Source organism: Rhamphochromis longiceps, linkage group LG20, assembly GCF_057381845.1.
Source record: "Rhamphochromis longiceps isolate RC_006_pf linkage group LG20, R_longiceps_female_GT1.1, whole genome shotgun sequence".
NCBI classification, from domain to species: domain Eukaryota; kingdom Metazoa; phylum Chordata; class Actinopteri; order Cichliformes; family Cichlidae; genus Rhamphochromis; species Rhamphochromis longiceps.
The window spans coordinates 10751695-10894219 of record NC_140576.1 but is presented as its reverse complement, the minus strand read 5'-3'; the positions used below and the strand labels follow the sequence as shown (position 1 = coordinate 10894219).

General features: G+C 41.7%; 7 protein-coding genes, 3 long non-coding RNA genes and 8 pseudogenes across 16 annotated transcripts in view; 4 read left to right on the top strand and 14 right to left on the bottom strand.

The window, feature by feature from the left end:
• The window catches only part of chrna4b (cholinergic receptor, nicotinic, alpha 4b), a 15112-nt gene extending 1759 nt beyond the window's left edge, over positions 1-13353 (top strand). The window contains exons 2-6 of one of the 2 annotated variants that reach the window (XM_085393120.1): positions 1109-1260; positions 2538-2582; positions 2670-2779; positions 4707-6138; positions 8090-9809. In XM_085393120.1, coding sequence (XP_085249246.1) covers positions 1109-1260; positions 2538-2582; positions 2670-2779; positions 4707-6138; positions 8090-8215 — 1865 coding nt within the window. In that variant the 3' untranslated portion in view covers positions 8216-9809. Of the gene's footprint in view, positions 1-1108; positions 1261-2537; positions 2780-4706; positions 6139-8089 lie in introns of both variants that reach the window. The other variant, XM_085393118.1, reaches the window with a different exon arrangement.
• Positions 13354-13552: 199 nt separating this feature from the next.
• Positions 13553-19795, bottom strand: zgpat (zinc finger, CCCH-type with G patch domain). Its single transcript, XM_085393121.1, has 7 exons — positions 19631-19795; positions 18594-19255; positions 18298-18431; positions 18040-18207; positions 17517-17639; positions 15829-16240; positions 13553-15446 (listed from the first exon to the last, which is right to left on the bottom strand). Exons 2-7 carry the CDS (start codon positions 19208-19210, stop codon positions 15308-15310), a joined length of 1593 nt encoding a protein of 530 aa, XP_085249247.1. The 5' UTR covers positions 19211-19255; positions 19631-19795; the 3' UTR covers positions 13553-15307.
• Positions 19796-20078: 283 nt separating this feature from the next.
• Positions 20079-33603, top strand: LOC146644997 (TELO2-interacting protein 1 homolog). The gene is made up of 14 exons (XM_085394209.1): positions 20079-20222; positions 20749-21506; positions 21845-22182; positions 22279-22543; positions 24494-24671; positions 24863-25155; positions 27144-27542; positions 27674-27833; positions 28236-28403; positions 28568-28716; positions 29036-29176; positions 29697-29901; positions 32031-32118; positions 33091-33603. Exons 2-14 carry the CDS (start codon positions 20781-20783, stop codon positions 33308-33310), a joined length of 3330 nt encoding a protein of 1109 aa, XP_085250335.1. The 5' UTR covers positions 20079-20222; positions 20749-20780; the 3' UTR covers positions 33311-33603.
• Positions 33604-39897: 6294 nt separating this feature from the next.
• On the top strand, positions 39898-40609 carry LOC146644996 (uncharacterized). Its single transcript, XM_085394009.1, has one exon. The coding sequence runs from the start codon at positions 39914-39916 to the stop codon at positions 40607-40609; it is 696 nt and encodes a 231-aa protein (XP_085250135.1). The 5' UTR covers positions 39898-39913.
• A 5545-nt stretch (positions 40610-46154) lies between these two features.
• On the bottom strand, positions 46155-47025 carry LOC146644995 (uncharacterized). Its single transcript, XR_014909093.1, has 3 exons — positions 46889-47025; positions 46576-46724; positions 46155-46256 (listed from the first exon to the last, which is right to left on the bottom strand). It is a non-coding gene; the product is annotated as an uncharacterized LOC146644995 (long non-coding RNA).
• Positions 47026-50382: 3357 nt separating this feature from the next.
• Positions 50383-53889, bottom strand: LOC146644994 (tonsoku-like protein; annotated as a pseudogene).
• Positions 53890-56936: 3047 nt separating this feature from the next.
• LOC146644993 (tonsoku-like protein) lies at positions 56937-60368 on the bottom strand (annotated as a pseudogene).
• Positions 60369-63527: 3159 nt separating this feature from the next.
• LOC146644992 (tonsoku-like protein) lies at positions 63528-67595 on the bottom strand (annotated as a pseudogene).
• Positions 67596-70680: 3085 nt separating this feature from the next.
• LOC146644991 (tonsoku-like protein) lies at positions 70681-74748 on the bottom strand (annotated as a pseudogene).
• Positions 74749-77879: 3131 nt separating this feature from the next.
• On the bottom strand, positions 77880-80882 carry LOC146644990 (tonsoku-like protein; annotated as a pseudogene).
• Positions 80883-85087: 4205 nt separating this feature from the next.
• Positions 85088-87253, bottom strand: LOC146644989 (tonsoku-like protein; annotated as a pseudogene).
• Positions 87254-87723: 470 nt separating this feature from the next.
• On the bottom strand, positions 87724-89087 carry LOC146644988 (uncharacterized). The gene is made up of 4 exons (XR_014909168.1): positions 88967-89087; positions 88661-88781; positions 88010-88116; positions 87724-87876 (listed from the first exon to the last, which is right to left on the bottom strand). It is a non-coding gene; the product is annotated as an uncharacterized LOC146644988 (long non-coding RNA).
• A 3189-nt stretch (positions 89088-92276) lies between these two features.
• LOC146644987 (tonsoku-like protein) lies at positions 92277-96261 on the bottom strand. The gene is made up of 10 exons (XM_085394252.1): positions 96133-96261; positions 95827-95947; positions 95176-95282; positions 94886-95042; positions 93923-94234; positions 93591-93736; positions 93317-93530; positions 93159-93232; positions 92904-93037; positions 92277-92449 (listed from the first exon to the last, which is right to left on the bottom strand). Exons 3-10 carry the CDS (start codon positions 95253-95255, stop codon positions 92277-92279), a joined length of 1290 nt encoding a protein of 429 aa, XP_085250378.1. The 5' UTR covers positions 95256-95282; positions 95827-95947; positions 96133-96261.
• A 3182-nt stretch (positions 96262-99443) lies between these two features.
• On the bottom strand, positions 99444-102442 carry LOC146644986 (tonsoku-like protein; annotated as a pseudogene).
• A 4215-nt stretch (positions 102443-106657) lies between these two features.
• On the bottom strand, positions 106658-109675 carry LOC146644985 (tonsoku-like protein; annotated as a pseudogene).
• A 4203-nt stretch (positions 109676-113878) lies between these two features.
• Positions 113879-118966, bottom strand: LOC146644984 (tonsoku-like protein). The gene is made up of 11 exons (XM_085394250.1): positions 118893-118966; positions 117766-117900; positions 117460-117580; positions 116809-116915; positions 116522-116678; positions 115559-115870; positions 115201-115372; positions 114927-115102; positions 114769-114842; positions 114506-114639; positions 113879-114075 (listed from the first exon to the last, which is right to left on the bottom strand). The coding sequence occupies exons 4-11, from the start codon at positions 116886-116888 to the stop codon at positions 113879-113881; spliced, it is 1302 nt and encodes a 433-aa protein (XP_085250376.1). The 5' UTR covers positions 116889-116915; positions 117460-117580; positions 117766-117900; positions 118893-118966.
• Positions 118967-124131: 5165 nt separating this feature from the next.
• LOC146644983 (uncharacterized) lies at positions 124132-124764 on the bottom strand. The gene is made up of 3 exons (XR_014908988.1): positions 124606-124764; positions 124403-124520; positions 124132-124271 (listed from the first exon to the last, which is right to left on the bottom strand). It is a non-coding gene; the product is annotated as an uncharacterized LOC146644983 (long non-coding RNA).
• A 6755-nt stretch (positions 124765-131519) lies between these two features.
• Positions 131520-142525, top strand: part of cdk11b (cyclin dependent kinase 11B) — a 15506-nt gene continuing 4500 nt past the window's right edge. The window contains exons 1-16 of one of the 6 annotated variants that reach the window (XM_085392952.1): positions 131520-131561; positions 132283-132413; positions 132730-132869; positions 133447-133574; positions 133664-133805; positions 134169-134305; positions 134535-134654; positions 134775-134873; positions 136925-137056; positions 137131-137205; positions 139847-140076; positions 140190-140280; positions 140374-140495; positions 140592-140697; positions 140867-140988; positions 142284-142391. In XM_085392952.1, coding sequence (XP_085249078.1) covers positions 132303-132413; positions 132730-132869; positions 133447-133574; positions 133664-133805; positions 134169-134305; positions 134535-134654; positions 134775-134873; positions 136925-137056; positions 137131-137205; positions 139847-140076; positions 140190-140280; positions 140374-140495; positions 140592-140697; positions 140867-140988; positions 142284-142391 — 1863 coding nt within the window. In that variant the 5' untranslated portion in view covers positions 131520-131561; positions 132283-132302. Of the gene's footprint in view, positions 131562-132282; positions 132414-132729; positions 132870-133446; positions 133575-133660; positions 133806-134129; positions 134306-134534; positions 134655-134774; positions 134874-136924; positions 137057-137130; positions 137206-139846; positions 140077-140189; positions 140281-140373; positions 140496-140591; positions 140698-140866; positions 140989-142283; positions 142392-142525 lie in introns of those variants that run through there. The other 5 variants (XM_085392950.1, XM_085392951.1, XM_085392949.1 and 2 more) reach the window with 5 other exon arrangements.

The following is a 142525-nucleotide window of genomic DNA, read 5'->3' as shown; positions in this document are numbered from 1 at the left end:
AATAATATAGCCTTAGAAAAGTGGAAGTTACTAATGGAAGCCTATAGAAAGGTCCTCTCACGTCCTTTCTATAGGGGCCTGAGCCAAGCAAGTGTGTTTGGCGAATATATTAATGTTGTCCAGAAACCACAAGAATCTAGTTTGGAAGGGTCCTCTTTAGGATTATTTTTTTCATGTGATATTTGACAAAACAAATTAAATCCAAAGAGAAAGAAAGACATTGAACTGTGTGGTACTGCTAGAGATGATAAAATATCAGTGAGGCCAGTTAAATCAATCACTGCCTCTGAAAGATTGCAAACACAATGAATTACCTGCACAGATGCAACAAGGTTTATAATGGAAAAGTGCCCAAGTGAATGTGAAAGGAAAGAACCAAAATGCAAAGGACGTCGTCCTGTCGAAGGCACAGGATCATCCCTTTCTCTTTAATTGTCCCCAGACCTTGCCGGGTCCTTCTCAGTGCCGAGGGATCTGATTGAGTTGCTTCATCAGGACGGCTGTTGAAAGGAAGAAAGGGAGAGGGAGAGAGTGGAGGGTGGGTGGAGGAGGGTGGTGAGGGAAACGTCTGGACAGATCGCTCCATCAGCACGTTTGTTCCTTCCTCTTATTCCTTTTATGCAACCCCCCCACCCCAAACCCTCCATCCTGATTTGTCCCGTCTCTCAGATCCCGTCTCATGTAACCATAGGCCAGCTGTATAATAGAGGTCACCCTACTTTTAGATTACACTCTGTATTCTTTGGTATCGTAGCATCAGCTCAATCCATTACAGATTAATGTATTGTGAATGGAAGCAAATATTTTCAACATTAATAGTATTCGTATAAAGTTCTGCCCTGTATTTCATGAATATGTGAACAAAAATAGAAACAATTCAAAATGGTTATGAGAATATGCACGAGAGCCCTGCACAAAATCAACTGGTACAAATCACCATGGAGTTAAAAAAAAAAAAAAAAAAAACGTAGGAAAGAATATCCTATGCATTGCAGTTGCAGTTCTAAGTAAAGATCAATTGGTCTCGTTTAAATTACATAAACAGGACGGCACACGATTAATCTCAGCTTCTTGTTTTGTTGAATTTTTTTCTCATTTCTGGCCTCAGTGTGTTTCCAACTTGGACCCCATGCCCACGCTGAAGAGAGGCTGCTCCAGAATCTGTTTGCAAATTACAATAAGCTCTCCCGACCTGTGAGGAACACTACAGATACAGTACTAGTCCACTTTGGACTATCTATCGCTCAGCTAATTGATGTGGTAAGTAATAGCTGACATCTTTGTTAAGTTTCCATCAACATCTACGACTGGACATTAAAGTCTAGCTACCACTGTGCCCTTCAAAAATAACACGATCTGTGTGTTTCTTCTTTGAGGAGAAAAGAAACGACTGCGAGACATTTCGATGTTATGGCTCCATAATGGGACTCTGATCATTAAATAGCTTTTTTTAACTACCTGTAATTAAGTTACCATTTATGTAAATATCTAAATACATATATCACTAAAGTTGTAACGATTTAACAAAAAAGCTATCCTTGTAATTACAAACATCCTGGCTTGTTGAATGGGCATGAGACATGTGTTTCATTATTATGAGTGTTATGTTGGGAGGAGATTCTGTCTTATGTGCTGTATATTGGTAATTACTAGCTGAAAGATACACCACGCAAGAGAGATAAATCAGCGGAAATGAAATCACACCAACAGAAGACAATGCATTATTTTCCCAAATTAAATTCACTTGTCAAGTATGCTAACACAGACAGTAAATATTCAAATCTGTCTCCTGAGCAGCAATCCAGACACAGCTGCTCTAGACAAAAATAACTTCGTTAACCCCTCTCGTCATGTTGGTATCTTTGCATTCCAGACCTCCTGTGGTTTTAAGTGCAAGCTTTTAGTATGCATTTTACACAAATGTCACTGAGATTCTGTTGACTAAGGTAAAAATGATTATATAAACACCCGACTGCCATGCAGAGCCATTTAAAAGTTACCCAGTGCAAGACTGTGCTGCAGGGGATGACTTTTCAGGTTTATGACAAACAATTAGTTGACAGTACTTTCTCCACCTGCCTGCCGGTGAGAGTCAACTTTAGGTGAAGTTGTCTTCTCCTGCACAGTGCATTCACTGCCTGCTGTGTCTTAGAAGTTCCCAGGGAAGAGCTGGAGAAAGCAGCTTGCCTGCAAAGAAGTGAAAGTGTTTTTTGTTCTGGTTGATTTGTTCTAGAAATGATTCATGAATGTGTGTGTGTGTGTGTGTGTGTGTGTGTGTGTGTGTGTGTGTGTGTGTGTGTGTGTGTGTGTGTGTACTTGTTTAGACGTCTTTGTGAGGACAGACCACTGCCATACTACTGTACTTGTGGGGACTAACACTCACTTATGGGGACAAAATCCCATCCCCATGAGTTTGGGGGAGGACCATAAAAAAGAGAGAAAGAAAAAACTCAATTCTATCTCAGTGGTAATAAAGTGCTGATGGACGTTGAATTCATTGTAATCAGAGTAATCCTCTTTTCTGTTTTCCATAAAAGGATGAGAAGAACCAGATGATGACTACAAATGTCTGGGTTAAGCAAGTAAGAAAAGATGATAGAGAAAAGGCATGTGAAATACAGTCCAGTATAACGCTGCGATGCATAAATATGATTAATGTTTTGCAACAGGAATGGAACGATTACAAACTCTGCTGGAACCCAGAGGATTATGAAAATGTCACCTCCATACGTATCCCCTCAGAGATTATCTGGAGACCCGACATTGTCCTCTACAACAAGTGAGGAAGGAAACACCTTTTTGTGCTATATGAAATTTAGATTCTTTTCAGGCCCACAGTGTGCTTCCTGTGCGTTTTAAATGTCAACATTTCAATGTAAAAATGATCATATGGCAAGTAATGCTCAGATTCTGGTGGTTTAATTCCAACAGATGGCATGACTTGAGGGAAAACACGAAGAATCTGCTGTTGTGCCAAACATCTTGTCCTGTGCCAATGTCATAAAGTAATTTAGTTGAAATATATGTGAACAAGGTCACTCCTAATGGATGTGGTTACAAACAAAGCTCAGTATGACAGAAAGTAATATATTTGGCTGGGAATAAGAAGGTGAAATGTAACTGGATGTATTTCAACGATAAAATGCATCTAGTATGAGCACCTCAAGTAAACCTGGATTAATATTTTTTCCAAAAGTCGGCTAATAGGAAAGAAAATTTCATGAAAGAATTTGCTAAATATCCAACTTTTAAGTTATTGAACAAAGATTGTTGTTTTCATGGTGAAATGACTGAACCTTTGTCACTTCTCTCTTTTAATTAGTGAGGCAAAACATGGCGATCTCACTTGTGAAGTGCATTTGTGACACAATATCTCAAAGACTTTTGTAAACAGCATTGATTTAAACAGCAAAATGTTACATTGTGAATAGCCTGCATGTCCATTCAGAGAAAATAAACATCAAAAGGGTTTTCTGATTACATAGGTTCAAGCTATTTCCTCTGTAGACTTGAGCTGAATGGTTTGGAATGAGCTCTGCACCTTGAGATGTAGAACTGAGATTGCTGGTTCACACGATGAGGGTGGATGTAATAACTGGTATCAGGTGTGTAAAAGCAGGACTGTTGTGTACACAAAGGAGATTTCAGATCTGAGACAAAACTGTATCTTCAAGTTCTGTTTTCCTCTGGCTCATGAAGACCTTATTCACGTCTCGAAAATTATATCATGTTAGCACTGAATTGTTCCATAAACGTCTCTAAACAGAAAATCATAAGCTGTGTGGAAAGTGGTAGCTGCATGCGGACCCAAATGCAATGTGCAGCATAAAGCAAGCATTAAGTGGAGGATTGATGAAAGGGAAACAGTCCAAAATAAGAACGGGAAAATGGAATAATGAGGAATAATTACTCCAGGATAGGAAACACTAACAAATACTACAAGACTCAGAGAAACATTAGAGAACACACAGAAATATGGAGCCACTCAACAAATGACAAGGGAAGACTGAGACAATAAATACAAAAGCTAATGAGGCTGGTGGAAAAAGATGGGGAACACAGCTGGAACAAATCAGGGATAATGAGACACAGGAACTGCAAAAAAAGAAAAGAAAATGACAAGGAACACCAAAATAAAACAGGAAGTAACTCAATGGAGACAGACTCAAACACAAGTAGAGCATGAAGAGATAACAAAAAGGCAACAACAGACTGTGAATGAACTGAATAATGAACAAACTGGACACCAACAGAATGTTAAAGACATGACATCTTGCCCATTTAGAGATGTACACACATAAACATAAGTGTCATTGACATAGATGAAGACATTTTCACTTTTTATTTGATGACTCAGAATACTTAATCTTTTAAATACATTTTAAATTAGTCTCGACCCCTGAATTTCACAGGGTTAGAAACTGTAAAAACGGATAACACCACTTCTTTAACTTTCTCCTGTATCTATTGAGCAAAAAATCTTATTTGTTACTTGAGTTTTCCAATGAAAAAGACTTAGTTACCTCCATGGCAACTGAACATCTACTCTACCTGTGAGCTGCGACTGACCTTGAACATTTTAAAGTAGTGCTTGAAGAAATCACCCAGAATTAAACTTATAAAATTCCTTTATTAAAGAGGGGCTAAAATGTGATGTGAGTCTGATATATGTGTTTCCACCTTTCTCCCCTGGTCTTCATCTGCAGTGCCGACGGTGACTTTGCAGTTACTCACTTCACAAAGGCGCATCTGTTCTACGATGGCCAGATAAAGTGGATGCCACCAGCCATTTATAAGTCTTCATGCAGCATAGATGTCACGTTTTTCCCTTTTGACCAGCAAAGCTGCAAGATGAAGTTCGGCTCTTGGACCTATGACCGTGCCAAGATCGATCTGATCAGCATGGCCGGTGATGTGGACCAGATGGACTACTGGGAGAGCGGGGAGTGGGTGATTGTCAATGCAGTGGGCAAGTACAATACAAAAAAGTATGAGTGCTGCACAGAGATCTATGCAGACATCACTTACTACTTCATCATTCGGAGGCTTCCATTGTTCTACACTATAAACCTTATTATCCCCTGTCTGCTTATCTCCTGCTTGACTGTGCTGGTGTTCTATTTGCCTTCCCAGTGTGGCGAGAAGATTACCTTGTGCATTTCAGTGCTACTGTCCTTAACAGTGTTCCTCCTGCTGATAACAGAGATAATACCATCTACATCTCTGGTCATACCACTGATTGGTGAATACCTGCTGTTCACTATGGTCTTTGTCACGCTCTCCATCATAATTACCGTCTTTGTGTTGAATGTACACCACCGATCCCCACAAACACATGGCATGCCTCACTGGGTCCGCAGAGTATTCCTGGACTTGGTACCTCAGGTCCTCTTCATGAAGCGTCCGCCAGGCACCGCAAAGCAGCACTGCAAGAAGCTTATTGAGATGATGCACCGTCCAACAACGATATCTGCCACAGGCAACTCTCAGGCCTTCTGGACAGGCCTAGAGACTGGGCTAATACAAATGGCCCAGGCTGAAAATATAATCCCAAGGACACAGTCTGACAGCCCAAGCATCCTCGTCTGCTCACCATCTCCACCCTCTTCCCCTCTTGGGAAGCACAATGAAGAAGATCACCCACTGAAGGCCGACATTTTCAGCCGATCCACATCTGGTCAGTATTCAGTTCTCTCAGAGAAGCAACCCCTACGCAGACACAACTCAGCGGCCTCGTCTTCTTCCCAATTGTCATTGCCCCCAACTTTGCCACTGGGTCCACTTCGCAACCTGTCGAGGGAAGAACCAAGTAGACTGGCCCCAAATGGTCGCTCCCACAGCGTAGAGCAAATGTGTGACCAACAGAAGTCGCTTCCTCAGAAAGCCAGACATCTGTGTCGCTCCAGCAGTGTCCAGTACTGCTGTCTGCATGATGATGGGGTCTCTGGAATAATGGGGCAGTTGAAAAAAACTCCTCCTACAGATCAGCTAGCAGAAACCCTAACAGCAGAGTCCACAAAAGATGCAAGTACCCAACAGGATGCTGTGATTCCAACTATTTCTCCAGCTATGAAACGGGCTATAGAGGGAGTGCAGTACATCGCTGATCATCTCAGGGCAGAAGATGCAGACTTTTCAGTGAGTAGACAGAAACGATCAAGCCTTGGTAATAATGTTTCTAAATGTTCTGTTTTAAACACAAGTGAAATCCTTTCAGAAATTAAATAAGGGCTTTTAGCACAATTTTTGATTTATCTATTGCCAAATCCCAACAGCAGTCACCTCAAGGTGCTTTATATTTTAGTGTTAAGACCCTACAATAATTTGAAAAAGAAACCCCAAAACAATCAAATGACCCCCTATGAGCAAGCGCTTGGCAACAGTGGGAAGGAGAAACTCCCTTTTAACAGGAAGAAGCCTCCGGCAGAACCGGGCTCAGGGAGCTATCTGCCACGGCTAGTTGGGAATGAGAGGAGACAGACAGGACAAAAACCACACTGTGTAATTTTGAGCTACCATTTAGAGACTGAAGTAAATGGGAGAATAAAATCCAATACCTGATCTGTCACGATTTGTTCAATTTCAAAATTAGTCAGATCCCAGCAGGAGAAACATGGTACCTCAGCGGGCACATTTCTAAAAGGTCAGTTTGTTTGTAAAAAAAACCCCATAACTACCTCGCATCTTTTGCCTGCAGGCATTTAAGGTGTCAGAGGAACATTAAATAAAAACAGTAGATTCTGACTGGATCCTACAGGGGTGAAATGTACTTCCATGCAAAAAGCCTACATGTATGTTCCCTGTGCTCACTCCCACCAAGCAGTGCTCCTCCCCTTCTTTCTTTTCTCGTGCAAAAGAGGATGAAAGTAATCCTGAACAAACAAGGAACCCTGTTATTTTGCATGTCAGAGATCCAGCTAAGCTGAACTCAGGCACTGAGTGACAACAACTTTTCCAGAATAACTGGAAAAATAGTGTGTTTTAAGCAGTGTGGGCTGTCCTTTGTGTGTTGCATAAAAATAAAAAATGGTTATGTTGTTATCTGCTTTTTATCATCTATGTATGCAGAGCTCCACTGCATGCAGCATTGTTCACATACTGTACTTTTTCCTGTCTATGCTGTGTACTAGGAGGAGGCTTTAAAAATGTTATTGACTAGAAAAAGAACAGGGCCAAATCACCCCTGCCAACACGAATATATTTTTAAACTACTGATTCTGCTCACTGTAAATCATACAAAGTATAATAAGACTTTCAATATCATATTTGTTTCTTTTCAAAACATTTGTTGTTGGCATTTACATACATGTTTATATACTGCTCCCATGGCTTTTGCATATGTTGAGGATGCGCATACCCAAAAACTCAGAAGGGATGCAAGAAAGGAAGAGCACATAAACACATAATGACAATCAAGTATCAGACCCATAAATGACAAGTCAATTTACCATTGCTAATTATTAAAAAGCAAGATAAAAGTGACATGACTGAGTCAGTAATAACAGTAATCGGGATTTTCTGATGATAAAAGAACGCTGTCTTATTTAGAAGCTCTTATGGGCAACTCAGTGTGAACAGTCGCACATACAAATGCTTATGCAACCTAATTAAAATTGACCATTAGACAAGTGAATTTTCTTTATTGCTTTCAAACATAACCCTGAAACTGTGCTTGGAACAAGTATTACATGTCAAATAATTAAAAAAAATTCAGCACATAGTGATAAAATGCTAATTATAAAGTTTCTGAGAGGGGAAAAATACGTTTCTGGAGGATATATGTGAGCAAATGTAATAAAAACCTATTGTATTCACTGACATCAGTCACCGTCGACGCCACAATACGCTTTCGAGCTCTAACCAGAATAGGCCTGTCTTTAAAACAATGGGACCTCCGCAATTTGACCTTGAATTTTTCATAAGAGACACAAGCAAGGATTGACTGACATTTAAGAGATAGCAGACTCATAATGAAAAAATCAGCCATTCGTGAGAAATCAATCAAGGGTGAAAACTGACAGGTAGAAAAGGAAGGTGGTGTGGAGTGAAATTTGAAATGTCCCCCTGTGCTGTTTCCCCTCTCTGCTAGGTCAAGGAGGACTGGAAGTATGTGGCCATGGTCATTGACAGGATATTCCTCTGGATGTTTGTGCTGGTGTGTATACTGGGATCTGTGGGACTCTTTCTTCCTCCTTGGCTGGCTGGAATGATCTAGAATCTCTGCATCAAGGGAAAGAGAACACGGACAGACAGAAGGACGTGTTCCCCCATTCTCTTAACAAAAAAAAGGTCTTTTTATTTTCTGTTTTTCAAAAGGACTACTTGTCACATTTCTCGCTCTTAGGCCGGGTCATCGGAAGGTTACTCGCTAAAAGACAAGATGAAATATCAATCATCGATTTCAGTGGGCATATAAATTCTTTATGAGGGCAAAAGGCCAACAGCAAAAATATCCTTCCATGTCACTCCGTTCTGACATTGAGCTGTATGGCTCAATCAGATACTCTTGTAAAAAACGGTGAAAAATTGACTCTAACCCATGAAGAACTATGGATGATGCCACAGACAGACAAAGACTGTAGGCACCGGGAGCTGTTCATAAGACTGTGTAAAGTTGAATATATAGCTAACTTTTAACATTCCTTCAGTAATGTCAGTGTTGCAGTATGTGGACTGTGGAACAGATCAATGTACAGTGCTTTTGCCAAATACAAAAAAATACATATGTTCATAAAACGATTGTTTCTTTGAAACCTAATTGCCAGAATTCTTGGCTGGGTGCATTCAGGTGTCCTGCTTTGTGCAAGAGTCACTCCACAGGTAAGCAAACATGCAGCTTTGCAACTTTCTAACTCTAGCACATCTATTCAGCCATTCTCTTTGCTTTTACTGCAGATCGTTGTCATTCTTTCCATCTCTTTTGCTTCTTTTGGTTTATCAAGTAGAGCAGAAACTGATATGGATGATGACAATAAATGTGGCGATGCTGGTAATATTATTATTCTACCTTGGCGTTGAAGATTTTGAGATGAATTTGTTACTCATTAGTTCCAACATTTAATTCCAGCGTCCTCTCCGCTTTCATTATGACCTGACTTCTGTCGCTTCCCATAATGGATCTTTTCAGTATCTACAACAGCTATATAAAAAAAGATAATTAAAATTTATTAATGAGTACACCACTATTCTGTGAAAAACTATTTCATGCACAGAGCAAAGGTTAATTGTACTGCAGTGTTTTAAAATAAGTTGGCAGAGGAGGGTTTCACACTTAACTACATTTAGTTTTATTCATTCGCTGCTTCCACAGGAGGACCTGCTTTTTGGATGTTTTTTTTAAAATACGTTACAGAAATTAATCTCACGTGTCCCTCTGTCCTCAAAGAATAGCTAAAGCAGATACTGTATTTAGGAGCACTTATAAAATTTGCAAGAAGTAAAGCAATCATTAAATAATTATGGGCCTTAACAGAACTGTACAGCTGACCGGACAGATTTTTTTTGCATTAAATAATTATTTCATTGTTTATTTTAGTTCAAAAGCACATCACTGTACATTTTGCACACACATTTCTAGTTTAGATGCTTCACTTCAGTTTCAGTTCAAGTCCATGTAGTTCTTTAACACCCTCACACTCTTTGTTGGGTGTATTTTTTGATTTCTTTGCCTTTGTGCCAAATTCACCCTCACCTTTGTCGTGCGTGTGGGTTGTGAGATGTTTTTGAAAGCCTTGTTTGATTTCTTTATGTCACATAAAGAGCTATAGGCACATGTCTACTTATATTAATTTCATGTAAAATAAAACAAAGCTAAATGGAAAGCATCTAGATTAGGTATGTGAATCTATGAAAAGGCTTTTTTAATATTTCTATTTTAGAAATTTGAACTGTTGGCCTAAATAACTTAAAGAAGTGGAAATGAAACAAAAACAAAACAAAACTGATGAAACATGAGGAACAGAACAAACGTGTATCACTGAATTGTGTGTGAAACGAAAAAGTATTCAATTACTCCACTTTAATCCTGTGTTCGTACATCAGCACTCTGCAGCTCCACGTGAATAAAACTCCACATCTGATTAGCTTTAAAAGCATGTAATGTTACACCTGAATACCCAAAGTAATGACCTCAATTTTGACCTCAACAAACAAACTATTGCATTTCCACTTGCTCAGCAGACGACTAACCACTGATCATTATGTAAATTCACAGACAAGAGAAAACAGCAATTTAGCACAATATGGAAACACTGCACTTTGAACAAGGTGAAATAGCTGCCGTGCTCCCTGTTTATTCGTACGTTTCAGCACAAACTCTGGAGAAAAAAAGGTGGCGATAGCCTGAAATACAAATGAGTGCTCTGGCTTTGTTGCAACATCAAAAATGTAGCATATGACAAACATGAGTTTAAATCTTTTGTCTGCATTCAAAGATTTATATATGAACGGATATTAATTTCCATTTATCCCACCAGTTTTCCAAGGATACACAATACCACAGCATATTGTTATTATAATTCTAAAATGAAATGAGCATGGTCTTTATGAAACCACAAACTAATTTTCATTAAATGATAAGCCATGCCTTTTCAGCACAGATCTCATGCATAATTTCAGCATTAAATACTTGTAGAAAAGCAAATGGCAAAACTCCATAAAGGTCCTTTGTGTTGGCTTCCTCAAGGAAGCAATGCCAAATGCCATGTAAGTACACAGTGTTATTAATTACAGCTAAATGTCATGCTATTGAATTTACCTTTATGAAAAATTGACCTTCAGTGCTAATTTCAATTCAGTGATTGTCTTCTGAGATACATATGCCCCTGCTCGGATAATTAATGTAGACATTTTGATTTCAAAATGTTGGTTATTTCCTGCAAAGAAGATGAACTTAATGATAGCTGCTTCCTTACTAATACTAACCTATATATAATGGGTATGGCATGGTGTGGGGACTGTCCTTAAAAAGTCTGTGAAAATTGGATAAGCAAAGGAAAAGAGAAGAACTGTGAGGCCTAAAAGCTATCGATGAAAGTCCTAGGTAAAATCCAGCAAAGACTAGACACAGGAACCGAGAGATGCATCTGGACGGTTGACTGTACGCTGAAGCCTCAGCAGAAATGGTCTCAGCGGAAGAGTGGCTGTCAAGAAGCCATTCTTAAGCAAGGGAAACAGGGAGAAAAGGCTGAGCTATGCCACATTGCACAAGAACTGAACTGAAAATCAATGACAGCGCAAGGGAATCTAGTGGGGTAAATCCAAAATAGAATTTTTCTGCTTCAAATTGCTGTCAATATGCAGGATGTTAGGAGAGACGCACAACAGTGAGTATCTACAGACATTTGCATTGTATGGTGGACGCTCTGTCATGGTCAGGGGCTGCATTTCAGCCAGTGGAGTTGGATTTTGTCAAAATTGAATTGGAATTTAGAATGAAGAAAACATGCAAAAATCATGGAAATCATCTGATTGGTTTCATTTTTCAGCATTACAATCATCCCAAACACACTAGTAGTGTATTAAAAGCATGCCTGGACTGAAAAAAATACAGTGGAATAATATCAGCAATAGATTTGGCCTCCCCAGAGATCACACCTTGACATTACTAAAGTAGTGTGGGATCATCTACACAGAGACATCCAAAGAAAAGCCTTGAATGTCCTTCAAGATACCTGGAGGGCATTCAAGGCTCTTTTCCAGAAGACCGCGAAAAGACATTACAAAAAGTTTACCTAAGAATTCAGACTGTGTCGGACAGTAAAGGTGGTCATACCAAATATTGTCCTTCAAGCTTATTAAAATTGTACAAACTCTGTTTTTGCCTTGTATATTGTATTTCCATTTGTGTTTGCATGTTTTAGTATTTTGCTGTGTCCCATTTTTTCTAGCAAATATATGTAAAAATTAATAATGTCAGTCAGCTTTGCTTTTACCAGGAAATATATTTTCTGATCTGAAACCAAAATTGAACTCTCTGAGCAGAACTCCAGAAGTTTTATGTCTGGTAAACAGCAGGCTCCTTCAATCACCTCATTCAGCCCCACAGTGAAATACTATCCCTGTAGTGAACACAAAGGTGCTTCTCAGTGACAGGGACAAAGAGACGGGTCAGGACTGAAGGTGGTGTGAATGCATTAAAATCCAGAACAGTCCTAGAAGAACAGAGTCTCCAGAGTCCAGCAACCTGAAACTGGGATGAAAGTTCACCTTTCAACATGACACTGAAATGAAGTCCAAGTGTGGTTTCAGCACAATGCTGCCACTTGAGTGGCCCAACCAAAGACCAGACTTAACGTCAGTATGCCACCTGCAGATGGCAGCTCAAGGATGGTTCCCATCCAGACTGACAGAGTTTAAATGGATGTTTCAGGAGAATGGGACAGAGTCCCCACATCCCATCCAAAGCTAAAATTGATTTAGCAAGAAGACTCAGTTCTGAGACAATATTCAAAATACCTTCGAGTGAGTCATTGATGTGTTATTAAGTTTAAACTGATGGAAAAACATGTCAATTTCATGCATCATGCAAAATTGTAAAAAGAAAACTTGTTAACTGTTAATTGGTAATAAGTGTGCATACAAGGTAGATAGCAAGGCCTTCAATGTATAGAACAGAGTGCTGCATATGTGAAGAGTCATGTTTTCATGATTACAGTGTATTTGTGTCAGATGAGAATATTTTGTATTTAAACAGTATGCATTAAGTGCTTTGGGAGTCACTCGTGCTTCTCTGGGAGCATTAAAAGCATCCTAGAGAGATTTTCACAAAGTCACTTTCATCTCAAGTAAAACTCACGATTCAAAAACTAGTATATTGAGCCAAAATCTTCACAAGGGAATAGCATCTGCATCCAAGATTCAATGCCAACTGGCCAAAGAACAGCCTGCGCCTGTTAGGGAAGCAGTCAGAACATCACTGGCAAACTCAGCCATTAAAGCATTTCTATAATGACTGTAAACCCGAGCAGGAAGAGCTCTACCTTTAAAGTAACCTGAATGAATACAATGCAGGTTTCATGGTCATGTTTAGACGTAAAACTTACAAAGATAAAGTCAGACAGATTACCATAAACACTGCGGTCAGACTTTGGCTTTTATATCAAAGCAGTTTTGACTGTTTACTTAATACTGGAAGTCCTATTTCATTTCCTCCGTGTTAATGAAATAAATCAGCCTCAAGCTGGAGGTTCAGCTGGAGGTGAGATTACAGGTTGGAGGCCAGCTCTGGGGCTTTAAGATCAGCCAGAGCAGGTGCAGGGGTCTCTAGCCCTTGGCAGGATTTTACTTGCACCTTTTCAAAGCCTATTAGCTCAGGAACACCACTAAGTGTAAAAACTGGAATACTGAGACAGTTAGCATGACTTTAATAATCTATTCTGTGAGTTCAGACACGAAATAGTTTGCTAGATAACTGAATCAGTTCACAGTTTTCAGCAATATTCATCACAAAGAAAGTGAGACATTTGTATTCATGCGTGAGGTTCACTGTAAGAGACTGAACCAGATATCTGATAATAACCTTATGCTTTTATAACGTTAGGCTGTTTTTTTTTTATCTGTAAGATGTGTGCCAATAAACCTGTCTGTGCTAGAATGACATCCACCTGCACCATATGTCTTTATTTCCTACCCTGTATATGACTGTACATAAGAAAATATTTACAATATTTGTGACAGTGATTGTGAAACCTAATGAATAGGGCATAAAAACACACACTTTTCTCAGGAGTATTAAACAAAAACATTAGAAAGCTCAGCTGATCTACATGTTCAGAGTAACACTCTTTTAAAAAGTTAAAAGCAAGTAAAAATTAACAGAGTAATGTGTTACCTATATAATATGAACACAAGTAACATACAGTAATAGAAGTAATTTCACCTCACATAATTGTGAGGCACCGAGAAGCGCAGTTAAAAACTGCCCCAGCAAATTCTTATGGCACGAGTGTCTGTGGGAGTGTGTGGTGCACTCATACACCCAACCATGCAGACAGCACGACCACAGTAGGACACGCAGTGAATCTGCCTCTAGCTGGGCACTGACTGGACCCTCATAAATGGGGTAAAGCGTGAAGCACAGACCCTCAAGGGATCCTATTAAATCAACACACATAGTGCATTTAGCCCATGATCAGTGAATTCAGCGTCACCCCTGCAGTATTCAGCAGTCAAAGTGCTGTCACTCAGCAGACCGAGGTGCAAGCGGGGGCTTCCCTCAGGGTACGGAGAGAAGAAGGTTTAGGAGTTCTGCCTCTGTGGCTTTCCCGCCTTCTCCAGTAGACCCCCGTGCACAGGCTTACACTGTATCTCACTGCAGCTGTTACTGCTTTAGCATGATTGTACAATCTGTCTTCCTTCAGGGACGATATGATTGCTCACCAGTTCCTCTAGTTGTCTGTCATGGTCTCCGACTCACACTAAACCTCACTGCTCTCATTTGAGATGTTAAATGCAGGTGTTTATAAATTGAAGTAATAGCGTTATTATGCCTCGCCACATCAGTTTTGAAGTCGCTTATAAAAGGACGAAGGCCTGATCTACGGTTGCCCAGCACCACGACTGCAACCTTTTACTTCACGTAGCCACCACCCAACCCCACAGACAATGTGTGTCAGACTTTATGAGCAGGCAGGCTGCTCTCCAAATTCATTATTTAACAGAAAGGTTACGGTTGCAACTTCAAAGATGGTGTGTACGAGCCGTAAGAGGCGTGGGCGTAACTTCAAAACTCTGCAAAGGTCTTCCAACTCCTGAGGATGTAATTTTAAAAGTATGAAAGTTCAAGTATACGGCACCAACCACTGGAGCGGTGCTCGGCCAGAGCGATCAAAACCTCTGCCAAAGAAGCCTAACAATGGGAGCACATTACAAATTCTGTTACACAGTCCATTCAGTTTAAAGTGGAGCTCAGGTGTGCGCGGTTAAGAACAAAGGAAGGCACACAATAGGTTCTCCAAACAAGCTATATATTTTTCTTTTTTCAGTTCGGGTGAAGAAAAATACAGCTAGGAAAACAAAAGTTCATTAAAAATGAAAAATATTTTTGAACATTATTGAGACCTGTGCAGCTGGAAATCAAAAAAACATCAATGCTGAGCGGATAATGCGCCAGCGCTTAAAAATAAATGAAGAGCAGCGGATTCACTCTGCATCAAGAGACGGCAGTGAGAAACGACTGGAAAAAAACAAGTCTTCAAATACAGTGTAGCAAAAAAAAAAAAAACCTGACATAAGGGCGGGAGCAAAAGTTCATTTCAGGCTCGCGGTGCTTTCCTTTATCCTCCATGTCTTTGAGAGACAGCTGAGCTCAGAACTCAGTCATCTTCTTGTGTGTGTCGGCCTTCTTGTGCTCTCTCTGGATGGACAGCTCCTGGGCTTTCTGCTGGACCAACAGCCGGCGGGCCGCTGACAGTTTCTCCTCCAACTGCTTCACTATGGATGGGTCCCTTTGCACACATAAAAATAAATAAATAAAAACCCAGACAGATTAGGAATTGAGACGAGATGATGAGTCAAACTGAATTTAGCTGCGTTGGCCACAGAACCATGTGTCTAACCTCGCAACTTCACACCTTATTTACATTTTCGCGCAACTCCCACAGTCCTTCTTTGTAAACTCACATTAATTACCACTTTAACTGTCAGGAACATTATAGCAACTCAAGTTCCACATGCTTCATATCTCACAATAGACTGTTGTATTGTGTAAGCAGAGCGATATATGCAATGGTTTCTAATGTGACAGCAGCTGCTGAGGCTCTGTGGGGAAACAATTGGCTAAGGTTGCAGTACAGCTAATGAAGACTGTGCACTGACCCCAGTACTGACCTGCCTTCCTGTCTGCTGAGTGACTCGCTCAGCTTCTGGATCTCCCTCTCGGTCTGGGACACCCTCTCGGCAGCCTGGAACAGCCTCACGTTCAGACTCCTCTTGGTGCTTTTTCCTCCCCGGTAAGCCTCCACCCCGGTTGCCGCTGATGGCGCAACAGCACCCCCCTCGGGAGGATGAGCGGTCTTGCCTCCAAGCTTGTGGTTGAGAAAGTCAAAAACGGTCTGGCCCCCTCTGGTAGCGACCCGAGGCTTTCTGCGCCGCTTTGGGCGGCCGGTTTGTGCGCCGTCCTTTGCAGCCTTGCTCTGGGTGCGTCTCTGGGTGAACTCAGAACACTGATCCAGAGACTTTCCTTTGGGTAGTACCACCGCCATTACTGGCTCCACTCTGCCCTCCTGGAGCTTTCCCAAGCCTGAAAACATAAAAGACAGTGAGTGAAGAAGAACACAGTGTAATGTGCTTCTTACATCTGCATACATAGACTTTTATTAGGATTCACTGTGCAGTGAAAATGCATTTGTATTCATTCTAAATATGTTAACTAAGACACCAGTTCGCCAGTATCTAACTTAATGTTAGTTTAGTAGTTTGACTGTAATTCTCAATCTCAGACCTACACACAAAAAATGATAGAGTGTGACAGTGAAAACCAGAAGATAGATAGATAGATAGATAGATAGATAGATAGATAGATAGATAGATAGATAGATAGATAGATAGATAGATAGATAGATAGATAGATAGATAGATAGATAGATAGATAGATAGATGTGCTACACACACACACACTACCATTATAAATATTATAATTAAATTATTTATAATTTTATATAGGTTATTTCTCCTCCTTTCAACAACTGAATATTAGACTGGAAGAACCAAAAGATACTGGGAACATTTTTTGTTTTTTGTCTTTCATTCCTTTAATAATAATTAATCAATGTTATTTAATTAGTTATCTCTATTTTTTGTACTTGCTCTCCCTCTTTTGTATGACAAAAGTAGGAAGAAAATCATGGAAGAGGCTGTTTGTAATATCTAAGCTTTTTCCTAATAAACAACCCACCCCTCCCACACAAACCAAAAAACAAAGTAGGTCTGATTGGAAATCTTCAACTCAAACTTGAAGACCGATCTATGTCTTTTAAATGTGCTATACAAAAACATCTGACTTGACTTGATTTTATTTTGGATAGACATTTGTTTGGGTTGAATATACCACAAACCACTTTAAGTTAATATGAAAACTTGTTTCGTTTACGTGGCAAACATACAATCATGTACAGAGCAAAGTGAAAATAAAACTGGACAAAGCACAAATTTAAGCATAGACATTTGTGTGTCTATTGTTAGATGACACACTTTTGAGCTGTGATGCATTGTATATGATTTTAAAGTGCACCTTACTGCCCTCTCGCGTCTTGTTAAAGAAAATAACTGCTTCACCCAAACACCACTGTCTTACACTAACCACACACCATCACAACCTCTCCTAATCTTGGTGCTACTTTTTCTTGTTTCTAAAAGTGTCTTAAATGTATGTTTTGTCCTATTTTTAAAACTCAAGAATTAAAAATAAAACAAAATGAATGCAAAGAGTTAGGTTAGCTGATTTTTAAACAGCATGCCAGGGGTGGACATTGTGACTTCTGAGCCTCAGCGCTTTGTTGTGCACTGTTTGCACTCACCTTTTCCATATTCGTAGCCCATTTTGAGCATGAGCTTGGATCCAATGCCTCTGGTATGCGCCTCCCAGCCACCAAAATTAGCACTGCTTGATGTTTCAGTGGGTTCCACAGCAAAGTCTATAACTGTTGCACAACAAGTAAAAGACACAGTCAGTTCTTTTTTCAAGTCAAGAAAACCCTTCTTCATATTAATAACTGGCCCAATGTGTAGCTATGACAGATACATTTTTACTAACATCGTTCTCTATGATGTCCTGACATGAAACTTTTTTTAACATAAGCTACTTTCAGCTGTTTGTTTGTCAGGAGTTTTACTGACAAAACCCCAAAGGTGAATCGAGCAGGTGATCGTTCACTTGCCAAGAGAAATCACGACACCATGCAGCCTCTTCATTTTCTTTTTTTTCTTTTTTTAAGTGAGTGCCTCTGAACCCCATTGCCTTTTTTATTGGCAGGCAGACTTAAAGATTATATTTTCTGATGTTGTGGCTGATTTGTTTTTTCTTACAAAATGTAAACACACCTTTTGCATATCCCATAGCATCATCTCCATCACCGATGTCATCCGAGTCGGACTCTGATGACAGCGGGTCATCTTCCCTTAAAGGTGGGATAACGCCGTCGGCCTCGACCACGGCATCTTTCAGCAGCAGCGAGTCGAACTTCACAGTGTAGAAACCGCTGTCAATTTCTAAAGTGAGAGGAAGGCTTTGAGTTATTTCTTTATACCTCTTCATACTTTTTTTGTGTTTACATTACGACCACTCTGTGAACAGAATACCTTTTATTTTGCCTGGGTGCCAGATACCGTCCTCATGACGAGCCAAGCAAGATGAACCTTCTTCCAGATTACTTAGATCAGAGTCTAGGAACTCTCTGAGCTCCGACACATAGACCACCTCACCGTGAGAAAACCTTTGATAGTGAAAAAACACCAAATATAACTCTCTGTGTGTACAGATCTGAGATCCAAGTAGATGATACAATAATCTTGTAAGGGACTGAACTGACAGAAGCCCCGAATTTAAATCACGCTGTCAGTAATTTATGGTCACCTCAGTGAAAGTGATAATTTACCTGCAGTTATCCTGAAAGCGACATTTATCCTCCAAGTAGAACGGGCAGGGTTTCATAGACTTCTGGGTGGGGTAGATGTAGAGCACTCGCACTTGTGCCTCATCTCCATCTGGCGGTTCTGCCCCCACTACCATGGCATTGTGATACTCCAATGTTCCCCATGTTGTCCGATAGGGCGCTCTTACTTTGGTACCACTTAGTGCATCTTCTTCTTCCTTGTCCTCTTCTTCTTCTTCTTCTTCTTCCTCTTCATAATCCACCTCCCCCCCTCCCCCGTCCTTAGTTCTCTCTTTGGAATCTGAGCTATTACCCGAAGACTCCCCAAGTTCAGAGTAGAAAGCAGCAAACTCAGCATCAAGTCCACCGTTTGCATCAGTAGCTGCTTCTGATGCATTCACTTGCAGTCCGCTACTTTCCTCGAGGCTTGCAAGCAGCTGACTTTTTCTGACAGACACCAGGCTGGCCTCAGTGAGCTCTATCAGCTGACGGAGATCTTCTTTCAGTTTGAGCAGGTCTGAGTGCTGGGTGGGGTCCAGGCCGGCAGACAGGGCTGTCTCCACCTGCTGCAACTGGGCACTATAGGCAGCGATGGCTGCCTCAAGGGATTCTTCATCCATGCTGACCCTAGGTACGAGCCAGGGCAGGAACCGGCAGCTTATCCCCTTGCGGAAAAAAAACAAGATGCAAAAGATAAAAGGGGAATCTAGATATAAGAAGAAAGATCATTTCGAAAGTCACACTTTATGGGCCACTTATTTATAGCAAGAGAAGAAATTTCCAGATATTTGAGTGACAACAGGACAAAGAGGAAGCATAGCTTCGTGAATGTTGGTAAATCTGAGGTAGACAACAGAACCACATCTAAAAGATGTGATTTCATTGTAATAAGAGCATCGACTGTGTGTTTTGGTGTGTTACGAGGTACCATAACATTTGTCAAGGATTTAACGTAGCAAAATAATCATGTCTGTAACATCATCACAGACTGTTTTAGCTGTTAGCCGTCTTTAAGCTAACTTTTACAACACTTGTATTACCTTTGTAATTAGGGTAGCTGTCTCATATCCACCACGGCGACGGAAAATGACAGCCCCAACAAAATCTTCTTTATTCAAAATATGTTTAGTTCAAATAACTAAATACAGATACTAGGATTGTGCAGCACCGGCAAACATGCCTATATGTATGAGTCTGACGTCCGATCAGTAGTCAAGCTCGCTTAAATGAATGGACTTCCTTTGGGAATACTCTACTTTCAAAATAAAGCTAACATCGTTAAGCGTCAAACCGTTTCGAGAGCTAAAAATTGTCAGAACAAGCTTAAAAATGGGGATTTCTCTGTAGCAAACGTCTTTCTCATAAAAAATTCTATAAATTCCCCGATGTTTTTATTACACATTTTATAGGGTTTCTATCATAGGAAGAAAATTCTGTTTTATTTTGAAGGCAAAGACCCAAAGTCGGAAGCCTTAGTTTACGTTAAACATGTGCGTCGTTGGCGCAGACTCGTGATGCTGGTTATCGGCACAGCTTCATCTGTTTGTAAAAATCTAATTTTTCATTGTAAAGGCAAGCATTTCCAGTCGCTTTCACGGAAGGGGGGCTCCACTTAAACCTAACAATGTGAAGGTAGGCCGTGTTGATACTGACGCTGGTACCGCAGTGGTGCTTTAGAAGCTGGATGCTGTCAGCATGCTGTAGTTCAGCTACATGGTAGACTCGTCTTCTTAGACATGCTCTTGTTAAGTTTGTATTCCGTATCCTAAGATCTACATGAAGCAAACAAGTCTTCCAAAAGTGTTATAGTTGTACTAACGGATACAAGGGACCAACGCTAGTGTTTGGCAACACAAAACATCATAACTATCAGTGAAGCTGGTGCATGCAATTTCGGATGGATTCTTTTATTGACAGTAAGATGTAAAGCATTGTAATGCCATTTATATACAAAGGCTGTACCTGTGATCATACTGTAGAAGTAGGTTTTTATGTAATTAACCTGTAAATATAGGCCTTCAAAGTTACCAGCTGACCAAATCATATTCAATCACAAAGACAAAGTAGCAAAATAAATCAATAAACTTATATCTTCTTGAGCAGCACAGACAGCTTCCCGGCTGCTTACAGCACTTACTCTCGTGTTCTGCATTTCTAGCCATTCTCCGTCACCTAAGCGCCCCTGCAGTGATGCCTCCAGCCATGTCTCAAATAAGCGATCCAAAGATTGCTTTTGCCTACTTGCGCCCAGCCTGTGTCCTGCTCACCCGAGAGCCCACAGTGGTTAATGTGGAAACACTCAAAGGCCAGTTAAAAGAAGTCAACGATGCCACGTTGCAGCAGCTTCAGGAGTACGTCCTCTTCCCTCTTCGATTTGTCCTTAAAGTCCCCGGGGCTAAGAAGGAGCAGCTGGTGCAGTCTGTGACCGAGGCAGTAAGCTATGTTTTGGAGAACACTTGCATCCACAGCTGGGAAACCCTCCACAACCTCTTTTCCGAGCTTTGCCTGTGCCTGTCCTCTTCAGCTGATCCCGGGAAGCCTGCAGATACGTCAGAGGAGCTAAAATCAGCTGTTCTGAGGTGCCTGGATGCCCTGCTTCATGCTGCTTATGGTGATATAGTGTTCAAACTCTTTGAACCGATTATGCTGCCTGGGCTGGGTGCTGCCGTTTCACTGCTGCTGGCTTTGGGAGAGAAGGAGAAATCTCGAGATATACAGACAGCAGCCTTGACGTGCCTCCAGGCTTTGACTCTGCAGTGTGACTGCACCCAGGAACACGTAGTCCCATCATCAGAGGAGCGATGCTTTGTAGGCAGCGCCATGGCATCATTTTTACCTGGAATCACCATGGCTACGGCCAGGATCATTACAGGAGATTTGAGGCAAGGCCATGCAGTCACAGTCCGGGCCATCAAGGTACCACATGTTTGTTAATCAGATTTACAACAACAGCACAATAATGGCTTAACACTTTATTAGACGATAGTCATCATATGTAATCGATGATCTCATGCAATTTCATAGTTCGCAAGTGAACATTTACCTTGCTAACTGACTTGAACATTTAATAAACCGTATATTAAAAAATTTATTATGTGATTGTTTGATTTGTTGAATAATTCAGTTGACCTAAACCTTTCATTTACAGAGCATAAAGAGGGCTTGTATAGTTTTTCCAGAACTAAAGGAAAATTTGACAATATCATAATACAAATGCACTGCAGTGATCTGATTATGTGATCACCTGTTGTCAGGTTTGGTCCAGGACTGTGGAGCTTGTCATGGAGGATGTCCAGCTCCAGTCCACTGAGTCCTATAAGACTCCCTCTGCAGACCTGGGGAGGATCGGACAGCTCATAGTCCTTCGGACACCGGAGTGGGTGAAGAACACGGCAGGGAAGCTGTCTGTCCTGCTCAAGAAGATAATCTCATGCACTTCAGCGCACCAGCACTGGAGGGTTAGAGTGGCAATGGTGGAGTTGGCCGATCACCTGCTGGCCAAATGCAGTCACTCACTGACTGATTGTGTAGGATCACTACTAGAAGCACTGGTGGGGGCAATCAATGATGTGGAACCTAGAGTCAGAGAGAGGTTTGATTTGATTGATATTTTTATAAAGAAAAGGAAGAAATGAATCGTAATTAATGGATACAAGATGTTTACTGATACTGCTATTTTCTCCTCTAGGTGTGAAGTTGCTCTCAGAGAGGTATCCCAGAGAAATCAGAGGTGCAGCGGCAGCAGTGGCACTCAGACCTTCACTGACATCTTATCTGAGAATCTCCATTCTTTGGCCACCTCCCTACCCAGACTGATGAGGACCTCTGATGACCAGAAGAAGCTCTTTGTTCTCAACGTGTTTTTGGGCTACTTAAAAATCTTAGGCCCGCTTGTCTCTGTGGTGCTGAACTCGGCTGCACATCTGGAGAGGATTTCCAAAGCCTTAATGCAGGTAATGTAACAATAAGGTTACACTGCTTTTGATGTTATTATGCAACAACAGCCATGGATTTAAATAAAAAGTACACTTTTATCATATATATATATATATAGATTTAGAGATCTGTACAGCAATTTGTGTGTCTTGTTGAGCATGCACCAACACACACACAAAAACAATGAACACACATAAGCTTTTTTGCAAATGTTTCTATAAAAACCAGAGTAGTGTTCATTTGTGGATATATATGCTCACTTTTGATGATGATGTGATAAGGTGTTATCTCATCTATACATAAAAGTACTTCAAACCCCACATGCACATGTAATGTGATCTGTGTGTGTCGGACAGCTCAGACATGTGTGTCTGACGATCTGTAAATGAGCATAGTAGACATAAAAAAGTAAAGTGAGAGAAATCGAGTTGCCACAAATATCTCTATATCTAAATAATCCACGCAATTTATATAGTCGAAAAAGAGTAGAAAGAAGTTTACACTTATTTGATCCCATCTCCCTTAATACTCTTTAATATTTAAACATTTCATTCGTCAAATTCTAACAAATGTGCTGTTGTAGCTACTCACAGTGAGTTTTTCTTTTACATTTTTTCCCATCTACCAAAGAGCAATGATATCAGGGAGGTGTCTGCACAGCCCAGAGGACACTAAAAGGCAATTCCCATCTCAGCCAGTCTGTTCACCATGCTGCCATCTGGCAAGCAATACAGAAATATAAAACATTAACAGTTTCCTTCTTTCCTCATTTTCTCTACTTCTTCAGGCTGTCAGTTTACTGAATGATCCTCAACACTTTACCACGAAGAACAGCTATTTTTTTTCCTATTTTTAAGTGATAAAAAGTTTTGTTATACAACCATTTATTTAATAACAATAATAATAAGGATTATTCTTGACTCTTTAATACAATTTCAATTCAATATAAGAATGAAGACATGTGCAAATATAGTGTAATTTAGATGTGTTCAGTAACTATGTGAATGAGTGTGCAAATAAGGTCTACTTTGTAGTGGATTTGTGGAAGTTTTTGTTGTTTTTGAGTCTTTTGGTGAGTATTGTAAGGTGTTTGTGTATGTCAGTTCTTTGGTTGTATTGAGTTGAGGACTCTGACTGCTTGGGGAAAAAGCTCTTGCAGTGTCTGGTGGTTACGGTTTTGATGCAGCGAAACTGTCTGCCAGATGGAATCAGGGAGAATAGAGTATATGAGGGGTGGAACGTGTCCTTCACCATGCTGTTTGCACGTCGGATGATGTGTGTGTTGTAGAGTTGGTAGATGGGTGGGAGAGGGCCTCCAATGATCGTCTCTGCTGTCCTCACTATCCGCTGCAGAGACGTCTTTTCAGCAAAAGTTCAGTTCCCATACCAGATAGCGATGTAGCAGCAGACGACACTTTCAGTGGTTCCCTGGTAGAATGATGTGAGGATGGGAGGAGGGAGACTGGCCTTCTTCAGTTTGGTGTTCAGGTTCCAAGAGAGGTCATCATATGTGCACTCCCAGGAACCTGAACACTGTTGACCATCTCAACAGCAGATCCGTTGATTTTCAGTGGGGTGTGGGTCGTTGAGCTCTTCCTGAAGTTAACAACCATCTCTTTAGTCTTCTTAACATTCAGAGACAGGTTGTTACTCTGACACCAGTCCACCAGGTGTTGTACCTCCTTTCTGTATTCAGACTCATCGTTGTTGGTGACCTGGTTATTAATGCAAAAAATAATATTTTTAAATGTAGTCTCTTCAGGACTGCAGCCCAAAATATAGTATTTGACTTGTCAATGTTCATGTACAAAACCAAAATGATATATGTCTTATTTTGTGTAGAAATACAGGGCACCTTGGCATTAGTATTTTGTAGTCTGTAGTGCGGCTGCTTTAAGGTCCAATCTTGAATGTTTTTAGATTTCCTAACCCCGTTAAATTTCCTAAAGCTTCTGCGTGCTTTACAGGTGCTGGAACTCGATGTGATGGATGTTCGCATTGTGGAGGAGAGGAGTTACGCTGCTGCCGTGGAGACGAGCACCGGCTCCCATGATTCCTACACCACTCACACACAGAGGAAGCATTTTCTCTACTTCACAGATGAGAAAATCTTCTCTGTGCTCATGGAGATCTGTCGCACATTAGGTATAATTGCTCTTTGACTTGGACTCAGTTAGCCACTCCTGTTTTTTATCATCATTGTGCCTTTTCCATTGTAATTTCAAATGAATTTAAAGCAGTTATCTTCTAAAAACAACGACAGCTGGTATAAATACTCGTGGGTTGTAGCTGGCTCATTTCTTTAGCTCTCACAGATAACGTTTTTTTGTCTTTAGGTTATTATGGCAACATCTACCTGCTGACCGATCATCTGCTGGACTTGTACTGCCAGTCTTCAGTGTACAGAAAGCAGGCTGCCATGGTGTTAAATGAGACAGTTAGAGGTGCAGCAGGTATCGCTGTGGCAGACCAGAGTCAGGGTTTGGAGACCAAAGTTCGTGAAAGCCCTGCCACCCAGGAAGATATTAAAGCAGCAGCTGTTTCTATCATTGAGGAATACACCAGCCTGAACAACTGGCATTTGATTACAGTCAGCAAGGAGATGGATAGAGACCAACAGGATCAGCAGGTGAGGATATTTCAGTCCTGGGGCATCATTCATCAAGCATTTCCACACATAATATATCATTTGTTAACTTCATCTTGCCTCTAAGTGGAGTTCCTGACAAGTAGTATACTGACTCATCTCCTGTAGAGATGATTACAAAGAAATGTGCAAAATGCACATCCAGTCTAAACAGCAGAGCTGTTTGTACATAGATGCTACAAAATAAATCTAAGCAGTAAAACCTGGTTTAGACTAATTTAACTGAAGACTGAAAACATAAACAACACTCCTCATATCTTTTTAGAAATAATGCAAACATAGGCAAGGAATAGAGGGCACATTTTTGGGTGTTGCAAGGGCTTTATTGTACAGAGTGAGGAGCGATCAGCGGATATTCGGATCAGCGGATATATACTTGGCCAGTTCTGGTTGCAGCAGCCTGTTACCATGTTTTGCTGTTCTACATGCACAAAAACACTTTACAACTCCAAAGACACAAAGAAGTGAAATGATGTCGTTGTGATGGTCTGGCTTCACACGTCTGGGAGTGTCAAGGACTCTTCATTTACTTCTGCACAAACTTTTTTAAAATCACGTGGGCTCTGGGCTTTACCAGCTCACGTATCCACGCCTCTTTTCACACTGATTTCTCAGCAGACTGAGCAGAAGTCAAAGCTGCTGCGAGATTTGAAGTAGCTACTCTGAAGTATCAAGGCTGGATTTTTGGAGCACGAGAAAATATCTGCAAAACTCCACCGAACAGAGGCCATAAACCTCTGGCAGCTTTCTGTTAGTTAGTAGATAAACTTGCAGTTTCACTCTGTCAGCTAAAAAGTACAAACATCCTGCCGGCATTGCCAAATAAAAGAATCAAAGAACACAGATACACGTTTGTCAGGAGGAATTTTTGACTCCTATAGAGGCGCTTTCTGTTTCTGCACTCAAGTCAAACTGGGTTATAAATGGAGTGCAGTATGAACCTAGTTTTCTTACTAAAACACATGGTAAGATGTTGATGGAGTGCAGTATGAACCTAGTTTTCTTACTAAAACACATGGTAAGATGTTGAATGCTTTTTCATCCTTATAAAAAAATTTTTACACAAAGAAACAGAATGACTCTGTTTGAGACGAACAAGCTGCCTGCATAGACGGGCTCAGTAAAAGATGTCGATAGTTCGATTGGAGAGATCATACATGCCACTTCCTCTATAGCTGAAAATTCACAGGACATTTATAAACAACAGTGATTCCCAAAGTGTGGGCTGGGGCCCCCTTGTGGGCTACAGAGGTACTGCAGCTGGGCTGTAATACTTCTATTAGAGCTCAAAGCTATATACTTACAGTATTAGCTTATATTTATTTATTATCTATTAATTGATGTATTTATATAAAATTTGAATTAAAACTGGTACTAGGAAATTATTAGCTTATGATTTTACTCATTACTCTGACCTAAATAGAAAAAGAGAACACATTAGACTGGTTTTGTTCTCTTTACTCTGGCTTCCATTACGTTTTAGAATTGATTTCATTTCACTGACTTTTAACGCTGTGAGTCGTGACGCTCCTGCCTACATGTCTGATATTTTTGAACCCCACGCTCCCTCTTGCAGCCTGAGATCATCTAATCAAAGGCTGTTGGTGGTCCCACAAACACGTTTTAAGCCTGGAGGAGAGTGCTGCATTCAGTCATTGTAATGATAATAATTATCATTATTATTATTAAGTTTACTGCTCTTTTATTCAAGATTGTCTCTTAGTGTCAGGTGGGCCACACATTGATTTTAACACTTTACATATGAGTGCGTAGGATGAGCAGTTTATAACAGCCTGTGTGGTTTTTGTTTTTGCAGGAAGGCTAAAAGCTGTTTAATGTCTGATCTAACTGTGTCAGACATTTGCGTTCTCACGTGCATGGATAATATCTAGAAAACCTCAGGTCTGCAGTACATGTGTAAAAGTGGTTAGAAAGCAGTGCATTAACATGTGTTTTGTCTCCTTGCGTAGCTGCTCAGTCCATCCAGACTCCTCTCCATATCCAACAGTGATGCCGGCAACTCAAATACAAGCTCTCTCCAAGCGATTCCTTCATCATCAACATCTGCATCCACGATCCACCAGCTCAACAGCAACATCTGGCAGCTGTGCATCCAACTCGAGGGCATCGCCTGCTGTGCTCAGGCGCTGGGCCACGATTTCCGTCCCTTGTTGATGACCTCGCTGTATCCTGTGCTGGAGAAAGCTGGTGAGGAGACGCTGCTGGTCAGCCAGGCGGGACTGAGCTCCATGTGGGACATCAGTAAGGCCTGTGGATACGCTTCCCTCAAAGAACTGATCAATGAGAACTCTGACTACCTGCTTAATGACATTTCACTCAACCTTCAGAGAATCAGCCAGCATCCACAGGTAGTTATGTTTTTAACCCAAAATGGACACAGAAATGACTGCTGGAGGGTTTACCTGATTTCCTCCTTTGTCTGCTTTGTGCTGCCCTGAGCTTGTACTGTATTTCATTATAATCCTGTCTTGTTGCCCAGGCTCCACGGGTGTTGACAGTTATGTTGACTCACTCTGACTGCAGCCTGCTGCCGCTGGTCGGGGACATCGTTCAGGATGTGCTGACGGCTCTGGATCTCAGCTACGAGCGCACAGCTGCTCTTTTCTGCTCCGTGCTGCACGCGCTCATGAAGGCACTGGGTAAGATTTCAACAGTGATGTCAGCTTGAGTCTCACATATGCTGGGAGTCAAAGAGGACAAGGAAGAAAATGCAGTGTCTTTAAAACTTTCTGTCAAGGAGTACACTTCAGGATAAATAACTTTGCTCGTTATCAAATTATCAGTATCTTTGGAAACATTTAATACATCGTGATGGTTTAAATGCTCAGTCGTTTTCTGCTACATATTCATAATGATATTTATACAGCGGCACTATAGGTGTTTGCAGTTTTACAAGCCCTCACAATAAAAATGTGTAAATTAAATGTCACTAATGGCTCTTTCCAAAAAACATCAGTGTCTCTGTCACACTGATTTAATCAGCTGACTTATTTTATTGTAACCAAACCTATGCTCATATTGTTGTCTTGTTTTTCCTTTAGCGAGGTGGTTTCCTTCCACTTGTAGCAGGACCAGTAAGTCTACCAGCTACAGGCAACGCTCCAGTGACCAGGAAGACCTCAGCATTCGCCAATTCCTGCTGAATTACCGCAAACAGAAAGAACTGGCAGAGGGCATTGGAATAGAGGATGATGACACTGAAGACCAAGGTAATAGGTCTGTCTAAGGGCCAGTGGAATATAAGCTATAGGTTGTAGTGGTGATTATTTTAGATTCAGAGTGTAGAGGAGATGGATCATTGTAATTAAGAGTCATAGAAATCTGAACCTCACTGCTAAACTGGCGGTCTAACTGTACATGTGCTCCATTGCAGAAGTCCCTCCCACTGAGTGTGAGGATGTTGAAGATACTGGTAGTCCTGATGTGAAAGCAGAGCTTCCCTCCCACCTCAGCATCACTAAGGATGTTATGGAGCGCTGCATTCATCTGCTGTCTGATCCCAGCCTCAGGCTCCGACTCAAGGTACTGTATCAGTAGTTTTACGTAGAGTCAACTGTTGGACTAATAACAAAAATAATCATTCTTGTGAAGGTAGGACCGCCAGCGTTGGTACAATTCATCCTGTCAGAACTGTGTGGATGACTGTTCAGTGGTGTAATGCTCATCAAGGAAAAACATTCAGTCTGGTCCAGGAGTGAAACAGAAATAAGTCTGTGCTGAAGTCGTGCCTGCTCAGGAGTTTGGGCTCTCAATGAAGACCTCAATAATTAGTTTCAGCTCACATATAATCAGGATCAAAACAGAGATAATTGTTAGGTGTGTTGTGCGTCTTTGTCTTTAGGTACTGGACGTGCTGGAGTTGTGCGTTCAGGTGCTGAGTGAGAGGGAAAATGAACTGCTGCCTATGGCTCATCGCTGCTGGCCAGCACTCCTGCAGAGACTCACAACTGATGACCCATTAGCAGTCCTCAGAGCCTTCAGGGTAAGTAAAACAAACCTCTCTTTTCATTATGTGAGTCAAAATTATTCAAGTCGTCTTTAGTTTTAAACTCTTAGTAGTGAAAGAATGAAAGATGCTGCCCAACAACAGGCTTATTTCATTCAGAAATAGTTCTATTATTTACTTTTTTGGGTTGTAATGTGAAGACTCTTTAAATTAACATTTCTTCTATCAGCACAGAAAAATCACAGTGTGGATGCCTTCTTAGAGGCTGCTTGTCGGTGTAAATTGGGCTACTCGTCAGCTCCTGTCATCAGCTGGACTATTTTTGAATTTGTTATTCATGTTTTCATTGATGAACTGACAAATTCAAACACGTTAAGTCTGTAAACAGTCATTTATTCACTCAGAGCTGCTGCTGGGAAATTGTTTCATCAGCTTTGGGATATATACGAGTTTTGTAAATGCTATAATTCATCCAGGAGTATACAATGGGAAGGTTTTATTGAATTTTGACAGCTTGCTGCTTTTGTACATTACATTTTTGTACATTTCATTCCAGGTGCTGTGCGTGCTGGGTGAAACATGTGGGGACTTTCTGAGGAGGAGGGTTTCTAAAGAGGTTCTGCCCAAGCTGAGCGCCTCTCTGGCACGGCAGGCTCCGATCAGCGCCAAGGCTGGGCCTGTCTACACACACACCCTGGCCTACAAACTGCAGCTGGCTGTATTGCAGGGGCTGGGCTCACTGTGCCAGAGACTGGATCTGGGTAAGAGAATAGAGACACAGTGCTCACAAACAGCACAGTTTCACCAAGACACAACATAGTGCATCATCCTGTAGAACTGTACTTGGGATCTGGCAATGATCAAAGCAGCCACAACATGGACAAATCAGAGCAAGACAACTATTATTAGTATGACGCCTCACTTTATGGAGATTGGTGCAACATGAAGCCCATTTATGTAAAAATACATTGAAGACAGATGACCTCTTATCTTATCTTTATCTAACCTCTTTTCAGCTGTAATATTTAACTGAACACAACGAGAACAAAGAGCTACCAGGATTTTTTTGGCCTACTGTTAAATGCCCCCTGTTCAATACTTTACTTTTTCTCTGTGCTGTTTTGATCCCATATTTATTTTGGGTAAATACATGTTATCTATCTTATTGAAGCCTATTTGATCACAGGGCTGTAACTTTCTTGTAGGAATCAACTTTATGATTTATAAATGAATGAGTTATAGTCAGCTTTCTTCCTGTGAGTGAGACAACAGCAATACAAGTTTGTGTCTGTACTTTAGTACAGAGATGAAGATGTCTCTATACTGAGGTTAACAAATTAGGTTGTTAGCCTGATTTGACATTAAAGCTGTGTGTGGGGAGATGCGTCGTCAGAAAAAGCCAAAGAATTTATTGAAGCTCCTTCACCACCAGGTGGCAGTCTCGTATAACAATGAAAATCAACCATTGGTATCACAGCATAAATCAGGGCATCTCTGCTTTATTATACAAACCTTAAACAGTTTGACATCCTAAACGCATGACAGTGATGTTGTTCCTAAAAATGCCTCTTCACTGTGGCAGCTCTGTCATTCAACATATGTTAACCATGACTTTGATGATACGGACCACAGCCAGCTGTGCCAGCAGGATGCTGCTCAGGTCCAAACTGCACACACAGCTACGACTGCAAGCAGCTCTTCTTATACCCAACTGAGAAACGTGATTGTTCAATCAGCGAATCATGAGGTGACAGCGAAGGAGGCCGTTTAATTGATAAGATCAGAGAAGTTGTTGTTTTTGTTTACTTTGTGCTCAACATACTTCCATTAGCATGTTGAAAATATTCAAGGCCTGCAGGCTTCTGCCATTGCATTCCCAATTATGCAATTATGAGCTGCTTGTGTGATTTTTGGTCACCTGCGCAGTGTGGAGGTGAACTGAGTGACAGAGTGAACATCACAAATGTCACACCCTCCCACTGAGGTTCATCGCTGACAGAGGAAAAGAGTCACAAAGGTGACAGAGCTGTCTGCAGCCTTTCCAGAGCCAGCGTTACATCTAACAGTGACAAGGACTGCAGTGTAAAGACAATTGTAAGATATCAGGTTGTTTGTGAAACTGTTCCTTTAAAATAGCTTACAGCACTTTTTGTACTGCAAACTCTCATACAGTGTAGTGTGCAGATAAACAGGCACGATACACGTTGTGTGTTTGAGATGCTCTTTGTGATTATTCTTTGAAGTCGGTTTCAGTATGGTCTTCAGGTCACAGGGGGTGGGACAAAGATGGTTTTAAAAAGGAGATTAACCAGCAGTGGTGAGGGAGACGTGGTATGTAGTGGGAGGGGGCAATTTCAAGAATAAATGCTCACCTGGACAGGCAGAATTATTGTTGGTAAGCTTTAACGTTCTGACCTCTCAAAACTGCTGTGAAATCCTCCCCGAACCACCTCAGCAGTTTTACTGAGCTCATTAGTTATCAGAGGTAAAGTCCAGGCTTGGCCTACTTTTTATACTCAACAACAGTACCCATGTATGTAGTGAAGCCTGGAGCTGCACATGTAACGTGCCCCACTTACCTCACATCCTACTGCACCACTGCCTGCTGTTTCAGCCCATCCACCACCCCAGCATCCACCTGTGTGCTCCTGGAGGTTCATGAGTAACATATTTGCAGGGAGTGATCCACCCGAAGACCAGGCACCGAGCTCAAACTGTATTCTGCTGCTGTGATTAATCAATGAAATTAACTTTGCTTTGATCCATTTCATTCTTTTTTATTTTCTTTTACAAGTCGATTTCTGTTGAAATTTCTGGATAAAATATAAAAGTATTACAATTGTTATATGAATAAAATATAGTAAAAATGTCCTGTGTTTGGTTTTCTCAGCTGAAGCAGACCTAGATGTGGTTTGTGAAGCCTGTCTACCCTACCTGAGCTCCAGACAACCCATCAGACTGCAAGAAGCCTGTTTAAAGTAAGTCTTTATTAAGGACCGCTGTAGTCTTGGGACCTGAGAATGGAATACCTCAGGAATAATCAGGTTCCTGCATGTTCTGGGTAAAGACACCAGTATTTGTGACTTTAAAGTATATTACCTGTAATATAAGACTTTTAACCCTTTGCTGCAAACTTTAGTAAATCAGTTTGTGGGCCTGATTTAAATATCACCCTCACTCATTTTGTCCCTTGAGAAAGAAGTTCCAGAAATACGCAGATGTAGTTCTGCAGTTGTGGCTAAAACTAATAGGAGCGGCTAAGCTAACTTCAGGTTGGCACACAACAGTGCTAACTTACAATAGCTAGCAATCCCAACTTGGCAAAAGTGTTCCTAGCCAGGTAAAGAGGATAAAAAGTGAGAATGACTGTGATGAGTTTATATGTGGCATATCATCACAGGTCAGTTGCTGTACAGGCGTGAATAGAAGTGTCTTCAGGACACGTAGGGCCGTGATCTCCCAATACTGTGTGTACGAATCTGAAAGGGAACTCGTTTCACCTTTACACTGGCATCTGATGCAAAAAGTGTGCACTGTGAGACCTACAGTAATGTAAAGGACAGATGGAAGTTGTGAATAAAAAAAGCAAATAAATAAATAAATAGCTCAGAATGCAGTATGCAAGCAGCCTTTAATAACTCACTTCTGAATTATTGATCTAAGTGTTTGGGTAGCAACATAGCAGCCACAAGTAAAAACACACGCTTTAATATATTTAAGTATTTTCCTGCTTGGAGGTGATTTAAAAAACAAAGCTGAAGAGAAAATCAGTGTTGAGTTAATGAGCTTATAGTTAAACTGTTGGTTTGCATGTTAAAGTCAGCAAAACTCGTTCAGTCTGTCACTTTGGATTATAGGAAGGTGTTTTCCATACAATAGATATTACGTACAAAGTGAACACACAGCTCAGAGCTAATCCTGTTCCCATGTTTTTTCCCTTTCCTGCACAGTGTGTTCCGACACTTAATCCAGGTGGATCCGGACACCTTCTGGTTTACTCTAAATGAGCTGCACTGCCCGTCCTCTTACATCCCACACCACCCCGACCTCCTGCCGGTGCAGCTGAACGGCACAGGCAGGCCGAGAGACGAGTTCTCGGACAACGTGTTCAAACTGCTCAAGGAGGAGTTTGGCTCCGTTACTGAGACAGTTAACCAGCCAGTCAGCTAATGAGCTGCTGCTTGATGAAATTGACTCATCTCACAAACGGACAACTTATTGAACCACGACTTCAACAGGTCAATTAACTGAAAGAAATCTGTCAGCTGTGCCAAATAGTTGATCACCTAGCTCTGTGGAATTAAGAGCTACTCTGTAATTTACAAAATGTTACTTAGTCATCACCTTCATTATCTAACCTCCTAGCTTCTGCTAGCCCACAATTAGTACTTGCTGTACATTAACATTAGATGAAAATGGAGCTCTGAGTTATGTTTGATTAAAAAGAGAAAACAAAAACGAAAGTATCTGACATTTGTCTCTTTCCTTATTTTCCTGAGGAGGGAATCTCAGCAGATGAATTCACACACATTTTTACATCATATGATTTGATTTGATATACCTTTATTAGTCCCACAAGGGGAAATTTCATAAGGCTGCCGACCTATTGCACGCAATGGCGGCACCATCTTACCCTCCGACCATACATACATTACACAAAACATCACATGGGGAAGACAGGTCAGAGAGGTATAACAATGGAAAATGCACCACATGAGGAAAGATAAGGAGAAAAAAATAACTCCCCCCAGACTGAGCTCCAACAGGGAGATCAGTTTGAGAACAGAAAAAAAAACACCTCTGCACATAGCACATGAAAAAACTCTTAATACACCAAAGAAACACATGACAAGCAACAGGGGTGGGCAAAGGGTGAGAGACAGCCGATTTAGACAGTACATCCGGGCCTGCAGCCTGTGCGCTGGTCTCCTTGATCCACCGTCAGCATCGGAAGGGAATAAGCGTTGAAGGCGTTTGGAAAGGGAGGGGGGATGAGTGTGTGTGTGTCCAGTTCAGCTGAGACAGTCCTTCGCCCTGCTAGGCTAAGTAAACAGTCTTCCAGCCAACCCAGGTGGCCTTGCATGGAATGGGAAGGAACAGTCTAAACACAGACGTTATCAGGGTGTTGTTGTTCGGCTCCAGCCTTGCTACCGCAGCTGGCGCCGAGAGGGTATCCGCATGAGGTGATGGTGCTTTTTACTTTAGTGCGAACAGCTCATATGAATTTCAAAGCAGTTCTACAGTCCAACACTGATCTCTCAATCTCCCGTTGGAGAGCCGCGAGCTTCGCCATACTTGCGTTCTGTGATGTTGTCATTCTTGTGCTCAAGGAGCCGATTCTGAGAACTCACGACAGTGTGCCTCCCCGAGATGTCATCCAATTTGCGCTCAGAGATGTTATTCCGAGCTAGCCCTTCCGAGATGTAATCCAGTCTGCACTCAGAGATCTTATTCTGAGTATTCACAGCAGCCGTTGCCTTTCCAAGATCTTATCCGTGCTGCACCCAATGAGCCCATTTTGAGAAACTCACGCCTCTTCCCATCGTTCCAATCCCGGCGGGCAGCCTTGTGGGGGTTTGAACAGCCGATTCCGCTTTCTTAATTCTTCGATAAGTCAGGGCCAAGCCAGCTCCGATCAGCCAGAACCCTGTTACCATGGTTCCGAATAGGTAGATATCTTCAGCACTCAGGCTCACCCAAGCCCAAACTTCTCATTGAGAAAGGGGTGTCAATTGCATTCAGGGACCAGTTGATCCAATTCATAATTCCTTTTTTAGGTTTTAGAGAACAGACTGTGAGAGAGTGTTCCAGGGAAAAGTAATACAAAAAACACGAGACTAGACAAGGACATAAGAGGCTAAGCAGTGAAACTAAGGGAGAGGAGGAGAGGAGAAAAGTGCGACCGCCTTCGTCAAGAGCAGTGTGACCTTCTTGGCCAGGCTTGGGACCAGCAGTAACAGTATACTAGCTTTGGAAGCCCTAAGGATGGGTGTCTCCTCCACCAAGGAGCCACTAAGAAAATACATGAAAATTGTATAAATATGGTATGTTGATTGGGATTTACAGGAGTACAGTACAGGAGCCGGCATTGCCACATAAAAGATTTAATTTTTGCTGCTTGATGCAATGATGATGATGCAGTGTACATAAAGTTAAAAGATTACAGCTAATAAATCAAATTTCATTTCATTCAATTTTATATGTGTGCATGAGCTAACTTGTAAAGCCCTTTGGTCAGCTGTGTCGCCTTTAAACGTGCTATAGAAATGGCACTGGACAATGGAGAAAGGATAAACTGAACCCATTCATAACCATTCATGGCCAGCTTGATCCAAGCGGTCCTCGGTAGCCATGACAACGAAGACGTCCCACAAATCCCGCTGGGCAAAACCAATGATGCACACCCTGCAACTAAATATAATCATCTAAGGGTGTTTACTCACTTTATTTCACTTCCACGATGTTATTTCTCTCTCCTACAGTTTACATAATCTGACGAATTCTGCAAATTAGTCAATGACGTCATTTAGCCACTTTTAATAATGACTTTTCGGAAAGTCAATACCGATTTTCCTTACTGAGAAGCTGGTAGCAGACACACATTGCCAGGGTTGTGGTTGGCACGGCTGACTGGGTAACACCTTATGACCAGCTAGTGTCACTAGCTGGTGACAATGAGAGCCTTTGGCGATCCCAAAGGCTGCTCCAGAAACGATTAAAGTATATTTAAAATATTTGTTCAGTACTTTTCCAAACCCCAGCAGCTGTCTGTTCTAAGTTTTGAGTCTCTACTAAAATAAAAATAAAAGCATTGTAACCTGTTTGTTTTTATTTAATAAGCAGCGTAGCTGTACACTATTATTATTAAGAGAGATTAAGCTTGTGTTTCTGTCATGCAGTGATTGTGCTTAACTGTATGAAGCTTATTAAACATTGTGAAATATATCACATGTAAAAGCCAATTCTGCCAAAGTGCTTAAAATACTTGTTTAAATTATCTTTTTTTCTTAAAGAAATCTACTTCTTCATGTGTAATATTTTATATCATGTGTAAGTTCCATCACAACCTGCTGTGGTTTTATTTTGAAATGTTTTTATTGTTGCATGCTGCACCCAGTGTGAATGTAGAGATTTGTGAATTTCATCAGTAATAAATGTTTTTGGACCCTTTAAGGCTGAAAGCGTTTGTCACACTCATATCACAGACGTCTAACGTCATCTTGTTGGCCACACTAACTAAAGAACAAACAAACAAACAGCCCACCTGTAGCATTTCTACACATTGACCTCCACAGAAAAGTGTCAGTGTTAAAGGACCTACATGACATAAAGCAGATCATTGTAATGTTGTTGCACACTGTTGCAGTAATGAATGTCCTAATGTGTATATTGTCAATAATAATGTGGATACTCAAATTGCAACTCAGTCTGAAGAATCTAAAAACGGTGAGTCGAGATTTTTTACCTATTTTTTTGGAGAAATCATGGGTGACAATAAACAGGCAGTTGCTATGCTTCTACGTTTAATGATGATTACTTAACCTGACCTGCATCATTTTACACTCAGTGGTCACATCACATCTCACTGCTGTCAAAGAGTTCATTAAGTTGGCACAGGTCAGCAGTCCTCCTCCACCGCTCTCTGTCCCTTCAGCAGGTCGATGCCAGCACTTCAAGCTCTTTCAGTCAGAAACCTTTGCTGACCAGCCAGTCCTTCAGCTCATATCGAAGTGACCTTTGACCTTCACGGTCATGGTGATCACATTGACCTGTGTAAGCAGCTCTTTCCCCATCACCTCCTTCAGGTACTGCCTCACGTCCTTCTCTAGAGCCCGAATGTCACCCTCCATTTTCCATATCAGCGTTAATTTCTGGTTGCTATTGGTTACATCAGTGTAAATCAGGATGTCGTGTCGGGAGCTGCAGATCATGTAGGGCAGAGACGAATTCGGGCAGATCCCGCAGTAGGCATCCAGCCTGATGGGGTAGGACCAGTGTGTTTAGGCAGAGTGGGGATCCGTGATGGTGGGATGAGCCGCTCAACAGCTGAACTCTTCACTCTTGGTAAGATGTTGAAACTGTTTTGGGTTCTAATCGTAGGAATAGACAGTTTTTAGGTTATATAAAAAACTTTAAATTGGTCTGAATTGATCATAATGGGAACAAGTTGTTGAAAAATCCTTCCTGAATATGCATCTGAACAGACCCAACAGAGCACCTCAGTAAAGGACTTTAAATTCTTATCACTACAAAATTTAATAACTGGGCAAAGGACAGACGCAACAATACTGATGATTACAACCTCACAAAGAAAACAGAATGTATGTTGTATCACTCAACACTAGAGGATATATTAGCTGTGTCAGTTGTTAGACTTGAAACAACAGCTTTATTGTCCACATTTTGACTTTAGTCTGTACAGTTTGTTCACTGACCTTCTGTCCCTCACTGACTCAAGTGCCTCCAGATTTGAACAGTGTTGGTCAAGTTACTTGAAAAAAGTAATCAGTAACTAATTACTGATTACTTCCCCAAAAAAGTAATCCCGTTACTTTACTGATTACTTATTTTCAAAAGTAATTAATTACTTAGTTACTTAGTTACTTTTTAAAAGCACGATTTACAACCTGAAGCGGTGATAAAGTGATAGATCTTTCAGCCCAATTCTACTTTTTCTGCATAATCCATCATACAAAATGTAATCAAATGGAAAGGTCTCTTTTTAAAACTTGTTTTATTAGTTTTAATCTTTTAACTTTATGCATCAAGCAAAAATTTAATTATATGCAACATTCTCTGACTTGAATAAATTAGTTTAACATTTAAACCTATTTTCTGCACATTCCAGCACATAAAATAAAATATTTTTTGTGTTTACACTCACTCTTTCAAATAGATGCAAGTAAAACACAGAGTCAAAGCATGACATCTCTCATGATCAGGGCTGGACTGGGACAAAAAAATCAGCCCGGGCATTTTGACTAGAGACCGGCCCACCAGGTATTATAGGAAAAACCATAAAGCCTTTGAATGAAAACAAACGTCGTTGTGACAGTGATGTTCACTGTCTTGTTCGTACATATGTATCAATCTAATAAACTTAAACCTACACCATCCTCCCTATTCTGGTATTCTAAACAGTACTTCCTACAAAACTGCTCAAAGAAGTCCTGCCATTAATTAATTCTTCGATCTTAAATATGACCAACCTATCTCTAATGATCGGCTATGTACCACAGGCCTTCAAGCTAGCTGTAGTTAAACCTTTACTCAAAAAGCCATCTCTAGACCCAGCAGTCTTAGCTAATTATAGGCCAATCTCCAGCCTTCCTTTCATATCAAAAATCCTTGAAAGAGTAGTTGTCAAACAGCTAACAGATCATCTGCAGAGGAATGGTTTATTTGAAGAGTTTCAGTCAGGTTTCAGAGCTCATCACAGCACAGAAACAGCTTTAGTGAAGGTTACAAATGATCTTCTTATGGCCTCTGACAGTGGACTCATCTCTGTGCTTGTCCTGCTAGACCTTAGCGCAGCATTCGATACTGTTGACCATAATATCCTATTAGAGCGATTAGAACATGCTGTAGGTATTACAGGTACTGCACTGCAGTGGTTTGTATCATATCTATCTAATAGACTCCAATTTGTTCATGTAAATGGAGAGTCCTCTTCACACACTGAGGTTAATTATGGAGTTCCACAGGGTTCAGTGCTAGGACCAATTCTGTTTACATTATACATGCTTCCCTTAGGCAGCATCATTAGAAGTGTCACAGTTTGCGGGGCAAGCCGTGTGGATTTGTAGTAGGACCAAAAGGACGGCAGTTCTGGTGCAGGTGGGTGTTTATTTATGATAGTGGGTCAATACAAACAGCAAGGGTGGCAAAACATGAAACTAGAAACCTAAACTGGGTAAACTAATAAGACAAACCAGAAACGAAGATGCAGGGAGGTCCGGGGAAATACATACGGGGAGACGCAGGGAGACCGAGGGGAAACAACACAGACGAACCAGCGATTACTAAGACAGAAAATACAACTTAAATACACTCAGAACACAGGGAGATTACACACAGGTGGGAGACACAGCTGGGAGTGATTAACATGACGAGACCAGGGAGGCAAACTGAAAACACTCACATAAGACGCAGACCTTCACAATAAAACAGGAACACACGGGGGGGGAACAGGGTAAACACCAATTAGAGAACAGAACCAAAATCGCGAAGAGAAAACACAAAACGCTGGGTCAAAAGGACCCAGGATCATGACAAGAAGACATAGCATACATTTTCACTGCTATGCAGATGACACCCAGCTCTATCTGTCCATGAAGCCAGATAACACACACCAATTAGTTAAACTGCAGGAATGTCTTAAAGACATAAAGACCTGGATGGCCGCTAACTTTCTGCTTCTTAATTCAGATAAAACTGAGGTTATTGTACTCGGCCCTGAAAATCTTAGAAATATGGTATCTAACCAGGTTCGTACTCTGGATGGCATTACCTTGGCCTCCAGTAACACTGTGAGGAACCTTGGAGTCATTTTTGACCAGGACATGTCCTTCAATGCACATATTAAACAAATATGTAAGACTGCGTTCTTCCATTTGCACAACATCTCTAAAATTAGAAATATCCTGTCTCAGAGTGACGCTGAAAAACTAGTTCATGCATTTATTACTTTCAGGCTGGACTAGTGTAATTCAAAAGGATTCTGGGAAGTAGCTAACCGGTCGTCACGGCAAAGCTACGAGAGCGTCTCTCAGCATGGGCCCGAAAAAAGTTCTGTCAGCCGAGGAAGGAGACGATATTAAGAAGTCGCTGGAGTTTATGACAGAGGAGATTTCTACTGTCAAACTGCAGCAGAAAGCCATCCTGGACCTGGTCGAGGAAGTTAAGGCTCTCCGCATCCAGAACGCCGAGAAGGATCGGCGGCTGGCGTACCTGGAGAACAGAGTGGCGGATTTGGAGCAGTACACCCGGATGAACGATGTTATCATCACGGGGCTTCGCATCAAACCCCGGTCATACGCCCGGGCGGTCGCCACTGACAATGTAGGAGGGCCAGGAGAGGAAGATGTCAACTCCACGGAGCATCAAGTGGTTACCTTTCTACGGTCCAAAGGTGTGGAAGTGGATTATAACAACATTGAGGCTTGCCACCCTCTACCCCGAAAAAATGACAGTAACAAACCAGCCATCATTGTGAGATTTGCAAACAGAAAACAGAAAACAGCACTGTTAAAACAAGGAAGGAAACTGAAAGGATCCGATGTCTTCATGAACGAACATCTGATAAAAAGAAATGCGGACATTGCCAGGAAAGCACGTTACTTGAAGAAACAGGGAAAAATTCAAAATACATGGACCACCAACTGCAAAGTATTCATTAAACTCAATGGAACACCGGAACAAGCCAAAGTGTTGGTCATCAGAAATATGGAAGAGCTGGACAAATACTGAAGTCAACTTACTCTGGAGGTATGAATACACATGTGACGTGACACACAACACAACACATGGCACAGTCCAAAAGAACTTCATCTGCATCCGGCAACAATATCAACATGACTCATTGGAATTCTCTTTATGATAATCTGGAACTGAGAACATTTCGATACACAGACCATAATGTTCTAGACTTAGAAAAGGATATAGACCCGGAAAATAATTTCTTCTACAACATCAGCTGTAACTGCTGCTACTTCACTGATGAACAGTTTAAGCACACCATCAACACGGAAAATAAATTATCAATAATCCATTTTAATAGCAGAAGTCTGTATGCCAACTTCAACAATATAAAGGAATATCTAAATGAGTTGACAAATCCATTTGGAATTATTGCCATTTCTGAAACATGGATCAATGCGGAGAAAGGAATGGACTTTGGACTGGAGGGATATGAAGTGAATTTTGTAAATAGAAGGAACAAGAGTGGAGGGGGAGTAGCTGTGTATGTGGATAAAAACCTAAACTACAAGGTGGTAGAAAGTATGACAACTGTAATTGATAATTTACTAGAATGTATAACAATTGAAATTTATAAGGAAAAAGAAAAAAATGTAATAATTAGCTGTATATATAGAACACCTGGCTCTAGTATTCAAGTATTTAATGACTTCATAGAGGAAATATTCTCTAAAACAAATCAAAAAGTTATGTTTATCTGTGGTGATTTTAATATTGACCTGTTGAATCCAAAAAAGCATAAAATGACCGACGAATTCCTAAACACTATGTACAGTTTGAGTTTACATCCTAAAATAACCAGGCCTAGCAGAATTACACCACATTGTGCCACCTTACTTGACAATATTTTCACTAACAATATGGAAAACAACATTGTGAGCGGAATATTAATTAATGACATCAGTGATCACCTACCAGTTTTTGCAGTTTATGACACTAATTATAAGAAAAATCAGCATGAAGAACAACTGAGATACAGACGTGTAAGGACAGAAGAAACTATGAATGCATTTAAGAACGCTCTATTAAATCAGGACTGGGACAATGTGTACAAAGAAGCTGATATTGATATTGCATATGGCATATTTTTAAGAATATTCATGGAGTTGTACGATAAAAACTGTCCAACAATAAAATACAACAGAAAGCACAAATATTCAGATAGACCATGGCTCACTAAGGGTTTACAAAATGCATGTAAAAAGAAAAATACACTCTATAGGGAATACCTAAAACAAAGAACAAAAGAAGCTGAAAATAAATATAAAAAATACAAAAATAAGTTGACCAATATTATACGTGTATGTAGAAAGGAGTATTATAGTAAAATATTGAACAACAATAAACATAATATGAAAGGAATATGGGATGTTTTAAACGGTATCATTAAAAATAATTCTGGACAACAAAGTTATCCACAATACTTTATCGATAATGGCAATATTATGGAAAACACTGCTGATAAGGTCAACAGCTTTAATCATTATTTTGTAAATATTGGACCAAAACTGGCAGAACAAATTCCTGAGTCACTGCCATCAGTAGAATGTAGTGAAAACCTGATTGATAGGAACCCTAACTCAATGTTCCTCACATCAGTGGAGGAAAAAGAAATAATTGACATTGTACACATGTGTAAATATAAAACATCCACTGATTGTAATGATATTGACATGAAAATCGTCAAGAAGGTCATTGAAGGAATTGTAGGACCTCTAACATATATTTGCAACTTATCATTTCAGACGGGAAAAGTGCCAAACAAAATGAAAATAGCTAAAGTTGTGCCGCTGTATAAAACCGGGGATAGACGCCACTTCACAAATTACAGGCCTGTTTCTTTACTACCACAATTCTCCAAAATCCTAGAAAACCTGTTTAATAAACGATTAGACAAATTCTTAGATAAATATAAATTACTCTCTGACAGTCAATATGGATTCAGATCAAAAAGATCAACATCTCTGGCATTAATCGAATCAATTGAGGAGATTACGAATGCTATAGATCAGAAACAGTATGCAGCTGGAGTATTTCTGGATCTCAAGAAAGCATTCGACACAATCAATCATGACATATTAATTAATAAACTGGAACGGTATGGGATTAGGGGGGTTGTACTGCAATGGGTGAAAAATTATTTAAGTGACCGGAAACAATTTGTGAAGCTGGGTGTCCATTCCTCATCATGCTTGGACATTGCTTGTGGTGTTCCACAAGGCTCTGTACTGGGTCCAAAATTATTTATTATTTATATAAATGATATTTGTAAGGCATCTGATATATTAAAATTAGTATTATTTGCAGATGACACAAATATTTTTTGTTCTGGGAGGAATCTAAAGGAGCTGCTGGATACAATTACTTCAGAAATGTGCAAAATTAAAAAATGGTTTAACAGGAACAAACTATCGCTAAATCTAAGTAAAACTAAAATTATCTTATTTGGGAATTCCCTTAGAAATGCACAAGTGCAGATTCATGTAGATGGTGTGGAAATTGAAAGAGTACTTGAACATAAGTTTCTTGGTGTGATTATAGATGATAAATTAAACTGGAAGTCTCATATAAATCATATACATAACAAAATTTCAAGAAGTGTCTCAATCTTGAGTAAAGTAAAACACATTCTGGACCACAAATCACTCCACATTCTCTATTGTTCCCTGATTGCACCGTATTTGAATTACTGTGCAGAGGTTTGGGGCAATACTTACAAATGTTCGCTATCATCAATCTTTATATTACAAAAAAGGGCCATAAGGATAATCCATAAAACTGGTTACAGAGATCATACAAATCCACTATTCTTAAAATCAAAAATTCTAAAATTCACAGATCTGGTTCATTTTCTCACAGCACAAATTATATATAAAGCAATAAACAACCTGCTTCCTGACAATATTCTAAAAATGTTTTCTAAAAGGGAACGGGGATACAATTTGAGGGGGGAATTAAATTTAAAACATCCTCGTATCCGTACAACATTAAAAAGTTTTTGCATCTCTGTGTGTGGAGTGAAGCTGTGGAACAGACTAAGTAAAGATATGAAGCAATGTCCAAGCATGGCGCAGTTTAAAAAGCGGTTTAAGGATATGGTTTTTACAGGGTACAGGGAAAAGGTAGAGATTTGATAGGGTGTTCTTGTCTAATATTTTCATGTGTGTGCGCATGCACGGGTTTGTTGGTATGGGTATATATGTATGTGTATATGTATGTATGTATGTATATATATATATATATATATATATATATATATATATATATATATATATATATATATATATGTGTATGTGTGTGTATGTATGTGTGTATGTATATATATATATATATATATATATATATATATATATATAAAATTGTAGGTTGTGTATCCTTCAGGTGTTAATGGGGTTATTGAAAATGTGTATATGTGCGTATGTGTGTATATACGTAGGTATGGATAGATAGAAACATATATGTGTATATATTAAAAAAAAAAAAAAAATTACACATAACATATAATGTAATTACAAGGAGGTATTTCTGTAGTCTATTGATACTAGTGAAAAATAAATAATTTCCCCCAGGGATCAATAAAGTATTCTGATTCTGATTCTGATAGATAGTGGAAAAGGGGTAGGATTAAATAAGCTTATGCTTCTTCCTGCTCCTTTTTGAACATGGACGTTATTTGGAGTTGTGGTTGCTCGTTTTCCTTTTGTTTGCTTTGTTCATTTGTCTCTTTTAATTCTATTTTTTTTTTATACTTTTTCAACATGTTCAAAATAAAGATTCAATCAATCAATCAATCAATTATTATCAGGATGTTCAAAAAGCCTTCAGCTAATCCAAAATGCTGCAGCAAGAGTACTGACAGGGACTAGAAAGAGAGAGCATACTTCTCCTGTTTTGGCTTCCCTTCATTGGCTTCCTGTTAAATCCAGAATTGAATTCAAAATCCTGCTCCTCACATACAAGGTCTTAAATAATCAGGCCCCATCTTATCTTAATGACCTTGTAGTACCATATCACCCTATTAGAGCACTTCGCTCTCGCTCTGCAGGCCTACTTGTTGTTCCTAGAGTATTTAAAAGTAGAATGGGAGGGAGAGCCTTCAGTTTTCAGGCCCCTCTTCTGTGGAACCAGCTTCCAGTTTGGATTCAGGAGACAGACACTATCTCTACTTTCAAGATTAGGCTTAAAACTTTCCTTTTTGCTAAAGCATATAGTTAGGGCTGGACCAGGTGACCCTGAATCCTCCCTTAGTTATGCTGCAATAGACATAGGCTGCCGGGGGATTCCCATGATGCATTGAGTTTTTCCTTTCCAGTCACCTTTCTCACTCACTATGTATTAACAGACCTCTCTGCATTGAATCATATCTGTTATTAACCTCTGTCTCTCTTCCACAGCATGTCTTTTATCCTGTCTTCCTTCTCTCACCCCAACCGGTCGCAGCAAATGGCCGCCCCTCCCTGAGCCTGGTTCTGCCGGAGGTTTCTTCCTGTTAAAAGGGAGTTTTTCCTTCCCACTGTCGCCAAAGTGCTTGCTCATAGGGGGTCATATGATTGTTGGGTTTTTCTCTGTATCTATGAAGCGCCTTGAGGCGACTTATGTTGTGATTTGGCGCTATATAAATAAAATTGAATTGAATTGAATTGAATTACTTAGCCGAAACCCAAAGACTGCTTGGTTGAGTTAACTTCCTGAACTATCTACACCAAAAGAACAAATCCTTTAAAAATATGATCCTGGTTCCAAAAATATGGGGTAAAGATAAGAAGGGAGGAGGGAAAGAAGAGGAACTAGGAAAAAGATGAAAGAGTATAAAAAGTAGACCAAGCCTGGACTTAACCTCTGCTAACTCCTAATGAGCTCAGTAAAACTGCTGAGGTGGTTCAGGGAGGATTTCACAGCAGGCTGTTTGCACATCCCTGGATTTCAGACATCCACTCTTCCACTATTTATGGGCCTGACTATGTGCAGCGCTTCAGCTGCTGAACTGCGCAGTTTGATTGCAATTCTCTGTGAGGTTGTGTGACGAGAAAGAGCCCGTTCTTCTTAAATATTCCACGTGGCCAGTTTTTAATCGTAAATTAGGATCATGTGCTGTGGCTTTAACAGCTTCACGTGTGGAATTTTAAAGACACTCTGAGACAATATCTGTAGATCATGTTGTTGTGTTACAAGTCAATATAGAATCAGAGCAATGTTTTAACTTCTTTTGCTGAAATAATCTACCAGTGTTAAAAAGTGACATGCCAGTTGCTCTGATGTCCGCTGATCAAACAGTGTATAAAAAGTATAAAAAGTAGACGTGTGTTTTGACAGGTTAGAACGTTAAAGCTTACCAACACTAATTGTGCCTGTCCAGTAAATAATAGAACTATTTCTGAATGAAATAAGCCTGTTGTTGGGCAGCATCTTTCATTCTTTCACTATTAAGAGTTTAAAACTAAAGACAACTTGAATAATTTTGACTCACATAATGAAAAGAGAGGTTTGTTTTACTTACCCTGAAGGCTCTGAGGACTGCTAATGGGTCATCAGTTGTGAGTCTCTGCAGGAGTGCTGGCCAGCAGCGACGAGCCATAGGCAGCAGTTCATTTTCCCTCTCACTCAGCACCTGAACGCACAACTCCAGCACGTCTAGTACCTAAAGACAAAGACGCACAACACACCTAACAATTATCTCTGTTTTGATCCTGATTATATGTGAGCTGAAACTAATTATTGAGGTCTTCATTGAGAGCCCAAACTCCTGAGCAGGCACGACTTCAGCACAGACTTATTTCTGTTTCACTCCTGGACCAGACTGAATGTTTTTCCTTGATGAGCATTACACCACTGAACAGTCATCCACACAGTTCTAACAGGATGAATTGTACCAACGCTGGCGGTCCTACCTTCACAAGAATGATTATTTTTGTTATTAGTCCAACAGTTGACTCTACATAAAACTACTGATACAGTACCTTGAGTCGGAGCCTGAGGCTGGGATCAGACAGCAGATGAATGCAGCGCTCCATAACATCCTTAGTGATGCTGAGGTGGGAGGGAAGCTCTGCTTTCACATCAGGACTACCAGTATCTTCAACATCCTCACACTCAGTGGGAGGGACTTCTGCAATGGAGCACATGTACAGTTAGACCGCCAGTTTAGCAGTGAGGTTCAGATTTCTATGACTCTTAATTACAATGATCCATCTCCTCTACACTCTGAATCTAAAATAATCACCACTACAACCTATAGCTTATATTCCACTGGCCCTTAGACAGACCTATTACCTTGGTCTTCAGTGTTATAATCATCCTCTATTCCAATGCCCTCTGCCAGTTCTTTCTGTTTGCGGTAATTCAGCAGGAATTGGCGAATGCTGAGGTCTTCCTGGTCACTGGAGCTCTATCTGGAGCTGACAGACATACTGGTCCTGCAACAATTGGAAGGAAACCACCTCGCTAAAGGAAAAAAAAGACAACAATATCAAAATAGGTTTGATTACAATAAAATAAGTCAGTTAATCAAAATCAGTGTGACAGAGATGCTGATGTTTTTGAAAAGAGCCCATTAGTGACATTTAATTCCATATTTTTACCGTGACGGCTTGTAAAACTGCAAAAACTGCAAACACCTATAGTGCCGCTGTCTAAATATTATTATGAATATGAATTCTATAACAGAAAACGACTGAGCATTTAAACCATCACGATGTATTAAATGTTTCCAAAGATACTGATAATTTGATAACAAGAAAAGTTAGTTCTCCTCAAAATGCGCCTGACTAAAAGTGGGATCAACCAGTACATATAATATTCATCCTGCTACATTTAGAAAGTGGCAACAACAGTAAACATGAGTAACTCCACCATGTGTCTATCCGGTCTTTAAGTGATGACGTGATCAATCCTACTTCTGGGCCCAAACTACTCTGCGTTTAATAAGGCTGTTGTGTTTTTAACATGTTTTAATGCTTTGTAACTTGTTCTATTTAATCTCAACAAGCCCCTTACAAAAAGTAAGCGATCACTGTCGGCCTCTCTCAGTTTTTATTACAACTATTCATTTTAAATCTCAGTTTTTAAAACCTTACCATGTAACTACAGCCCAGGCAATGCAGCAGCACATTAATGACTAACCTGTATGTGGATGGATTATCTCAGTTGTTCTCTTGACTGAAGTTTGGTCCGTTTACAGCATCCTGCCATGCCACTGCATTTGTCCCTAACCATCGGGAACCCTCACCTTAACTCTTATCCAGTGGAAAAAAGTTCCCCTTCATCACTGTGTTAATGTTATGCTAACATAGCTGTTTCGCTAGTCACATAGCACATCACTATATACCAGCTAGCCAAACTTCAGTAACCCTACAAACATCACTGCTGCTTACTTTCCTGTCTTCATGTATGTCAGAAGTGATAGCAGAGCTGTGCCTTTTAATTTGTTTTAGAAATCCCTCAGTCAGAACCTGGTATATTATATTTAGACGGAAACTAGTGAGCTAACTCTCTGCTAACTTCTAACTTCAGACAGATTTTTAACTCTCAGTGATCATTTGACTTTGGGACCTGCAGTGTAGTTTGGGTCCAGACACGCTAATGACCAGACTTAAAGACCAAATTTCGGGTCACTTTTGCTGGTCCCAAGCCCCAATAAAGAAGCTAGCTTGAAGGTTGACATAAAAAACAATAATTGCTAAGAAAAGTGTAATTTGTAGTTCTAAATATATTCTAAATGCATTTAGATCGTTTTTACTCACTTTATGTCTCTTCCACGATGTTACGTCTCTCTCCTATGTTGGTTACAATTACATAAGCACTTAGCAGGACAGTGGAAAAACCCAGGACCACAGTGATACTGAGAATTCCACGGTGTTCACTGTCTTCAGCAACCTTACGAGGGCCGGTTGAACGGCTACAGTCTTATCATACACGTGCAGTGTTCCTACAAGCCATAAGGTTACCTTGAGTGAGGAAGATGATGATTGAATGTCCGTCTGAGTCCATAGGTTGAGGTGCAAGCACATTTCTCCCATTCTCCACAGAGGGCAGTGGCGCATAGGTGTGACGTCACTAACACTTAAGTTGCCTTAGAGTGATAGCAGAAAATTGTGAGCGTTACACTTGTATGCGGCTTGATGTAGGCACACATTGGCAGGGATGTGGTTGGAACGGCTGACTAGATAAGGCCTGGTGTCCAGCTAATGAAAAAGAGCCGAAAATTGGGGTGCGGCTGCGCAGGTGTGCACTTTAAATATAGCACTTTTGCCCTGTTATTCCGGGCCGCCCGATTGGCTCATGGGAACGTGACAGGCCCTATGGCAGAGATTGAGGACAGAGGGCAGTGGTTCGAATCCCATGCGGACCATATGTTGGGGACACAAAAAAAAAAAAAAAAAAAATCCCTGGCTCTGAAATTCACTTGCTACGCTTGCTAGAAGCCTACAGGCGAGCCTACAGAATGGGCTCTCTCTGCCTTTTTTTTTTTTTTAACCCCTGTCTCAAAATCTCTTCCATCAATCAATATTGGTTGTTATGGTTGCTATGGACGCCAAACACACCATGCATTGTCGCTTTCTCAATCTCTTCTTCATGTCCGAACAAACGCTCAATTTTGCCTTCATTAACACAAATTATACATCAAAATGTAGGTATTTTTCTTGCCTTTAACAAAATGGCACTGTCATTATTGTAGGAGTTGCCGTTTTCTCGCAAATGGCCTTGAAGCAACACAGTTAAAAAATGTCCACATTCAAAGTCTATGGAGACTTGAGTGAAAATGACAGCTGAAATTCTGTAACAGAGGCGTTTTCAACTCCTCATATCTCCTAGATGTATTTTTCTTTAGAGACCTGAAAACCGCCTTGATTTTTTTCCCCTTTTTTATTAAAGCCTGCTGATTGTTACAGTGAAAGAATGATGTCGACAGTCCGTGTACTTTTGGAGTTACAGAACATTTTGTAAGACGAAGAAACGGCAGTTTTCACCTCTCAGTTGTGGTAAACGCTTGAAATATATTATAGGGCAGGCCGCGGCGTAGAGAACGCGCTTTGGGAGCGAGAGACCCAGGTTGAAATCTAGCCAGTGGCAGTATCTAATATCGTTCCCTAATTCACTTTATAATTACAAATTCTCAACACTTGAACATTCCCACGTGTGTTCTGATCAAAACAGTGCAAGAATGAGCTCTTTAGCTTTTGATTTACAACTTATCCACATTTCTTTGCGGACACTCCTGCATTGCACAAAGCGCATCTGTGGCTGTGTACCATTCGTGGTGCGTTGGCTCCCTCTACTGGTACGCGCCTCATTCAAATGTCGCCACACATTTAAAATTGCAGGGTGTCTTTACACTGTCATAGCTCCTAGATAGATTTCTTCAGAGCTGAAAATCGCTGTGATTATTCACCATAGCCTGCTTTGTCTTACAGTGAAAGAACGATGTCAACGTATAACATCGTTGGTTACTTTAATTATGTTTGTTTTTTTAAATCAAATCCTACAAAACAGGACCATTGTGACACAAAACCTCTCACACACTAACACAAACTCTTTATACAGATACAGAGCTTTACATGTATAAATAAGGCAGACAAAAATGCATAAAACACAAGCTATCCACAGACTGTCGTGGACGCCATGTCACTTTATTTTGTTTTTATCTTGTTTCTTTTTGGTGTAGCCTCATTAAACAAAATGTTTATAAAAATGACCACTTTTATTATGAATTATTAGGAAATTAATAATTCATTATTAATTATTTATTATGAACACACCTGCCACCCTCAAGTAGAGGTGGCACAGAGGAGGCACTTGGAGTTTCGGTTGAGAAAGTGTCCGTGTGACTGAGTCCTGTCCCAGCTCTGCTTCAAGGTCTGTCGGTCCAGCTTGTTGAGGGTCTGAGAGCAAAGACGGATATCCTGGACCAGCTCTGACAAACTGTCCAGGTCTTGACTCTCCCAGGGGCCAGAGACCTGACAACCTGCAGGTTAAGCAACAAAGAATCATTTTATTTCATATCCATAATTTCCATTTTCCCCCCTATAAATATTTGACATCCAAATGTAGCCTGTTAGCTAGCGTTCAGCAATGTTTTCTGCTCCATAAAATGTAAAATTAATTCACAGCTAATCTTTTTTTTAAATCTTTAAACCACACTTCTATATTGTAATGTCTGTGTGTGTAATCATCATGTAACACCTCTGTGCATACATACTAAATGTTCAAACTTAGAAATGCGTCAAAAGGAAACGCACTGATAGCACACCTGTGACAGGACTTTGGCGAGGTGTTCCAGTGCCGGGTAATCAGCAGGCCCTCTGCAGACAGCTGACAGGTCCACATGTGTGAGGCAGTGGAGGGGCAGAGTCTTTAACACCAGCTCAAAGCCGGTGGAGCCCAGGGGATTGAGGGACAGGCACACTGCTTTCAAATGGCCTGTGCCTGAACGTTCAGAAGATGTAAAGTTAGTTGCAGTTTTGCTTATGGGTGGGAGTTCAGTGAAGCTTAAGGCTTCAGTCAGCTGCTTGTTAGAGAGTCACCTGTGAGCGCGCTGGCTAGCAGCAGTCGATGCTGCTGAAGGAAATGAGCAGTGAGACCTGCAGAGACCGCTTGGCTAGCACAGGGCAGCAGGACAGCAGACAGGACAGAGACTCAGACACGCCGTCCCCCAGTGGGTTCATACTGAGGTCCAGCTCCTCCAGGCACTTTGAGTGGAAACGAGCAGAAAAAGCAAATGATCACGAGAGCCAATTCTCTCTGACAGATATCATTGATACGAATCAGGTTAGCTTGTTATTAAGATCTAAGGTAGTTATTAAGACCAGAGGTACTTAAATACAGGTTAGATGGTAAACCTGGAGCTGCCACTATTGGCTAGCTGAGGCCCTTACCGGGAATGCAGGTGCACTCTGTCCCTTTAAAGCATTTACAGCCTTCTCCAGGCCGTCCCCTGTAATGCAGTTGGCAGAAATGTCCAGCAGCTGCAGACGAGGCATGGTGAGCGTTGTGGCAATCAGCTCAGGGAGAAGGTCGTCAGACATACGGTTTCCAGAAATTCGCAGCTCCGTGAGGCTGGCCTGAAGTTTTAGGGCACGGAGGAGCAGGCTGAGGGAAGAGGCGGCCAAACCGAGACATTTGGAGTCCTGACACGGAGGAACCCCGGTCCCGAACCTCACATAGCCGGGAGACACGCTTGTTCTCATCTACAGGTAGAAAGAGATGGTACTTCATAACAGAATACAAGAATGCACATGTGTCCGTTTTATAATGCATTTCCTCTGTGTTGCTCACCCACTGCTAGACTTTGACAGGCCTTCTTGTATCGCTCAGGGAGAGGAGGGAGATCCCCACGAGCAAACGTCAGCCAGAACCCACAACACAAACCCATCAGTTATCCTGCACTGGTGCGGGAAAGTGAAGCCAAGGATTCAATCCCAAAAACTGTGATTCCTTCAGTGTCTCCTGGAAGCTGGCTCCAAAAGCAAGTCAGCATCCAGTCTGGTAATAGAAATGGTTCTAATCTTTACAGTTTCTCAGATTGTAGTTTCTCAGGCAGCTTGTTAACATAATCAGCCCTTCACCTTCTTACCAGAATCATACAGTCTAAAACCTGCACGCCTCATCTGGGTAAGAAAGATGAAGTCATTGTGGAAGGACCTAGAACCTCCATTCCTTCTATCAGTGATTTAATGAAAAGACCTCTGTGTCTATGAGAAAGTCTATTTTATGAATTTGGGCCATACTTTGCCTAAGAAAAGGAGTATGCTCACTGGCTGACATGCAAGCTGTTTCACAGTCATAGCCGTCCTCTTGTCACTGTGGGTTTTTTTTTTTTTTTAAATCCAACCTCACCTCTTCATTTGTGTGCAGGACGGCCAGTAGCTGGTCCTGCGGGGAGAGCAGAGCGCCTTCTTTCTGCAGAGAGAGACGAGGCAGGAGGCCACATTTCTGGTAGTAACGCTGAGCTGCCTGCTCACACAGCCACGACACAGAGCAGGAGTTGGCCTCACTGGGATGCAGAGCAATGACCGGCGATTAAACAGAAATTAAAAACAAAACAAAACAACAAAAAAAACACTATACCAATCAGATTGGGATTTATTTTTATGTACTGCTCAAACTTAAAACTTTTCACCGACCTTTGTGGAACTGGGATCAGGAAGACGTCTTCCTGAACCCGGACCCTCATTCTGATTGGTGGAGGAAGTGACGTGGGCATAGGAGCAACCAAAGTTTGAGTTGGAGGCTAGAGTAAACAAAATAAAACATTCAAGCACTGTTAAAACATCTGTATTTAATGTCGTCAACTCTTTGTAGAAAGACAAAGCAGAGTCTGTGGAGGGATCAGAAAGTCTAAACATCAGGAAAGTAAAAGTTTGTCAGGTGATGCTACAAAACACCAAGGTATAACTATATATAAGATCCGAAATGGGCGATGTCATCTTTTACTCCTGGACAAAGCCCACGGCATCCAGGCCGCAGAAATATGTAAAAACAGCTCGCCCGTTTTGATCAGCTCGCGCTCATTTACTTCCACATTCATCACTGTTCAAAATGAATCAGAAATGAAGACACATCATCTTCAAGTTATATCCCCTAGTGACACTGAATTATAGTTATTCTCTCACTGAGTGTGCATTTCCTGAATAATTCATGTGTAGTCTCACTCTGACTATCACCTTTTCACACTTGGAGTGACTTATTCACAATCACTGTGTTGTGTGTATTTCCTTAGTTAGTGTTACTCCATCCGTAACTAACAAACAGCAAAAGAGCATTCCACTTCTGACCTAAGCATGGATAAGGAGAGGTGGGGGCGGTGTGTCTGATCTCCAATCGTCATCATCTGCATCCCCAAGCTGTTCTTTCTCTGAGAGAGGCCTCTACTGGACAGGGAGGAAACTGCAGATCCTGAAAGAAAAAGGGCACAACAAGCTAGAAAAGTGGGAAAAGCACGAAAAAGAAAAACCAAACAAACCCAGTCTAATCTGCAGGCCGTGTCCGAGTTCAAATACTTGTTTTGAATTCCAGCTGCAGAAGATAAGGCAGTTTCCTCTACTCTTGGCCCAGATGAGTGTGGTAAAAAGCAAACTTACAAATCAGATGTCCTTGCAGAGCCTTAACTCCATCCTGTACATCCGATATGGACTGAAGCTGTCTGGTGAGGCTTGCTATGAACACCAGCTGCCTGATAATGTTGATGACCCACTCTTTCTGTGAGCCCGCACAGCCTGTGTGTGTGGAGGGATGTCGGGAAAAAAACAAAACAAAAAAACAAAAAAACAATTAGCCTGAATTAGGACTAGTTGTCATCATTTTTTTTCACATAGCCACGGTTTTTTCTATGGTCTGTTTTTGGGCCATTAATGTAGTTTGGTAACAGCATTATGCTTAAAAATGTTCATCTTTTACTGTTACCTGTTGTGGATCACAAAGTTTAAAACTACTTAAAAACACACACAAACACAACAAAGTAACTCCACCGTGTGTCTATCCGGTCTTTAAGTGATGACGTGATCAATCCTACTTCTGGGCCCAAACTACTCTGCGTTTAATAAGGCTGTTGTGTTTTTAACATGTTTTAATGCTTTGTAACTTGTTCTATTTAATCTCAACAAGCCCCTTACAAAAAGTAAGTGATCACTGTCGGCCTCTCTCAGTTTTTATTACAACTATTCATTTTAAAGCTCAGTTTTTAAAACCTTACCATTATCTCAGTTGTTCTCTTGACTGAAGTTTGGTCCGTTTACAGCATCCTGCCATGCCACTGCATTTGTCCCTAACCATCGGGAACCCTCACCTTAACTCTTATCCAGTGGAAAAAAGTTCCCCTTCATCACTGTGTTAATGTTATGCTAACATAGCTGTTTCGCTAGTCACATAGCACATCACTATATACCAGCTAGTCAAACTTCAGTAACCCTACAAACATCACTGCTGCTTACTTTCCTGTCTTCATGTATGTCAGAAGTGATAGCAGAGCTGTGCCTTTTAATTTGTTTTAGAAATCCCTCAGTCAGAACCTGGTATATTATATTTAGACGGAAACTAGTGAGCTAACTCTCTGCTAACTTCTAACTTCAGACAGATTTTTAACTCTCAGTGATCATTTGACTTTGGGACCTGCAGTGTAGTTTGGGTCCAGACACGCTAATGACCAGACTTAAAGACCAAATTTCGGGTCACTTTTGCTGGTCCCAAGCCCCAATAAAGAAGCTAGCTTGAAGCTTGACATAAAAAACAATAATTGCTAAGAAAAGTGTAATTTGTAGTTCTAAATATATTCTAAATGCATTTAGATCGTTTTTACTCACTTTATGTCTCTTCCACGATGTTACGTCTCTCTCCTATGTTGGTTACAATTACATAAGCACTTAGCAGGACAGTGGAAAAACCCAGGACCACAGTGATACTGAGAATTCCACGGTGTTCACTGTCTTCAGCAACCTTACGAGGGCCGGTTGAACGGCTACAGTCTTATCATACACGTGCAGTGTTCCTACAAGCCATAAGGTTACCTTGAGTGAGGAAGATGATGATTGAATGTCCGTCTGAGTCCATAGGTTGAGGTGCAAGCACATTTCTCCCATTCTCCACAGAGGGCAGTGGCGCATAGGTGTGACGTCACTAACACTTAAGTTGCCTTAGAGTGATAGCAGAAAATTGTGAGCGTTACACTTGTATGCGGCTTGATGTAGGCACACATTGGCAGGGATGTGGTTGGAACGGCTGACTAGATAAGGCCTGGTGTCCAGCTAATGAAAAAGAGCCGAAAATTGGGGTGCGGCTGCGCAGGTGTGCACTTTAAATATAGCACTTTTGCCCTGTTATTCCGGGCCGCCCGATTGGCTCATGGGAACGTGACAGGCCCTATGGCAGAGATTGAGGACAGAGGGCAGTGGTTCGAATCCCATGCGGACCATATGTTGGGGACACAAAAAAAAAAAAAAATCCCTGGCTCTGAAATTCACTTGCTACGCTTGCTAGAAGCCTACAGGCGAGCCTACAGAATGGGCTCTCTCTGCCTTTTTTTTTTTTTTTTTAACCCCTGTCTCAAAATCTCTTCCATCAATCAATATTGGTTGTTATGGTTGCTATGGACGCCAAACACACCATGCATTGTCGCTTTCTCAATCTCTTCTTCATGTCCGAACAAACGCTCAATTTTGCCTTCATTAACACAAATTATACATCAAAATGTAGGTATTTTTCTTGCCTTTAACAAAATGGCACTGTCATTATTGTAGGAGTTGCCGTTTTCTCGCAAATGGCCTCGAAGCAACACAGTTAAAAAATGTCCACATTCAAAGTCTATGGAGACTTGAGTGAAAATGACAGCTGAAATTCTGTAACAGAGGCGTTTTCAACTCCTCATATCTCCTAGATGTATTTTTCTTTAGAGACCTGAAAACCGCCTTGATTTTTTTTTCCCTTTTTTATTAAAGCCTGCTGATTGTTACAGTGAAAGAATGATGTCGACAGTCCGTGTACTTTTGGAGTTACAGAACATTTTGTAAGACGAAGAAACGGCAGTTTTCACCTCTCAGTTGTGGTAAACGCTTGAAATATATTATAGGGCAGGCCGCGGCGTAGAGAACGCGCTTTGGGAGCGAGAGACCCAGGTTGAAATCTAGCCAGTGGCAGTATCTAATATCGTTCCCTAATTCACTTTATAATTACAAATTCTCAACACTTGAACATTCCCACGTGTGTTCTGATCAAAACAGTGCAAGAATGAGCTCTTTAGCTTTTGATTTACAACTTATCCACATTTCTTTGCGGACACTCCTGCATTGCACAAAGCGCATCTGTGGCTGTGTACCATTCGTGGTGCGTTGGCTCCCTCTACTGGTACGCGCCTCATTCAAATGTCGCCACACATTTAAAATTGCAGGGTGTCTTTACACTGTCATAGCTCCTAGATAGATTTCTTCAGAGCTGAAAATCGCTGTGATTATTCACCATAGCCTGCTTTGTCTTACAGTGAAAGAACGATGTCAACGTATAACATCGTTGGTTACTTTAATTATGTTTGTTTTTTTAAATCAAATCCTACAAAACAGGACCATTGTGACACAAAACCTCTCACACACTAACACAAACTCTTTATACAGATACAGAGCTTTACATGTATAAATAAGGCAGACAAAAATGCATAAAACACAAGCTATCCACAGACTGTCGTGGACGCCATGTCACTTTATTTTGTTTTTATCTTGTTTCTTTTTGGTGTAGCCTCATTAAACAAAATGTTTATAAAAATGACCACTTTTATTATGAATTATTAGGAAATTAATAATTCATTATTAATTATTTATTATGAACACACCTGCCACCCTCAAGTAGAGGTGGCACAGAGGAGGCACTTGGAGTTTCGGTTGAGAAAGTGTCCGTGTGACTGAGTCCTGTCCCAGCTCTGCTTCAAGGTCTGTCGGTCCAGCTTGTTGAGGGTCTGAGAGCAAAGACGGATATCCTGGACCAGCTCTGACAAACTGTCCAGGTCTTGACTCTCCCAGGGGCCAGAGACCTGACAACCTGCAGGTTAAGCAACAAAGAATCATTTTATTTCATATCCATAATTTCCATTTTCCCCCCTATAAATATTTGACATCCAAATGTAGCCTGTTAGCTAGCGTTCAGCAATGTTTTCTGCTCCATAAAATGTAAAATTAATTCACAGCTAATCTTTTTTTTAAATCTTTAAACCACACTTCTATATTGTAATGTCTGTGTGTGTAATCATCATGTAACACCTCTGTGCATACATACTAAATGTTCAAACTTAGAAATGCGTCAAAAGGAAACGCACTGATAGCACACCTGTGACAGGACTTTGGCGAGGTGTTCCAGTGCCGGGTAATCAGCAGGCCCTCTGCAGACAGCTGACAGGTCCACATGTGTGAGGCAGTGGAGGGGCAGAGTCTTTAACACCAGCTCAAAGCCGGTGGAGCCCAGGGGATTGAGGGACAGGCACACTGCTTTCAAATGGCCTGTGCCTGAACGTTCAGAAGATGTAAAGTTAGTTGCAGTTTTGCTTATGGGTGGGAGTTCAGTGAAGCTTAAGGCTTCAGTCAGCTGCTTGTTAGAGAGTCACCTGTGAGCGCGCTGGCTAGCAGCAGTCGATGCTGCTGAAGGAAATGAGCAGTGAGACCTGCAGAGACCGCTTGGCTAGCACAGGGCAGCAGGACAGCAGACAGGACAGAGACTCAGACACGCCGTCCCCCAGTGGGTTCATACTGAGGTCCAGCTCCTCCAGGCACTTTGAGTGGAAACGAGCAGAAAAAGCAAATGATCACGAGAGCCAATTCTCTCTGACAGATATCATTGATACGAATCAGGTTAGCTTGTTATTAAGATCTAAGGTAGTTATTAAGACCAGAGGTACTTAAATACAGGTTAGATGGTAAACCTGGAGCTGCCACTATTGGCTAGCTGAGGCCCTTACCGGGAATGCAGGTGCACTCTGTCCCTTTAAAGCATTTACAGCCTTCTCCAGGCCGTCCCCTGTAATGCAGTTGGCAGAAATGTCCAGCAGCTGCAGACGAGGCATGGTGAGCGTTGTGGCAATCAGCTCAGGGAGAAGGTCGTCAGACATACGGTTTCCAGAAATTCGCAGCTCCGTGAGGCTGGCCTGAAGTTTTAGGGCACGGAGGAGCGGGCTGAGGGAAGAGGCGGCCAAACCGAGACATTTGGAGTCCTGACACGGAGGAACCCCGGTCCCGAACCTCACATAGCCGGGAGACACGCTTGTTCTCATCTACAGGTAGAAAGAGATGGTACTTCATAACAGAATACAAGAATGCACATGTGTCCGTTTTATAATGCATTTCCTCTGTGTTGCTCACCCACTGCTAGACTTTGACAGGCCTTCTTGTATCGCTCAGGGAGAGGAGGGAGATCCCCACGAGCAAACGTCAGCCAGAACCCACAACACAAACCCATCAGTTATCCTGCACTGGTGCGGGAAAGTGAAGCCAAGGATTCAATCCCAAAAACTGTGATTCCTTCAGTGTCTCCTGGAAGCTGGCTCCAAAAGCAAGTCAGCATCCAGTCTGGTAATAGAAATGGTTCTAATCTTTACAGTTTCTCAGATTGTAGTTTCTCAGGCAGCTTGTTAACATAATCAGCCCTTCACCTTCTTACCAGAATCATACAGTCTAAAACCTGCACGCCTCATCTGGGTAAGAAAGATGAAGTCATTGTGGAAGGACCTAGAACCTCCATTCCTTCTATCAGTGATTTAATGAAAAGACCTCTGTGTCTATGAGAAAGTCTATTTTATGAATTTGGGCCATACTTTGCCTAAGAAAAGGAGTATGCTCACTGGCTGACATGCAAGCTGTTTCACAGTCATAGCCGTCCTCTTGTCACTGTGGGGTTTTTTTTTTTTTAAATCCAACCTCACCTCTTCATTTGTGTGCAGGACGGCCAGTAGCTGGTCCTGCGGGGAGAGCAGAGCGCCTTCTTTCTGCAGAGAGAGACGAGGCAGGAGGCCACATTTCTGGTAGTAACGCTGAGCTGCCTGCTCACACAGCCACGACACAGAGCAGGAGTTGGCCTCACTGGGATGCAGAGCAATGACCGGCGATTAAACAGAAATTAAAAACAAAACAAAACAACAAAAAAAACACTATACCAATCAGATTGGGATTTATTTTTATGTACTGCTCAAACTTAAAACTTTTCACCGACCTTTGTGGAACTGGGATCAGGAAGACGTCTTCCTGAACCCGGACCCTCATTCTGATTGGTGGAGGAAGTGACGTGGGCATAGGAGCAACCAAAGTTTGAGTTGGAGGCTAGAGTAAACAAAATAAAACATTCAAGCACTGTTAAAACATCTGTATTTAATGTCGTCAACTCTTTGTAGAAAGACAAAGCAGAGTCTGTGGAGGGATCAGAAAGTCTAAACATCAGGAAAGTAAAAGTTTGTCAGGTGATGCTACAAAACACCAAGGTATAACTATATATAAGATCCGAAATGGGCGATGTCATCTTTTACTCCTGGACAAAGCCCACGGCATCCAGGCTGCAGAAATATGTAAAAACAGCTCGCCCGTTTTGATCAGCTCGCGCTCATTTACTTCCACATTCATCACTGTTCAAAATGAATCAGAAATGAAGACACATCATCTTCAAGTTATATCCCCTAGTGACACTGAATTATAGTTATTCTCTCACTGAGTGTGCATTTCCTGAATAATTCATGTGTAGTCTCACTCTGACTATCACCTTTTCACACTTGGAGTGACTTATTCACAATCACTGTGTTGTGTGTATTTCCTTAGTTAGTGTTACTCCATCCGTAACTAACAAACAGCAAAAGAGCATTCCACTTCTGACCTAAGCATGGATAAGGAGAGGTGGGGGCGGTGTGTCTGATCTCCAATCGTCATCATCTGCATCCCCAAGCTGTTCTTTCTCTGAGAGAGGCCTCTACTGGACAGGGAGGAAACTGCAGATCCTGAAAGAAAAAGGGCACAACAAGCTAGAAAAGTGGGAAAAGCACGAAAAAGAAAAACCAAACAAACCCAGTCTAATCTGCAGGCCGTGTCCGAGTTCAAATACTTGTTTTGAATTCCAGCTGCAGAAGATAAGGCAGTTTCCTCTACTCTTGGCCCAGATGAGTGTGGTAAAAAGCAAACTTACAAATCAGATGTCCTTGCAGAGCCTTAACTCCATCCTGTACATCCGATATGGACTGAAGCTGTCTGGTGAGGCTTGCTATGAACACCAGCTGCCTGATAATGTTGATGACCCACTCTTTCTGTGAGCCCGCACAGCCTGTGTGTGTGGAGGGATGTCGGGAAAAAAACAAAACAAAAAAACAAAAAAACAATTAGCCTGAATTAGGACTAGTTGTCATCATTTTTTTTCACTTAGCCACGGTTTTTTCTATGGTCTGTTTTTGGGCCATTAATGTAGTTTGGTAACAGCATTATGCTTAAAAATGTTCATCTTTTACTGTTACCTGTTGTGGATCACAAAGTTTAAAACTACTTAAAAACACACACAAACACAACAAAGTAACTCCACCGTGTGTCTATCCGGTCTTTAAGTGATGACGTGATCAATCCTACTTCTGGGCCCAAACTACTCTGCGTTTAATAAGGCTGTTGTGTTTTTAACATGTTTTAATGCTTTGTAACTTGTTCTATTTAATCTCAACAAGCCCCTTACAAAAAGTAAGTGATCACTGTCGGCCTCTCTCAGTTTTTATTACAACTATTCATTTTAAAGCTCAGTTTTTAAAACCTTACCATTATCTCAGTTGTTCTCTTGACTGAAGTTTGGTCCGTTTACAGCATCCTGCCATGCCACTGCATTTGTCCCTAACCATCGGGAACCCTCACCTTAACTCTTATCCAGTGGAAAAAAGTTCCCCTTCATCACTGTGTTAATGTTATGCTAACATAGCTGTTTCGCTAGTCACATAGCACATCACTATATACCAGCTAGTCAAACTTCAGTAACCCTACAAACATCACTGCTGCTTACTTTCCTGTCTTCATGTATGTCAGAAGTGATAGCAGAGCTGTGCCTTTTAATTTGTTTTAGAAATCCCTCAGTCAGAACCTGGTATATTATATTTAGACGGAAACTAGTGAGCTAACTCTCTGCTAACTTCTAACTTCAGACAGATTTTTAACTCTCAGTGATCATTTGACTTTGGGACCTGCAGTGTAGTTTGGGTCCAGACACGCTAATGACCAGACTTAAAGACCAAATTTCGGGTCACTTTTGCTGGTCCCAAGCCCCAATAAAGAAGCTAGCTTGAAGGTTGACATAAAAAACAATAATTGCTAAGAAAAGTGTAATTTGTAGTTCTAAATATATTCTAAATGCATTTAGATCGTTTTTACTCACTTTATGTCTCTTCCACAATGTTACGTCTCTCTCCTATGTTGGTTACAATTACATAAGCACTTAGCAGGACAGTGGAAAAACCCAGGGCCACAGTGATACTGAGAATTCCACGGTGTTCACTGTCTTCAGCAACCTTACGAGGGCCGGTTGAACGGCTACAGTCTTATCATACACGTGCAGTGTTCCTACAAGCCATAAGGTTACCTTGAGTGAGGAAGATGATGATTGAATGTCCGTCTGAGTCCATAGGTTGAGGTGCAAGCACATTTCTCCCATTCTCCACAGAGGGCAGTGGCGCATAGGTGTGACGTCACTAACACTTAAGTTGCCTTAGAGTGATAGCAGAAAATTGTGAGCGTTACACTTGTATGCGGCTTGACGTAGGCACACATTGGCAGGGATGTGGTTGGAACGGCTGACTAGATAAGGCCTGGTGTCCAGCTAATGAAAAAGAGCCGAAAATTGGGGTGCGGCTGCGCAGGTGTGCACTTTAAATATAGCACTTTTGCCCTGTTATTCCGGGCCGCCCGATTGGCTCATGGGAACGTGACAGGCCCTATGACAGAGATTGAGGACAGAGGGCAGTGGTTCGAATCCCATGCGGACCATATGTTGGGGACACAAAAAAAAAAAAAAAAAAAAAAAAAAAAAAAAATCCCTGGCTCTGAAATTCACTTGCTACGCTTGCTAGAAGCCTACAGGCGAGCCTACAGAATGGGCTCTCTCTGCCTTTTTTTTTTTTTTTTTTTTTTTAACCCCTGTCTCAAAATCTCTTCCATCAATCAATATTGGTTGTTATGGTTGCTATGGACGCCAAACACACCATGCATTGTCGCTTTCTCAATCTCTTCTTCATGTCCGAACAAACGCTCAATTTTGCCTTCATTAACACAAATTATACATCAAAATGTAGGTATTTTTCTTGCCTTTAACAAAATGGCACTGTCATTATTGTAGGAGTTGCCGTTTTCTCGCAAATGGCCTCGAAGCAACACAGTTAAAAAATGTCCACATTCAAAGTCTATGGAGACTTGAGTGAAAATGACAGCTGAAATTCTGTAACAGAGGCGTTTTCAACTCCTCATATCTCCTAGATGTATTTTTCTTTAGAGACCTGAAAACCGCCTTGATTTTTTTTTTCCTTTTTTATTAAAGCCTGCTGATTGTTACAGTGAAAGAATGATGTCGACAGTCCGTGTACTTTTGGAGTTACAGAACATTTTGTAAGACGAAGAAACGGCAGTTTTCACCTCTCAGTTGTGGTAAACGCTTGAAATATATTATAGGGCAGGCTGCGGCGTAGAGAACGCGCTTTGGGAGCGAGAGACCCAGGTTGAAATCTAGCCAGTGGCAGTATCTAATATCTTTCCCTAATTCACTTTATAATTACAAATTCTCAACACTTGAACATTCCCACGTGTGTTCTGATCAAAACAGTGCAAGAATGAGCTCTTTAGCTTTTGATTTACAACTTATCCACATTTCTTTGCGGACACTCCTGCATGTCACAAATACATTGCACAAAGCGCATCTGTGGCTGTGTACCATTCGTGGTGCGTTGGCTCCCTCTACTGGTACGCGCCTCATTCAAATGTCGCCACACATTTAAAATTGCAGGGTGTCTTTACACTGTCATAGCTCCTAGATAGATTTCTTCAGAGCTGAAAATCGCTGTGATTATTCACCATAGCCTGCTTTGTCTTACAGTGAAAGAACGATGTCAACGTATAACATCGTTGGTTACTTTAATTATGTTTGTTTTTTTAAATCAAATCCTACAAAACAGGACCATTGTGACACAAAACCTCTCACACACTAACACAAACTCTTTATACAGATACAGAGCTTTACATGTATAAATAAGGCAGACAAAAATGCATAAAACACAAGCTATCCACAGACTGTCGGTGGACGCCATGTCACTTTATTTTGTTTTTATCTTGTTTCTTTTTGGTGTAGCCTCATTAAACAAAATGTTTATAAAAATGACCACTTTTATTATGAATTATTAGGAAATTAATAATTCATTATTAATTATTTATTATGAACACACCTGCCACCCTCAAGTAGAGGTGGCAGAGAGGAGGCACTTGGAGTTTCGGTCGAGAAAGTGTCCGTGTGACTGAGTCCTGTCCCAGCTCTGCTTCAAGGTCTGTCGGTCCAGCTTGTTGAGGGTCTGAGAGCAAAGACTGATATCCTGGACCAGCTCTGACAAACTGTCCAGGTCTTGACTCTCCCAGGGGCCAGAGACCTGACAACCTGCAGGTTAAGCAACAAAGAATCATTTTATTTCATATCCATAATTTCCATTTTCCCCCCTATAAATATTTGACATCCAAATGTAGCCTGTTAGCTAGCATTCAGCAATGTTTTCTGCTCCATAAAATGGAAAATTAATTCACAGCTAATCTTTTTTTTAAATCTTTAAACCACACTTCTATATTGTAATGTCTGTGTGTGTAATCATCATGTAACACCTCTGTGCATACATACTAAATGTTCAAACTTAGAAATGCGTCAAAAGGAAACGCACTGATAGCAAGAAACAAACTGTTGCCAAGTACAACTTTGCACAGGTGATAAAAACATCAAAGAAATCCAAATTGTGAATTAGTGTGAAACGGTGAATCTAAGAATAGCTTTAGAAAAAAAAAGGAACTCCATGGAGTATCTCCAAGTTCAGACATACCTTCGAGGTTTAGAAGTGTCAGTGGTCGACGGGCCTCTCTGACAGACGCCAGGATGTTGTAAAGTCCCACTGATGTAACAGACGGATTTCCTGACAGATTCAGACTCACCAGTGTGGGACACGATGAGAGGCACCTGTGAAATAATAAGAAAAAGTCCAACAGGCCAGTAAAGAGTGACAATTTAAACAAAGGCAAAGCCCCACTAACATGAGTAATAACTGAGCCGTAGAAATGACGCCCTCACACACACACACACACCTCGCCAAGGTAGCTACACTGCTGTCTGTCAGCCCATTTGCAGCCAGGCTGAGGTGGGTCAGAGAGCACTCGTCCTGCAAAAACACAAAAGTCTTAACCTGATTGCACAATTATATCTTTCGACAATAAATGACATTGCATGATTTTTGCGTGCACACCTGTGACAGGACTTTGGCGAGGTGTTCCAGTGCCGGGTAATCAGCAGGCCCTCTGCAGACAGCTGACAGGTCCACGTGTGTGAGGCAGTGGAGGGGCAGAGTCTTTAACACCAGCTCAAAGCCGGTGGAGCCCAGGGGATTGAGGGACAGGCACACTGCTTTCAAATGGCCTGTGCCTGAACGTTCAGAAGATGTAAAGTTAGTTGCAGTTTTGCTTATGGGTGGGAGTTCAGTGAAGCTTAAGGCTTCAGTCAGCTGCTTGTTAGAGAGTCACCTGTGAGCGCGCTGGCTAGCAGCAGTCGATGCTGCTGAAGGAAATGAGCAGTGAGACCTGCAGAGACCGCTTGGCTAGCACAGGGCAGCAGGACAGCAGACAGGACAGAGACTCAGACACGCCGTCCCCCAGTGGGTTCATACTGAGGTCCAGCTCCTCCAGGCACTTTGAGTGGAAACGAGCAGAAAAAGCAAATGATCACGAGAGCCAATTCTCTCTGACAGATATCATTGATACGAATCAGGTTAGCTTGTTATTAAGATCTAAGGTAGTTATTAAGACCAGAGGTACTTAAATACAGGTTAGATGGTAAACCTGGAGCTGCCACTATTGGCTAGCTGAGGCCCTTACCGGGAATGCAGGTGCACTCTGTCCCTTTAAAGCATTTACAGCCTTCTCCAGGCCGTCCCCTGTAATGCAGTTGGCAGAAATGTCCAGCAGCTGCAGACGAGGCATGGTGAGCGTTGTGGCAATCAGCTCAGGGAGAAGGTCGTCAGACATACGGTTTCCAGAAATTCGCAGCTCCGTGAGGCTGGCCTGAAGTTTTAGGGCACGGAGGAGCGGGCTGAGGGAAGAGGCGGCCAAACCGAGACATTTGGAGTCCTGACACGGAGGAACCCCGGTCCCGAACCTCACATAGCCGGGAGACACGCTTGTTCTCATCTACAGGTAGAAAGAGATGGTACTTCATAACAGAATACAAGAATGCACATGTGTCCGTTTTATAATGCATTTCCTCTGTGTTGCTCACCCACTGCTAGACTTTGACAGGCCTTCTTGTATCGCTCAGGGAGAGGAGGGAGATCCCCACGAGCAAACGTCAGCCAGAACCCACAACACAAACCCATCAGTTATCCTGCACTGGTGCGGGAAAGTGAAGCCAAGGATTCAATCCCAAAAACTGTGATTCCTTCAGTGTCTCCTGGAAGCTGGCTCCAAAAGCAAGTCAGCATCCAGTCTGGTAATAGAAATGGTTCTAATCTTTACAGTTTCTCAGATTGTAGTTTCTCAGGCAGCTTGTTAACATAATCAGCCCTTCACCTTCTTACCAGAATCATACAGTCTAAAACCTGCACGCCTCATCTGGGTAAGAAAGATGAAGTCATTGTGGAAGGACCTAGAACCTCCATTCCTTCTATCAGTGATTTAATGAAAAGACCTCTGTGTCTATGAGAAAGTCTATTTTATGAATTTGGGCCATACTTTGCCTAAGAAAAGGAGTATGCTCACTGGCTGACATGCAAGCTGTTTCACAGTCATAGCCGTCCTCTTGTCACTGTGGGTTTTTTTTTTTTTTAAATCCAACCTCACCTCTTCATTTGTGTGCAGGACGGCCAGTAGCTGGTCCTGCGGGGAGAGCAGAGCGCCTTCTTTCTGCAGAGAGAGACGAGGCAGGAGGCCACATTTCTGGTAGTAACGCTGAGCTGCCTGCTCACACAGCCACGACACAGAGCAGGAGTTGGCCTCACTGGGATGCAGAGCAATGACCGGCGATTAAACAGAAATTAAAAACAAAACAAAACAACAAAAAAAACACTATACCAATCAGATTGGGATTTATTTTTATGTACTGCTCAAACTTAAAACTTTTCACCGACCTTTGTGGAACTGGGATCAGGAAGAAGTCTTCCTGAACCCGGACCCTCATTCTGATTGGTGGAGGAAGTGACGTGGGCATAGGAGCAACCAAAGTTTGAGTTGGAGGCTAGAGTAAACAAAATAAAACATTCAAGCACTGTTAAAACATCTGTATTTAATGTCGTCAACTCTTTGTAGAAAGACAAAGCAGAGTCTGTGGAGGGATCAGAAAGTCTAAACATCAGGAAAGTAAAAGTTTGTCAGGTGATGCTACAAAACACCAAGGTATAACTATATATAAGATCCGAAATGGGCGATGTCATCTTTTACTCCTGGACAAAGCCCACGGCATCCAGGCTGCAGAAATATGTAAAAACAGCTCGCCCGTTTTGATCAGCTCGCGCTCATTTACTTCCACATTCATCACTGTTCAAAATGAATCAGAAATGAAGACACATCATCTTCAAGTTATATCCCCTAGTGACACTGAATTATAGTTATTCTCTCACTGAGTGTGCATTTCCTGAATAATTCATGTGTAGTCTCACTCTGACTATCACCTTTTCACACTTGGAGTGACTTATTCACAATCACTGTGTTGTGTGTATTTCCTTAGTTAGTGTTACTCCATCCGTAACTAACAAACAGCAAAAGAGCATTCCACTTCTGACCTAAGCATGGATAAGGAGAGGTGGGGGCGGTGTGTCTGATCTCCAATCGTCATCATCTGCATCCCCAAGCTGTTCTTTCTCTGAGAGAGGCCTCTACTGGACAGGGAGGAAACTGCAGATCCTGAAAGAAAAAGGGCACAACAAGCTAGAAAAGTGGGAAAAGCACGAAAAAGAAAAACCAAACAAACCCAGTCTAATCTGCAGGCCGTGTCCGAGTTCAAATACTTGTTTTGAATTCCAGCTGCAGAAGATAAGGCAGTTTCCTCTACTCTTGGCCCAGATGAGTGTGGTAAAAAGCAAACTTACAAATCAGATGTCCTTGCAGAGCCTTAACTCCATCCTGTACATCCGATATGGACTGAAGCTGTCTGGTGAGGCTTGCTATGAACACCAGCTGCCTGATAATGTTGATGACCCACTCTTTCTGTGAGCCCGCACAGCCTGTGTGTGTGGAGGGATGTCGGGAAAAAAACAAAACAAAAAAACAAAAAAACAATTAGCCTGAATTAGGACTAGTTGTCATCATTTTTTTTCACATAGCCACGGTTTTTTCTATGGTCTGTTTTTGGGCCATTAATGTAGTTTGGTAACAGCATTATGCTTAAAAATGTTCATCTTTTACTGTTACCTGTTGTGGATCACAAAGTTTAAAACTACTTAAAAACACACACAAACACAACAAAGTAACTCCACCGTGTGTCTATCCGGTCTTTAAGTGATGACGTGATCAATCCTACTTCTGGGCCCAAACTACTCTGCGTTTAATAAGGCTGTTGTGTTTTTAACATGTTTTAATGCTTTGTAACTTGTTCTATTTAATCTCAACAAGCCCCTTACAAAAAGTAAGTGATCACTGTCGGCCTCTCTCAGTTTTTATTACAACTATTCATTTTAAAGCTCAGTTTTTAAAACCTTACCATTATCTCAGTTGTTCTCTTGACTGAAGTTTGGTCCGTTTACAGCATCCTGCCATGCCACTGCATTTGTCCCTAACCATCGGGAACCCTCACCTTAACTCTTATCCAGTGGAAAAAAGTTCCCCTTCATCACTGTGTTAATGTTATGCTAACATAGCTGTTTCGCTAGTCACATAGCACATCACTATATACCAGCTAGTCAAACTTCAGTAACCCTACAAACATCACTGCTGCTTACTTTCCTGTCTTCATGTATGTCAGAAGTGATAGCAGAGCTGTGCCTTTTAATTTGTTTTAGAAATCCCTCAGTCAGAACCTGGTATATTATATTTAGACGGAAACTAGTGAGCTAACTCTCTGCTAACTTCTAACTTCAGACAGATTTTTAACTCTCAGTGATCATTTGACTTTGGGACCTGCAGTGTAGTTTGGGTCCAGACACGCTAATGACCAGACTTAAAGACCAAATTTCGGGTCACTTTTGCTGGTCCCAAGCCCCAATAAAGAAGCTAGCTTGAAGGTTGACATAAAAAACAATAATTGCTAAGAAAAGTGTAATTTGTAGTTCTAAATATATTCTAAATGCATTTAGATCGTTTTTACTCACTTTATGTCTCTTCCACAATGTTACGTCTCTCTCCTATGTTGGTTACAATTACATAAGCACTTAGCAGGACAGTGGAAAAACCCAGGGCCACAGTGATACTGAGAATTCCACGGTGTTCACTGTCTTCAGCAACCTTACGAGGGCCGGTTGAACGGCTACAGTCTTATCATACACGTGCAGTGTTCCTACAAGCCATAAGGTTACCTTGAGTGAGGAAGATGATGATTGAATGTCCGTCTGAGTCCATAGGTTGAGGTGCAAGCACATTTCTCCCATTCTCCACAGAGGGCAGTGGCGCATAGGTGTGACGTCACTAACACTTAAGTTGCCTTAGAGTGATAGCAGAAAATTGTGAGCGTTACACTTGTATGCGGCTTGACGTAGGCACACATTGGCAGGGATGTGGTTGGAACGGCTGACTAGATAAGGCCTGGTGTCCAGCTAATGAAAAAGAGCCGAAAATTGGGGTGCGGCTGCGCAGGTGTGCACTTTAAATATAGCACTTTTGCCCTGTTATTCCGGGCCGCCCGATTGGCTCATGGGAACGTGACAGGCCCTATGGCAGAGATTGAGGACAGAGGGCAGTGGTTCGAATCCCATGCGGACCATATGTTGGGGACACAAAAAAAAAAAAAAAAAAAAAAAAAAAAAAAATCCCTGGCTCTGAAATTCACTTGCTACGCTTGCTAGAAGCCTACAGGCGAGCCTACAGAATGGGCTCTCTCTGCCTTTTTTTTTTTTTTTTTTTTTTTTAACCCCTGTCTCAAAATCTCTTCCATCAATCAATATTGGTTGTTATGGTTGCTATGGACGCCAAACACACCATGCATTGTCGCTTTCTCAATCTCTTCTTCATGTCCGAACAAACGCTCAATTTTGCCTTCATTAACACAAATTATACATCAAAATGTAGGTATTTTTCTTGCCTTTAACAAAATGGCACTGTCATTATTGTAGGAGTTGCCGTTTTCTCGCAAATGGCCTCGAAGCAACACAGTTAAAAAATGTCCACATTCAAAGTCTATGGAGACTTGAGTGAAAATGACAGCTGAAATTCTGTAACAGAGGCGTTTTCAACTCCTCATATCTCCTAGATGTATTTTTCTTTAGAGACCTGAAAACCGCCTTGATTTTTTTTTTCCTTTTTTATTAAAGCCTGCTGATTGTTACAGTGAAAGAATGATGTCGACAGTCCGTGTACTTTTGGAGTTACAGAACATTTTGTAAGACGAAGAAACGGCAGTTTTCACCTCTCAGTTGTGGTAAACGCTTGAAATATATTATAGGGCAGGCTGCGGCGTAGAGAACGCGCTTTGGGAGCGAGAGACCCAGGTTGAAATCTAGCCAGTGGCAGTATCTAATATCTTTCCCTAATTCACTTTATAATTACAAATTCTCAACACTTGAACATTCCCACGTGTGTTCTGATCAAAACAGTGCAAGAATGAGCTCTTTAGCTTTTGATTTACAACTTATCCACATTTCTTTGCGGACACTCCTGCATGTCACAAATACATTGCACAAAGCGCATCTGTGGCTGTGTACCATTCGTGGTGCGTTGGCTCCCTCTACTGGTACGCGCCTCATTCAAATGTCGCCACACATTTAAAATTGCAGGGTGTCTTTACACTGTCATAGCTCCTAGATAGATTTCTTCAGAGCTGAAAATCGCTGTGATTATTCACCATAGCCTGCTTTGTCTTACAGTGAAAGAACGATGTCAACGTATAACATCGTTGGTTACTTTAATTATGTTTGTTTTTTTAAATCAAATCCTACAAAACAGGACCATTGTGACACAAAACCTCTCACACACTAACACAAACTCTTTATACAGATACAGAGCTTTACATGTATAAATAAGGCAGACAAAAATGCATAAAACACAAGCTATCCACAGACTGTCGGTGGACGCCATGTCACTTTATTTTGTTTTTATCTTGTTTCTTTTTGGTGTAGCCTCATTAAACAAAATGTTTATAAAAATGACCACTTTTATTATGAATTATTAGGAAATTAATAATTCATTATTAATTATTTATTATGAACACACCTGCCACCCTCAAGTAGAGGTGGCAGAGAGGAGGCACTTGGAGTTTCGGTCGAGAAAGTGTCCGTGTGACTGAGTCCTGTCCCAGCTCTGCTTCAAGGTCTGTCGGTCCAGCTTGTTGAGGGTCTGAGAGCAAAGACTGATATCCTGGACCAGCTCTGACAAACTGTCCAGGTCTTGACTCTCCCAGGGGCCAGAGACCTGACAACCTGCAGGTTAAGCAACAAAGAATCATTTTATTTCATATCCATAATTTCCATTTTCCCCCCTATAAATATTTGACATCCAAATGTAGCCTGTTAGCTAGCATTCAGCAATGTTTTCTGCTCCATAAAATGTAAAATTAATTCACAGCTAATCTTTTTTTTAAATCTTTAAACCACACTTCTATATTGTAATGTCTGTGTGTGTAATCATCATGTAACACCTCTGTGCATACATACTAAATGTTCAAACTTAGAAATGCGTCAAAAGGAAACGCACTGATAGCAAGAAACAAACTGTTGCCAAGTACAACTTTGCACAGGTGATAAAAACATCAAAGAAATCCAAATTGTGAATTAGTGTGAAACGGTGAATCTAAGAATAGCTTTAGAAAAAAAAAGGAACTCCATGGAGTATCTCCAAGTTCAGACATACCTTCGAGGTTTAGAAGTGTCAGTGGTCGACGGGCCTCTCTGACAGACGCCAGGATGTTGTAAAGTCCCACTGATGTAACAGACGGATTTCCTGACAGATTCAGACTCACCAGTGTGGGACACGATGAGAGGCACCTGTGAAATAATAAGAAAAAGTCCAACAGGCCAGTAAAGAGTGACAATTTAAACAAAGGCAAAGCCCCACTAACATGAGTAATAACTGAGCCGTAGAAATGACGCCCTCACACACACACACACACCTCGCCAAGGTAGCTACACTGCTGTCTGTCAGCCCATTTGCAGCCAGGCTGAGGTGGGTCAGAGAGCACTCGTCCTGCAAAAACACAAAAGTCTTAACCTGATTGCACAATTATATCTTTCGACAATAAATGACATTGCATGATTTTTGCGTGCACACCTGTGACAGGACTTTGGCGAGGTGTTCCAGTGCCGGGTAATCAGCAGGCCCTCTGCAGACAGCTGACAGGTCCACGTGTGTGAGGCAGTGGAGGGGCAGAGTCTTTAACACCAGCTCAAAGCCGGTGGAGCCCAGGGGATTGAGGGACAGGCACACTGCTTTCAAATGGCCTGTGCCTGAACGTTCAGAAGATGTAAAGTTAGTTGCAGTTTTGCTTATGGGTGGGAGTTCAGTGAAGCTTAAGGCTTCAGTCAGCTGCTTGTTAGAGAGTCACCTGTGAGCGCGCTGGCTAGCAGCAGTCGATGCTGCTGAAGGAAATGAGCAGTGAGACCTGCAGAGACCGCTTGGCTAGCACAGGGCAGCAGGACAGCAGACAGGACAGAGACTCAGACACGCCGTCCCCCAGTGGGTTCATACTGAGGTCCAGCTCCTCCAGGCACTTTGAGTGGAAACGAGCAGAAAAAGCAAATGATCACGAGAGCCAATTCTCTCTGACAGATATCATTGATACGAATCAGGTTAGCTTGTTATTAAGATCTAAGGTAGTTATTAAGACCAGAGGTACTTAAATACAGGTTAGATGGTAAACCTGGAGCTGCCACTATTGGCTAGCTGAGGCCCTTACCGGGAATGCAGGTGCACTCTGTCCCTTTAAAGCATTTACAGCCTTCTCCAGGCCGTCCCCTGTAATGCAGTTGGCAGAAATGTCCAGCAGCTGCAGACGAGGCATGGTGAGCGTTGTGGCAATCAGCTCAGGGAGAAGGTCGTCAGACATACGGTTTCCAGAAATTCGCAGCTCCGTGAGGCTGGCCTGAAGTTTTAGGGCACGGAGGAGCGGGCTGAGGGAAGAGGCGGCCAAACCGAGACATTTGGAGTCCTGACACGGAGGAACCCCGGTCCCGAACCTCACATAGCCGGGAGACACGCTTGTTCTCATCTACAGGTAGAAAGAGATGGTACTTCATAACAGAATACAAGAATGCACATGTGTCCGTTTTATAATGCATTTCCTCTGTGTTGCTCACCCACTGCTAGACTTTGACAGGCCTTCTTGTATCGCTCAGGGAGAGGAGGGAGATCCCCACGAGCAAACGTCAGCCAGAACCCACAACACAAACCCATCAGTTATCCTGCACTGGTGCGGGAAAGTGAAGCCAAGGATTCAATCCCAAAAACTGTGATTCCTTCAGTGTCTCCTGGAAGCTGGCTCCAAAAGCAAGTCAGCATCCAGTCTGGTAATAGAAATGGTTCTAATCTTTACAGTTTCTCAGATTGTAGTTTCTCAGGCAGCTTGTTAACATAATCAGCCCTTCACCTTCTTACCAGAATCATACAGTCTAAAACCTGCACGCCTCATCTGGGTAAGAAAGATGAAGTCATTGTGGAAGGACCTAGAACCTCCATTCCTTCTATCAGTGATTTAATGAAAAGACCTCTGTGTCTATGAGAAAGTCTATTTTATGAATTTGGGCCATACTTTGCCTAAGAAAAGGAGTATGCTCACTGGCTGACATGCAAGCTGTTTCACAGTCATAGCCGTCCTCTTGTCACTGTGGGTTTTTTTTTTTTTTAAATCCAACCTCACCTCTTCATTTGTGTGCAGGACGGCCAGTAGCTGGTCCTGCGGGGAGAGCAGAGCGCCTTCTTTCTGCAGAGAGAGACGAGGCAGGAGGCCACATTTCTGGTAGTAACGCTGAGCTGCCTGCTCACACAGCCACGACACAGAGCAGGAGTTGGCCTCACTGGGATGCAGAGCAATGACCGGCGATTAAACAGAAATTAAAAACAAAACAAAACAACAAAAAAAACACTATACCAATCAGATTGGGATTTATTTTTATGTACTGCTCAAACTTAAAACTTTTCACCGACCTTTGTGGAACTGGGATCAGGAAGACGTCTTCCTGAACCCGGACCCTCATTCTGATTGGTGGAGGAAGTGACGTGGGCATAGGAGCAACCAAAGTTTGAGTTGGAGGCTAGAGTAAACAAAATAAAACATTCAAGCACTGTTAAAACATCTGTATTTAATGTCGTCAACTCTTTGTAGAAAGACAAAGCAGAGTCTGTGGAGGGATCAGAAAGTCTAAACATCAGGAAAGTAAAAGTTTGTCAGGTGATGCTACAAAACACCAAGGTATAACTATATATAAGATCCGAAATGGGCGATGTCATCTTTTACTCCTGGACAAAGCCCACGGCATCCAGGCAGCAGAAATATGTAAAAACAGCTCGCCCGTTTTGATCAGCTCGCGCTCATTTACTTCCACATTCATCACTGTTCAAAATGAATCAGAAATGAAGACACATCATCTTCAAGTTATATCCCCTAGTGACACTGAATTATAGTTATTCTCTCACTGAGTGTGCATTTCCTGAATAATTCATGTGTAGTCTCACTCTGACTATCACCTTTTCACACTTGGAGTGACTTATTCACAATCACTGTGTTGTGTGTATTTCCTTAGTTAGTGTTACTCCATCCGTAACTAACAAACAGCAAAAGAGCATTCCACTTCTGACCTAAGCATGGATAAGGAGAGGTGGGGGCGGTGTGTCTGATCTCCAATCGTCATCATCTGCATCCCCAAGCTGTTCTTTCTCTGAGAGAGGCCTCTACTGGACAGGGAGGAAACTGCAGATCCTGAAAGAAAAAGGGCACAACAAGCTAGAAAAGTGGGAAAAGCACGAAAAAGAAAAACCAAACAAACCCAGTCTAATCTGCAGGCCGTGTCCGAGTTCAAATACTTGTTTTGAATTCCAGCTGCAGAAGATAAGGCAGTTTCCTCTACTCTTGGCCCAGATGAGTGTGGTAAAAAGCAAACTTACAAATCAGATGTCCTTGCAGAGCCTTAACTCCATCCTGTACATCCGATATGGACTGAAGCTGTCTGGTGAGGCTTGCTATGAACACCAGCTGCCTGATAATGTTGATGACCCACTCTTTCTGTGAGCCCGCACAGCCTGTGTGTGTGGAGGGATGTCGGGAAAAAAACAAAACAAAAAAACAAAAAAACAATTAGCCTGAATTAGGACTAGTTGTCATCATTTTTTTTCACATAGCCACGGTTTTTTCTATGGTCTGTTTTTGGGCCATTAATGTAGTTTGGTAACAGCATTATGCTTAAAAATGTTCATCTTTTACTGTTACCTGTTGTGGATCACAAAGTTTAAAACTACTTAAAAACACACACAAACACAACAAAGTAACTCCACCGTGTGTCTATCCGGTCTTTAAGTGATGACGTGATCAATCCTACTTCTGGGCCCAAACTACTCTGCGTTTAATAAGGCTGTTGTGTTTTTAACATGTTTTAATGCTTTGTAACTTGTTCTATTTAATCTCAACAAGCCCCTTACAAAAAGTAAGTGATCACTGTCGGCCTCTCTCAGTTTTTATTACAACTATTCATTTTAAAGCTCAGTTTTTAAAACCTTACCATGTAACTACAGCCCAGGCAATGCAGCAGCACATTAATGACTAACCTGTATGTGGATGGATTATCTCAGTTGTTCTCTTGACTGAAGTTTGGTCCGTTTACAGCATCCTGCCATGCCACTGCATTTGTCCCTAACCATCGGGAACCCTCACCTTAATTCTTATCCAGTGGAAAAAAGTTCCCCTTCATCACTGTGTTAATGTTATGCTAACATAGCTGTTTCGCTAGTCACATAGCACATCACTATATACCAGCTAGCCAAACTTCAGTAACCCTACAAACATCACTGCTGCTTACTTTCCTGTCTTCATGTATGTCAGAAGTGATAGCAGAGCTGTGCCTTTTAATTTGTTTTAGAAATCCCTCAGTCAGAACCTGGTATATTATATTTAGACGGAAACTAGTGAGCTAACTCTCTGCTAACTTCTAACTTCAGACAGATTTTTAACTCTCAGTGATCATTTGACTTTGGAACCTGCAGTGTAGTTTGGGTACAGACACGCTAATGACCAGACTTAAAGACCAAATTTCGGGTCACTTTTGCTGGTCCCAAGCCCCAATAAAGAAGCTAGCTTGAAGCTTGACATAAAAAACAATAATTGCTAAGAAAAGTGTAATTTGTAGTTCTAAATATATTCTAAATGCATTTAGATCGTTTTTACTCACTTTATGTCTCTTCCACGATGTTACGTCTCTCTCCTATGTTGGTTACAATTACATAAGCACTTAGCAGGACAGTGGAAAAACCCAGGGCCACAGTGATACTGAGAATTCCACGGTGTTCACTGTCTTCAGCAACCTTACGAGGGCCGGTTGAACGGCTACAGTCTTATCATACACGTGCAGTGTTCCTACAAGCCATAAGGTTACCTTGAGTGAGGAAGATGATGATTGAATGTCCGTCTGAGTCCATAGGTTGAGGTGCAAGCACATTTCTCCCATTCTCCACAGAGGGCAGTGGCGCATAGGTGTGACGTCACTAACACTTAAGTTGCCTTAGAGTGATAGCAGAAAATTGTGAGCGTTACACTTGTATGCGGCTTGACGTAGGCACACATTGGCAGGGATGTGGTTGGAACGGCTGACTAGATAAGGCCTGGTGTCCAGCTAATGAAAAAGAGCCGAAAATTGGGGTGCGGCTGCGCAGGTGTGCACTTTAAATATAGCACTTTTGCCCTGTTATTCCGGGCCGCCCGATTGGCTCATGGGAACGTGACAGGCCCTATGGCAGAGATTGAGGACAGAGGGCAGTGGTTCGAATCCCATGCGGACCATATGTTGGGGACACAAAAAAAAAAAAAAAAAAAAAAAAATCCCTGGCTCTGAAATTCACTTGCTACGCTTGCTAGAAGCCTACAGGCGAGCCTACAGAATGGGCTCTCTCTGCCTTTTTTTTTTTTTTTTTAACCCCTGTCTCAAAATCTCTTCCATCAATCAATATTGGTTGTTATGGTTGCTATGGACGCCAAACACACCATGCATTGTCGCTTTCTCAATCTCTTCTTCATGTCCGAACAAACGCTCAATTTTGCCTTCATTAACACAAATTATACATCAAAATGTAGGTATTTTTCTTGCCTTTAACAAAATGGCACTGTCATTATTGTAGGAGTTGCCGTTTTCTCGCAAATGGCCTCGAAGCAACACAGTTAAAAAATGTCCACATTCAAAGTCTATGGAGACTTGAGTGAAAATGACAGCTGAAATTCTGTAACAGAGGCGTTTTCAACTCCTCATATCTCCTAGATGTATTTTTCTTTAGAGACCTGAAAACCGCCTTGATTTTTTTTTCCCTTTTTTATTAAAGCCTGCTGATTGTTACAGTGAAAGAATGATGTCGACAGTCCGTGTACTTTTGGAGTTACAGAACATTTTGTAAGACGAAGAAACGGCAGTTTTCACCTCTCAGTTGTGGTAAACGCTTGAAATATATTATAGGGCAGGCCGCGGCGTAGAGAACGCGCTTTGGGAGCGAGAGACCCAGGTTGAAATCTAGCCAGTGGCAGTATCTAATATCGTTCCCTAATTCACTTTATAATTACAAATTCTCAACACTTGAACATTCCCACGTGTGTTCTGATCAAAACAGTGCAAGAATGAGCTCTTTAGCTTTTGATTTACAACTTATCCACATTTCTTTGCGGACACTCCTGCATGTCACAAATACATTGCACAAAGCGCATCTGTGGCTGTGTACCATTCGTGGTGCGTTGGCTCCCTCTACTGGTACGCGCCTCATTCAAATGTCGCCACACATTTAAAATTGCAGGGTGTCTTTACACTGTCATAGCTCCTAGATAGATTTCTTCAGAGCTGAAAATTGCTGTGATTATTCACCATAGCCTGCTTTGTCTTACAGTGAAAGAACGATGTCAACGTATAACATCGTTGGTTACTTTAATTATGTTTGTTTTTTTTAAATCAAATCCTACAAAACAGGACCATTGTGACACAAAACCTCTCACACACTAACACAAACTCTTTATACAGATACAGAGCTTTACATGTATAAATAAGGCAGACAAAAATGCATAAAACACAAGCTATCCACAGACTGTCGGTGGACGCCATGTCACTTTATTTTGTTTTTATCTTGTTTCTTTTTGGTGTAGCCTCATTAAACAAAATGTTTATAAAAATGACCACTTTTATTATGAATTATTAGGAAATTAATAATTCATTATTAATTATTTATTATGAACACACCTGCCACCCTCAAGTAGAGGTGGCAGAGAGGAGGCACTTGGAGTTTCGGTCGAGAAAGTGTCCGTGTGACTGAGTCCTGTCCCAGCTCTGCTTCAAGGTCTGTCGGTCCAGCTTGTTGAGGGTCTGAGAGCAAAGACTGATATCCTGGACCAGCTCTGACAAACTGTCCAGGTCTTGACTCTCCCAGGGGCCAGAGACCTGACAACCTGCAGGTTAAGCAACAAAGAATCATTTTATTTCATATCCATAATTTCCATTTTCCCCCCTATAAATATTTGACATCCAAATGTAGCCTGTTAGCTAGCGTTCAGCAATGTTTTCTGCTCCATAAAATGGAAAATTAATTCACAGCTAATCTTTTTTTTAAATCTTTAAACCACACTTCTATATTGTAATGTCTGTGTGTGTAATCATCATGTAACACCTCTGTGCATACATACTAAATGTTCAAACTTAGAAATGCGTCAAAAGGAAACGCACTGATAGCAAGAAACAAACTGTTGCCAAGTACAACTTTGCACAGGTGATAAAAACATCAAAGAAATCCAAATTGTGAATTAGTGTGAAACGGTGAATCTAAGAATAGCTTTAGAAAAAAAAAGGAACTCCATGGAGTATCTCCAAGTTCAGACATACCTTCGAGGTTTAGAAGTGTCAGTGGTCGACGGGCCTCTCTGACAGACGCCAGGATGTTGTAAAGTCCCACTGATGTAACAGACGGATTTCCTGACAGATTCAGACTCACCAGTGTGGGACACGACGAGAGGCACCTGTGAAATAATAAGAAAAAGTCCAACAGGCCAGTAAAGAGTGACAATTTAAACAAAGGCAAAGCCCCACTAACATGAGTAATAACTGAGCCGTAGAAATGACGCCCTCACACACACACACACACACACACCTCGCCAAGGTAGCTACACTGCTGTCTGTCAGCCCATTTGCAGCCAGGCTGAGGTGGGTCAGAGAGCACTCGTCCTGCAAAAACACAAAAGTCTTAACCTGATTGCACAATTATATCTTTCGACAATAAATGACATTGCATGATTTTTGCGTGCACACCTGTGACAGGACTTTGGCGAGGTGTTCCAGTGCCGGGTAATCAGCAGGCCCTCTGCAGACAGCTGACAGGTCCACGTGTGTGAGGCAGTGGAGGGGCAGAGTCTTTAACACCAGCTCAAAGCCGGTGGAGCCCAGGGGATTGAGGGACAGGCACACTGCTTTCAAATGGCCTGTGCCTGAACGTTCAGAAGATGTAAAGTTAGTTGCAGTTTTGCTTATGGGTGGGAGTTCAGTGAAGCTTAAGGCTTCAGTCAGCTGCTTGTTAGAGAGTCACCTGTGAGCGCGCTGGCTAGCAGCAGTCGATGCTGCTGAAGGAAATGAGCAGTGAGACCTGCAGAGACCGCTTGGCTAGCACAGGGCAGCAGGACAGCAGACAGGACAGAGACTCAGACACGCCGTCCCCCAGTGGGTTCATACTGAGGTCCAGCTCCTCCAGGCACTTTGAGTGGAAACGAGCAGAAAAAGCAAATGATCACGAGAGCCAATTCTCTCTGACAGATATCATTGATATGAATCAGGTTAGCTTGTTATTAAGATCTAAGGTAGTTATTAAGACCAGAGGTACTTAAATACAGGTTAGATGGTAAACCTGGAGCTGCCACTATTGGCTAGCTGAGGCCCTTACCGGGAATGCAGGTGCACTCTGTCCCTTTAAAGCATTTACAGCCTTCTCCAGGCCGTCCCCTGTAATGCAGTTGGCAGAAATGTCCAGCAGCTGCAGACGAGGCATGGTGAGCGTTGTGGCAATCAGCTCAGGGAGAAGGTCGTCAGACATACGGTTTCCAGAAATTCGCAGCTCCGTGAGGCTGGCCTGAAGTTTTAGGGCACGGAGGAGCGGGCTGAGGGAAGAGGCGGCCAAACCGAGACATTTGGAGTCCTGACACGGAGGAACCCCGGTCCCGAACCTCACATAGCCGGGAGACACGCTTGTTCTCATCTACAGGTAGAAAGAGATGGTACTTCATAACAGAATACAAGAATGCACATGTGTCCGTTTTATAATGCATTTCCTCTGTGTTGCTCACCCACTGCTAGACTTTGACAGGCCTTCTTGTATCGCTCAGGGAGAGGAGGGAGATCCCCACGAGCAAACGTCAGCCAGAACCCACAACACAAACCCATCAGTTATCCTGCACTGGTGCGGGAAAGTGAAGCCAAGGATTCAATCCCAAAAACTGTGATTCCTTCAGTGTCTTCTGGAAGCTGGCTCCAAAAGCAAGTCAGCATCCAGTCTGGTAATAGAAATGGTTCTAATCTTTACAGTTTCTCAGATTGTAGTTTCTCAGGCAGCTTGTTAACATAATCAGCCCTTCACCTTCTTACCAGAATCATACAGTCTAAAACCTGCACGCCTCATCTGGGTAAGAAAGATGAAGTCATTGTGGAAGGACCTAGAACCTCCATTCCTTCTATCAGTGATTTAATGAAAAGACCTCTGTGTCTATGAGAAAGTCTATTTTATGAATTTGGGCCATACTTTGCCTAAGAAAAGGAGTATGCTCACTGGCTGACATGCAAGCTGTTTCACAGTCATAGCCGTCCTCTTGTCACTGTGGGGTTTTGTTTTTTTTTTAATCCAACCTCACCTCTTCATTTGTGTGCAGGACGGCCAGTAGCTGGTCCTGCGGGGAGAGCAGAGCGCCTTCTTTCTGCAGAGAGAGACGAGGCAGGAGGCCACATTTCTGGTAGTAACGCTGAGCTGCCTGCTCACACAGCCACGACACAGAGCAGGAGTTGGCCTCACTGGGATGCAGAGCAATGACCGGCGATTAAACAGAAATTAAAAACAAAACAAAACAACAAAAAAAACACTATACCAATCAGATTGGGATTTATTTTTATGTACTGCTCAAACTTAAAACTTTTCACCGACCTTTGTGGAACTGGGATCAGGAAGACGTCTTCCTGAACCCGGACCCTCATTCTGATTGGTGGAGGAAGTGACGTGGGCATAGGAGCAACCAAAGTTTGAGTTGGAGGCTAGAGTAAACAAAATAAAACATTCAAGCACTGTTAAAACATCTGTATTTAATGTCGTCAACTCTTTGTAGAAAGACAAAGCAGAGTCTGTGGAGGGATCAGAAAGTCTAAACATCAGGAAAGTAAAAGTTTGTCAGGTGATGCTACAAAACACCAAGGTATAACTATATATAAGATCCGAAATGGGCGATGTCATCTTTTACTCCTGGACAAAGCCCACGGCATCCAGGCTGCAGAAATATGTAAAAACAGCTCGCCCGTTTTGATCAGCTCGCGCTCATTTACTTCCACATTCATCACTGTTCAAAATGAATCAGAAATGAAGACACATCATCTTCAAGTTATATCCCCTAGTGACACTGAATTATAGTTATTCTCTCACTGAGTGTGCATTTCCTGAATAATTCATGTGTAGTCTCACTCTGACTATCACCTTTTCACACTTGGAGTGACTTATTCACAATCACTGTGTTGTGTGTATTTCCTTAGTTAGTGTTACTCCATCCGTAACTAACAAACAGCAAAAGAGCATTCCACTTCTGACCTAAGCATGGATAAGGAGAGGTGGGGGCGGTGTGTCTGATCTCCAATCGTCATCATCTGCATCCCCAAGCTGTTCTTTCTCTGAGAGAGGCCTCTACTGGACAGGGAGGAAACTGCAGATCCTGAAAGAAAAAGGGCACAACAAGCTAGAAAAGTGGGAAAAGCACGAAAAAGAAAAACCAAACAAACCCAGTCTAATCTGCAGGCCGTGTCCGAGTTCAAATACTTGTTTTGAATTCCAGCTGCAGAAGATAAGGCAGTTTCCTCTACTCTTGGCCCAGATGAGTGTGGTAAAAAGCAAACTTACAAATCAGATGTCCTTGCAGAGCCTTAACTCCATCCTGTACATCCGATATGGACTGAAGCTGTCTGGTGAGGCTTGCTATGAACACCAGCTGCCTGATAATGTTGATGACCCACTCTTTCTGTGAGCCAGCACAGCCTGTGTGTGTGGAGGGATGTCAGAAAAAAACAAAACAAAAAAACAAAAAAACAATTAGCCTGAATTAGGACTAGTTGTCATCATTTTTTTTCACATAGCCACGGTTTTTTCTATGGTCTGTTTTTGGGCCATTAATGTAGTTTGGTAACAGCATTATGCTTAAAAATGTTCATCTTTTACTGTTACCTGTTGTGGATCACAAAGTTTAAAACTACTTAAAAACACACACAAACACAACAAAGTAACTCCACCATGTGTCTATCCGGTCTTTAAGTGATGACGTGATCAATCCTACTTCTGGGCCCAAACTACTCTGCGTTTAATAAGGCTGTTGTGTTTTTAACATGTTTTAATGCTTTGTAACTTGTTCTATTTAATCTCAACAAGCCCCTTACAAAAAGTAAGTGATCACTGTCGGCCTCTCTCAGTTTTTATTACAACTATTCATTTTAAATCTCAGTTTTTAAAACCTTACCATGTAACTACAGCCCAGGCAATGCAGCAGCACATTAATGACTAACCTGTATGTGGATGGATTATCTCAGTTGTTCTCTTGACTGAAGTTTGGTCCGTTTACAGCATCCTGCCATGCCACTGCATTTGTCCCTAACCATCGGGAACCCTCACCTTAACTCTTATCCAGTGGAAAAAAGTTCCCCTTCATCACTGTGTTAATGTTATGCTAACATAGCTGTTTCGCTAGTCACATAGCACATCACTATATACCAGCTAGCCAAACTTCAGTAACCCTACAAACATCACTGCTGCTTACTTTCCTGTCTTCATGTATGTCAGAAGTGATAGCAGAGCTGTGCCTTTTAATTTGTTTTAGAAATCCCTCAGTCAGAACCTGGTATATTATATTTAGACGGAAACTAGTGAGCTAACTCTCTGCTAACTTCTAACTTCAGACAGATTTTTAACTCTCAGTGATCATTTGACTTTGGGACCTGCAGTGTAGTTTGGGTCCAGACACGCTAATGACCAGACTTAAAGACCAAATTTCGGGTCACTTTTGCTGGTCCCAAGCCCCAATAAAGAAGCTAGCTTGAAGCTTGACATAAAAAACAATAATTGCTAAGAAAAGTGTAATTTGTAGTTCTAAATATATTCTAAATGCATTTAGATCGTTTTTACTCACTTTATGTCTCTTCCACGATGTTACGTCTCTCTCCTATGTTGGTTACAATTACATAAGCACTTAGCAGGACAGTGGAAAAACCCAGGGCCACAGTGATACTGAGAATTCCACGGTGTTCACTGTCTTCAGCAACCTTACGAGGGCCGGTTGAACGGCTACAGTCTTATCATACACGTGCAGTGTTCCTACAAGCCATAAGGTTACCTTGAGTGAGGAAGATGATGATTGAATGTCCGTCTGAGTCCATAGGTTGAGGTGCAAGCACATTTCTCCCATTCTCCACAGAGGGCAGTGGCGCATAGGTGTGACGTCACTAACACTTAAGTTGCCTTAGAGTGATAGCAGAAAATTGTGAGCGTTACACTTGTATGCGGCTTGACGTAGGCACACATTGGCAGGGATGTGGTTGGAACGGCTGACTAGATAAGGCCTGGTGTCCAGCTAATGAAAAAGAGCCGAAAATTGGGGTGCGGCTGCGCAGGTGTGCACTTTAAATATAGCACTTTTGCCCTGTTATTCCGGGCCGCCCGATTGGCTCATGGGAACGTGACAGGCCCTATGGCAGAGATTGAGGACAGAGGGCAGTGGTTCGAATCCCATGCGGACCATATGTTGGGGACACAAAAAAAAAAAAAAAAAAAAAAAAAAAAAATCCCTGGCTCTGAAATTCACTTGCTACGCTTGCTAGAAGCCTACAGGCGAGCCTACAGAATGGGCTCTCTCTGCCTTTTTTTTTTTTTTTTTAACCCCTGTCTCAAAATCTCTTCCATCAATCAATATTGGTTGTTATGGTTGCTATGGACGCCAAACACACCATGCATTGTCGCTTTCTCAATCTCTTCTTCATGTCCGAACAAACGCTCAATTTTGCCTTCATTAACACAAATTATACATCAAAATGTAGGTATTTTTCTTGCCTTTAACAAAATGGCACTGTCATTATTGTAGGAGTTGCCGTTTTCTCGCAAATGGCCTCGAAGCAACACAGTTAAAAAATGTCCACATTCAAAGTCTATGGAGACTTGAGTGAAAATGACAGCTGAAATTCTGTAACAGAGGCGTTTTCAACTCCTCATATCTCCTAGATGTATTTTTCTTTAGAGACCTGAAAACCGCCTTGATTTTTTTTCCCTTTTTTATTAAAGCCTGCTGATTGTTACAGTGAAAGAATGATGTCGACAGTCCGTGTACTTTTGGAGTTACAGAACATTTTGTAAGACGAAGAAACGGCAGTTTTCACCTCTCAGTTGTGGTAAACGCTTGAAATATATTATAGGGCAGGCCGCGGCGTAGAGAACGCGCTTTGGGAGCGAGAGACCCAGGTTGAAATCTAGCCAGTGGCAGTATCTAATATCGTTCCCTAATTCACTTTATAATTACAAATTCTCAACACTTGAACATTCCCACGTGTGTTCTGATCAAAACAGTGCAAGAATGAGCTCTTTAGCTTTTGATTTACAACTTATCCACATTTCTTTGCGGACACTCCTGCATGTCACAAATACATTGCACAAAGCGCATCTGTGGCTGTGTACCATTCGTGGTGCGTTGGCTCCCTCTACTGGTACGCGCCTCATTCAAATGTCGCCACACATTTAAAATTGCAGGGTGTCTTTACACTGTCATAGCTCCTAGATAGATTTCTTCAGAGCTGAAAATCGCTGTGATTATTCACCATAGCCTGCTTTGTCTTACAGTGAAAGAACGATGTCAACGTATAACATCGTTGGTTACTTTAATTATGTTTGTTTTTTTAAATCAAATCCTACAAAACAGGACCATTGTGACACAAAACCTCTCACACACTAACACAAACTCTTTATACAGATACAGAGCTTTACATGTATAAATAAGGCAGACAAAAATGCATAAAACACAAGCTATCCACAGACTGTCGGTGGACGCCATGTCACTTTATTTTGTTTTTATCTTGTTTCTTTTTGGTGTAGCCTCATTAAACAAAATGTTTATAAAAATGACCACTTTTATTATGAATTATTAGGAAATTAATAATTCATTATTAATTATTTATTATGAACACACCTGCCACCCTCAAGTAGAGGTGGCACAGAGGAGGCACTTGGAGTTTCGGTCGAGAAAGTGTCCGTGTGACTGAGTCCTGTCCCAGCTCTGCTTCAAGGTCTGTCGGTCCAGCTTGTTGAGGGTCTGAGAGCAAAGACTGATATCCTGGACCAGCTCTGACAAACTGTCCAGGTCTTGACTCTCCCAGGGGCCAGAGACCTGACAACCTGCAGGTTAAGCAACAAAGAATCATTTTATTTCATATCCATAATTTCCATTTTCCCCCCTATAAATATTTGACATCCAAATGTAGCCTGTTAGCTAGCGTTCAGCAATGTTTTCTGCTCCATAAAATGGAAAATTAATTCACAGCTAATCTTTTTTTTAAATCTTTAAACCACACTTCTATATTGTAATGTCTGTGTGTGTAATCATCATGTAACACCTCTGTGCATACATACTAAATGTTCAAACTTAGAAATGCGTCAAAAGGAAACGCACTGATAGCAAGAAACAAACTGTTGCCAAGTACAACTTTGCACAGGTGATAAAAACATCAAAGAAATCCAAATTGTGAATTAGTGTGAAACGGTGAATCTAAGAATAGCTTTAGAAAAAAAAAGGAACTCCATGGAGTATCTCCAAGTTCAGACATACCTTCGAGGTTTAGAAGTGTCAGTGGTCGACGGGCCTCTCTGACAGACGCCAGGATGTTGTAAAGTCCCACTGATGTAACAGACGGATTTCCTGACAGATTCAGACTCACCAGTGTGGGACACGACGAGAGGCACCTGTGAAATAATAAGAAAAAGTCCAACAGGCCAGTAAAGAGTGACAATTTAAACAAAGGCAAAGCCCCACTAACATGAGTAATAACTGAGCCGTAGAAATGACGCCCTCACACACACACACACACCTCGCCAAGGTAGCTACACTGCTGTCTGTCAGCCCATTTGCAGCCAGGCTGAGGTGGGTCAGAGAGCACTCGTCCTGCAAAAACACAAAAGTCTTAACCTGATTGCACAATTATATCTTTCGACAATAAATGACATTGCATGATTTTTGCGTGCACACCTGTGACAGGACTTTGGCGAGGTGTTCCAGTGCCGGGTAATCAGCAGGCCCTCTGCAGACAGCTGACAGGTCCACGTGTGTGAGGCAGTGGAGGGGCAGAGTCTTTAACACCAGCTCAAAGCCGGTGGAGCCCAGGGGATTGAGGGACAGGCACACTGCTTTCAAATGGCCTGTGCCTGAACGTTCAGAAGATGTAAAGTTAGTTGCAGTTTTGCTTATGGGTGGGAGTTCAGTGAAGCTTAAGGCTTCAGTCAGCTGCTTGTTAGAGAGTCACCTGTGAGCGCGCTGGCTAGCAGCAGTCGATGCTGCTGAAGGAAATGAGCAGTGAGACCTGCAGAGACCGCTTGGCTAGCACAGGGCAGCAGGACAGCAGACAGGACAGAGACTCAGACACGCCGTCCCCCAGTGGGTTCATACTGAGGTCCAGCTCCTCCAGGCACTTTGAGTGGAAACGAGCAGAAAAAGCAAATGATCACGAGAGCCAATTCTCTCTGACAGATATCATTGATATGAATCAGGTTAGCTTGTTATTAAGATCTAAGGTAGTTATTAAGACCAGAGGTACTTAAATACAGGTTAGATGGTAAACCTGGAGCTGCCACTATTGGCTAGCTGAGGCCCTTACCGGGAATGCAGGTGCACTCTGTCCCTTTAAAGCATTTACAGCCTTCTCCAGGCCGTCCCCTGTAATGCAGTTGGCAGAAATGTCCAGCAGCTGCAGACGAGGCATGGTGAGCGTTGTGGCAATCAGCTCAGGGAGAAGGTCGTCAGACATACGGTTTCCAGAAATTCGCAGCTCCGTGAGGCTGGCCTGAAGTTTTAGGGCACGGAGGAGCGGGCTGAGGGAAGAGGCGGCCAAACCGAGACATTTGGAGTCCTGACACGGAGGAACCCCGGTCCCGAACCTCACATAGCCGGGAGACACGCTTGTTCTCATCTACAGGTAGAAAGAGATGGTACTTCATAACAGAATACAAGAATGCACATGTGTCCGTTTTATAATGCATTTCCTCTGTGTTGCTCACCCACTGCTAGACTTTGACAGGCCTTCTTGTATCGCTCAGGGAGAGGAGGGAGATCCCCACGAGCAAACGTCAGCCAGAACCCACAACACAAACCCATCAGTTATCCTGCACTGGTGCGGGAAAGTGAAGCCAAGGATTCAATCCCAAAAACTGTGATTCCTTCAGTGTCTCCTGGAAGCTGGCTCCAAAAGCAAGTCAGCATCCAGTCTGGTAATAGAAATGGTTCTAATCTTTACAGTTTCTCAGATTGTAGTTTCTCAGGCAGCTTGTTAACATAATCAGCCCTTCACCTTCTTACCAGAATCATACAGTCTAAAACCTGCACGCCTCATCTGGGTAAGAAAGATGAAGTCATTGTGGAAGGACCTAGAACCTCCATTCCTTCTATCAGTGATTTAATGAAAAGACCTCTGTGTCTATGAGAAAGTCTATTTTATGAATTTGGGCCATACTTTGCCTAAGAAAAGGAGTATGCTCACTGGCTGACATGCAAGCTGTTTCACAGTCATAGCTGTCCTCTTGTCACTGTGGGTTTTTTTTTTTTTTTTTAAATCCAACCTCACCTCTTCATTTGTGTGCAGGACGGCCAGTAGCTGGTCCTGCGGGGAGAGCAGAGCGCCTTCTTTCTGCAGAGAGAGACGAGGCAGGAGGCCACATTTCTGGTAGTAACGCTGAGCTGCCTGCTCACACAGCCACGACACAGAGCAGGAGTTGGCCTCACTGGGATGCAGAGCAATGACCGGCGATTAAACAGAAATTAAAAACAAAACAACAACAACAACAAAAAAACACTATACCAATCAGATTGAGCAGTACATAAAAATAAATCCCAAACTTAAAACTTTTCACCGACCTTTGTGGAACTGGGATCAGGAAGAAGTCTTCCTGAACCCGGACCCTCATTCTGATTGGTGGAGGAAGTGACGTGGGCATAGGAGCAACCAAAGTTTGAGTTGGAGGCTAGAGTAAACAAAATAAAACATTCAAGCACTGTTAAAACATCTGTATTTAATGTCGTCAACTCTTTGTAGAAAGACAAAGCAGAGTCTGTGGAGGGATCAGAAAGTCTAAACATCAGGAAAGTAAAAGTTTGTCAGGTGATGCTACAAAACACCAAGGTATAACTATATATAAGATCCGAAATGGGCGATGTCATCTTTTACTCCTGGACAAAGCCCACGGCATCCAGGCCGCAGAAATATGTAAAAACAGCTCGCCCGTTTTGATCAGCTCGCGCTCATTTACTTCCACATTCATCACTGTTCAAAATGAATCAGAAATGAAGACACATCATCTTCAAGTTATATCCCCTAGTGACACTGAATTATAGTTATTCTCTCACTGAGTGTGCATTTCCTGAATAATTCATGTGTAGTCTCACTCTGACTATCACCTTTTCACACTTGGAGTGACTTATTCACAATCACTGTGTTGTGTGTATTTCCTTAGTTAGTGTTACTCCATCCGTAACTAACAAACAGCAAAAGAGCATTCCACTTCTGACCTAAGCATGGATAAGGAGAGGTGGGGGCGGTGTGTCTGATCTCCAATCGTCATCATCTGCATCCCCAAGCTGTTCTTTCTCTGAGAGAGGCCTCTACTGGACAGGGAGGAAACTGCAGATCCTGAAAGAAAAAGGGCACAACAAGCTAGAAAAGTGGGAAAAGCACGAAAAAGAAAAACCAAACAAACCCAGTCTAATCTGCAGGCCGTGTCCGAGTTCAAATACTTGTTTTGAATTCCAGCTGCAGAAGATAAGGCAGTTTCCTCTACTCTTGGCCCAGATGAGTGTGGTAAAAAGCAAACTTACAAATCAGATGTCCTTGCAGAGCCTTAACTCCATCCTGTACATCCGATATGGACTGAAGCTGTCTGGTGAGGCTTGCTATGAACACCAGCTGCCTGATAATGTTGATGACCCACTCTTTCTGTGAGCCCGCACAGCCTGTGTGTGTGGAGGGATGTCGGAAAAAAACAAAACAAAAAAACAAAAAAACAATTAGCCTGAATTAGGACTAGTTGTCATCATTTTTTTTCACATAGCCACGGTTTTTTCTATGGTCTGTTTTTGGGCCATTAATGTAGTTTGGTAACAGCATTATGCTTAAAAATGTTCATCTTTTACTGTTACCTGTTGTGGATCACAAAGTTTAAAACTACTTAAAAACACACACAAACACAACAAAGTAACTCCACCATGTGTCTATCCGGTCTTTAAGTGATGACGTGATCAATCCTACTTCTGGGCCCAAACTACTCTGCGTTTAATAAGGCTGTTGTGTTTTTAACATGTTTTAATGCTTTGTAACTTGTTCTATTTAATCTCAACAAGCCCCTTACAAAAAGTAAGTGATCACTGTCGGCCTCTCTCAGTTTTTATTACAACTATTCATTTTAAAGCTCAGTTTTTAAAACCTTACCATGTAACTACAGCCCAGGCAATGCAGCAGCACATTAATGACTAACCTGTATGTGGATGGATTATCTCAGTTGTTCTCTTGACTGAAGTTTGGTCCGTTTACAGCATCCTGCCATGCCACTGCATTTGTCCCTAACCATCGGGAACCCTCACCTTAACTCTTATCCAGTGGAAAAAAGTTCCCCTTCATCACTGTGTTAATGTTATGCTAACATAGCTGTTTCGCTAGTCACATAGCACATCACTATATACCAGCTAGCCAAACTTCAGTAACCCTACAAACATCACTGCTGCTTACTTTCCTGTCTTCATGTATGTCAGAAGTGATAGCAGAGCTGTGCCTTTTAATTTGTTTTAGAAATCCCTCAGTCAGAACCTGGTATATTATATTTAGACGGAAACTAGCGAGCTAACTCTCTGCTAACTTCTAACTTCAGACAGATTTTTAACTCTCAGTGATCATTTGACTTTGGGACCTGCAGTGTAGTTTGGGTCCAGACACGCTAATGACCAGACTTAAAGACCAAATTTCGGGTCACTTTTGCTGGTCCCAAGCCCCAATAAAGAAGCTAGCTTGAAGCTTGACATAAAAAACAATAATTGCTAAGAAAAGTGTAATTTGTAGTTCTAAATATATTCTAAATGCATTTAGATCGTTTTTACTCACTTTATGTCTCTTCCACGATGTTACGTCTCTCTCCTATGTTGGTTACAATTACATAAGCACTTAGCAGGACAGTGGAAAAACCCAGGACCACAGTGATACTGAGAATTCCACGGTGTTCACTGTCTTCAGCAACCTTACGAGGGCCGGTTGAACGGCTACAGTCTTATCATACACGTGCAGTGTTCCTACAAGCCATAAGGTTACCTTGAGTGAGGAAGATGATGATTGAATGTCCGTCTGAGTCCATAGGTTGAGGTGCAAGCACATTTCTCCCATTCTCCACAGAGGGCAGTGGCGCATAGGTGTGACGTCACTAACACTTTTAGAGTGATAGCAGAAAATTGTGAGCGTTACACTTGTATGCGGCTTGACGTAGGCACACATTGGCAGGGATGTGGTTGGAACGGCTGACTAGATAAGGCCTGGTGTCCAGCTAATGAAAAAGAGCCGAAAATTGGGGTGCGGCTGCGCAGGTGTGCACTTTAAATATAGCACTTTTGCCCTGTTATTCCGGGCCGCCCGATTGGCTCATGGGAACGTGACAGGCCCTATGGCAGAGATTGAGGACAGAGGGCAGTGGTTCGAATCCCATGCGGACCATATGTTGGGGACACAAAAAAAAAAAAAAAAAAAATCCCTGGCTCTGAAATTCACTTGCTACGCTTGCTAGAAGCCTACAGGCGAGCCTACAGAATGGGCTCTCTCTGCCTTTTTTTTTTTTTTTTAACCCCTGTCTCAAAATCTCTTCCATCAATCAATATTGGTTGTTATGGTTGCTATGGACGCCAAACACACCATGCATTGTCGCTTTCTCAATCTCTTCTTCATGTCCGAACAAACGCTCAATTTTGCCTTCATTAACACAAATTATACATCAAAATGTAGGTATTTTTCTTGCCTTTAACAAAATGGCACTGTCATTATTGTAGGAGTTGCCGTTTTCTCGCAAATGGCCTCGAAGCAACACAGTTAAAAAATGTCCACATTCAAAGTCTATGGAGACTTGAGTGAAAATGACAGCTGAAATTCTGTAACAGAGGCGTTTTCAACTCCTCATATCTCCTAGATGTATTTTTCTTTAGAGACCTGAAAACCGCCTTGATTTTTTTTTCCCTTTTTTATTAAAGCCTGCTGATTGTTACAGTGAAAGAATGATGTCGACAGTCCGTGTACTTTTGGAGTTACAGAACATTTTGTAAGACGAAGAAACGGCAGTTTTCACCTCTCAGTTGTGGTAAACGCTTGAAATATATTATAGGGCAGGCTGCGGCGTAGAGAACGCGCTTTGGGAGCGAGAGACCCAGGTTGAAATCTAGCCAGTGGCAGTATCTAATATCTTTCCCTAATTCACTTTATAATTACAAATTCTCAACACTTGAACATTCCCACGTGTGTTCTGATCAAAACAGTGCAAGAATGAGCTCTTTAGCTTTTGATTTACAACTTATCCACATTTCTTTGCGGACACTCCTGCATGTCACAAATACATTGCACAAAGCGCATCTGTGGCTGTGTACCATTCGTGGTGCGTTGGCTCCCTCTACTGGTACGCGCCTCATTCAAATGTCGCCACACATTTAAAATTGCAGGGTGTCTTTACACTGTCATAGCTCCTAGATAGATTTCTTCAGAGCTGAAAATCGCTGTGATTATTCACCATAGCCTGCTTTGTCTTACAGTGAAAGAACGATGTCAACGTATAACATCGTTGGTTACTTTAATTATGTTTGTTTTTTTAAATCAAATCCTACAAAACAGGACCATTGTGACACAAAACCTCTCACACACTAACACAAACTCTTTATACAGATACAGAGCTTTACATGTATAAATAAGGCAGACAAAAATGCATAAAACACAAGCTATCCACAGACTGTCGGTGGACGCCATGTCACTTTATTTTGTTTTTATCTTGTTTCTTTTTGGTGTAGCCTCATTAAACAAAATGTTTATAAAAATGACCACTTTTATTATGAATTATTAGGAAATTAATAATTCATTATTAATTATTTATTATGAACACACCTGCCACCCTCAAGTAGAGGTGGCACAGAGGAGGCACTTGGAGTTTTGGTCGAGAAAGTGTCCGTGTGACTGAGTCCTGTCCCAGCTCTGCTTCAAGGTCTGTCGGTCCAGCTTGTTGAGGGTCTGAGAGCAAAGACGGATATCCTGGACCAGCTCTGACAAACTGTCCAGGTCTTGACTCTCTCAGGGGCCAGAGACCTGACAACCTGCAGGTTAAGCAACAAAGAATCATTTTATTTCATATCCATAATTTCCATTTTCCCCCCTATAAATATTTGACATCCAAATGTAGCCTGTTAGCTAGCGTTCAGCAATGTTTTCTGCTCCATAAAATGGAAAATTAATTCACAGCTAATCTTTTTTTTAAATCTTTAAACCACACTTCTATATTGTAATGTCTGTGTGTGTAATCATCATGTAACACCTCTGTGCATACATACTAAATGTTCAAACTTAGAAATGCGTCAAAAGGAAACGCACTGATAGCAAGAAACAAACTGTTGCCAAGTACAACTTTGCACAGGTGATAAAAACATCAAAGAAATCCAAATTGTGAATTAGTGTGAAACGGTGAATCTAAGAATAGCTTTAGAAAAAAAAAGGAACTCCATGGAGTATCTCCAAGTTCAGACATACCTTCGAGGTTTAGAAGTGTCAGTGGTCGACGGGCCTCTCTGACAGACGCCAGGATGTTGTGAAGTCCCACTGATGTAACAGACGGATTTCCTGACAGATTCAGACTCACCAGTGTGGGACACGACGAGAGGCACCTGTGAAATAATAAGAAAAAGTCCAACAGGCCAGTAAAGAGTGACAATTTAAACAAAGGCAAAGCCCCACTAACATGAGTAATAACTGAGCCGTAGAAATGACGCCCTCACACACACACACCTCGCCAAGGTAGCTACACTGCTGTCTGTCAGCCCATTTGCAGCCAGGCTGAGGTGGGTCAGAGAGCACTCGTCCTGCAAAAACACAAAAGTCTTAACCTGATTGCACAATTATATCTTTCGACAATAAATGACATTGCATGATTTTTGCGTGCACACCTGTGACAGGACTTTGGCGAGGTGTTCCAGTGCCGGGTAATCAGCAGGCCCTCTGCAGACAGCTGACAGGTCCACGTGTGTGAGGCAGTGGAGGGGCAGAGTCTTTAACACCAGCTCAAAGCCGGTGGAGCCCAGGGGATTGAGGGACAGGCACACTGCTTTCAAATGGCCTGTGCCTGAACGTTCAGAAGATGTAAAGTTAGTTGCAGTTTTGCTTATGGGTGGGAGTTCAGTGAAGCTTAAGGCTTCAGTCAGCTGCTTGTTAGAGAGTCACCTGTGAGCGCGCTGGCTAGCAGCAGTCGATGCTGCTGAAGGAAATGACCGCTTGGCTAGCACAGGGCAGCAGGACAGCAGACAGGACAGAGACTCAGACACGCCGTCCCCCAGTGGGTTCATACTGAGGTCCAGCTCCTCCAGGCACTTTGAGTGGAAACGAGCAGAAAAAGCAAATGATCACGAGAGCCAATTCTCTCTGACAGATATCATTGATATGAATCAGGTTAGCTTGTTATTAAGATCTAAGGTAGTTATTAAGACCAGAGGTACTTAAATACAGGTTAGATGGTAAACCTGGAGCTGCCACTATTGGCTAGCTGAGGCCCTTACCGGGAATGCAGGTGCACTCTGTCCCTTTAAAGCATTTACAGCCTTCTCCAGGCCGTCCCCTGTAATGCAGTTGGCAGAAATGTCCAGCAGCTGCAGACGAGGCATGGTGAGCGTTGTGGCAATCAGCTCAGGGAGAAGGTCGTCAGACATACGGTTTCCAGAAATTCGCAGCTCCGTGAGGCTGGCCTGAAGTTTTAGGGCACGGAGGAGCGGGCTGAGGGAAGAGGCGGCCAAACCGAGACATTTGGAGTCCTGACACGGAGGAACCCCGGTCCCGAACCTCACATAGCCGGGAGACACGCTTGTTCTCATCTACAGGTAGAAAGAGATGGTACTTCATAACAGAATACAAGAATGCACATGTGTCCGTTTTATAATGCATTTCCTCTGTGTTGCTCACCCACTGCTAGACTTTGACAGGCCTTCTTGTATCGCTCAGGGAGAGGAGGGAGATCCCCACGAGCAAACGTCAGCCAGAACCCACAACACAAACCCATCAGTTATCCTGCACTGGCGCGGGAAAGTGAAGCCAAGGATTCAATCCCAAAAACTGTGATTCCTTCAGTGTCTCCTGGAAGCTGGCTCCAAAAGCAAGTCAGCATCCAGTCTGGTAATAGAAATGGTTCTAATCTTTACAGTTTCTCAGATTGTAGTTTCTCAGGCAGCTTGTTAACATAATCAGCCCTTCACCTTCTTACCAGAATCATACAGTCTAAAACCTGCACGCCTCATCTGGGTAAGAAAGATGAAGTCATTGTGGAAGGACCTAGAACCTCCATTCCTTCTATCAGTGATTTAATGAAAAGACCTCTGTGTCTATGAGAAAGTCTATTTTATGAATTTGGGCCATACTTTGCCTAAAAAAAGGAGTATGCTCACTGGCTGACATGCAAGCTGTTTCACAGTCATAGCCGTCCTCTTGTCACTGTGGGTTGTTTTTTTTTTTTTTAAATCCAACCTCACCTCTTCATTTGTGTGCAGGACGGCCAGTAGCTGGTCCTGCGGGGAGAGCAGAGCGCCTTCTTTCTGCAGAGAGAGACGAGGCAGGAGGCCACATTTCTGGTAGTAACGCTGAGCTGCCTGCTCACACAGCCACGACACAGAGCAGGAGTTGGCCTCACTGGGATGCAGAGCAATGACCGGTGATTAAACAGAAATTAAAAACAAAACAACAACAACAACAAAAAAACACTATACCAATCAGATTGAGCAGTACATAAAAATAAATCCCAAACTTAAAAGTTTTCACCGACCTTTGTGGAACTGGGATCAGGAAGACGTCTTCCTGAACCCGGACCCTCATTCTGATTGGTGGAGGAAGTGACGTGGGCATAGGAGCAACCAAAGTTTGAGTTGGAGGCTAGAGTAAACAAAATAAAACATTCAAGCACTGTTAAAACATCTGTATTTAATGTCGTCAACTCTTTGTAGAAAGACAAAGCAGAGTCTGTGGAGGGATCAGAAAGTCTAAACATCAGGAAAGTAAAAGTTTGTCAGGTGATGCTACAAAACACCAAGGTATAACTATATATAAGATCCGAAATGGGCGATGTCATCTTTTACTCCTGGACAAAGCCCACGGCATCCAGGCTGCAGAAATATGTAAAAACAGCTCGCCCGTTTTGATCAGCTCGCGCTCATTTACTTCCACATTCATCACTGTTCAAAATGAATCAGAAATGAAGACACATCATCTTCAAGTTATATCCCCTAGTGACACTGAATTATAGTTATTCTCTCACTGAGTGTGCATTTCCTGAATAATTCATGTGTAGTCTCACTCTGACTATCACCTTTTCACACTTGGAGTGACTTATTCACAATCACTGTGTTGTGTGTATTTCCTTAGTTAGTGTTACTCCATCCGTAACTAACAAACAGCAAAAGAGCATTCCACTTCTGACCTAAGCATGGATAAGGAGAGGTGGGGGCGGTGTGTCTGATCTCCAATCGTCATCATCTGCATCCCCAAGCTGTTCTTTCTCTGAGAGAGGCCTCTACTGGACAGGGAGGAAACTGCAGATCCTGAAAGAAAAAGGGCACAACAAGCTAGAAAAGTGGGAAAAGCACGAAAAAGAAAAACCAAACAAACCCAGTCTAATCTGCAGGCCGTGTCCGAGTTCAAATACTTGTTTTGAATTCCAGCTGCAGAAGATAAGGCAGTTTCCTCTACTCTTGGCCCAGATGAGTGTGGTAAAAAGCAAACTTACAAATCAGATGTCCTTGCAGAGCCTTAACTCCATCCTGTACATCCGATATGGACTGAAGCTGTCTGGTGAGGCTTGCTATGAACACCAGCTGCCTGATAATGTTGATGACCCACTCTTTCTGTGAGCCAGCACAGCCTGTGTGTGTGGAGGGATGTCGGAAAAAAACAAAACAAAAAAACAATTAGCCTGAATTAGGACTAGTTGTCATCATTTTTTTTCACATAGCCACGGTTTTTTCTATGGTCTGTTTTTGGGCCATTAATGTAGTTTGGTAACAGCATTATGCTTAAAAATGTTCATCTTTTACTGTTACCTGTTGTGGATCACAAAGTTTAAAACTACTTAAAAACACACACAAACACAACAAAGTAACTCCACCATGTGTCTATCCGGTCTTTAAGTGATGACGTGATCAATCCTACTTCTGGGCCCAAACTACTCTGCGTTTAATAAGGCTGTTGTGTTTTTAACATGTTTTAATGCTTTGTAACTTGTTCTATTTAATCTCAACAAGCCCCTTACAAAAAGTAAGTGATCACTGTCGGCCTCTCTCAGTTTTTATTACAACTATTCATTTTAAAGCTCAGTTTTTAAAACCTTACCATGTAACTACAGCCCAGGCAATGCAGCAGCACATTAATGACTAACCTGTATGTGGATGGATTATCTCAGTTGTTCTCTTGACTGAAGTTTGGTCCGTTTACAGCATCCTGCCATGCCACTGCATTTGTCCCTAACCATCGGGAACCCTCACCTTAACTCTTATCCAGTGGAAAAAAGTTCCCCTTCATCACTGTGTTAATGTTATGCTAACATAGCTGTTTCGCTAGTCACATAGCACATCACTATATACCAGCTAGCCAAACTTCAGTAACCCTACAAACATCACTGCTGCTTACTTTCCTGTCTTCATGTATGTCAGAAGTGATAGCAGAGCTGTGCCTTTTAATTTGTTTTAGAAATCCCTCAGTCAGAACCTGGTATATTATATTTAGACGGAAACTAGTGAGCTAACTCTCTGCTAACTTCTAACTTCAGACAGATTTTTAACTCTCAGTGATCATTTGACTTTGGGACCTGCAGTGTAGTTTGGGTCCAGACACGCTAATGACCAGACTTAAAGACCAAATTTCGGGTCACTTTTGCTGGTCCCAAGCCCCAATAAAGAAGCTAGCTTGAAGCTTGACATAAAAAACAATAATTGCTAAGAAAAGTGTAATTTGTAGTTCTAAATATATTCTAAATGCATTTAGATCGTTTTTACTCACTTTATGTCTCTTCCACGATGTTACGTCTCTCTCCTATGTTGGTTACAATTACATAAGCACTTAGCAGGACAGTGGAAAAACCCAGGACCACAGTGATACTGAGAATTCCACGGTGTTCACTGTCTTCAGCAACCTTACGAGGGCCGGTTGAACGGCTACAGTCTTATCATACACGTGCAGTGTTCCTACAAGACATAAGGTTACCTTGAGTGAGGAAGATGATGATTGAATGTCCGTCTGAGTCCATAGGTTGAGGTGCAAGTACATTTCTCCCATTCTCCACAGAGGGCAGTGGCGCATAGGTGTGACGTCACTAACACTTTTAGAGTGATAGCAGAAAATTGTGAGCGTTACACTTGTATGCGGCTTGACGTAGGCACACATTGGCAGGGATGTGGTTGGAACGGCTGACTAGATAAGGCCTGGTGTCCAGCTAATGAAAAAGAGCCGAAAATTGGGGTGCGGCTGCGCAGGTGTGCACTTTAAATATAGCACTTTTGCCCTGTTATTCCGGGCCGCCCGATTGGCTCATGGGAACGTGACAGGCCCTATGGCAGAGATTGAGGACAGAGGGCAGTGGTTCGAATCCCATGCGGACCATATGTTGGGGACACAAAAAAAAAAAAAAAAAAAAAAAAAAAATCCCTGGCTCTGAAATTCACTTGCTACGCTTGCTAGAAGCCTACAGGCGAGCCTACAGAATGGGCTCTCTCTGCCTTTTTTTTTTTTTTACCCCTGTCTCAAAATCTCTTCCATCAATCAATATTGGTTGTTATGGTTGCTATGGACGCCAAACACACCATGCATTGTCGCTTTCTCAATCTCTTCTTCATGTCCGAACAAACGCTCAATTTTGCCTTCATTAACACAAATTATACATCAAAATGTAGGTATTTTTCTTGCCTTTAACAAAATGGCACTGTCATTATTGTAGGAGTTGCCGTTTTCTCGCAAATGGCCTCGAAGCAACACAGTTAAAAAATGTCCACATTCAAAGTCTATGGAGACTTGAGTGAAAATGACAGCTGAAATTCTGTAACAGAGGCGTTTTCAACTCCTCATATCTCCTAGATGTATTTTTCTTTAGAGACCTGAAAACCGCCTTGATTTTTTTTTTTTTCCCTTTTTTATTAAAGCCTGCTGATTGTTACAGTGAAAGAATGATGTCGACAGTCCGTGTACTTTTGGAGTTACAGAACATTTTGTAAGACGAAGAAACGGCAGTTTTCACCTCTCAGTTGTGGTAAACGCTTGAAATATATTATAGGGCAGGCCGCGGCGTAGAGAACGCGCTTTGGGAGCGAGAGACCCAGGTTGAAATCTAGCCAGTGGCAGTATCTAATATCGTTCCCTAATTCACTTTATAATTACAAATTCTCAACACTTGAACATTCCCACGTGTGTTCTGATCAAAACAGTGCAAGAATGAGCTCTTTAGCTTTTGATTTACAACTTATCCACATTTCTTTGCGGACACTCCTGCATGTCACAAATACATTGCACAAAGCGCATCTGTGGCTGTGTACCATTCGTGGTGCGTTGGCTCCCTCTACTGGTACGCGCCTCATTCAAATGTCGCCACACATTTAAAATTGCAGGGTGTCTTTACACTGTCATAGCTCCTAGATAGATTTCTTCAGAGCTGAAAATCGCTGTGATTATTCACCATAGCCTGCTTTGTCTTACAGTGAAAGAACGATGTCAACGTATAACATCGTTGGTTACTTTAATTATGTTTGTTTTTTTAAATCAAATCCTACAAAACAGGACCATTGTGACACAAAACCTCTCACACACTAACACAAACTCTTTATACAGATACAGAGCTTTACATGTATAAATAAGGCAGACAAAAATGCATAAAACACAAGCTATCCACAGACTGTCGGTGGACGCCATGTCACTTTATTTTGTTTTTATCTTGTGTCTTTTTGGTGTAGCCTCATTAAACAAAATGTTTATAAAAATGACCACTTTTATTATGAATTATTAGGAAATTAATAATTCATTATTAATTATTTATTATGAACACACCTGCCACCCTCAAGTAGAGGTGGCACAGAGGAGGCACTTGGAGTTTCGGTCGAGAAAGTGTCCGTGTGACTGAGTCCTGTCCCAGCTCTGCTTCAAGGTCTGTCGGTCCAGCTTGTTGAGGGTCTGAGAGCAAAGACTGATATCCTGGACCAGCTCTGACAAACTGTCCAGGTCTTGACTCTCCCAGGGGCCAGAGACCTGACAACCTGCAGGTTAAGCAACAAAGAATCATTTTATTTCATATCCATAATTTCCATTTTCCCCCCTATAAATATTTGACATCCAAATGTAGCCTGTTAGCTAGCGTTCAGCAATGTTTTCTGCTCCATAAAATGGAAAATTAATTCACAGCTAATCTTTTTTTTAAATCTTTAAACCACACTTCTATATTGTAATGTCTGTGTGTGTAATCATCATGTAACACCTCTGTGCATACATACTAAATGTTCAAACTTAGAAATGCGTCAAAAGGAAACGCACTGATAGCAAGAAACAAACTGTTGCCAAGTACAACTTTGCACAGGTGATAAAAACATCAAAGAAATCCAAATTGTGAATTAGTGTGAAACGGTGAATCTAAGAATAGCTTTAGAAAAAAAAAGGAACTCCATGGAGTATCTCCAAGTTCAGACATACCTTCGAGGTTTAGAAGTGTCAGTGGTCGACGGGCCTCTCTGACAGACGCCAGGATGTTGTGAAGTCCCACTGATGTAACAGACGGATTTCCTGACAGATTCAGACTCACCAGTGTGGGACACGACGAGAGGCACCTGTGAAATAATAAGAAAAAGTCCAACAGGCCAGTAAAGAGTGACAATTTAAACAAAGGCAAAGCCCCACTAACATGAGTAATAACTGAGCCGTAGAAATGACGCCCTCACACACACACACACACCTCGCCAAGGTAGCTACACTGCTGTCTGTCAGCCCATTTGCAGCCAGGCTGAGGTGGGTCAGAGAGCACTCGTCCTGCAAAAACACAAAAGTCTTAACCTGATTGCACAATTATATCTTTCGACAATAAATGACATTGCATGATTTTTGCGTGCACACCTGTGACAGGACTTTGGCGAGGTGTTCCAGTGCCGGGTAATCAGCAGGCCCTCTGCAGACAGCTGACAGGTCCACGTGTGTGAGGCAGTGGAGGGGCAGAGTCTTTAACACCAGCTCAAAGCCGGTGGAGCCCAGGGGATTGAGGGACAGGCACACTGCTTTCAAATGGCCTGTGCCTGAACGTTCAGAAGATGTAAAGTTAGTTGCAGTTTTGCTTATGGGTGGGAGTTCAGTGAAGCTTAAGGCTTCAGTCAGCTGCTTGTTAGAGAGTCACCTGTGAGCGCGCTGGCTAGCAGCAGTCGATGCTGCTGAAGGAAATGAGCAGTGAGACCTGCAGAGACCGCTTGGCTAGCACAGGGCAGCAGGACAGCAGACAGGACAGAGACTCAGACACGCCGTCCCCCAGTGGGTTCATACTGAGGTCCAGCTCCTCCAGGCACTTTGAGTGGAAACGAGCAGAAAAAGCAAATGATCACGAGAGCCAATTCTCTCTGACAGATATCATTGATATGAATCAGGTTAGCTTGTTATTAAGATCTAAGGTAGTTATTAAGACCAGAGGTACTTAAATACAGGTTAGATGGTAAACCTGGAGCTGCCACTATTGGCTAGCTGAGGCCCTTACCGGGAATGCAGGTGCACTCTGTCCCTTTAAAGCATTTACAGCCTTCTCCAGGCCGTCCCCTGTAATGCAGTTGGCAGAAATGTCCAGCAGCTGCAGACGAGGCATGGTGAGCGTTGTGGCAATCAGCTCAGGGAGAAGGTCGTCAGACATACGGTTTCCAGAAATTCGCAGCTCCGTGAGGCTGGCCTGAAGTTTTAGGGCACGGAGGAGCGGGCTGAGGGAAGAGGCGGCCAAACCGAGACATTTGGAGTCCTGACACGGAGGAACCCCGGTCCCGAACCTCACATAGCCGGGAGACACGCTTGTTCTCATCTACAGGTAGAAAGAGATGGTACTTCATAACAGAATACAAGAATGCACATGTGTCCGTTTTATAATGCATTTCCTCTGTGTTGCTCACCCACTGCCAGACTTTGACAGGCCTTCTTGTATCGCTCAGGGAGAGGAGGGAGATCCCCACGAGCAAACGTCAGCCAGAACCCACAACACAAACCCATCAGTTATCCTGCACTGGTGCGGGAAAGTGAAGCCAAGGATTCAATCCCAAAAACTGTGATTCCTTCAGTGTCTTCTGGAAGCTGGCTCCAAAAGCAAGTCAGCATCCAGTCTGGTAATAGAAATGGTTCTAATCTTTACAGTTTCTCAGATTGTAGTTTCTCAGGCAGCTTGTTAACATAATCAGCCCTTCACCTTCTTACCAGAATCATACAGTCTAAAACCTGCACGCCTCATCTGGGTAAGAAAGATGAAGTCATTGTGGAAGGACCTAGAACCTCCATTCCTTCTATCAGTGATTTAATGAAAAGACCTCTGTGTCTATGAGAAAGTCTATTTTATGAATTTGGGCCATACTTTGCCTAAGAAAAGGAGTATGCTCACTGGCTGACATGCAAGCTGTTTCACAGTCATAGCTGTCCTCTTGTCACTGTGGGTTGTTTTTTTTTTTAAATCCAACCTCACCTCTTCATTTGTGTGCAGGACGGCCAGTAGCTGGTCCTGCGGGGAGAGCAGAGCGCCTTCTTTCTGCAGAGAGAGACGAGGCAGGAGGCCACATTTCTGGTAGTAACGCTGAGCTGCCTGCTCACACAGCCACGACACAGAGCAGGAGTTGGCCTCACTGGGATGCAGAGCAATGACCGGTGATTAAACAGAAATTAAAAACAAAACAACAACAACAACAAAAAAACACTATACCAATCAGATTGAGCAGTACATAAAAATAAATCCCAAACTTAAAACTTTTCACCGACCTTTGTGGAACTGGGATCAGGAAGACGTCTTCCTGAACCCGGACCCTCATTCTGATTGGTGGAGGAAGTGACGTGGGCATAGGAGCAACCAAAGTTTGAGTTGGAGGCTAGAGTAAACAAAATAAAACATTCAAGCACTGTTAAAACATCTGTATTTAATGTCGTCAACTCTTTGTAGAAAGACAAAGCAGAGTCTGTGGAGGGATCAGAAAGTCTAAACATCAGGAAAGTAAAAGTTTGTCAGGTGATGCTACAAAACACCAAGGTATAACTATATATAAGATCCGAAATGGGCGATGTCATCTTTTACTCCTGGACAAAGCCCACGGCATCCAGGCCGCAGAAATATGTAAAAACAGCTCGCCCGTTTTGATCAGCTCGCGCTCATTTACTTCCACATTCATCACTGTTCAAAATGAATCAGAAATGAAGACACATCATCTTCAAGTTATATCCCCTAGTGACACTGAATTATAGTTATTCTCTCACTGAGTGTGCATTTCCTGAATAATTCATGTGTAGTCTCACTCTGACTATCACCTTTTCACACTTGGAGTGACTTATTCACAATCACTGTGTTGTGTGTATTTCCTTAGTTAGTGTTACTCCATCCGTAACTAACAAACAGCAAAAGAGCATTCCACTTCTGACCTAAGCATGGATAAGGAGAGGTGGGGGCGGTGTGTCTGATCTCCAATCGTCATCATCTGCATCCCCAAGCTGTTCTTTCTCTGAGAGAGGCCTCTACTGGACAGGGAGGAAACTGCAGATCCTGAAAGAAAAAGGGCACAACAAGCTAGAAAAGTGGGAAAAGCACGAAAAAGAAAAACCAAACAAACCCAGTCTAATCTGCAGGCCGTGTCCGAGTTCAAATACTTGTTTTGAATTCCAGCTGCAGAAGATAAGGCAGTTTCCTCTACTCTTGGCCCAGATGAGTGTGGTAAAAAGCAAACTTACAAATCAGATGTCCTTGCAGAGCCTTAACTCCATCCTGTACATCCGATATGGACTGAAGCTGTCTGGTGAGGCTTGCTATGAACACCAGCTGCCTGATAATGTTGATGACCCACTCTTTCTGTGAGCCCGCACAGCCTGTGTGTGTGGAGGGATGTCGGAAAAAAACAAAACAAAAAAACAAAAAAACAATTAGCCTGAATTAGGACTAGTTGTCATCATTTTTTTTCACATAGCCACGGTTTTTTCTATGGTCTGTTTTTGGGCCATTAATGTAGTTTGGTAACAGCATTATGCTTAAAAATGTTCATCTTTTACTGTTACCTGTTGTGGATCACAAAGTTTAAAACTACTTAAAAACACACACAAACACAACAAAGTAACTCCACCATGTGTCTATCCGGTCTTTAAGTGATGACGTGATCAATCCTACTTCTGGGCCCAAACTACTCTGCGTTTAATAAGGCTGTTGTGTTTTTAACATGTTTTAATGCTTTGTAACTTGTTCTATTTAATCTCAACAAGCCCCTTACAAAAAGTAAGTGATCACTGTCGGCCTCTCTCAGTTTTTATTACAACTATTCATTTTAAAGCTCAGTTTTTAAAACCTTACCATGTAACTACAGCCCAGGCAATGCAGCAGCACATTAATGACTAACCTGTATGTGGATGGATTATCTCAGTTGTTCTCTTGACTGAAGTTTGGTCCGTTTACAGCATCCTGCCATGCCACTGCATTTGTCCCTAACCATCGGGAACCCTCACCTTAACTCTTATCCAGTGGAAAAAAGTTCCCCTTCATCACTGTGTTAATGTTATGCTAACATAGCTGTTTCGCTAGTCACATAGCACATCACTATATACCAGCTAGCCAAACTTCAGTAACCCTACAAACATCACTGCTGCTTACTTTCCTGTCTTCATGTATGTCAGAAGTGATAGCAGAGCTGTGCCTTTTAATTTGTTTTAGAAATCCCTCAGTCAGAACCTGGTATATTATATTTAGACGGAAACTAGTGAGCTAACTCTCTGCTAACTTCTAACTTCAGACAGATTTTTAACTCTCAGTGATCATTTGACTTTGGGACCTGCAGTGTAGTTTGGGTCCAGACACGCTAATGACCAGACTTAAAGACCAAATTTCGGGTCACTTTTGCTGGTCCCAAGCCCCAATAAAGAAGCTAGCTTGAAGCTTGACATAAAAAACAATAATTGCTAAGAAAAGTGTAATTTGTAGTTCTAAATATATTCTAAATGCATTTAGATCGTTTTTACTCACTTTATGTCTCTTCCACGATGTTACGTCTCTCTCCTATGTTGGTTACAATTACATAAGCACTTAGCAGGACAGTGGAAAAACCCAGGGCCACAGTGATACTGAGAATTCCACGGTGTTCACTGTCTTCAGCAACCTTACGAGGGCCGGTTGAACGGCTACAGTCTTATCATACACGTGCAGTGTTCCTACAAGCCATAAGGTTACCTTGAGTGAGGAAGATGATGATTGAATGTCCGTCTGAGTCCATAGGTTGAGGTGCAAGCACATTTCTCCCATTCTCCACAGAGGGCAGTGGCGCATAGGTGTGACGTCACTAACACTTAAGTTGCCTTAGAGTGATAGCAGAAAATTGTGAGCGTTACACTTGTATGCGGCTTGACGTAGGCACACATTGGCAGGGATGTGGTTGGAACGGCTGACTAGATAAGGCCTGGTGTCCAGCTAATGAAAAAGAGCCGAAAATTGGGGTGCGGCTGCGCAGGTGTGCACTTTAAATATAGCACTTTTGCCCTGTTATTCTGGGCCGCCCGATTGGCTCATGGGAACGTGACAGGCCCTATGGCAGAGATTGAGGACAGAGGGCAGTGGTTCGAATCCCATGCGGACCATATGTTGGGGACACAAAAAAAAAAAAAAAAAAAAAAAAAAAAAAATAATCCCTGGCTCTGAAATTCACTTGCTACGCTTGCTAGAAGCCTACAGGCGAGCCTACAGAATGGGCTCTCTCTGCCTTTTTTTTTTTTTTTTTTTTTTTAACCCCTGTCTCAAAATCTCTTCCATCAATCAATATTGGTTGTTATGGTTGCTATGGACGCCAAACACACCATGCATTGTCGCTTTCTCAATCTCTTCTTCATGTCCGAACAAACGCTCAATTTTGCCTTCATTAACACAAATTATACATCAAAATGTAGGTATTTTTCTTGCCTTTAACAAAATGGCACTGTCATTATTGTAGGAGTTGCCGTTTTCTCGCAAATGGCCTCGAAGCAACACAGTTAAAAAATGTCCACATTCAAAGTCTATGGAGACTTGAGTGAAAATGACAGCTGAAATTCTGTAACAGAGGCGTTTTCAACTCCTCATATCTCCTAGATGTATTTTTCTTTAGAGACCTGAAAACCGCCTTGATTTTTTTTTCCCTTTTTTATTAAAGCCTGCTGATTGTTACAGTGAAAGAATGATGTCGACAGTCCGTGTACTTTTGGAGTTACAGAACATTTTGTAAGACGAAGAAACGGCAGTTTTCACCTCTCAGTTGTGGTAAACGCTTGAAATATATTATAGGGCAGGCCGCGGCGTAGAGAACGCGCTTTGGGAGCGAGAGACCCAGGTTGAAATCTAGCCAGTGGCAGTATCTAATATCGTTCCCTAATTCACTTTATAATTACAAATTCTCAACACTTGAACATTCCCACGTGTGTTCTGATCAAAACAGTGCAAGAATGAGCTCTTTAGCTTTTGATTTACAACTTATCCACATTTCTTTGCGGACACTCCTGCATGTCACAAATACATTGCACAAAGCCCATCTGTGGCTGTGTACCATTCGTGGTGCGTTGGCTCCCTCTACTGGTACGCGCCTCATTCAAATGTCGCCACACATTTAAAATTGCAGGGTGTCTTTACACTGTCATAGCTCCTAGATAGATTTCTTCAGAGCTGAAAATCGCTGTGATTATTCACCATAGCCTGCTTTGTCTTACAGTGAAAGAACGATGTCAACGTATAACATCGTTGGTTACTTTAATTATGTTTGTTTTTTTAAATCAAATCCTACAAAACAGGACCATTGTGACACAAAACCTCTCACACACTAACACAAACTCTTTATACAGATACAGAGCTTTACATGTATAAATAAGGCAGACAAAAATGCATAAAACACAAGCTATCCACAGACTGTCGTGGACGCCATGTCACTTTATTTTGTTTTTATCTTGTTTCTTTTTGGTGTAGCCTCATTAAACAAAATGTTTATAAAAATGACCACTTTTATTATGAATTATTAGGAAATTAATAATTTATTATTAATTATTTATTATGAACACACCTGCCACCCTCAAGTAGAGGTGGCAGAGAGGAGGCACTTGGAGTTTCGGTCGAGAAAGTGTCCGTGTGACTGAGTCCTGTCCCAGCTCTGCTTCAAGGTCTGTCGGTCCAGCTTGTTGAGGGTCTGAGAGCAAAGACGGATATCCTGGACCAGCTCTGACAAACTGTCCAGGTCTTGACTCTCCCAGGGGCCAGAGACCTGACAACCTGCAGGTTAAGCAACAAAGAATCATTTTATTTCATATCCATAATTTCCATTTTCCCCCCTATAAATATTTGACATCCAAATGTAGCCTGTTAGCTAGCGTTCAGCAATGTTTTCTGCTCCATAAAATGGAAAATTAATTCACAGCTAATCTTTTTTTTAAATCTTTAAACCACACTTCTATATTGTAATGTCTGTGTGTGTAATCATCATGTAACACCTCTGTGCATACATACTAAATGTTCAAACTTAGAAATGCGTCAAAAGGAAACGCACTGATAGCAAGAAACAAACTGTTGCCAAGTACAACTTTGCACAGGTGATAAAAACATCAAAGAAATCCAAATTGTGAATTAGTGTGAAACGGTGAATCTAAGAATAGCTTTAGAAAAAAAAAGGAACTCCATGGAGTATCTCCAAGTTCAGACATACCTTCGAGGTTTAGAAGTGTCAGTGGTCGACGGGCCTCTCTGACAGACGCCAGGATGTTGTGAAGTCCCACTGATGTAACAGACGGATTTCCTGACAGATTCAGACTCACCAGTGTGGGACACGACGAGAGGCACCTGTGAAATAATAAGAAAAAGTCCAACAGGCCAGTAAAGAGTGACAATTTAAACAAAGGCAAAGCCCCACTAACATGAGTAATAACTGAGCCGTAGAAATGACGCCCTCACACACACACACACACACACACACACACACACCTCGCCAAGGTAGCTACACTGCTGTCTGTCAGCCCATTTGCAGCCAGGCTGAGGTGGGTCAGAGAGCACTCGTCCTGCAAAAACACAAAAGTCTTAACCTGATTGCACAATTATATCTTTCGACAATAAATGACATTGCATGATTTTTGCGTGCACACCTGTGACAGGACTTTGGCGAGGTGTTCCAGTGCCGGGTAATCAGCAGGCCCTCTGCAGACAGCTGACAGGTCCACGTGTGTGAGGCAGTGGAGGGGCAGAGTCTTTAACACCAGCTCAAAGCCGGTGGAGCCCAGGGGATTGAGGGACAGGCACACTGCTTTCAAATGGCCTGTGCCTGAACGTTCAGAAGATGTAAAGTTAGTTGCAGTTTTGCTTATGGGTGGGAGTTCAGTGAAGCTTAAGGCTTCAGTCAGCTGCTTGTTAGAGAGTCACCTGTGAGCGCGCTGGCTAGCAGCAGTCGATGCTGCTGAAGGAAATGAGCAGTGAGACCTGCAGAGACCGCTTGGCTAGCACAGGGCAGCAGGACAGCAGACAGGACAGAGACTCAGACACGCCGTCCCCCAGTGGGTTCATACTGAGGTCCAGCTCCTCCAGGCACTTTGAGTGGAAACGAGCAGAAAAAGCAAATGATCACGAGAGCCAATTCTCTCTGACAGATATCATTGATATGAATCAGGTTAGCTTGTTATTAAGATCTAAGGTAGTTATTAAGACCAGAGGTACTTAAATACAGGTTAGATGGTAAACCTGGAGCTGCCACTATTGGCTAGCTGAGGCCCTTACCGGGAATGCAGGTGCACTCTGTCCCTTTAAAGCATTTACAGCCTTCTCCAGGCCGTCCCCTGTAATGCAGTTGGCAGAAATGTCCAGCAGCTGCAGACGAGGCATGGTGAGCGTTGTGGCAATCAGCTCAGGGAGAAGGTCGTCAGACATACGGTTTCCAGAAATTCGCAGCTCCGTGAGGCTGGCCTGAAGTTTTAGGGCACGGAGGAGCGGGCTGAGGGAAGAGGCGGCCAAACCGAGACATTTGGAGTCCTGACACGGAGGAACCCCGGTCCCGAACCTCACATAGCCGGGAGACACGCTTGTTCTCATCTATAGGTAGAAAGAGATGGTACTTCATAACAGAATACAAGAATGCACATGTGTCCGTTTTATAATGCATTTCCTCTGTGTTGCTCACCCACTGCTAGACTTTGACAGGCCTTCTTGTATCGCTCAGGGAGAGGAGGGAGATCCCCACGAGCAAACGTCAGCCAGAACCCACAACACAAACCCATCAGTTATCCTGCACTGGTGCGGGAAAGTGAAGCCAAGGATTCAATCCCAAAAACTGTGATTCCTTCAGTGTCTCCTGGAAGCTGGCTCCAAAAGCAAGTCAGCATCCAGTCTGGTAATAGAAATGGTTCTAATCTTTACAGTTTCTCAGATTGTAGTTTCTCAGGCAGCTTGTTAACATAATCAGCCCTTCACCTTCTTACCAGAATCATACAGTCTAAAACCTGCACGCCTCATCTGGGTAAGAAAGATGAAGTCATTGTGGAAGGACCTAGAACCTCCATTCCTTCTATCAGTGATTTAATGAAAAGACCTCTGTGTCTATGAGAAAGTCTATTTTATGAATTTGGGCCATACTTTGCCTAAGAAAAGGAGTATGCTCACTGGCTGACATGCAAGCTGTTTCACAGTCATAGCCGTCCTCTTGTCACTGTGGGTTTTTTTTTTTTTTTTTAAATCCAACCTCACCTCTTCATTTGTGTGCAGGACGGCCAGTAGCTGGTCCTGCGGGGAGAGCAGAGCGCCTTCTTTCTGCAGAGAGAGACGAGGCAGGAGGCCACATTTCTGGTAGTAACGCTGAGCTGCCTGCTCACACAGCCACGACACAGAGCAGGAGTTGGCCTCACTGGGATGCAGAGCAATGACCGGTGATTAAACAGAAATTAAAAACAAAACAACAACAACAACAAAAAAACACTATACCAATCAGATTGAGCAGTACATAAAAATAAATCCCAAACTTAAAACTTTTCACCGACCTTTGTGGAACTGGGATCAGGAAGACGTCTTCCTGAACCCGGACCCTCATTCTGATTGGTGGAGGAAGTGACGTGGGCATAGGAGCAACCAAAGTTTGAGTTGGAGGCTAGAGTAAACAAAATAAAACATTCAAGCACTGTTAAAACATCTGTATTTAATGTCGTCAACTCTTTGTAGAAAGACAAAGCAGAGTCTGTGGAGGGATCAGAAAGTCTAAACATCAGGAAAGTAAAAGTTTGTCAGGTGATGCTACAAAACACCAAGGTATAACTATATATAAGATCCGAAATGGGCGATGTCATCTTTTACTCCTGGACAAAGCCCACGGCATCCAGGCCGCAGAAATATGTAAAAACAGCTCGCCCGTTTTGATCAGCTCGCGCTCATTTACTTCCACATTCATCACTGTTCAAAATGAATCAGAAATGAAGACACATCATCTTCAAGTTATATCCCCTAGTGACACTGAATTATAGTTATTCTCTCACTGAGTGTGCATTTCCTGAATAATTCATGTGTAGTCTCACTCTGACTATCACCTTTTCACACTTGGAGTGACTTATTCACAATCACTGTGTTGTGTGTATTTCCTTAGTTAGTGTTACTCCATCCGTAACTAACAAACAGCAAAAGAGCATTCCACTTCTGACCTAAGCATGGATAAGGAGAGGTGGGGGCGGTGTGTCTGATCTCCAATCGTCATCATCTGCATCCCCAAGCTGTTCTTTCTCTGAGAGAGGCCTCTACTGGACAGGGAGGAAACTGCAGATCCTGAAAGAAAAAGGGCACAACAAGCTAGAAAAGTGGGAAAAGCACGAAAAAGAAAAACCAAACAAACCCAGTCTAATCTGCAGGCCGTGTCCGAGTTCAAATACTTGTTTTGAATTCCAGCTGCAGAAGATAAGGCAGTTTCCTCTACTCTTGGCCCAGATGAGTGTGGTAAAAAGCAAACTTACAAATCAGATGTCCTTGCAGAGCCTTAACTCCATCCTGTACATCCGATATGGACTGAAGCTGTCTGGTGAGGCTTGCTATGAACACCAGCTGCCTGATAATGTTGATGACCCACTCTTTCTGTGAGCCCGCACAGCCTGTGTGTGTGGAGGGATGTCGGAAAAAAACAAAACAAAAAAACAAAAAAACAATTAGCCTGAATTAGGACTAGTTGTCATCATTTTTTTTCACATAGCCACGGTTTTTTCTATGGTCTGTTTTTGGGCCATTAATGTAGTTTGGTAACAGCATTATGCTTAAAAATGTTCATCTTTTACTGTTACCTGTTGTGGATCACAAAGTTTAAAACTACTTAAAAACACACACAAACACAACAAAGTAACTCCACCATGTGTCTATCCGGTCTTTAAGTGATGACGTGATCAATCCTACTTCTGGGCCCAAACTACTCTGCGTTTAATAAGGCTGTTGTGTTTTTAACATGTTTTAATGCTTTGTAACTTGTTCTATTTAATCTCAACAAGCCCCTTACAAAAAGTAAGTGATCACTATCGGCCTCTCTCAGTTTTTATTACAACTATTCATTTTAAAGCTCAGTTTTTAAAACCTTACCATGTAACTACAGCCCAGGCAATGCAGCAGCACATTAATGACTAACCTGTATGTGGATGGATTATCTCAGTTGTTCTCTTGACTGAAGTTTGGTCCGTTTACAGCATCCTGCCATGCCACTGCATTTGTCCCTAACCATCGGGAACCCTCACCTTAACTCTTATCCAGTGGAAAAAAGTTCCCCTTCATCACTGTGTTAATGTTATGCTAACATAGCTGTTTCGCTAGTCACATAGCACATCACTATATACCAGCTAGCAAAACTTCAGTAACCCTACAAACATCACTGCTGCTTACTTTCCTGTCTTCATGTATGTCAGAAGTGATAGCAGAGCTGTGCCTTTTAATTTGTTTTAGAAATCCCTCAGTCAGAACCTGGTATATTATATTTAGACGGAAACTAGTGAGCTAACTCTCTGCTAACTTCTAACTTCAGACAGATTTTTAACTCTCAGTGATCATTTGACTTTGGGACCTGCAGTGTAGTTTGGGTCCAGACACGCTAATGACCAGACTTAAAGACCAAATTTCGGGTCACTTTTGCTGGTCCCAAGCCCCAATAAAGAAGCTAGCTTGAAGCTTGACATAAAAAACAATAATTGCTAAGAAAAGTGTAATTTGTAGTTCTAAATATATTCTAAATGCATTTAGATCGTTTTTACTCACTTTATGTCTCTTCCACGATGTTACGTCTCTCTCCTATGTTGGTTACAATTACATAAGCACTTAGCAGGACAGTGGAAAAACCCAGGGCCACAGTGATACTGAGAATTCCACGGTGTTCACTGTCTTCAGCAACCTTACGAGGGCCGGTTGAACGGCTACAGTCTTATCATACACGTGCAGTGTTCCTACAAGCCATAAGGTTACCTTGAGTGAGGAAGATGATGATTGAATGTCCGTCTGAGTCCATAGGTTGAGGTGCAAGCACATTTCTCCCATTCTCCACAGAGGGCAGTGGCGCATAGGTGTGACGTCACTAACACTTAAGTTGCCTTAGAGTGATAGCAGAAAATTGTGAGCGTTACACTTGTATGCGGCTTGACGTAGGCACACATTGGCAGGGATGTGGTTGGAACGGCTGACTAGATAAGGCCTGGTGTCCAGCTAATGAAAAAGAGCCGAAAATTGGGGTGCGGCTGCGCAGGTGTGCACTTTAAATATAGCACTTTTGCCCTGTTATTCTGGGCCGCCCGATTGGCTCATGGGAACGTGACAGGCCCTATGGCAGAGATTGAGGACAGAGGGCAGTGGTTCGAATCCCATGCGGACCATATGTTGGGGACACAAAAAAAAAAAAAAAAAAATAATCCCTGGCTCTGAAATTCACTTGCTACGCTTGCTAGAAGCCTACAGGCGAGCCTACAGAATGGGCTCTCTCTGCCTTTTTTTTTTTTTTTTTTTTTTAACCCCTGTCTCAAAATCTCTTCCATCAATCAATATTGGTTGTTATGGTTGCTATGGACGCCAAACACACCATGCATTGTCGCTTTCTCAATCTCTTCTTCATGTCCGAACAAACGCTCAATTTTGCCTTCATTAACACAAATTATACATCAAAATGTAGGTATTTTTCTTGCCTTTAACAAAATGGCACTGTCATTATTGTAGGAGTTGCCGTTTTCTCGCAAATGGCCTCGAAGCAACACAGTTAAAAAATGTCCACATTCAAAGTCTATGGAGACTTGAGTGAAAATGACAGCTGAAATTCTGTAACAGAGGCGTTTTCAACTCCTCATATCTCCTAGATGTATTTTTCTTTAGAGACCTGAAAACCGCCTTGATTTTTTTTTTCCCTTTTTTATTAAAGCCTGCTGATTGTTACAGTGAAAGAATGATGTCGACAGTCCGTGTACTTTTGGAGTTACAGAACATTTTGTAAGACGAAGAAACGGCAGTTTTCACCTCTCAGTTGTGGTAAACGCTTGAAATATATTATAGGGCAGGCCGCGGCGTAGAGAACGCGCTTTGGGAGCGAGAGACCCAGGTTGAAATCTAGCCAGTGGCAGTATCTAATATCGTTCCCTAATTCACTTTATAATTACAAATTCTCAACACTTGAACATTCCCACGTGTGTTCTGATCAAAACAGTGCAAGAATGAGCTCTTTAGCTTTTGATTTACAACTTATCCACATTTCTTTGCGGACACTCCTGCATGTCACAAATACATTGCACAAAGCGCATCTGTGGCTGTGTACCATTCGTGGTGCGTTGGCTCCCTCTACTGGTACGCGCCTCATTCAAATGTCGCCACACATTTAAAATTGCAGGGTGTCTTTACACTGTCATAGCTCCTAGATAGATTTCTTCAGAGCTGAAAATCGCTGTGATTATTCACCATAGCCTGCTTTGTCTTACAGTGAAAGAACGATGTCAACGTATAACATCGTTGGTTACTTTAATTATGTTTGTTTTTTTAAATCAAATCCTACAAAACAGGACCATTGTGACACAAAACCTCTCACACACTAACACAAACTCTTTATACAGATACAGAGCTTTACATGTATAAATAAGGCAGACAAAAATGCATAAAACACAAGCTATCCACAGACTGTCGTGGACGCCATGTCACTTTATTTTGTTTTTATCTTGTTTCTTTTTGGTGTAGCCTCATTAAACAAAATGTTTATAAAAATGACCACTTTTATTATGAATTATTAGGAAATTAATAATTTATTATTAATTATTTATTATGAACACACCTGCCACCCTCAAGTAGAGGTGGCAGAGAGGAGGCACTTGGAGTTTCGGTCGAGAAAGTGTCCGTGTGACTGAGTCCTGTCCCAGCTCTGCTTCAAGGTCTGTCGGTCCAGCTTGTTGAGGGTCTGAGAGCAAAGACGGATATCCTGGACCAGCTCTGACAAACTGTCCAGGTCTTGACTCTCCCAGGGGCCAGAGACCTGACAACCTGCAGGTTAAGCAACAAAGAATCATTTTATTTCATATCCATAATTTCCATTTTCCCCCCTATAAATATTTGACATCCAAATGTAGCCTGTTAGCTAGCATTCAGCAATGTTTTCTGCTCCATAAAATGGAAAATTAATTCACAGCTAATCTTTTTTTTAAATCTTTAAACCACACTTCTATATTGTAATGTCTGTGTGTGTAATCATCATGTAACACCTCTGTGCATACATACTAAATGTTCAAACTTAGAAATGCGTCAAAAGGAAACGCACTGATAGCAAGAAACAAACTGTTGCCAAGTACAACTTTGCACAGGTGATAAAAACATCAAAGAAATCCAAATTGTGAATTAGTGTGAAACGGTGAATCTAAGAATAGCTTTAGAAAAAAAAAGGAACTCCATGGAGTATCTCCAAGTTCAGACATACCTTCGAGGTTTAGAAGTGTCAGTGGTCGACGGGCCTCTCTGACAGACGCCAGGATGTTGTGAAGTCCCACTGATGTAACAGACGGATTTCCTGACAGATTCAGACTCACCAGTGTGGGACACGACGAGAGGCACCTGTGAAATAATAAGAAAAAGTCCAACAGGCCAGTAAAGAGTGACAATTTAAACAAAGGCAAAGCCCCACTAACATGAGTAATAACTGAGCCGTAGAAATGACGCCCTCACACACACACACACACACACCTCGCCAAGGTAGCTACACTGCTGTCTGTCAGCCCATTTGCAGCCAGGCTGAGGTGGGTCAGAGAGCACTCGTCCTGCAAAAACACAAAAGTCTTAACCTGATTGCACAATTATATCTTTCGACAATAAATGACATTGCATGATTTTTGCGTGCACACCTGTGACAGGACTTTGGCGAGGTGTTCCAGTGCCGGGTAATCAGCAGGCCCTCTGCAGACAGCTGACAGGTCCACGTGTGTGAGGCAGTGGAGGGGCAGAGTCTTTAACACCAGCTCAAAGCCGGTGGAGCCCAGGGGATTGAGGGACAGGCACACTGCTTTCAAATGGCCTGTGCCTGAACGTTCAGAAGATGTAAAGTTAGTTGCAGTTTTGCTTATGGGTGGGAGTTCAGTGAAGCTTAAGGCTTCAGTCAGCTGCTTGTTAGAGAGTCACCTGTGAGCGCGCTGGCTAGCAGCAGTCGATGCTGCTGAAGGAAATGAGCAGTGAGGCCGCAGGCCTGCAGAGACCGCTTGGCTAGCACAGGGCAGCAGGACAGCAGACAGGACAGAGACTCAGACACGCCGTCCCCCAGTGGGTTCATACTGAGGTCCAGCTCCTCCAGGCACTTTGAGTGGAAACGAGCAGAAAAAGCAAATGATCACGAGAGCCAATTCTCTCTGACAGATATCATTGATATGAATCAGGTTAGCTTGTTATTAAGATCTAAGGTAGTTATTAAGACCAGAGGTACTTAAATACAGGTTAGATGGTAAACCTGGAGCTGCCACTATTGGCTAGCTGAGGCCCTTACCGGGAATGCAGGTGCACTCTGTCCCTTTAAAGCATTTACAGCCTTCTCCAGGCCGTCCCCTGTAATGCAGTTGGCAGAAATGTCCAGCAGCTGCAGACGAGGCATGGTGAGCGTTGTGGCAATCAGCTCAGGGAGAAGGTCGTCAGACATACGGTTTCCAGAAATTCGCAGCTCCGTGAGGCTGGCCTGAAGTTTTAGGGCACGGAGGAGCGGGCTGAGGGAAGAGGCGGCCAAACCGAGACATTTGGAGTCCTGACACGGAGGAACCCCGGTCCCGAACCTCACATAGCCGGGAGACACGCTTGTTCTCATCTACAGGTAGAAAGAGATGGTACTTCATAACAGAATACAAGAATGCACATGTGTCCGTTTTATAATGCATTTCCTCTGTGTTGCTCACCCACTGCCAGACTTTGACAGGCCTTCTTGTATCGCTCAGGGAGAGGAGGGAGATCCCCACGAGCAAACGTCAGCCAGAACCCACAACACAAACCCATCAGTTATCCTGCACTGGTGCGGGAAAGTGAAGCCAAGGATTCAATCCCAAAAACTGTGATTCCTTCAGTGTCTCCTGGAAGCTGGCTCCAAAAGCAAGTCAGCATCCAGTCTGGTAATAGAAATGGTTCTAATCTTTACAGTTTCTCAGATTGTAGTTTCTCAGGCAGCTTGTTAACATAATCAGCCCTTCACCTTCTTACCAGAATCATACAGTCTAAAACCTGCACGCCTCATCTGGGTAAGAAAGATGAAGTCATTGTGGAAGGACCTAGAACCTCCATTCCTTCTATCAGTGATTTAATGAAAAGACCTCTGTGTCTATGAGAAAGTCTATTTTATGAATTTGGGCCATACTTTGCCTAAGAAAAGGAGTATGCTCACTGGCTGACATGCAAGCTGTTTCACAGTCATAGCTGTCCTCTTGTCACTGTGGGTTTTTTTTTTTTTTTTTAAATCCAACCTCACCTCTTCATTTGTGTGCAGGACGGCCAGTAGCTGGTCCTGCGGGGAGAGCAGAGCGCCTTCTTTCTGCAGAGAGAGACGAGGCAGGAGGCCACATTTCTGGTAGTAACGCTGAGCTGCCTGCTCACACAGCCACGACACAGAGCAGGAGTTGGCCTCACTGGGATGCAGAGCAATGACCGGCGATTAAACAGAAATTAAAAACAAAACAAAACAACAAAAAAAACACTATACCAATCAGATTGGGATTTATTTTTATGTACTGCTCAAACTTAAAACTTTTCACCGACCTTTGTGGAACTGGGATCAGGAAGACGTCTTCCTGAACCCGGACCCTCATTCTGATTGGTGGAGGAAGTGACGTGGGCATAGGAGCAACCAAAGTTTGAGTTGGAGGCTAGAGTAAACAAAATAAAACATTCAAGCACTGTTAAAACATCTGTATTTAATGTCGTCAACTCTTTGTAGAAAGACAAAGCAGAGTCTGTGGAGGGATCAGAAAGTCTAAACATCAGGAAAGTAAAAGTTTGTCAGGTGATGCTACAAAACACCAAGGTATAACTATATATAAGATCCGAAATGGGCGATGTCATCTTTTACTCCTGGACAAAGCCCACGGCATCCAGGCTGCAGAAATATGTAAAAACAGCTCGCCCGTTTTGATCAGCTCGCGCTCATTTACTTCCACATTCATCACTGTTCAAAATGAATCAGAAATGAAGACACATCATCTTCAAGTTATATCCCCTAGTGACACTGAATTATAGTTATTCTCTCACTGAGTGTGCATTTCCTGAATAATTCATGTGTAGTCTCACTCTGACTATCACCTTTTCACACTTGGAGTGACTTATTCACAATCACTGTGTTGTGTGTATTTCCTTAGTTAGTGTTACTCCATCCGTAACTAACAAACAGCAAAAGAGCATTCCACTTCTGACCTAAGCATGGATAAGGAGAGGTGGGGGCGGTGTGTCTGATCTCCAATCGTCATCATCTGCATCCCCAAGCTGTTCTTTCTCTGAGAGAGGCCTCTACTGGACAGGGAGGAAACTGCAGATCCTGAAAGAAAAAGGGCACAACAAGCTAGAAAAGTGGGAAAAGCACGAAAAAGAAAAACCAAACAAACCCAGTCTAATCTGCAGGCCGTGTCCGAGTTCAAATACTTGTTTTGAATTCCAGCTGCAGAAGATAAGGCAGTTTCCTCTACTCTTGGCCCAGATGAGTGTGGTAAAAAGCAAACTTACAAATCAGATGTCCTTGCAGAGCCTTAACTCCATCCTGTACATCCGATATGGACTGAAGCTGTCTGGTGAGGCTTGCTATGAACACCAGCTGCCTGATAATGTTGATGACCCACTCTTTCTGTGAGCCCGCACAGCCTGTGTGTGTGGAGGGATGTCGGAAAAAAACAAAACAAAAAAACAAAAAAACAATTAGCCTGAATTAGGACTAGTTGTCATCATTTTTTTTCACATAGCCACGGTTTTTTCTATGGTCTGTTTTTGGGCCATTAATGTAGTTTGGTAACAGCATTATGCTTAAAAATGTTCATCTTTTACTGTTACCTGTTGTGGATCACAAAGTTTAAAACTACTTAAAAACACACACAAACACAACAAAGTAACTCCACCATGTGTCTATCCGGTCTTTAAGTGATGACGTGATCAATCCTACTTCTGGGCCCAAACTACTCTGCGTTTAATAAGGCTGTTGTGTTTTTAACATGTTTTAATGCTTTGTAACTTGTTCTATTTAATCTCAACAAGCCCCTTACAAAAAGTAAGTGATCACTGTCGGCCTCTCTCAGTTTTTATTACAACTATTCATTTTAAAGCTCAGTTTTTAAAACCTTACCATGTAACTACAGCCCAGGCAATGCAGCAGCACATTAATGACTAACCTGTATGTGGATGGATTATCTCAGTTGTTCTCTTGACTGAAGTTTGGTCCGTTTACAGCATCCTGCCATGCCACTGCATTTTTCCCTAACCATCGGGAAGCTACGGTGGCCCTGAGAGGCCAAACGGACTGCAACTTCAGAAAACACTTGCAAAACATTAACAGTGCAGTGAATCCTGCTTGTTCCGTAATATTCAGGACTGCAAACCAAGCAGCATCACTGACTTTCAGCCTGTTGTGTTTGTGGATATATGACTGACTTTAATTATCCACAAAATCATCAGATTCTCTGTAAGATTAAGGTCGACTATCTGGCGTATAAAGTAAAGGCTTTAAAACAAAGTAAATGCTGAAAGTACAAACATCGCTAATGTCACATAACTTTGCCGGCATGTGGCCAACAGTAATGTTCTAATGTTCCTCATTATTAAACATTAGCACATAAATAAGTGACATATTATTCAGAACTTACTTTTGAAAGTTTACTCTTTGGCCACTCCACTTCTTTGAAGTGTCTCCCAGTCCCAGTGCACTTGTTAGCATGTTCTGGTTCGTGCAACTGGTGTGTCCGGTTATTGTCTCCCCAGAAACATTTCTGTTGTATTTTTTTCCTATCTCCGTTGTGTTGTGTGTGCTTTTGCAGCGTTTTTCTTTTTGCAGCATTTTTCTTTTTGCAGCGTTTTTCTTTTTGCAGCGTTTTTCTTTTTGCAAGTATTTTCTGAAGTTGCAGTCCGTTTGGCCTCTCAGGGCCACCGTACCTTTGTTTGGCCTGCTAGAATGGTGCCTGGAGGCCACGCCCCCTCCCGTGACATCACGTTCCAAAGCCCTATAGACAATAACACCAAATTTAAAAGAAAGAAGAAGAAAAAAGAATGTTACTGTTACATTTTGTTATGACATCATTATGATGTCATAGTAGTGAATCCATAAGTAGGGGTAAGAATCCCAAACTTTCAGTCAGTTTATTTGCAACACTCAAGATTGCAGCATTCAAAGGTAAACCTGAGAAACATTTTAAAACAGTTGAACCTTTAACACAGTCACTTCATCAACACTCTAACATGTCTCAGAGTAAACACGGCAAAAGTCAACAAGCTTACGCTGGCTTTACTACAATGGACCACCAAAATCCAGAGCCAAATTCTGAAGAAACACATTTCCAGCTTCCACTCAAGAGGAAGCAAGGCCCGGATTATGCTGCACAGAATTGCAGAAGTCCCGACAGCTGCTCTCCACCAAGGAAAAAGAGACGAATCTGTGAAGAAAAAACCGTGTTGAAAAGACGATACAGTCAGATTTCAAAAGGCAGCAAAAACAACTCTGAGAGCTACTCTCCAGAGAGAAAGAGGATGAGAATAGACACTGAGAAAAAAGAAACAGCAGTGACTCCGAGCATCCAAAAAGGTTCTTCTTCAAGGACTATCCAACTCCAAGTTCAGAAAAAGAACAATATGAACTTGAGTGATACCAAAACCTCTCAAAACACACCAAAAGACAACAAGAGTCCAGAACAAGCAGCAGTGACACAGAGCATCCAGAAAAGTTATGCGCCAAGGACTTTCCAACACGTAGTTGAGAAAATGGACGTTACGACCTCGAGTGATACCATAACCTCTCAAAACACACCAAAAGACAACAAGAGGCCAGAACAAGCAGCAGTGACACAGAGCATCCAGAAAAGTTCTTTGTCAAGGAATATCCGACACGTAGTTGAGAAAATTAACGTTACGACCTCGAGTGATACCATAACCTCTGAAAACACTCCAAAATACAACAAGAGGCCAGAACAAGCAGCAGTGACACAGAGCATCCAGAAAAGTTATGTGCCAAGGACTTTCCAACAACTAGTTGAGAAAATGGACGTTACGACCTCGAGTGATACCATAACCTCTGAAAACACTCCAAAATACAACAAGAGGCCAGAACAAGCAGCAGTGACACAGAGCATCCAGAAAAGTTATGCGCCAAGGACTTTCCAACAACTAGTTGAGAAAATGGACGTTACGACCTCGAGTGATACCATAACCTCTGAAAACACTCCAAAATACAACAAGAGGCCAGAACAAGCAGCAGTGACACAGAGCATCCAGAAAAGTTCTTTGTCAAGGAATATCCGACACGTAGTTGAGAAAATTAACGTTACGACCTCGAGTGATACCATAACCTCTGAAAACACTCCAAAATACAACAAGAGGCCAGAACAAGCAGCAGTGACACAGAGCATCCAGAAAAGTTATGCGCCAAGGACTTTCCAACAACTAGTTGAGAAAATGGACGTTACGACCTCGAGTGATACCATAACCTCTGAAAACACTCCAAAATACAACAAGAGGCCAGAACAAGCAGCAGTGACACAGAGCATCCAGAAAAGTTCTTCGTCAAGGACTATCCAACACGTAGTTGAGAAAATGGACAATATGACCTTGAGTGATACCAAAACCTCTGAAAACACACTGAAAGACAACAAGAGGCCAGAACAAGCAGCAGTGACACAGAGCATCCGAAAAAGTTTTCCGCCAAAGAATATCCAACACCTAGTTAAAACAATGAACGATATGACCTTGGGTGATACCAAAACATCTGAAAACACACTGAAAGACAACAAGAGGCCAGAACAATCAGTAGTGACACAGAGCATCCGAAAAAGTTTTCCGCCAAAGAATATCCAACACGTAGTTAAAACAATGAACGATATGACCTTGGGTGATACCAAAACCTCTGAAAACACACCAAAAGACAACAAGAGGCCAGAACAAGCAGTAGTGACACAGAGCATCCAAAAAAGTCCCTGGTCCAGGACTATCCGACTCCCAGGTCAGAAAACAAACGATACGGCCTTGAGCGATACCAACACCTGTGAAAACACACCGAAAAAGAAAGAGAGCCCAGAAGACCAGAGAGAAACAAACGTGTGGATCATTGGGTCCAGTTACATTAGACGAGCCAAGGGTGAAGCAAAAGAGATTTTCGGAGAAAATTTCGGACTTAATACCAAAGTCCAGTGGTTTGGCAAACGAGGAATGCGCTGGGGGGGAGTCCTTCCTTGTTTTTATAAGGAGCTATCCACACAGAGCCCACCTGACATACTGGTAATCCATGCTGGGGGCAATGATTTGGGACTCTTTTCTGCTTATGAACTTTCTTCTGTCATTGAGAAGGAATTGATGCAATTGCACACAGAGTTCCCCTCAATGACAATTGCATATTCATCCATCAATGAGCGTCAAGTGTGGATATATGGAAATCCAGGCGAAATCAATAAGGACAGGAAGACTGTGAATGCCAGCATTAGAAAGGCTGTCGACCGCTTCGATGGAGTGATTATTGAGCATCCGCACATCAGGTTTTTTGACAACTCCATTTTTTTACACAACGGAGTTCGTTTCTCCAAGAAAGGAAATGAACTGTTTCTGACAAGCATCCGCACGGCCATCCAGAAAAGTCTTCAGTCACGTCACTGAAAACTGACTTGAGACATTTCTTTCACAGTCCAGAAAACCATACGTTGTTCATTTTAGGCAATGTGAGCAACATATAGCTAACGTGTGCTCTCTTTTTTCTTTTCCTCTGCCTCTCACCCCCCAACCAGTCATGACAGATGGCTGCCCCTTTCTTAGCCTGGTTCTGTCAAAGGTTTCTCCCTTTTTATAAGGGAGTTTTTCCTTTCCACCGTTGCCCAGCGCTTGCTATTAAAGGAGATCATTCGATTGTTGGGGTTGATAGTTTAGAATCTAAACTAAACTAATAAACATAAAACATCAGGTGAGGGGTTCACATGGTAAATGGCCTGTATTTATATAGCGCTTTACTAGTCCCTAAGGACCCCAAAGCGCTTTACATATCCAGTCATCCACCCATTCACACACACATTCACACACTGGTGATGGCAAGCTACATTGTAGCCACAGCCACCCTGGGGCGCACTGACAGAGACATAGCATGGAGCACTACAAAAATTACAAATAAAAACATGTAATTGGTGGCAAATCAAAAATAAAATAAAAAAAATTGAAAAATATCTCTTACTGCTCTGTTTATTTCCTTAAATGAACACTTGTACTTTTTGTCATAGAAGAATAAGAATATTAATATAAATATGAACACCAAGGCGTTCCCAGGCCAGCCGAGAGATATAATCTCTCCAGCCTGTCTTGGGTCTGCCCCGGGGCCAAATGCCTAATGGCACCCTTGCCTCCATGGGCACCTTAACTCATCACTTTTGGCGCAGAGAATGTATTTTATGAACTAATATTAGTAGGCTGAAGCCTTTTATTTGAGCTGTGATTGTTTTTGTTATTAAGATACATATTAATATGTTTTTTTAAGGATCAAGATGTGGGTTTGTTTTTCCAGCTTTGTTAACAGTTGTTTTTTCAGAGATCAGATGTCCTCACAGGACAACATATACAAAAATATGATTTTACAGAATATGACGCATTGGTGTGGATTAAACAGTGTAATAGTTTTGATATTTACCTTAAAGAGCAGTAACCTTAATCAATATTGCACAGATAGAGAAAATCAGCAAAGTTATTGGCTTTAGTTTTGATATTTTGCCAGTAAAACAGTTTTATGTCTCCTGAGGTCTTTTCATTGTTTTATTGTTTCTTTTGCTAAAGAAAAATATCCCTGCCATTCCTCATTGTTAGCTAATCATGAATCCATCACTGGATCACACCCAATTGCTAGCACAATAATCATGTTTAAGGTTGTGAGCTGGTGTCTGATTTGTGTTTTCGTTAAATTAAGGCATCATCTGCACAAATGAACCACTTCATCAGAAAACAGAAAACTAAGTGTCTGTCATGGTCCTGAGTCTGTGTTGCCTTATGCTTTTGTTCATTCCGAGTATGTATTCTGCTGTGATTTTGCCATTTGTTAGGTTTCTGTTCTTTACCTGCCTGCTCCCACTTCTGTGTTCCCTCTGTCTGTCCTCGGTGTTATTGTGTCTACTTATGAGTCCGCCTGTCAAGTTCAGTGCCCTGTCTGGTTCTCTGTCCTGTTTTATTCTGAAAGTTCATGTTTCATGTCAGTGTGTTCAGTTTTACCACTCCCCTGTCTCGTTAGCCTAATTTCTCCCAGCTGTGTCTCCCTCCTGTGGCCCATTCCCTGATTACTCCCCGTGTATTTAAGCCCTGTGTTTTCCTGTGCTCTCTGTTGCGTCGTCTGTTTAACTCCATGTCCGTCTGCATAATTCTGTGTAACCTGGTGTTCAGTCTGCGTCTCTCCGCCATCTTTCTTTGTGCATTTTGTTCCTCCTCCCGTGCGTGTTTGGTAGTGATGGGCAGATGAAGCTTCATGAAGCACTGAAGCTTTTCATCCAATTGGTTCACTCCAGTGCAAAGCTTCTTGAAGCTTCATTTGCTCTATTAGGACACCTACTGGACGTAAAAATATTAGTTGGCATGAATTTGAAGAGTGTGGCCTTTTGCACACAGCCTGTAAATGTCAACAACAAAAGGAGTGTGTAAAACATCTATATTGTATTGATGGCAGCATACTGTGTATATTTATACTGGCAGTATGGAAAATGATCATTTGGAAATGCTTAAAATGGAAATGATCATTTACTGTGAGGTGTGGTGTGGTTGGGGGTGTGGACAGTGGTTGTGCTTTTGTAACGTTGAGGTATGGACAGCTACACACTGAGGCTTTGAGCCTCAGTCCTGCCCACGTTTTATTCTGTAAAAACTAAATTTTCACTGCTTTTATGACCTTTTAGTGGGGAGAACATAGCTAGGATTTAATGATTTCACAAATCTTTTGAATCCTTTGTCCTCCACAATGCTAAATGGCTGGGAGTCCTCAATCACCATGCTAACCAGGTCTTCATCTATTGGAGATTGTTCTCCTGAGGAAAGACAATAAAGACAAAGCACAAATATAAATATCACACACGGAACGTATTACAGTTGTATAATATTGTTATATCATTTAGTAACATTACTGCATCCTATATTATCATTGCATTTGATGGCTCACCTGGTCTTGCTCCACAATTGGTGTTCCCCTTATTCTCATGCAAAGCTCTGTAGTGCCTAAGCATGGATGAGGTGTTGTTGTTATATCCCAGCTCCCTGGCACATAGCAAACACTTCACCTTGTACAAAAGTAAAGCCGCTTAACATAAATTGTATTGCACCATCATTATTATGAAAATACATCTTCTGTAGAAATTTACATACCTTGTTGGGAGGAATAAAATCAAAATGTTCCCACACAGGGGAGGACATCCTCCTCTTCTTAGCTGGCTCCATTCTCTCCTGACTTTCTCTCCTCACTCTCATAAACCTCCAAACTGTCTCCAAACTCTCACTAACCGCAACTCTCCATCAAACACCTACATTTTGAATGAAGTCTGAGGGGTTTATATTGCTGTCATATCTCGCGACAAAGTTCGAACCACTTCATGAACCAGTCACGTGGTACAGCCGGGCAGCGAGGCTTCGGACGTCATCATTTTCAGCTCCTCCCATAAATGAAGCAAGCCTCGATACGCGCATCGCGGAAACGCCCCCTCAATTACTCGACACAAGCTTCGAAGCCTCGATACAGAACGTCACATCACTAGTGTTTGGTTTAAGTTGAGTTCTTTAGGTTTCCCCAGTTTAGGTTTGTTTGCTCCCCGCTCTGCTCCTCCTGTTTTTGTCACCTTATCACCTCTGTAAATAAACATTCACTCGCACCCCAGCCAGTGCCTGCATTTTGGATCCTTTTCTCAATTCACCACACGACTGCTGCGCAGCCGTGAAAGTGTCTGATGCTAAAATACCACATATGTTCCCTCCTATAACAAAAATTAAAAACTAAGGATTGTTTACAGTATGATATTTTTTATCAGATATGTTCCCATTAGTTTGTGTAGGAATTATTAAACTGCATAGTGACAACCAAAAAACTGGTTCACTCACACCTTAGACCGATGTTGGACAACATGCCTTCCTCTAATGTTAAGTCAGTCTTTGCATTTTTTCCAGGTAACTCCCACAGGCATGACATGATGATTAAAGCTTGGATGTGTAATCTGTCGTGTGTATTATGTGCTCTCCAGCAAGATAAATTCATGTTTTTTTATATAGTTTAACAAAACTGTTTGCAACATAGGGTACAGAGGCCTGTTGATTCAAACAGGTTTGTTTAGATGCACCTTTTTTGAGTGCATGTTTTGTATGATAAGTTTTAATCTAAATAAACACTTTAATTAGTAGCTTTAAATAACAGTCATCATACCCTGCAGAATTAGAGACGGAGCAGCCGGGCTATGTAAAAAGCATAAGGGGGCGTGTTCGCAGTCATGTCCAGAGACGCTCCACCACGAGTTACTACTGAGCAGACTCTGGCTCCAAAAGTGGAACATGGCAGCGCCCACAAGCGGGATATTTTGGCTTCATTTTCGCAGAATGGGAGGAAGTGCTGTCGCATCGTTCATCTTTTTATACAGTAATTGGTTAGGACCAATCAGCCAAACAGCAATCTTCTCCTCAAGAAATTTCAAAAATATACAAAACAATATATATAACTTCATAAGTCGACAAAAATAAAATCCAGAAAAATCATGTCGCTTTTCAGATTCATGATTCTTTCGGTTGCATCATAAAGATGTTTCAAGTTCAAGTTTATACACTTAACCTTAAGTTGAGGTCTTTCATGTTTCTTTAACAAAAAAAATCCCTATTCAGAAATCTCTCTTCTATATGATGGTATGTGTGTGGAAATGTGTATGCGTGTCTGTGAATGTACAACGGACCACACAGCAAGCATTTGTTTGGCCTGCTAATATGGCGCCTCGAGCAAAAATCCTGGCCACGCCCCATCCCTTAAGATCCCGCTCCAAAGTCCTGTTAACCTACGGATCTACAAAGAAGATGCTGCACTTTTAACTCTGAGGGAGATGGAGAATGAGCCTATTTCTAAAAAAGTGGAGTGTGTTCCTTTAAGTACTATATTGTATATATTGTCAAAAACTAAAGTGTACACACACACACACACAGTTCAGTTCTACAGTTCTTGGCAAGCTCCTTTGACTACGATGACCTGAATGACTAAGAACCTTCACAGACAAATCTCTTAAAATGTTTCCAATAATGAAACATTTCAATGTAATGTAGACAAAAACGAAAAATAAAAAGATAGTTATGGATCAGGACTCCCCGATCCTTACTGCGCATGTGCAAAGTTGGACCGTACAAATCGGGTCTATCCGAATATGCGATGTCTTGATAAACCAAGCAGATATTTGAAATTTACACAGCTACTTTCTCGCCTGAAGATATGTTAAACGTTTATTTTGTGACCCAGAAAGATTAATAAGACTAATTTTAAAACTCAGTAGCAGCCACCATTGTTGGCAGCTGAAATTTGGCTGGGCCGCGCTATGAATTCTGGGATATGGTGAGCCACGAAGGACACACCCGACCCATCCTTCAAATTCGGGGAAATGAAGGACGCATTTGTCGGGGGGGCCAAGATGGCGGAATAAGCGGTTGTACAATCTGCGGGTCTGATTAGGAAACGTGATTTTGATGTCCTGAAAAATACTTTACTGACAAACAGTTACTCCAAAAGGAAGTAGAACGCAATCGAAACCCCCCGGAAGCTACTTTGAAAGACCCTCAGACGGACACAAAGATAAACTTAGAGCAATAAAAATGGCTAACCCCAAGCTAGCAGGTAGCCTTTCCGATCACGATTTAAACCTTGCTGGTATGCAAGAAGCATGTGAGGAGGAAGATATAGAAGAGATGGAACTTCAACAAGAAATCGCAAGACCCATGGGTGACCACACTCCGTTACCAAGTCCCAATCCCAAGAAAATGAAAAGCAAAACTACCGGGAAGCAGGTGAGCATCGAGAATATACAGGGAGTGCAGAATTATTAGGCAAATGAGTATTTTGTCCACATCATCCTCTTCATGCATGTTGTCTTACTCCAAGCTGTATAGGCTTGAAAGCCTACTACCAATTAAGCATATTAGGTGATGTGCATCTCTGTAATGAGAAGGGGTGTGGTCTAATAACATCAACACCCTATATCAGGTGTGCATAATTATTAGGCAACGTCCTTTCCTTTGGCAAAATGGGTCAAAAGAAGGACTTGACAGGCTCACAAAAGTCAAAAATAGTGAGACAACTTGCAGAGGGATGCAGCAGTCTCAAAATTGCAAAGCTTCTGAAGCGTGATCATCGAACAATCAAGCGCTTCATTCAAAATAGTCAACAGGGTCGCAAGAAGCGTGTGGAAAAACCAAGGTGCAAAATAACTGCCCATGAACTGAGAAAAGTCAAGCGTGCAGCTGCCAAGATGCCACTTGCCACCAGTTTGGCCATATTTCAGAGCTGCAACATCACTGGAGTGCCCAAAAGCACAAGGTGTGCAATACTCAGAGACATGGCCAAGGTAAGAAAGGCTGAAAGACGACCACCACTGAACAAGACACACAAGCTGAAACGTCAAGACTGGGCCAAGAAATATCTCAAGACTGATTTTTCTAAGGTTTTATGGACTGATGAAATGAGAGTGAGTCTTGATGGGCCAGATGGATGGGCCCGTGGCTGGATTGGTAAAGGGCAGAGAGCTCCAGTCCGACTCAGACGCCAGCAAGGTGGAGGTGGAGTACTGGTTTGGGCTGGTATCATCAAAGATGAGCTTGTGGGGCCTTTTCGGGTTGAGGATGGAGTCAAGCTCAACTCCCAGTCCTACTGCCAGTTTCTGGAAGACACCTTCTTCAAGCAGTGGTACAGGAAGAAGTCTGCATCCTTCAAGAAAAACATGATTTTCATGCAGGACAATGCTCCATTACACGCGTCCAAGTACTCCACAGCGTGGCTGGCAAGAAAAGGTATAAAAGAAGAAAAACTAATGACATGGCCTCCTTGTTCACCTGATCTGGACCCCATTGAGAACCTGTGGTCCATCATCAAATGTGAGATTTACAAGGAGGGAAAACAGTACACCTCTCTGAACAGTGTCTGGGAGGCTGTGGTTGCTGCTGCACGCAATGTTGATGGTGAACAGATCAAAACACTGACAGAATCCATGGATGGCAGGCTTTTGAGTGTCCTTGCAAAGAAAGGTGGCTATATTGGTCGCTGATTTGTTTTTGTTTTGTTTTTGAATGTCAGAAATGTATATTTGTGAATGTGGAGATGTTATATTGGTTTCACTGGTAAAAATAAATAATTGAAATGGGTATATATTTGTTTTTTGTTAAGTTGCCTAATAATTATGCACAGTAATAGTCACCTGCACACACAGATATCCCCCTAGAATAGCTAAAACTAAAAACAAACTACAAACTACTTCCAAAAACATTCAGCTTTGATATTAATGAGTTTTTTGGGTTCATTGAGAACATGGTTGTTGTTCAATAATAAAATTATTCCTCAAAAATACAACTTGCCTAATAATTCTGCACTCCCTGTATATGAAGTTTTACTTGGCTTCACAAAAAGATGCGAGGAAAGGTTTGATTCGCTTGACAAGAAGTTGGAAGCCTTTGAACAACGCATTGAAGTAAACACACAGGCAACCCAAAAAAACAGAGAGGAAATTGACAAGCTAAAGAAAAAGGTGGAGTCGCTGGTAAAGGAAAACAAAGAATTAAAGGAGAGCTGTCTGGAGAGTGCACGGTACCGCAGAAGATGGAACCTCAGAATACTGGGTCTGACAGAGAAAGAAAACGAGAATACACATGAAACAGTGATCGGCATTCTAACAAGAGTGGTTCCTGTGTCAGTGGAAAAACTGCAGCTTATGGTTGATACAGTACACCGACTGGGGAAGAAAGACAATGCTGTGAGCAACAAGGTGCCAAGACCAATCATCATACAGTTCAGCATGAGGACAGCTAGGGATGAAGTATGGAAGAAATCCAAAGAGGCCAGGGTCTGCAAAGAACTGAACATAAAATTTAAAGAGGACTTCTCCAAAGAAGACCGTGAAGCTCGGATCAAGCTGTGGCCCAAGGTGCAGGAAGCTCGAAACAACGGCAGAAGAGCATTCCTGAAGGAGGGTTATGCAATAATAGACAGTAAAAGAATTGATCCGTGAGATGCACTTGAAAAAGTCACTGCAAGTTAACTAAAAAAATGTATGTGTGTGTGTGTGTGTGTGTGTATATATATATATATATATATATATGTGTGTGTGTGTGTCTATATATATATATATATATATATATATATATATATATAAACATTCTTTTTTTCTTTTTTTTTTACAAGAAACACATTCTAGTAAGGAAGAGGAAACATTTTGGAAACATCAGAAAGTATTCTTTATTCGCATGGTACTACTCACTCAGCAGGAGTGATGATTTTAATTAACAAATTTGCAGGGAAGGTTATTGATCATAAAAGCGATGGAATGGGACATTGGATCATGGTGTTGATAGAAGTCTGTGAACAGAAAATTATTCTTATCAACGTGAATGGATACAATAACAGGTCTCTAAATAGAAACATGATGTCAAACTTAAGTAAATTAATTGCAAACTGGAGTAATGAGGATGGCTAGTTCTACCCAGGTAATAACTGGAGGCAATTTTAACCTGGCACCAACAACCTGGGCTCGAACTGGCAATCTTCGACGAACTGCCAACTCTTGAGCCACAATCGCCCATATGAGTAGTACAAGCCAGATTGTTTTATTTAGCAAAACTGATTAATAGTTAAATATTATTGTTGAGGGGCACAGACAGGACTCTGCACGCACACACATTTAAAAAAATTGCGTCAACAAAAGGGCACTTTGGGCACCTACCAGGAAAGGGACAGGTGTTCAAGCCCCCCCTTTGCATGTGTCAAAGTATATTTTAAATATTTATTCAATTCTTTTCCAAACCCCAGCAGCTTTCTGTTCTAAGTTTTGAGTCTCTACTAAAATAAAAATAAAAGCACTCTAAGTTCTTTGTTTTTATTCAATAAGCAGCAAAGCTATATACTATTTTTGTGAACTGTGACTTTCCCCTGTTAACCTTTGATCACCCCCTCACCTGTATGTCATCATCCACATGTGTCTTATCAGTTTGCATTTGCCTTTCCTCACTGTTTTGAGTCAAAAACTTAACCAGCCTAAACATTTGGACTGTTTTTGTTGTAACCCACAAAAATCCCTTTTGCCCAGAATGCAATACCACCAAAAGGTAAGGTGTCTATCCTGTGCTGGCACTTTTAAATTTAAGCCAGAGATCAAAAGCCCTGCGTCCTATGATAACTTGGCCATAGTACATGTCAGTCTGTCATAAATTCTGCTGTAATCTTGCTCTTCTTTTTTCACCTCATTATATGACTCTATCTCAGTTATAAACCCCAGTGTGGTTCATTATGGTTTCATCCTGTGCAGATAGTAGGCTACATATGAACTAAAAATGTTAATGATGATGCTCATGATACTCCCCTGTGCCAGTGAAAACTCGATTTGATGTCTTTTGTTGTCTTTTCTTTGGCTACACTGCAAAGAATGTTAGTGATCCAGTTTGATGGAGTTGGAATAACAGCTCCCTCTGGTGTCTGTAGTATGAATAAATTCAGCAATCACTCATTTTGAGGCATGTACTCCACTCTGAGAAGAAAGCGTTTAATGTAGTTTTCTTTGACAAATATTATATGTTAACTTCTCTATGCTCTACTCTGCCGATGACCTTACATCAGCAAGGTGCTTTTAAGCCCCCTCCCCGACCCTCTGTGACTGTAGTTTGGTAAGATGCTAAGATCTTCCGTGCACAAATAGATGTTATATCTGCACTTATAATCAAAAAAGACCTGCATTCCCTCCCTTCTGGCCCACTGTACAGCACTGTAAAAAGTGAAGGAGGGCATGCATTTTGGACTTTTAACTGTATTTTCATTAGTTTTTTTATAGACATTTAAAATGACACCTGTTTTTCACTATCTATTATTGAAATACAACTTTGTTTTATAATTGCAAGACAGCCTGGGAAATAAGCCACCAGAATTCTTTCTTTAGTTTTTACATTTAATTCTTACAATAAAGATTTGTGATATTATATTATATTATATTATATTATATTATATTATATTATATTATATTTGACCTTGTTGTTTTACACCGGAAGTATTACATACGTTACCAGCGCGTTGCAACTTCCGGTGTGCCATAATACCGCTGCGCATATTTCAGGTTTGTTTGACCATTTCATTCGCTCGGTCAATAATTTTAAAGTTAACTGCATTTATGCTTTCAGTTTTAGATATGCACACGCCTATATGTGTGTAATTGATTAACATTATTGGCAATATGAGTAGTTTCTTTCAACACCATCTTATTAGCTGTTGAAGTTGTTTAGCAGTGATTCCCCATGTTAGCTTTCGCTAACTACCGTTTAGTAGCTAGCTTGTTAGCATCCACCGCTTTAGTCAGCCGATTTAGCAAGAAGTCGCTTTTCGACTGTTGCTCTATGTATATATAAACTTAATATTGGGTATTTTATTTTTGGTGGCGACCTGTACGTGTCTAACTACACTTGGTTGGCGTCTCTGATATATGAAAGTGGTAAAAATGACTGACGGCTGAGCAACACTTGAACTCTCCGACACACTGCACGAGGGCATTAAACAGCGTGTACACAGTGTATGTTATGTCCACCGGCTAAAATTGGAAATCCGCAAGTCTTTCATTGTCTTCCGTTACTTTATTTAATTATTTCAAAAGCCGTAATCTGTTTTTATTAGTAGTTGTCCAAAGCAAAGACGGGGGTGGGATTCTGAAGCGTTGATCCTAATTCAGTTGAATGGTAAATTAAATCAGTAATTAACAAATGGTAAGCCCCTTTCTCTGATTCAAACAAAGCTAAGCTAAGGAGACAGTACTGAACCCTCTGTGTGTTTGTGTTGCAAAGCAGGCGGTGGAGAGCAGACGCCGATGGGGGACGAAAAAGACACCTGGAAAGTTAAAACTCTTGATGAAATCTTACTAGAGAAGAAACGCAGAAAAGAATTACAAGAGAAAACTGATCCGAAACGCCAGAAAAATGTAAAGTATCTAAAAGCTAATATACACTCTATGTTACACATGCATGCTGACACAGAATGCAACAAACAGATTTGTGAATTAATGTCTTAGGTCTCAGTTATTGTCATGTTAGCATTTTTATCTTAAAACCCAGATGTTAATTTAGGATTGGAATATAGAATTTATTAAGAAACATAGCCTAATTAATTTTGTCTAAACATTAGTGAAGTTGCTAAATACAAAAATGTTGTGGTCTTTTTTTGTATGTTAGCCCTCTTGTACTCACTGTCTTCTTGTAGGCTTTAACCCCAAATTCTGGATTTCTTGTCTTGGCCAGTTCTCAAAGGGCCTTGCTTCACAGGCGGATGATCGGGAAGCCAAACGAGACACTCCGGAGGAAGGAGAACTTCGGGATCAAAGAATGGAAATAACAATTCGTAACTCGCCATATGCACGTCAAGACTCAATGGAGGACAGGTACTTGGAAGTTGGGGGAAATTATGAGTGGGTAAACTGATCCATGACTTTTTCTTCTTTTTTTTAAATGTGGAAATTAGTATACATAACCAGCAGAAGCTACTATAACATACAGCTAGCATGCAGGTTAGCAGCAATAACTTATTACAAAGTTATAAGAGCTTAAAGCTGCTGTATAATGTTAATTCAGGTCACGTTTTTTTGTTGTTGTTGTTGTTGGGCTTTTTTTGTTATTGTGCGGCAAAGCAAATTTGCTGTATCAGTTGGGACAGCACAACAATACAGAGGACACACTAAACATGCAATGCAAAATTACAACATAAGGGCAAAAAATTATGAACATGCAAAATATAGTACAATACAGTACAGAGTACTATAAATAATATAATTAATATAAATAGTAGCAGATTATTGACTTTTAAGTAGTCTGCTATTGCTTATAAGTGGTTATAAAGCCAATTCTGAACAGATTTATTTTATTTTATTTTTTTAGTGGAATGATCCATAAGGGTATTAGACAGATATTGGTTCTGAATTGGTGCAACTCTCCTCACAATGTTTTCTTTGTTTCTTTTAGAGGGGAAGAAGACGAATCACTAGCAATTAAGCCTCCACAGCAAATAGCAAGAAAGGACAAATCTCACCACAGAAAAGAGGAGAAGCGAAAAGATAAAAGACGTCATCGCAGTCACTCAGCTGAAGGAGGTTCAGAGACTCTGCTTCACATGTTTTACAGATACATATTTTTATTTTTAGGGCTGTTTTTTCATGTCTGTTTGTTACTTAAACAGCAGGAAAACATGCACGACTCAAAGATAAAGAAAAAGAGCGCGAAAGCGATCGCAGGAAACGTCACTGGGAAGAGGACAAAGCCCGGCGAGACTGGGAAAGGCAGAAAAGAAGGGAACAGGCCAGAGCTCATTCACGTAGAGAGAGGTGAGCACCAACTTTGGCCAGAAGTAAATAATCTCATGTCAGTTCAGATAATTTCTGATAATTTTGCCTCTTTGATATTGTCAACGCTAACTTGTTTGAAAATCTGTTTTGTTGAACTTTTGTTGATTGCATGTCAGAATGTTAAATCCTGTCAGCGCTAATGTGTTTGATCCTTTAAAAAAACACTAATTTTATATGTGATGTTTTTTTTTAAATTAAATAAAGACATGAAACATAAATAATTCAAGTTAATACTTAACTACTGTCCATTTAAAGAAACCAAAGAAAGCAGTGACAAGAGTGAACTTTGGATTATCCAAACAGACCTCCAGTGGACTCTGCTGGGTTTTTTTTGGATCACAGGGACCGACTGGAGCAGCTCGAGCGCCAGCGGGAGCGTGACCGAAAGCTCTGGGAACAGCAGAAAGAACAACGAGAGCTAAAAGACCGGGAGAGGAGGGCTGAAGAGCGACGCAAAGAAAGAGGGACTCGACGAGAAGGTCAGTGAGTGTAACTAAACATGGTGTCCTTTCCCAGCTGTGTAATTTCAACACAGAAGAAGAGTCATAATTTTATTCTCATGTAACTGGGGAAGCAAATGTATTTAAGCAAGTAAGCAAATGTCTCAAAATGCTAAACTGTGACTTGATGGATTGGGATTTTTAGACCCTGCAGCCTGTCAGGCAAACCTGCATCAGTGATTACCTAATTAATTTTTCTCATCTAAAGTGCCATCTCGGATGCTACCTGAGGAATATGATGACAAGCCAAAACAAAGTCACCGCAGCCGTAGTCCAGTACGTGTTCCCAGAGAAAGGTCTGATCACAGTGAAACACGGAAAAGCGGATGTGAGTTTTAAATTGTTCTTGTTTTTTTTTTTTTAATCAATGGTTATTGTTGAGACTATTAAGAGATTATTGTGGCTCCAACGTAACTCATACTAATTTTAATTTTTTTCTTTTCTGCAGCATCAAAAGAAGAGAAGCCTGAGAGCAAGGATCTGCTTGCTGATCTGCAGGATATCAGTGATAATGAAAGGAAGACTAGCACTGCAGAATCCTCCCTGGGTGAGTTAAATTGTAACCTACAGATTTAGCAATTAGCAGATAATAATAATAATAATAATAATAATAATAATACATTTTATTTATAGGCGCCTTTCAGACCCTCAAGGTCACCTTACAGTAACACGTAAACAATACCATAAAAAACATAAGAAAAATGCATATATAGCAAACATGGTAGATAAAATTTAGACATAAACAGTCATAAAAGTATAAAAGCAAATATAAAAACTGAGCAAGGTAAAAATGGCCTAAGACAGATCAGGTGTATGCAATTCTAAATAGATGAGTTTTGAGTAGTGATTTAAAAGTGGGGAGACAGTGTGTGGTCCGTAGAGCAAGTGGAAGTGCATTCCAAAGTCTCGGGGCAGAACAACTAAAGGCTCTGAGTCCCATGGTAGTCAGGCGAGCAGGTGGAACTGACAGAAGGGAGGCTGAAGAAGAGCGGAGTGTACGAAGGGGTGAGTATGTATGGAGAAGATCGGATAGATATGGAGGAGCAAGGTTATGAAGTGCTTTGAAAGTGAGAAGCAGGATCTTGAAATTGACACGGAGGTGAATTGGGAGCCAATGGAGCTGTTTAAGAACAGGTGTTATATGTTCAGTGGATCTAGTTCTGGAAATAATATGAGCAGCTGTATTTTGAACCAACTGCAATTTATGGAGGGATTTATGAGGTAGACCATAGAGAAGAGAATTACAGTAATCCAGACGAGATGTGACAAGAGCATTGACAAATATGGCGGTACTGTGTAGTGTGAGTGAGGGACGAAGACGGTTATTACGGAGATGAAAGTAGGAAGACCGAGTGATATTATTTATATGTGCTGTGAAAGACAGAGTGCTATCGAGGATGACACCAAGACTCTTAACCTGAGGGGATGGTGTGACAACAGAGTTATCAATGGATAACGAAAGACTGGTTGGAATTGTAGTCAGTTTTGATCTGGTGCCTATTAAAATGAATTCTGTTTTATTGCCATTAAGTTTAAGAAAGTTAAACTTAATGGATGTCAAAGACTCCACTACAGCAGACGATTAATATTGATAGGGATGTTCGTTGATTGGTCAAACTTGGTAAGACTTCTGATCATCATCAGAAGAATAGGATGACAACAAATATCTACCACAGCTCACTGTGTTAGGAAGGCTCTGTAGATTTGCAATAGGGCTGCACGATTTTGCATAAAATGAGAATCACGATTTTTTGGCTTAGAATTGAGATCACGATTCTCTCACGATTTTCTTTTCCAGTATAAATATTTATTGCACTTATCAACTGCACATCAACTTCGTAACAGTTGAGACTGAACATAAAAACAATAAATAAACATAAAAACAACAAATGTCTCACGTTTTGCTGTTGCCGCAAAATGTCTCACGTTTTGCTGTTGCCGCAAAATGTTGTACTGCTTGAAATTCCGTCTCCACCGTTGCTCGACACTGCGTGTATAGAGCAGGTAGTGCAACAATAGAAAAATAGTTGCGGGACGGCACTGTGTAGCATTTGTCTAGGGTGTTGATCATTTTCCTAAATCCCTCGTTTTGCACAGTGTTGATGGGAGCCATAATCTTTGGTCAGGTGATAAGTGATAGCCTCCGTAATTTCTTTGTGCCTGCGGGAGTTTGACGGGTATAGGGAAGCGCTGAATAAGGTTCCCGTTATTGATGTTTGGGTGGTTGACCGGGACGGATTTTCTCCTGTCACTTTCTCGTCATCCCTGACGTGCTCGCCGTTGTTTTTTCCCTGCTAATTTTAGCATCACACGGCACAGCTTCTGTATCACGTGGTATAAGGCTCCGCCCTTGTCATTTGTTGAGCAGGAAGAGTGAGCGCTTGTTTTCATGCAGATTACGTCCCGGATCAAAATGCGGTACAATTGTGGTCGTCGTCTTTTTTTTTTTTTTTTATATTAATCGTTGTCATTTGGAAATGAGATCGCACATAAGTATGAATCGAGATCGCAATTTTCTAACGATTAATCGTGCAGCCCTAATTTGCAGTTAATTTCCAGTTTTTAAACAGTTTTTTTATCTTTCCTTATTTCATTTAGCATCAGCGTCTGTTTCTGAGGAAGAGGAAGATGAGGAGGAAGATGAAGAAGAGTCCAGCAGCCAGAGTGAGGGTGAAGAAGAAGAAGAGGAGGAATCTGCTTCAGGCTCAGGGCGGTCTGAGCAGAGTGCAGGTACAAATATTTGTGGCCCATACGGTTCTATCACTGCCATCAGATGCTTATCAAAGTGGCTTTCTTCCTCTCAGAAGACGTGAGTGAGGACGAGCAGTCTGGGGAAGATTTTGAACAGGAGAGGGAAAATGGAAATCACATACCTGCAGGTGAGTAAACCTCAGATATCAAAGAGAGTAGAAATCATATTTGGAGAAGTAGAGAGTTGGTTTTTTTTCTTAGCTTTTTATACCCAGCCAGGACTCTAACACTGCAGACTGTGCCTTTAAGAAACAATCGCACCACCATAAGGGCAAAACACAGAAATAGTATGAAATAGTATTCAGGCAAGAATGAAAAAAAAGTTCCTTAAATTAAGCCCTTTACTTTACTTTAGTTTTATATTCGGTAATTAGATGACATCAAGGCATCTGTATAGCTAGATTTTATCAGCCAAATGTTACTGTGCAAAAAATTCAGTACTGTTAAAAATGTACAGGATTTTCACATTTAAGAGAACACATTTTCTGATGGTGTTTTGAAGATGTGTATAGATTTTTTTATTTGATTGTTTTGACCTTATGTCACTAAATTGATTGATTGAATCTTTATTTTGAACATGTTGAAAAAGTATATAAAAAAAAAAAAAATAGAATTAAAAGAGACAAATGAACAAAGCAAACCAAAGGAAAACGAGCAACCACAACTCCAAATAACGTCCATGTTCAAAAAGGAGCAGGAAGAAGCATAAGCTTATTTAATCCCACCCCTTTTCCACTATCTAGTATCAATAGACTACAGAAATACCTCCTTGTAATTACATTATATGTTATGTGTAATTTTTTTTTTTTTTTTTTTTTTTTTTTTTAATATATACACATATATGTTTCTATCTATCCATACCTACGTATATACACACACGCACATATACACATTTTCAATAACCCCATTAACACCTGAAGGATACACAACCTACAATTTTATATATATTTAATATATATATATATATATACATACATACATACATACACACATATATATATATATACATACATATATATATACATACATACATATACACACACATATATATATATATATATATACACATACATATACACATACATATATACCCATACCAACAAACCCGTGCATGCGCACACACATGAAAATATTAGACAAGAACACCCTATCAAATCTCTACCTTTTCCCTGTACCCTGTAAAAACCATATCCTTAAACCGCTTTTTAAACTGCGCCATGCTTAATTACATAAATTAATTACAACATTAGCATGGCAAAAGAAAAGAATCTTTAAAGTCATCATTTTTAACTCAAACTATGGCTGTTTTTTGTTTTTAACTACTGTGATTTAGTAATGATGCAAAATAAATACTCTCTGTAGCACATTCATAAATGACTAAACTTCTGATAAAAACTCCCCTCGATCACAATCTACACAACATTATCGCCACAAGCTAAAAATGGAAAAGTCATCAGCATCACTAATGAGGCACGTTTTGGTGGCTGATGGGTCACACCTCAGGTGTGTGTGACTGTGCTGTGGATGTTCCTCTCATATCTGAGAAGTTTGCTGAATGAGCATTTGTGTACAAATCACACATTGTTTGGAGTTTATTCATCTGAAAATTCCAGTAATTTAAATTTTCTGACATAATTTTGAGAGATCTTATCTTAATTTCATGGAAAACGAATATTGTACATATTGGAATGTCTTCTTGATTGCTCCATCACATGGCTGTTTTTGTGCAGAGTTGGGATTCTTGTCCTGCTTTTGGACAGCTTTTCCTGTGCTGTGTCACATTTATGAACCATGTTACTGGGAAACTATTCTTTATCTCATCCAACCGATGAGCGAAGTGGGTGTTGTCTTGCTATCCCTAAATGATTCCCCAAAAGTGCTGCTACTCCTAAAGTAGAGGTTCCCAAAGTGTGGGGCGCAGAGCCATTGCGGGGGGGGGGCAGTATGAAAAGAAAGGGGGAAAAAAATGAATGCTTGGATGAATGCTTCCAAGCCAAAGACTAGAAAATATGATGAAGCATATCTTCCCTTTGGCTTTACATGCAAAAGTGCCAAGGTAGGTCTCCCCTGCAGAGTTTGTTTTCCTTACAGACAAACAGTATCCCACATTCTTGATTTTTAGTTCACAAACACTTCTTATAATGACTAACTGCTCCTGAAATTTTGGCGATGTTAGCTGTTTATACAGTAAAGTTACAGTGGGATACAAATAATATCAGGCTGATCCTGCCACCATTTGTTCCCCCGGTTCAAATCACGGACAAACAGTATCCCGCAGCTGTTTGTTTTTGAACCCATTTTGCACATAGAGGCATTTTTTTGAAAAATGTATTGATAGCAATGTTGAATATTATTACACAGAAAAACAACTACATGTAAAATTACGCCGTGACGTCTCTGCCTTTCTAAATGGAGGGACAGTAACTGCGTGTGTATATGTAAGCGTGTAAAAACTGAAGATAGTCAGATTAACAGTAGCAGTATTTTGTCTATCTGTTATTGTAGAAATTCATCTCATGTAAACAATAACATGGCGCACAGCGTGACGTCAAAAAAGGCACACACCTTTGATGTTGCGTGACAAACTCCGTATTCCTCATCCACACGTAAACGCAAAAACAGAGTTTTCGAAAATCTCCAACCTGGCAGGAGTTTTTCAAAATCTTGTAAAACAAGATTTTGTAATACATTACAATTTAGAAACTGAATTGTAATGTATTCATTTAAAATGCATACCTTATTTATAACATGTAACCGTTTACCACACAGTACCAGAGTCCCGTTTTGACCATGACTCAGAAGAGAGTGGTGAGGACATGGAGGAGGAGGAGGAGGAGGAAGATGAGGAGGAAGAAGAAGCAGGAGAGGGGGAACCCACCCCTCACTCTCAAACTCATTCCCGTTCAGCCACTCCAGAAGGGAACTACATCCCAGAGTCTCCCCCAGTCTCACCTGTGGAGCTGAAGAAGGAGCTGCCCAAATATCTGCCGGCTTTTCAGGTTAGGGTCACAAATGTTGCGCATCATCCATATGAGCGCAAATTATGGATGTATGTTATTATTTTTGGCCCATTTTCTGTATGTTATAATCTTGACTTGCATTTTGTGTTCAGGGTTGCCGCAGTGTTGAGGAATTTCAGTGTTTGAATCGCATAGAGGAGGGAACCTACGGCGTGGTGTACAGAGCCAAGGACAAAAAGACCGGTATGAAAAGAAAGATACTCATCTATTTACTTTTGTGCTCTTCAGCTGGGTTTATTGTTTTTAGTAAAACTGACTATAGTATCATGTTCACAGATGAGATTGTTGCGCTGAAAAGGCTGAAGATGGAGAAGGAGAAGGAGGGCTTTCCCATCACATCTTTAAGAGAAATCAATACAATTCTCAAAGCTCAACATCCAAACATTGTCACAGTAAGGGTAAGAAAACATTTTGATATTTGCTTAGCGATTAACATTTCACCATTTACAGCTTCTACTAATGATTTGTACATACAACTAATCCTTTCCTATCAGGAAATAGTTGTTGGAAGCAATATGGACAAGATCTACATTGTGATGAACTATGTAGAACATGATCTGAAGAGTCTGATGGAAACAATGAAGCAGCCCTTCCTGCCAGGTAGAATGGATACATTGCTTGAATCCATTTTCGTGTATGTCTGTGTGAGAGAAAGGTTGAAAAAAGATCTTCTGACTTCAGTAGAATGTAAGATCTCATAGATGTTTCTTTGCTTCTGGGTTTACCTCTGAAGGTAGTTAACTGTACAATGTGCCACCTTCTCTTCCAGGAGAAGTAAAGACTCTGATGATTCAGTTGCTCCGAGGAGTCCGACACCTCCACGATAATTGGATTCTTCACCGTGATCTGAAGACGTCCAATTTGCTGCTGAGCCACAAGGGTATTCTCAAGGTATACCAGGAGAGCAATTCTAACTCTGAGGGACTAATGGTGTGGTAACCTTAGGCTACGTTCACACTGCAGGCGAAAGCGCATCAAGTCCGACTTTTTTGACCCTGTGCGACCTATATCCGATCATGGTATGACAGTGTGAACAGCACAAATCCAACATTTTAAAAACCGATCTGGGTCACTTTCGTATGTGGTACTGAATCAGATACATATCTGATGTTTTAGAACGCAACTGCTGTTTGAATGGTCAGGTCGCATTAAATCAGTCTTTTACGTCACTGACACAAGACAGACGCCAATTATCAGCGCCCGAGAAGACATCGTGAACGCTTCTTGGCCATCCAGTGAAACTGTTGGGAAGACGATGTTGGAGAAACGTGAACATGTTATTTGTACTGTATAATCTGCAGATTCTGACAGAAATCAGCAACTATCCTTTGAAGCACCGCTCCTCTCTAAAACAGCAATAAGGATAATTATTAGGCCATATGTAAATAACAAAATAACTTTATAACTTAAAGCAAAATTCTAAATGTAAAGTCAGAAACAAGTCTTTATATTAAGGGCCATCAGTCAAACAATACTGTTTGCTCTGGGTCTAAATAGAGCGCGTTGTGTGTGACGTCTTCTTTTGCACATGCTTTGAGGGTTCACACTAGAGTGCGTTTGCTGTCGCATTTTATTTGTAGTGTCAACAAGCAGACAAAAAAAATCGGATTTGATCAAAAAATCGGAATTGACCTGCAGTGTGAACGAAACCTGAGACACTGATAGTTGGTTTATCACTAGTCTTCATTAAGAACAGTCACTAGATGACAACACTTAAAAGTCCTGGTTTGACTCTTAAATACTGTCTCACTTTTTTTACATTTTTTTTTATCTTTCACATTTGTTTTTAAAGCATAGTAATGGAGGAAAGCCAAAAGGTGATTTCATTAATCTGTCTTTCCAACAAGCTAGCAGCGTGAACACAGTTGCATAAACAACACATGATTAGTAGAATTCAATTAGAGCATGAATTTCTGGCAAAGTGTAGTGAAGACTGGGTCCATGTGTAAATAAACAAAATTTTTACAGACACTTGTTGGTGTGAATTTTATGCAAATTGGCAGTAGATAATGTGAATTACACTCGATTGTGTAATTTTTTTTCAAATTGAATATGACTCCCTGCTGCCAGGATTTGCAGTCATTTGATTTCTTCTTTAATGGTCAGATGATTTTGATATAAACATCTTTAATGCTGAAATACTGCTAGAGCATTTCAAAGGTCTCCTCATCCGTCTTGGATTGTAGATTGGTGACTTTGGTTTGGCCCGGGAGTACGGTTCCCCCCTGAAGCCTTACACCCCGGTGGTGGTTACCCTGTGGTACAGATCGCCTGAGCTGCTGCTTGGAGCCAAGGTGAGAATTCAAATTCACACACTGCAGGAGTCTGATGAATCCTGAATACAATAGCTGAAACTACAGACAGTAAAGTGATGGCCTTTCATAGATAATAGTTACATCATCCTGACTGATTGTTTTACACAAAGGCA

Excerpts from the sequence above, each read along its gene's own strand:
- zgpat (XM_085393121.1), bottom strand. The coding sequence starts at position 19,210 with ATGGATGAAGAATCCCTTGAGGCAGCCATCGCTGCCTATAGTGCCCAG. Across the intron at positions 17,640-18,039 it reads TGCTATGGGATATGCAAAAG|TTATAGACTTTGCTGTGGAA; the intron begins GTGTGTTTACAT and ends GTTGTGCAACAG. Across the intron at positions 15,447-15,828 it reads CTCAGCAGACAGGAAGGCAG|GGACCCATCCATAGTGAAGC; the intron begins GTCAGTACTGGG and ends ATGTGTGCAAAG.
- LOC146644997 (XM_085394209.1), top strand. The coding sequence starts at position 20,781 with ATGCCTCCAGCCATGTCTCAAATAAGCGATCCAAAGATTGCTTTTGCC. Across the intron at positions 29,902-32,030 it reads GTGCCAGAGACTGGATCTGG|CTGAAGCAGACCTAGATGTG; the intron begins GTAAGAGAATAG and ends TGGTTTTCTCAG. Across the intron at positions 32,119-33,090 it reads CTGCAAGAAGCCTGTTTAAA|TGTGTTCCGACACTTAATCC; the intron begins GTAAGTCTTTAT and ends TTTCCTGCACAG.
- LOC146644996 (XM_085394009.1), top strand. The coding sequence starts at position 39,914 with ATGGGCCCGAAAAAAGTTCTGTCAGCCGAGGAAGGAGACGATATTAAG.
- LOC146644987 (XM_085394252.1), bottom strand. The coding sequence starts at position 95,255 with ATGCCCACGTCACTTCCTCCACCAATCAGAATGAGGGTCCGGGTTCAG. Across the intron at positions 93,737-93,922 it reads AGAGTGCACCTGCATTCCCG|TGCCTGGAGGAGCTGGACCT; the intron begins GTAAGGGCCTCA and ends TTCCACTCAAAG. Across the intron at positions 93,233-93,316 it reads TCGCCAAAGTCCTGTCACAG|GACGAGTGCTCTCTGACCCA; the intron begins GTGTGCACGCAA and ends GTGTTTTTGCAG.
- LOC146644984 (XM_085394250.1), bottom strand. The coding sequence starts at position 116,888 with ATGCCCACGTCACTTCCTCCACCAATCAGAATGAGGGTCCGGGTTCAG. Across the intron at positions 114,640-114,768 it reads AGTGTAGCTACCTTGGCGAG|GTGCCTCTCGTCGTGTCCCA; the intron begins GTGTGTGTGTGT and ends ATTATTTCACAG. Across the intron at positions 114,076-114,505 it reads GACACTTCTAAACCTCGAAG|GTTGTCAGGTCTCTGGCCCC; the intron begins GTATGTCTGAAC and ends CTTAACCTGCAG.